This window comes from Amblyomma americanum, chromosome 4 (genome assembly GCF_052857255.1).
Source record: "Amblyomma americanum isolate KBUSLIRL-KWMA chromosome 4, ASM5285725v1, whole genome shotgun sequence".
Taxonomy (NCBI): domain Eukaryota; kingdom Metazoa; phylum Arthropoda; class Arachnida; order Ixodida; family Ixodidae; genus Amblyomma; species Amblyomma americanum.
The window spans coordinates 120,508,721-120,621,400 of record NC_135500.1 but is presented as its reverse complement, the minus strand read 5'-3'; the positions used below and the strand labels follow the sequence as shown (position 1 = coordinate 120,621,400).

The 112,680-nt window shown below is 46.1% G+C and overlaps 3 protein-coding genes across 7 annotated transcripts; 2 read left to right on the top strand and 1 right to left on the bottom strand.

Annotated features, from left to right (window-relative positions):
- The first annotated feature begins 21,730 nt into the window (after positions 1-21,730).
- On the top strand, positions 21,731-62,020 carry dia (diaphanous related formin 1). Of its 3 annotated transcripts, XM_077661611.1 has the most exons (25): positions 21,731-21,823; positions 22,550-22,605; positions 24,308-24,484; positions 26,771-26,872; positions 27,451-27,584; positions 29,526-29,591; positions 30,321-30,396; positions 31,015-31,148; positions 32,490-32,598; positions 33,218-33,328; positions 33,418-33,542; positions 34,153-34,269; positions 35,472-35,590; positions 36,344-36,492; positions 41,148-41,564; positions 42,214-42,403; positions 42,860-43,056; positions 44,099-44,185; positions 45,216-45,368; positions 48,472-48,601; positions 51,338-51,459; positions 55,010-55,174; positions 56,679-56,814; positions 57,310-57,411; positions 58,699-62,020. In XM_077661611.1, the coding sequence occupies exons 2-25, from the start codon at positions 22,576-22,578 to the stop codon at positions 58,800-58,802; spliced, it is 3,252 nt and encodes a 1,083-aa protein (XP_077517737.1). In that variant the 5' UTR covers positions 21,731-21,823; positions 22,550-22,575; the 3' UTR covers positions 58,803-62,020. The 3 variants fall into 3 exon arrangements, with proteins under 3 accessions (XP_077517737.1, XP_077517739.1, XP_077517738.1); XM_077661613.1 differs by lacking the exon at positions 22,550-22,605 and having other exon boundaries at positions 21,733-21,823; positions 58,702-62,020; XM_077661612.1 differs by lacking the exon at positions 22,550-22,605 and having other exon boundaries at positions 21,733-21,823.
- Positions 62,021-62,176: 156 nt separating this feature from the next.
- mus312 (mutagen-sensitive 312) lies at positions 62,177-92,468 on the top strand. Of its 3 annotated transcripts, none has more exons than XM_077661608.1 (19): positions 62,177-62,427; positions 63,732-64,491; positions 65,979-66,105; positions 68,017-68,150; positions 68,530-68,607; positions 69,666-69,809; positions 71,314-71,401; positions 71,469-71,561; positions 73,535-73,738; positions 76,075-76,221; positions 76,676-76,861; positions 79,606-79,763; positions 82,361-82,602; positions 85,508-86,254; positions 88,678-88,905; positions 90,303-90,453; positions 90,891-91,005; positions 91,095-91,184; positions 92,213-92,468. In XM_077661608.1, the coding sequence occupies exons 2-19, from the start codon at positions 64,286-64,288 to the stop codon at positions 92,330-92,332; spliced, it is 3,258 nt and encodes a 1,085-aa protein (XP_077517734.1). In that variant the 5' UTR covers positions 62,177-62,427; positions 63,732-64,285; the 3' UTR covers positions 92,333-92,468. The 3 variants fall into 3 exon arrangements, with proteins under 3 accessions (XP_077517734.1, XP_077517736.1, XP_077517735.1); XM_077661610.1 differs by having other exon boundaries at positions 62,188-62,427; positions 90,894-91,005; XM_077661609.1 differs by lacking the exon at positions 62,177-62,427 and adding an exon at positions 62,539-62,677.
- Positions 92,469-93,499: 1,031 nt separating this feature from the next.
- On the bottom strand, positions 93,500-101,837 carry LOC144128297 (nipped-B-like protein A). The gene is made up of 3 exons (XM_077661607.1): positions 101,677-101,837; positions 100,817-101,005; positions 93,500-100,486 (listed from the first exon to the last, which is right to left on the bottom strand). Exon 3 carries the CDS (start codon positions 100,440-100,442, stop codon positions 94,296-94,298), a length of 6,147 nt encoding a protein of 2,048 aa, XP_077517733.1. The 5' UTR covers positions 100,443-100,486; positions 100,817-101,005; positions 101,677-101,837; the 3' UTR covers positions 93,500-94,295.
- Between the last annotated feature and the right edge of the window lie 10,843 nt (positions 101,838-112,680).

Sequence of the window (112,680 nt, the reverse complement as noted above, 5' to 3'; positions counted from 1 at the left end):
GTGAAAACGGCCCTTAGACAGCTATCCAACCCTTCGGCCAGACGCCTAGCAGTAAGTCCTCCGACAGTGGCCCGCTGTCTAAACGCTTCGAGGAGAAGCAGCCAACGTTAGTCTTTAGCGCACGTACACTGGGCAGTACATGCCCCGTACAGTCTCTTGTATACGACAAGAGGAACAGTCCGGGGGACCGGTCCGCTTGTCCAATTGAATCTCAGCTCCTACGCGTGAATGCTACGTCCAAACGGTGCCCATACAGTGTGCAGCAATCATGCATGAGGGCGCGGAATTCGACGCAGAACAAAAAATCTCAATCCCGGATCTAGCCTTTTAAGGAGGATATGTCGAGTGTGTGGCCGGGCCCAGTATCTCGCCGTCGCACTCCTCATACAAAGAGTATGGTGGAGCTGCCATAAAAAAACGTAAACCAATAAGCTCCTGCCTGTACCACTAAAGTATCACAGGCTTAACCCAATCGTAATATAAATGAAAAGGCCCGAAGGCAATGTTGTGCTTTTGCCACCCGAAGGTGGGAAAATAAAAAAATGGGGTAATGCTACTAAGCGACCCACAGCCGGGGGAGCGGGCCCGGGGAGACTCCCCTGATCTCCCTTGGGACGTAGCGGAGGGGGTGGGACATAGGTTGTGGGAATGGGACTGAGGGAAGGGTTATGGGTAATGTGATGGGAATGGGGACAGCGAGATATTGACCCTCATTTTATCATCGCTCGACTCCTGTCTGGCCAGGACAGGGAGGGCGTCGATGTTCTCCAATGGTGCGGCTCCACTCACGGGATGCCCGACCACCCAACGACGCAATAGCTCCGACTCGGAGTCAGGGAATCCTAACCCGGGGCAGCTGCCTCGGGCTCCTCCACGACTTTCAGGGGTCCGGTTCGGACTTGCGTAACGCTGCCCAGCTACTAACCGTCAAGTGTTTTTCGCGGCTTTTCAGCCCGAAAGAAGTCAAGTCGGTGTCCAGTCTAGAGACAGGCACAACTGTACGGAGGCCTTGAAGCCATTATTGCGTACTGCTCGGAAGCAAACAGAGCAGGAGTGGATGTGTCGTTGGCTGCGCTGATTGCTCCCGCAATATATACTCCAGCCGGCGCAGTGATAAGGAAAGTAACTTCGCAGATAGTATACGGCATCGGAGGCCTGCTGCCTATCTAAAGTTGCTTATGCGGAGTGCAAGCTTTTCGATACTTTCTTCGTATCAGCCGGCGTAATACGGGAGTGTCGTATATCGGTGCAGCATGAGCGACCTCGGCTGGTATATCGCCCCGCCAATGCCGTGAACGGTCTTCATACTGGCGAGCACAAGCTAGCCTAGAGGGAAAGTACGACTCGTCCGCAGGATATCCTGAAGGAAGCTGGGCCGTATATTCAGGCGAAAGCCTGTAATGGCTCATACTCGCGGCCACGACACCTGTCCGTCCGATGTCACGCTCTTCAGCAACTCGATAAGAAAAAAATTACGCACGATGAGATTCGAACCACCTTCCTTCCGATCCGCAGCAGAGAGTGCTAAAGACTACGCTACTTCCTGCCAACGCATACGCAGTTCTCCTTGTCTAGGACGCTGGAGAGTGTTTGCGGAAAGGCGTCGAATCAGACGGATGCCTCCCAAACGCCCTCCGGTGTCTCCAGCACTTCAGATTCACAAACAATTGTTTACTTAATCATCATCTTAACCAAACATCAGTGACACAAGGAACAACACCGCGCTAAAGGCTTCCTTTCGCCTCACCTATAACTTTAGGTCAACAAAGTGCCCCCCTGAATTTTTTTAAATTAAATCACTCCGTCACCCGTTCCTTCCTTCCTTGACGTTGCTACCAGTTTTACTGGCAAAGTACACGCAGCGACGTACCCTAACACGTATTTCTGATGGTATTGGTTGGTTGGACGGAAGCCCGTCTGGTCGGGAATGTACACGAAGGACAAGGCAGAACACCGACCACAATAAAAATGAACACTTCAATGACGTTTCGGCTCCCACACGGGATCCTTGTTCACAAACAGGTACAGACGTGAAAGGCTGGCTATTTAAGCTTGAAAACGTGCCCTAGGCAGCGGGCGTACGCACTAGGAAGTGCCCCGTCACTGCGATTAAGAGTGTGTTCGGTTGTCTGAACGATTAAGGATTCTAGATATAAACGGCTTTGGAGATTCTTTTCTGTTTTTAAAATGCGCGCGTTGCTCCAATCTATGTCATGCTGCCTGCTTTCAGAATTGTTCGGCGAGTGCATTTGACGAAGCTTTCTTGCTTGCAACATCATACTTGTGTTGTTTCAACCTTTTAACAAAGTTTCCACTTTCACCCACATACACACGGTATACTGTATACTGCGCCCGGAAAATTTTTCGTTTGGCTGCAGTCTTTTACGTTGACGAGGGCTTGCCGTAACTCTTTAGCCGCCATGTGTGACACCTCAACGTAGTAAGATCGCAAGATGCCGCCAGCGTTTCGCTGATCCCGGGCACATATGGCACAGGTGCACGTTCTTTTTTTTTTTTTTTTTTGGTGGCTGGACCACTGTCAGATCGTGGGGGTCGCAACAGTTTGCGTTCGACAGCGTTGACGAAAGGCAACGCGTAGCCTCATTCGGAGAGGTCATTGCGAACTCTTTGACGGTCGGCCTTCATGTGCTCTGCGCAGATGCGGTCTGCTCGACGAAAAAGCGAGGCAACTACTGATCTCTTGTGAGAGGCTGGGTGAAGTGAGTTAAAGTGAAGATAGCGGCCAGTATGAGTGCTCTTCCTGTACACATTGAATGAGCGCGCGGATTGCCTTCGTTTCACTAAGACGTCCAAAAATGGAAGCTGTCCATTCTCTTCTTTATCAACTGTGAACTGGATGGCTCTTTTGATGCTGTTAAGATGCGCTCGAACATTCTGAAAGCAGGCGGCATGACATAGATCGGAGCAATGCGCGCATTTTAAAAACAGAAAAGAATCTCCAAAGCCGTTTATACCTAGAATCCTTAATCGTTCAGACAACCAAACACAGTCTTAATCGCACTGACGGGGAACTTCCTAGTGCGTATACGCCCGCTGCCTAGGGCACATTTTCAAGCTTAAATAACCAGCCTTTCACGTCTGCGCTTGTTTGTGAACAAGACTCCCGTGTGGGAGCCGAAACGTCATTCAAGTGTTCATTTTTATTTCGGTCGGTGTTCTGCCTTCTTCTTCAGTTACGCGTAACAGATGGGGGGTTGGTTGCACCCCATCTTTCAAACTGTTACGCGCTCTAATCACGTGATACGCTGGAGCGTTCGATCGCGACGTAAAAAGACCACATGGCGACTCCTTTCAGAAGCACAGAGAAAGTCGTCTGCAAAGCTGCTGCCGTAAAAATAGGAGGCCCGAAGTGCAGCTCATTGCCCCTGCAGCTTTTGCCCTGCCGTGGATGCTGAGCGCGTTGGCTCACATCCCGCACGTGCAACTGGCGCAGCTGCTTCGCCCCACGCAGCCGAACCCTGCAAGAGGTTCCGACCGACGACTGCGACGCCGGCTCACTCGATGATGACGTCATCTGTTGGGCCTTCCTCCCTTCTCTTTTTATCCTATTTTTTCTCTATTCGACAGCCCCGGAATCCAAATGCAGCTTTCACCTTTCCGCACGCACATACGTGTATTTCTCGGCAGTCCAACGGCACCGTAGCCTGCAGCTATAGACCCGGTTTAGCGACTAGCGCAGCTGCTTGTGAGGTATAGTGGTGATTTTCACAGAATCGACGCCACGCTGCGGCGGCGCGGCGAACTAGTCATAGAAAGATCGGCATGAGCGTATCCACGTCGTCTGCTCTTTTGCGAGTTCTTCGCCGGTACATTCACGCGTTGTTGTCATAGTTTTCCTGTAAGAATATGCCATGGGAACGCTGTTACGTGTATATTCACGCGCCAACGAAATAGAAGAGCCACTAAGTGTCATCGCGTAACTTTTCTGCAATACATTTAGCATGGGAACAGGAAGCTTTCCTGCTGCAGTGGAATGCTCGCAGGATCACGATAGCTCCGTTCTTAAAATTTCGCAAAAGAATTATTTGCCCGGACTAGAACGATCTATGCAAATACTAGAGGCGCTATTAACATCCTAAGCACACATACCTAACGGCCACATTTCAAGAGCTAAAAGTTTTGTGCTTGACTGTCTCTGCAGTGATAGGCCGGATTATGGCATGCACGTGTGCCAGTATGGCACTTTGCTATCCATGGAAAAAAAAAAGGGGGGGATTTCTGATACGCTGATTTCGATCTGATTATTCTTGCACTTCGTTATTGCTCTCATGATCTGGCTTTCACTGGAATCAATCAGTCAAAAGGGTGGATGATAAGAATCAAACATAATTGACGGAATCGAATTGCATCACAGCGGCCTTACATTCGTTACATGCCTTTCACCCGCCCTGTACAAACTGAGAGCACAAGGAGAGGTTAATTTCTCTATAGAAAACTGTACGCGGAAAAGGAGACCTCATTGTTCTGGCTTTCAACATGCACATACAATGAGAAATCAATATTGATATTGAAAGTAGCACGTTGTTAATGCAATTTTGGGAAAACAAAAGGGAAGGCCTGCAGTTAAAAATCAAGCTACAATGACTGTCAAACTTTTCTAGCTTTGTTTCTGCGCAAGAAGCATGCAACTCGGTGAGTCTCGCTTACCTGTGTACTGCTAAATGCAGAAAATTGCACTTATAATTCTTTCATTGAACTGTTGTACAAAAGTATTCACCGTCGATGTCACTGATGTGAAATTATTTACAAAGCGCGTGTCGACCGTTTATCACATCTTTTTCACGCATGCCGTTCTCAAAAGCCACACAGCGATTTCTTCCTTCTTTCTTGCTTATTAACTCGAAAGCATTATTTGGTTATGTCGCGTCATCAAAAAGTGTCGGCAAATTTTGCCCCCAAGGTTATGTCGTCCTGTGGAGATGCAAAAGTTTGATTGTGTTAGGTTGTGCGCGAGAATATCCTGCAGTGGGAAAAGTTTGGTTGATGAATTATAATTAGATAGTTAATTAAATTGAATTAATGAAAATAAATGCTGTGTTTGAAGACGGTTTTGTGTGACTGATTCGATGGAGAACTATGTATATGCGCGAGAAGGTTTACTTAGTATAAAAAAATGAAACAAAAAATAAAAATAAAAATGATGAAAATAAAAATAATAAAAACAAAACACAATCTCAAATAATAACAGAAATTAAATGAAGGGGAAAATGGAGGGAGAAAGAGAGGAAAGAGAAAGGCTTTCCCATTTCCGCTTTTAAGCAGACCTAATAATAATAATAATAATAATAATAATTGGTTTGGGGGGAAAGGAAATGGCGCAGTATCTGTCTCATATATCGTTGGACACCTGAACCGCGCCGTAAGGGAAGGGTAAAGGAGGGAGTGAAGGAAGGAAGAGAGAGGTGCCGTAGTGGAGGGCTCCGGAATAATTTCGACCACCTGGGGATCTTTAACGTGCACTGACATCGCACTAAGTGCAATCCTGTAATTTTTCCTAACTACACACTCGAGGAACGAAAGGTTCGCTCACACGAGGTTGCCGTCATCACCAAATAAGCGTGGTTGTGTGGAGAAATCTTAAAACAGACGCGATCGTATCTGGCCTTTCCTCAGCAGGAGTTTTCCGTATTGGCGATTTTCACAACCTACACTCTACAAGATAACACGAATTGGTCTATAGGGGAGTAACAAAGAGAGTAATCTGTCCTCTATAGCGCTTACTCCATTTTAGGGGCAAGGGTATTCTGCCCAGCCTTGGGGTAGACTTTCATCACTAAAAATTCGGAATACTTACTGTTGATAATAATAATAATTGGTTTTGGGGGAAAGGAAATGGCGCAGTATCTGTCTCATATATCCTTGGACACCTGAACCGCGCCGTAAGGGAAGGGATAAAGGAGGGAGTGAAAGAAGAAAGGGTTGCCGTAGTGGAGGGCTACGGAATAATTGAGATCACCTGGGGATCTTAACGTGCACTGACATCGCAAAGAACACGGGTGTCTTAGCGTTTTGCCTCCATAAAAACGCAGCCGCCGCGGTCGGGTTCGAACCCGGGAACTCCGGATCAGTAGCAAAAACAAATTCTCTCTTAAAGGGCCACAGAAAGGGTTGTTTGAGCTTGGCTTTAAAATGCTTGCACTATGTAAAGTATAGGCCACCGAGCGTCCATGCCGCGTGCGAGACCTCAAAAGCGAGCGGGAAATTTGCAATACATTTTTAAAAATATCCGCACCCGCTTTCGCACCTCGCGGCGACGCGCGGTGCCGGGCTTTCGCACGAAAACCTGGCAGACGACGTCACGTCTTGCTAATGACGTCAGCAGCCGGGCGTAATCATTGGTTCACAGCGCCAAATTCTTTCAGACGTCACGCGCTACCGCGGCCGCAGCCACTACGCGCGCGCGGCAGCCGGCGGGGGTAGGGGAGGGGACGAGTGAGTGGGGCCGGCGGAGGAGCGCCGCCGCTTTGGGGTGCGAGAGGAGAGGGAAAGGCGCGAAGATGCGGAAGTTCGAATTTGGTCTGCATATTACTCAGCTTCTACAAAACGCATTGAAGTAATTCTTGCTGGGGGATAATTATGAACCGTTGTCTTTTAACACCCCAGACATATCGCACCTTTATTGAGACCCCCTTTCTGGGTCCCTTTAAAAACGTAGGAAGTTCTATCAGTTGCGAATATTTTAACCGAGGTTCCAATCTCTACAATTTGCAGTCCTCAAGGTCTCCGGTTCCGCGTTTAAAAGACTCCTCTCATTTCTGACTGTGTTAAGTTACTCTGCTTTGCAGTGGGGAATATAACTGCGTTTCCAAGAGTATAAGCATTCCTTATATATATAGTGATAGAAATCTACTCCGGGACTTGGGCAACGCAACCTGCCACTAAAAGGGAACACGCTAGAGGATAGCTTATTCCATTCCTGCTTCTACATTGTCTAATTTGTGTTTAGGGTGTAAAGGGGTGCCTCTATTGCTCTAATACGACGGCGCTACAGAGGACTGCTCCAGCGGGGTCAGCTTATGTGGAACTGTGCTTGTTTTCAAATCTCACAATAAACCCACACTTATCTGCCGATGGAAGAAACGTCGCGTGAATCAACGAGTCTTGTTTTTTTTCCTCAAGGGTGTAGCGGTATAAACGGGGAACAACAAAGCATCCGCTGTCTGGCGTTTAAAAACGGCTGGCGTGAGGGCGGAGCGGGAGACGGTTGCCGCTTGCTTTGGAGAGAATTTAAGATCAATTTAAGATCAAATTAAGATAAAAAAAGCAAAAGATCAGGTAAGCAAGGCCTAGCGATTGCCTCTGTTCCAAGCTGCTTTACACAAAACGAGTTAGAAAACTTTGGGAGTTACTGTCGCTTGGGTAAAGGTGCGCATTTTTGAAGTTTTTATTAACCAATAAGTGTTAACCATGTGCTACATCAAACGGCTGTATATTTCTAATCGTATGAACAGGTGGAATGCGAAACCAACAAGGTCGCCTTTTCCCGCGCGCTGTGTTCTCGAAACAATTAAACGTGCCTTGTGCCGTCAATTTTTCAGAGCCGAGAAAGTTAACCGAAATGGCGTTCCACTTGAAATATCCGGAACGCAGTTTCAGTAATAATATTTGGGGTACCGTTCCAGCTAAAACCCCGAAAATGCTGTTCCACTTATTTTAGGATTATGTAGATCACAGTTGCAGCTATATAGGTGGAACTTCTTGCAAAAAGTTCCAGCTACTAAGCGGATCCGTAAATGGAACTATTTAAGAGTGCTGCAGCGAATGGAAGATATCCATGTAATGAATGTAAGACTTATACATGATACCATTATTTTCGTTCAATTCTATTCGACCCTTGTCGTCCGCCCGTATTTCTGATCGCAGCAGCAGCGAGTGCACTGGGAACTGAAGAGCAGAAATAATAAGAATGATATGCAAGTCGAATGATATCCATATATCACTCTCCTCCTTGTATGGGAAAACACCGTATCACTTATACTGATGCCGTATAAGGCCTGCTGTACAGAGACAGTCTCGCAGAAAACTCTGAGCGCTTGAAATATGTTAGTCACGTGTGTTCGGTGATGTTTTTTTTTTTTTGACGTACAGTGGCTCGTATTTACACAGGTCCTTCTAGTACAGGCAAATCTACTTTTGCAGTCTGTTGCTGTCTGTTGTTGCCAGGAAGAAAGAAAAGGAAAGTGCACAGGCCTGCTCACTGGCTCAAGCCGAGCCACAATCGCTACCACGTGCAGATAGTAGGAGAGTTGAAAGATGGGATAGAAAGACAGGATAGTAAAGTCGCGCTAAAGACAAGGCCGATCCCGGAGGCAGTGCAATACCGGGCCAACCGGTGGCGGGAGTGAAGCATCCTTCAAACTCTCCACCACATTTCCAAAAATAAGTCCAATTGGACCCGTAACAGATACTCTACGGGGTCCGGACATTCGCTCAACTATACTTTTGCAGATATATAGACTGGCTCTTTATAAGAACTGTGTAGTCATGGTTCTTGGAGGGCTTCATTGCAGTAAGGAAACCTCCTGTTTGCATCCTCGCTCTCTCTCTCTCTCTCTCTCTGTATTGGTGGTACCGGAAAAACCACGCAATGCTGCGTTTTTATGGAGGCAAAAACGCAAAGACTCCCGTGTGCTGTGCAATGTCAGTGCACGTTAAAGATCCCCAGGTGGTCGATATTATTCCGGAGCCTTCCTTTCTTCTTTCACTCCCTCCTTTGTCCCTCCCCTTACGGCGCGGTTCAGGTGTCCAAAGATATATGAGACAGATACTGCGCCATTTCCTTTCCCCAAAAACCAATTATTATTAATTATTATGACCCTATAGGCAGTTTTTCTGCCTCGTTAGGCTTATAGGCATCCATGTAACGGCTCTCCCAAAAAAATATTTTCTACAACAAAACTCCTACATCTGAATGTCCCAGCGAAGCATCAGGTAACGGAGTAAACCACCACTCGGCTCCGCGGCGCCGATCCTTCTCAGACTAGTTCACGGCGCCGCCACAGCGTGGCGTTGATTTCGTGAAAAGTCGCCAATAGCGCCTCCATACTGTATTTCTTGAGGCGCGCCCTTTCAAGGCAAAAATGTCGCCACACTGCATGCTAAATTAATATCCGGGCTGGGCCGATCCCTTGGCGAAATCCAACGCCAATGGAATTAGTGGAATACGTGCCGTAAACCTTCTCACCTCCCGTACAGACAGCAAACAGTCGAACACAACGCGATCAACAAACCCGCGGCCGGTTCAGTCGGTTCAGTCTCTTTAAGACATCCTTACTTTACCTTCCCTTAAGACCTCCTGCATGTTTGTAAACAAACGAGGTGGCGCTGCAGTCGCTAGCGGGCTTGTGGTAGGCAAAAGGTCGGGGAGGGGCGTTGCGGATAGGTGTTGAGCGCGGGTTTTCAATGGTTGTAGGTGCGTTTCCAGTTTCTGCGAATCATAGCAATGGTTGATGCTTTCACATTAGTAATTTCTCGAAGTACACGAGCTCGCGTAGACCACGTGCGGCGTATAAAGAGAAATAGTTTGCCACTGTGTATTGTATATGTGGTTAGTAGTAAACATGTAGAAAGCGTTCCTGCGGTTTATTTGTGCGCTAGGCATTGAATAAAACAACTTTTTGACACACTGCACTTGCCGGAATGCTTTCACTTCGGCACAGTAGTGAGGGGAAGTGCTGGCGTTGCTTCGGCGGAGCAGACGTGCGCTCACCGTCTGCTGACATACGTGCGTGTCGCGCTGTGCGAAAAGTGGGGACAGCGTCGTGTCCCCGATATCCTCTGTCTCGCTTAGCGCTGTTTTTAGCCGCATGACCACGCACCAGCCAGGCCGACTTGTCCTCTTGTTAAGCTGGTCGATTTGGTGAAATTTTTTGATTTCTAGAATTATTTTCTTTCCTAGCCCTAGAGTCTTGTTTCGCGTGACAAAAAATTATAGCAAAATATTGAGTACAAATTTATAAATTACACTTTTTAGAAGTGTGGTCGTCAAAAATTGTGAGGTAATTTCTTTGATTTCAGTGCCGCATTTCTTTGACCAAAGCGAAAGCGAAGATGCCATAAACGAGGGAATAAACTTTAAGGTCTTTTTTCTGACCTCTCACATTTTCTGCGACTGGATCGCATGAATTCGCATGAAAATCAAATGATTCCATTTGTCGCTAACTATTCCTGAGACGTTGAGGAGCGTAATAAACCTCTCGATTTTTTACCCTACACGTGCAGTACTGTGTTAGTTATTTCTTGTAAGAAACGTTTTCATGTAACTATGCATGCATAAGTACTGATCATATAGAAAAAGAACTAATCGCGTCATCATACAGAACAGGGCTTTATGTACATGCTGGAATAAAAAAAAACCGCACTATCTACTCAATTATTGAAGACCTTGGGGTGACTTGACGACGGTGTTAATTATAATTACCCAGAACTGCACCAGGTATAGCTATAAATAAAAGGAATTACTGAAACTAGCGTAGAAATTTCATATTTGCACCAAGTTTAGTTACATATCGCATGCATGAATAACGAAAACACTTTTCATTGCCGCGTCCCCTCTCAATCTCGCCACGTGTCTGTTAGTAGCACGCCTGCAGCTGCTTCTTTCCAAACAAGCTTCGCGATCATGTACTACCTCATGAAACATGACACATGCATGATGCAATGAAAAAGCATATGGCGTTTAGCACACTTAAGGTACGCTATTCTAAGCACACCAACGCGACCGCGCAAGATTGACACAACTTACCAGACTTCTTTCTACTCGAATGAAATAATTACGTCGTCATATCAAGAAACAGTTTCAAGTAAATATTAAATGTCACAAAACGTGCCATTAAAACATGCTGTGCTATTAACAAAAAAACGCATTCCTTGGGGGCGAGTGAACCTGTCGGCGCCCCGTGCACTCCGGCTCAAGGTGATAAGTATGTGTGCAGCTACATATGTCTTTTTTTTTTCCTTGAGCAATTATGAGCCTACTATCCTGATGTTCAGGTGAATGAACGCAGTAACTTGCATGCTATTAAGTGCATCGAGTGGCAGTGCCTATCGACTCCCAGACTTCGCGCTTTACTACCGTGGCCCAATGCCAGTTAGCCAGTTTCCGAATGCGGCATTTATGCGCGAGAAACCTATCGAGGCTAATTTAATATTTTTTATGCTACTACGCGGATCCAGCAGTGACGCAGCTGGTCAATACATGCTGCTTCTGCAATGCACAGGCTTGCAGCAGCCGCCGGTAGCTGCGGGAGCTGCAGTAGGCACGGGCAAGCGGAACCTGTTTTGCCTTCCATGCGAAAGTCGCTGCTAACATCAGCGCCACCACATCTTAGTGACGTCGAGGGGTGAAGGAGGTCCATAAGGAACGATAAAAAGGAACCGGTAACATGACATCAAGCAAGTGTTCCCTGAGTTGTTTTCGGGTCAAAGAGCTTAGCTATTCCAGTCGAACTGTCGAACTGTCGCAGCCGAACTTGGAGAACCGTGGGAAGAATAGAATCACTTTGATCCCGTAAGAACAATGAACATGGACACCATTTGTCGCACATATAAATTGGCCCTCCACTTTTCCCTGAACAAAACAAATTAGCTCGACTGGTTCTTTCCCAAACGGAAAACACCGCGAGCCCTCTGTGCATTTTCTGCACGCCTACTCTTGACATGGATAGCGCTTGCAATAAATACCCCACTTTTGCAACAATGAACGAATTGCATGCGGTTGAACGCGCAAACACTGACAAATCAAGGCCGCCCCACTTCGCTGTTCTCAGCCGTATACAAGTTCACACACATCGCAGTCCGATCGAGAGCAAAAAGTTTCTTCTTCCAGCAGCGGTGCATTGCCTGTTAAACCATGGGAAAGAAAAAGGCTTGTTTGTCCCATGGTCGGTTTACTGCCCAATATGCCGTAAATCGGAACCCATCGACCACATTGTTCTCGACTGCTGGGACGCACTACTTCCCTGGGACATCTTGCAGCGTACTTTAAAAAAAGGACCTTCCAGTCACGCCATATGTTTAAGGTCGATAATGAAGGGGCTGTGCCAAACGATTTATTCATGTTGCTCTGCTTCAACAGAGTATGGAAAACGAGAATGGCTTTAAGGCGCTCGCTCAGCGAGGGGATATTTCATCGAAAGAGTGGTTTAATCAAAAAGAACTTTACAATGCTCATAGCGGGCAGCCTGAATGGATGCCAGTGTTGAGTGATCTGTAGGAAACTTGAAACGTTTTTGAATCACAGCGCCGCCTCAACTGCTGCTGACACTTTGAATATTATTGTATTGTTATTTTGCTCTGCGGTCGCTGTAACCTTTTTTGACCGTTAGCAGGGAAAAAAAAAGCGGCGTAGGTTCTGTTGGTTTCGCGTTCGACTACTGATCCCAAGGACGCGAGATCGACTCCCGACCGCAGCGGCCGCAGTGTAGTAGCCAGCACGCATTTTTTTTTTTTTTGCTTGAAAAGAAAAATGTCGCCTTGTGCCGCTTCTTTCAGTGCGTTAGGCTACAGAGCCACAGCTTCTTCACACGCGCCGCAGCACGTGAGAATGTTTCAAAGCACAAACGGCGAAGTTTTAGCGCGCTTAAAGAACAACGCAAGTATAATAATAATAATAATAATTGTTTTTTGGGGAAAGGAAATGGCGCAGTATCTGTCTCATATATCGTTGGACACCTGAACCGCGCCGTAAGGGAAGGGATAAAGGAGGGAGTGAAAGAAGAAAGAGAGAAATAGGTGCCGTAGTGGAGGTCTCCGGAATAATTTAGACCACCTGGGGATCTTTAACGTGCACTGACATCGCACAGCACACGGGCGCCTTAGCGTTTTTCCTCCATAAAAACGCAGCCGCCGCGGTCGGGTTCGAACCCGGGAACTCCGGATCAGTAGTCGAGCGCCCTAACCACTGAGCCACCGCGGCGGGTAAAACCTCGCGCACGGAATCAGGAAGCGCGCGCATTGGCGCCAGAGCCTTGCCGGAACAAAAAGAGTCCTTCAACAAACGCACAAACACCCAAACAAAGAAACAAACAAACAAAAACAGAAAAGCTCCGATTGCAGTCCGAATTATCCGAATTCATCACTACATTCATTGTAACGGTTCCATTACCAATTAAATCCTCCCCATTCCTGCTGGAGTACTTGGCTAGCTTCATAGGGATTCATAGGGCTACCAACGAGTTCAGATGACATCAGACGTGGATTAATGGGGAGGCTAGGGACATCTTATTTGCACAATACAAATCTTGAGCTCAATGGTCGATAAAACCTCCCTCTACCTTTCTCCAGGTCTGAACGGAACTGCTATAGCCCGGTGTGAGTGACCTCTGACCGTTATCACCTTATCTCTACTGCTGGGCGCGTTGCGGCATTGTCTGTGTACTCAAGCCGGTGTTTCGTGTTTCATCACAGCACGAAACTCTGTGCCGCACTGTTCCTCCTTCCGTGCTGCAAGCAAGCAGTGCTATAGGAGTGCGCTCAACGATCGAAACGAGCGCAATCGCCCGAGCCCCGTTTACGGCAGCGACGTATGGCGTGATCGCAGTATTTCCTCTCTCTCTCTCTCTCTCTCTCTCTCTCTCTCTCTTGCTCCCTCCGTCGTTTCGTCTCTATGTCCGCTTTGCTGATTCTTGTTTCCAGGAAAACGCTAGCTTTTCGAGCCTGCCGCTGGAGACACAAGAACAGCACGCAAGAAGGAAAGGAAATGTGGGTGTGTTTATCCCAGATCGAAGTCCGGCCGTAACATCACGTCCCCCCACCCTTCTCCATTTTCTTTCTTTCTTTCTTTCATTCTTTCTTTCTTTCTTTGTACTTATTTCAATGAGTAAATAAACCAGATCTTATACAAAAGTCGCTATAGAGAGGAGCTTTGCCCTTGGGTCCTGATTTTAAATCTGCCACGATAATTTCCACTGCACTCAGTGGATTTCTACGCCGATTGAAGTCAGCCTTCGCGTAACAACTCTTCCGCGTTTCCTCAGGGAGCTGTGCACGTGCACGCCTTTAGCCCCGATCCTCCGCCGTGAAACCGCCGCCCCCTCAGCCTCCCACGATGAACGATAAACAGCACGATGCCGCATGCCGCGCCATCTTCAGCCCCAATATACTACTCGCCACACAATCAGCGTAGACTTCGCAGGGCCGCTGAGTCCACATGCTGGAGCGCTGACATGGCTGAGAAGCCCCGAGCCGGTCGACCTTCGAGCGTGCATGGATTCTTTCGAGACTTCGACAACTTTTGGCAGGGAGCAAGTACTTTTCCTTCGGCACTTGTACTTCGCCGTTACTGTGTCCCGTGCTTCCTGCACCGCGGGCTCATCTGTGTCATTAGACCTTGACTACCAATAAACAGTGGGACAGTCGCTTTACTATACATAGCTATTTACCCTAAAAAGCAGTTCTGTAAATCAACGCGGTGGCTCAGTAGTTAGGGCGCCCGACTACTGATCCGGAGTTCCCGGGTTCGAACCCGACCGTGGCGGCTGCGTTTTTATGGAGGAAAAACGCTAAGGCGCCCGTGTGCTGTGCGATGTCAGTGCACGTTAAAGATCCCCAGGTGGTCGAAATTATTCCGGAGCCCTCCACTACGGCACTTATTCTTCCTTTCTTCTTTCACTCCCTCCTTTACCCTTCCCTTACAGGCGCGGTTCAGGGGTCCAACGATATATGAGACAGATACTGCGCCATTTCCTTTCCCCCCAAAACCAATTATTATTATTATTCATCTCAACTCTGCTGATGCTGTAAGGTGGCGCTGACGTCGGAAAAGGAGCTCTCCGTTCTTTCTTTGCATATGGAGACCTTCGCACGAACTCATGCAGCGTGCGTTCATTCTCAAACACGCTGACTTCCTTCCAGGAATTAGCGGGTGCTCCGTAATAGTATAGACCTTTCCGCGACACTCGGTGCAGCTGTCTCTCGACATGTGGGGAGAGCGTGCGGGTGCTCCGTAGCTAAACTCTCTCTCCCGGTCTACGCGCAGGAGTTGGCAAGTATCTCCCACAGTCCATTGCCGAATGTGGCAGCGCTCTTAGACCTCCCTGTGAAAAGGTCACGTTTGCTACACATAGCTTGTACCGAAGTCATAATGACCTCCACGTTTTGGGACCACAAGTTCAGTGCCCTTACAGAAGTTTGAATAGACATTCCATAAATGTTTATCACAGTGGTATGTTTATTATAGTGGTCTAAAAAAAAACTGTTGGTAACAATGGTTCATGGTCCGCGGTGCCCTGTATAACTCCGCTGACCATCACAACATTAATCGAAATAAGCTTGTCTAATATTTGACTATATCAAACAAGCCGAGGCACAACATTTTCTTAGCTTTAATTTCGTCTTGTGGTCAGCTTCTTTTTAGGTAACAAGAAAAGCTTTAACAAAGGACTACTTTCTTGTTTCGGAGCGATTCATATATGTGGCGGTCCCGAATATCGGCGGAGCTTCGCCGCAGAGTTAAGTTGTATCCTACTATAGGATCTTCGGAAGCGCAAACGCCTGCGCGTACGTCTTTACGACCCGCTTATCGTCATCTGCTCCGTCCTGCATAGTGGGAGCTATGATCTGGTCTCCACCGTGTCGCTTGTGACGTCACGTGCAGCCATTACCTGCTGCAAAGCAGTTGACATCGCGAGGTGCATGTGCCATCTTTCAAAGTTCCTGAGAATGTCGCGGCGCCGTGACACTGGTCGTGGGAGCCAAGAGGTAACGGGAAGGGTTTGAATAGCCAGTGCGGGAATTCCCACACGCCCCCGTTTGGCAGGTGAGTCAGCCCAGTGGTGATTTAAAAAGGAGGGAGGGGAGGCCGTCCCTCTCAGCAAGATATTTTTCACGGAAATGCAACGGAAAATCCCATTTCTTCGATAAGCGCTAAGGCGCCCGTGTGCTGTGCGATGTCAGTGCACGTTAAAGATCCCCAGGTGGTCGAAATTATTCCGGAGCCCTCCACTACGGCACCTCCTTCCTCCTTTCTTCTTTCACTCCCTTCCTTATCCCTTCCCTTACGGCGCGGTTCAGGTGTCCAACGATATATGAGACAGGTACTGCGCCATTTCCTTTCCCCAAAAACCAATTATTATTATTATTATTATTATTATTATTATTATTATTATTATTATTATTATTATTATTATTATTATTATTCGATAAGCAAAGTCCAAGAAATGCATTGCTGAAATAAGACGGCGCGTTACGAGAGTCGCTTATAAATTTCTGTCCCTGTGTCAGGTTCAAGCACCTGTCTGAAAGCAGCTGTGGTCAGTTTGGCAACAGATGGGCCTGGGCGTCCTGGCCTTAGAGTGTTTTTAACGCAACAGCGTTATGGAGCTCGTCTCGAAGAAAATGCGGCGTCGGCATAGGCGTCGTCGTTCCTCGAAAATTCCCCAGAGAAGCAACCTTGGAGGCAGGTGCCACCTAGGTCAGGTAACCCTGTGGCGTCATCACAACTGCTCACCGTGGCAGTCAAATTAATGATCGGTAGCGATAGGTTGCTCAGGAAGAGCAACCTGGGTCTCACAAGCCCCACCGGTGGCAGCACCTGCCATCGCGGGACAGTGCATGGCGCATCTCTTATAACCGCTGCACCACTCGCCAGGAGTGGTATGAGGACTCCCAGGCATCTATGAACGTTAAGTAGAGAGTGACCAATTCTGCACATATGGGCGCTATCCCATAAAAGTTATCGCGTCATATCCTTAAGGCGGTGCCTAAGTGTCCCTAACAATTTTTTGCAGCCTGAGATTTAATATTTTGAATGCGCCGTACCACTTCAACCTCCTGCACAGAAGCCGTTTGTTCCGAACACCGGTCAACACTAAAACGGCATGCAGCGTTGTCGCTCGAAACTGCTCGATATTGCGCTTTTGACAAATATGGCATTGCATGCACTTTTCGCTATATATACCGAAGCTCGGAAGGTGGCCGGCTCTCGTACATCCGTTTACAGGGCAGATTGGAAACTTGTCTCATCGAGCTTGAACTTCTTAATGCGTGACAGCATCGCTAATGGTGTCATACTGAGAAATTTTCGGTGTTCCTTTTACAATGTGTGCTGGAAATCGTGGAATCCTTATACCTGCACCGTCATTTACAATGGCAACATTTACAACCAGGGCACTAGAGAAGCTGCGACAATGCGGAGGGCATTGACCTCAAACTACCTCTGCTTCGGTGCCAATTAACAACTTCGTTCATACTTAATGCCTTCACAGAGCAGCTGGGGAGCTTCATGCACAACTCATTTAACGCCTGGCACATTACTTGGCGTGCCTCTTACTCTGAGCCAAGGCCTACAAAGAGAATGGTGTGCATGAAGTTGAAGGAGCACTGTTAGAGGTCGCGTTGGCAGCAACGCAGCGATAGTGCTTACTTCGTACAAATCACAAACTTTCTAGCAGTCACGTTACAGAAAATAAGTAACCGACTACAATTACAATTACAATGTCTGAAATGTAGCCGATCCCAGTAGTCAGTTACAGCCCCGGACATGTAAGTGATCAATTTCAGAAAAGTAATCGATTACTATTGCGTTATTTTCCTTCCAACTTTTACTGCCAAAACGCAAATTTAATAAGACTAGAACTGTTGTGGCTTGCTCTGTGTTTTGTTACACGTTGTCAGTTTTCAAGTGCAGTTGTTTTTAGAAGTTGTCGTCACTAATTTTCCCGCATTTCCCCGTGAAGACACCGGCAGCTGCACTGAACACTCTTTCAGTGTATGCGCAGTAGTGGAGGGCGGTGTTACAACGTATGAACACCTTATGCACCAGCTCGTAGTTGGGCAGCTAGTACTTCTTAGTTTAGATCCAAGTCTTCTATGAAGCGACGCGTTTCGTTGTTGCTCCGTATTATGTGTGTAAGCCTCCGAGTTGGGTGTAGTGGAAGGTAATTTGCAGCGCCATCTCAGAGGACAGGGGAGTTCTTGCAGGGCGGTCATGTGATATATCTCGAGACGAGAACTCTAGTGACCCGGTTGTGGTGCGGACATGATCATGCGTGCTACTTTTCGGTAGCCGGTCAGCTCTGTCACGAAGAAAACATCCCCGTGTTTGCCATCAGGTTGAGGTTCTCAAAGTTGCGCCGTTGGTAAAACTTGTTTTTGGATGAAAAAAGTAACTGGTTACCAGTAGTGAATTACAGGAGAAAGTAATTGAATTACCCGAAACGTTAGCGTTTGAAAAAGCAATCAATGAATTACAAAACTACAAAAAAATTTCATTCATTACAAGTAATTTACTACTTGTAATGCGTTATGTACCATTCTGCCTGCCATATATCTACCCAAGTGTAGTTAACAGACTTTTAAACTAATGGACACATGCCCAGTAAGTTCAGTTAGAAAACTGAACAGCTGTTAAAAAAATACAAGTGGAGACGTTTGCGCAATGGCACCTGGGTTCTCAGTGTTTCGCGAGCTGCGGACAGATGGCGCAATATTCGAATAGCCCGCGCTTCGCAGCGCTCTCCTATTGGCCGGTTCCATGACATGACGTCATGTAGTCAGCGCAGCCGCAGCCGCTAGCAAAGCGCGTGAGCGGCCGCAATGCTCCTCTCCCGTTTCGGCGCTGCTAGAAAGAAAGTGAATATCGGAACCCACGAATCCGCTAGTGATGTAAACTATTACGTCAACAGCTGTTAGTCCACGGCGTCGCTAGACGAAGACGCTTATACCTTTATACCGGATACGCACAGAACATCCCGCTGTGACTTGCACGATAGGAATGAAGAAGGACGTGTTGTGCATACAAAAAGGCTTTATTCTGCGCTCTGGCGTTTGCATCACAGGCGACTTCATTTTCGCGTTTGGAATCTTTTATGATGTTAAAAAAAACAAAAAAACGAAGTGACTTACAATTCCGTTTTTCGTGGGTACTTGCAGATGCGATTCTTGGAGACTTGCGATTCGCAAACGAACGCGAAACGTAGACCGCTGAGATATATAACTACGCTCGTTTTGCAGCATACTTATAGAAACCCTTCCCGTCTGCGCTGTTTCGAGCTGCTTGCAGCGGGCTCTTGGGATGCCGCCGAAGACAGCGCCAAGGACGGAGGGGCTTGGCCCCGAGCAAAAACCCCTCCATTGCCTCACAGGGAGCGGAGGAGGAGGCGTGGGCGGCGGAGGACCGTCTCGCCCGGCTCTGGCGAGGGTGTGTCCTTGGCGAGGGTCAACAGCTCCGCGTACGCGCGCTGATGGGCCGCGAATGTTCCCGCGCATCAATTGTTGACTCTCTCTCTGTCGTCCGCGCACTAACTGCAACTGGAGAGTTCGTGACACTGTCGTCACTGCGCCACAGGCAGGACACAGCGTAGATTGCAAAGCCCGGAAGATTAACCGGGCACAATATGCCCGGTTGGCTGCCCTAGACTTGCGGAAGAGGGTGACAAAGGAAATGAAAGGGGAGAGAGTGACAAGGCTGTATAAAGTCATCAATGGAGCCCACTGAAAATAAATAAAACAACCAAATGTGTCTGCAGGCATCCACGCAAGCCGGTGTACGTGAAATATTGAGGTAGTGCTTTGATGGCCTTCTGGGCCGGTGAAAGATAGTGGCTGTGCAGTGGAACTATCGACGATTAGACCTTCCAGCTATTTTTAGGCAACCGCAGGTGATTTAAAAAATGGGGACAGGAGAATTTGTTGGGGAAGATCGCCAGGTTGCGTAAAAATTACGAGTTTGTGTGGTGAAAAAGAATCCACCGTGCCACGATTAGCTTGAGCGGCTGGAAGACCTGGAGCTCAGTCGGCGAAGTCCGCTCTTTGTCGACAAAACGATGAAAACAGCAGCAGCAGAAATATGAGCTGGATATTAATAAGACACTTACGAACGTGAGCACCGTGGTCAGCGCCATCTAGCTTAATGTCCCGACAAGCTCGGTCCCTTTCGAAACGTACTTTAAGCGTGCTCATGTATGCTGAGTCTCGCACAGGACACACTGCGACGACTGCGCAGGCGATCCCGCGTGGTCGGCTATTTGTGTAAAAAAAAAAAAGACTGTTGGCTGACAAGGAAGTCTCACGAACAGGCGTACTTTTTGCGATTTTCTGCCAAAACTGATGTGAAAAAAAAAAAAAGAGTTGGAAGCACTCTTCCAACTTCCAACTGTGTTTCTGAGTTCCTTAACCTGTAGCTGCCCTTTCTTGTAATTTCATTTTTGTTTTTGCTTTCTGAAACGGAATCAACTGCTTTTTATTTGGCCTCCAAAAAAGACTACTTCCTCCCATATGGCTCCCAAATGGGACCCAGCTGTATATATCTGGTGGTGGAAAACTGGGGCTAGTTGTCTCCCTTTGGGCGTCGAATTGGAACCAGTTAAGCTCAGTTAAAACCACTTAATTCCACTTCTATTCCCAGGTGAAAATTTTCATGATGGATGGCCAGGTTCCGTTATGCAAGAATCAGATAACTGAAAAGAAACTCTTGCTACTGCGCACGAATGCACACACATTCCCCCACCCCACACGCATACGGTCTAAGCCTTTTCTTCGTCTTCCACTACGAAGCGATTGCATTATTACTTTGGCTACAGCAAGAAAAGCACCTACTGCAAGCCTAGGCCTATCAAATAACCACAAATGGCACATTATCGATAGCGTCTGATTCCCGGCTCACATATGACCCATATAAGTATTATCAGCAAGAAATAAAAAGCGAACAAGATAATTGAAACGGGAAGAGAAAAATGAGAAGACCTGAGCTGGAGGGATATTACTACAAGCAGGGTAATTTCAGTTCGAATGCGAGAAGACTGTCCTTTAGAAGTGTTAATCCACATCGCTTCTACTTCCTCTCCAGGAGAAAATATATTGGTGTTTCGGTGTTGGAATTTCAGTTCTCTTGTTCGCGTTTCATTTGTTGCTGATAGTACATATATGGACCATACACGGCCAACATCTTGTCATATATGTACCAAGTCTACATGTATGGTAATCTCATTGACCAGCAGGTGAACGCTGGTGTATTTCGTTATGACAAACAACAGCGATGTCGCTTGACGCATACTTGTCCCCTCTCTTTCAGCACGATGTCTTCTGTAGAGCATTTCACTGAATGATACTTCACACCTCTGTCCGCTGCGTTTCGCTCAACTCAGCCGTGACCACCTGCTTTCCTCTTCATTACGAATTCTTCATAAACCTGATCCCCACGAGCGCGCGAGTAATAAATTGAGCATAACCTCCTTGCCGCAGCTGTTTTCTTACCGGTTCTCTGTACGCACCTCTCTTTCGCTTTTTGCTGTGTTTTTCGCATTCGCGTAATTAAAGCTCAGGCGAGCGTGTTTGTAGCGCGACCGCAAATGAAGAGAACGAAGCGTCAGCTGCTCCCACGGAACAGCCGGAGTTCTAGCAAACTCTAGGTGGCCTTTGTCACGTCGGTCGCCGCCCCACACAGACAACAAGTCTGGCGACGCAAGCTGGCAACTGTTTTAATATAAACCATCTGAGTCACCGTTTGAGTGCGCAGAAAAAAGGCGGGAGCTAACGGGAGTTGCAGATCTCGTGCGCGCTCATGAGCTGACGTCATCAACGCAATGCGCGCATTGCGCTTGCCCGCTGGGCGATGCCAGAGCAGCGTCTTGTTTCCAGCAGCCGGCAGCCTAATAAAGTCTCCAGCGCCTGTATTGTGCTCGAGTTGACCTCCTTTTTGGTTGTCTTGCCGCGCTCGTCTTCCTGGAAACATATACCGATGTTGAAAGTTCGTTAGGCGTCCGCTAGGGGGCCGCTTGGTCGACAGGAGGTCATGGTGGTCGCTTTGGGCGGTGTGGCACCTGTGGTAAACTCTGAACTTGGATAAAAACCGAACGCCGTGAAAGTAAGTGTCAACTGATGCATTTTCAGCCGTGCGAAGGTGTCGTGCGCGTGTCCGTAGCGTTGACAGGGCTGTGATTGAGTTGCTAGCCGCTCGGCAGGCCCGATCGGTCTGCACCCGTTTCCCACCGTCAACGCACCTCCACGACTGCAAGATTAAATCTTGGCTCATTGCCGGCGTGTCAAATAGCTTCGCGCATCGGTAGATGACACAGGGACAGCGTGATATAGGTGTGAAATGTTCATAAGCCGGCTGACGGCCGAAAAACTCGCCGTTCCAGTAACCGTTAATTGGGTTGCAACAGCGAACAGGAAGTAACGGTGCTGGTACCTCTTCTAATGTGGCACTTTAAGATCGGAATCGAAAAAAAAAACTGCGGTGAATAGGCATTTGAGAAGGTTAGAAATGCCCCATTTGCGTGCACTGTCACTGCGTGTTTCATAGTAACCTGCTACCTCGGATCGTCGTTTGTAGGTGACGCGCGCAGGTGGGATTTTGCTCTCGTGCTTCAAGTGACGTTTGAAAAAGGCCCGTTTCTTTCTGTAGCCGCACAGCATCTCTCGGCTGGACGAGAATTGGACCATTGTTTGCGACTTAGCTAGGCTTTTTCGCGGAACAACACCTGCAGCTGGAGCTGCTCAGAGTCCCGTGCACGTAACAACAGAAACGTGTTTCCGTGACGTCTGCTTACGCACTGTTTGCCTCGTTGTTGTCTCTCTTTTTATCCAGCTAAGATGCCATGAGCTTTGGCTAACATGTCTAATAAAAGGTCATCAGTCATGCTGGTAAGTTTGCCATTTGTACACGGCGCTGCACGTTTAACACTGGAAGCTTACGGCATCCTGGTTGCGGTGATACGGATAACGGTCTATCCGCCGTCGCTTCACGGAATCGGGCGTTTTCGCTAACCTGTCACGTTCATTGCAAAAGGATCTTCTAAATCCAGAAGCGCTCGGCATTTTTCTCGCCTCCTCTTTCGTTCAGCTAATAATGGCATACTTCAGCTAAAACTGTGCCCCTGACACTTCCTATTAATAGATGCCCCACTGCGCGTTGCGTTGTCACTTGCTGGCGCCAGAAGCAATGGGCTTATGCTGTTTGCACGTGCTTTGCGGTATTTTTGTCTGCCGTCGTTGTTTTGTAGTTTTAGCGCTGGCTTTGGTCTAACGGGCGACACGCGCAGCTTTCACTTTCGCACTGCATACTAGCCTCACGTAGCGCTGCAGCAGAAAGCGTACAGTACTTTCTTTTTTCCCAAATAATGTAGTGATTCTTTGAATGAACATGTCTATAAAGCTATGTGCTGGCTGTTTGAAGCTTTCTAGTTTTGTAATGCATTCACTGGCAAAACGTCTCTCTTTTGAGCATCAAAGGGCCTGGATTTATTTTAACGTTGCATCATTCCACTTGATGTAATGGGCTTGCATTTTCCATGTTAGCGTGACAGTACCTGTCCCTGAATTCCATAGTGAGGACACGAAGTTTGCATACATTTTTTTTTTTGTCTAGAGACAGAAGGCATTAGCATAATAATAATAATGTAGAATTGTAAACAAAAGCCTTGTATCATCTTATGTCTGTGGTCTTTTTCTAACAGAAAACAAATAAGTGTTTGTTTTCTGGGCTCTCAATAAATTCCTATTCAGGCAAGAGAAGGAAAGACAGTCCAAAAAGATTCATCATGTTTTATTGCTACATGCAGCAGTGCGATTATTTTCTTGAACATTAGGAATCTTGCCGCAACGCTTCTGTATTCAGAATATATCTTTATTACCCTGCTGGAAGTTGCATTGCCAGGGACGTGACATGTGCTAGGCGCTGCAGCTCTTAGTGCATTTTAATAGAGCACATTAAAACCACATAGGTGGGAGCAAACTTCTTGCTCTTGTTTAGTTTTCATGAGACTGAATATTGTGTTGCTCTTGCTAGCATTATGGGAAGGGCCTGTTTGTATGATGTTGATTCAAGGACAAAAGTGGTAGCTAGAAGCATAGCAAATAAAAATTGATTGTTAAAAAATTTAAAAACACATTAACAAAGTCTGCAGAGTATTTACTTGTTAGTATTGTTGCTTAAATACAGTCATTCTCCACAGTCCTAGGAGGTTAATAAGCATAACTATGTAAGCTAACTTTGCATGTAAGTTATAACTTCAGAAGTATCCTTGAAGCCAGCTTCGGGAAATTAATGAGCAATGAGCACACCAATTACTTTTCTATTTTACGAGCTTACTCATTAGTCTGAAGTGGCCGTAATTCACCGTAGATGAGCACGTCTGGGAGTGTTGGATGAGTGCGTTATTTGTCAGGTGTTGTATCGAGTCTCCATCGCTTGGCCCCATGGTATAGGTACACCCAGTGTTTTGCTTGAGCCCACGGTCTTGCCAACAAACGAACTTAAATCTGTTGAGGCAAATTAGTGGTGATCTCCCCTTTTGATTACAACATTTCTTCTCCAAGGCTAACTCATTGCTCTTTCACGTTCTAGCTGGATATGTTTGGAAGTCGAGGTCGAAAGAAGCCGTCCAAGGCGGGCGGCGGCCAGCCTTACCCGACACAGCCGAGACCTACGTCGGAGAACTACTCAGCGGCTGAGCCTGCCGTGGAGGTGTACGTCAACAGCCTCATGGAAGATGACGTGAACCGAGAGTTTGAAAGGATGCTGGTAGGTCCTGTTTCTTTGCCTCTTATCATTATGCCATACACAAACATAGTACAGTATTTTGTGGCATTTGTTCTGGTAATGGTTGGGGCTTCCATTTTGTTTGCAAGTGTGCTCACGCCTTGCCTAGAATCCAGCTTAAATTGACATTGTGCACAACTGCTGGCTTGTTTTTCTACAGGTTTGTGACTTCCTTCTTGAGTGAAAGTTTTTTTTTAATCAAAAACATCTGTCGCTAGCGGTATTCTTCATCTTGTTTGTGCGTGTGCAGGCTTTGAAGGATTAGTGGGTAGGAGACCATGAACAGTACAGCGCAGAAGCAGACCGAAGTGCTACCCTCACAACATGGAGGTCCACATGTGAACAGTAATTATACATGTATGCGAACGCGTATGTTGCCACCTTGTTGCGTTGCAACCATAGTTCTTAGTACTATTTCTTGGTTTAATGTGATGGGAATAATTTTTTTGGAACTAATCATTGCCACTCCTATTCTCTGAATGCTTTCGTGACGTGTGCTAATTAAACCTCAAAAGCTATTGGATTACATATTTGTGAATACTTGGGAGCCCATGACCACTTCATAATTGGCACGGACAGAATGCAGTGTTTTTGTCTCCTGACACAGTGCAGTTTTCTTGATACTGATTAACGCCAACAAAAAAGAAAAGTATGCATCATGTGTGCGCAGCAGTGGAGACGGAGAGTGATTTTTACACAGCAGCATAGCCATTACCACTGGGGCTTACTTGTAGTTTCTACTGCTGAGATAACCTGGTTAGAAGCTAAGTTTATAGTTTATCTGGCATATTCACTTGAAGAAATTGTGACGCCTTCAAAGTTTTATAAGATGCGTACAAAGGATTGGCTTGTTAACTTCGAGCTGCATGCTGGTCATGTGCATTCAAGTACGAAGTGCAAATGTTGAAACTTATCTTAGCATCGGAAAATATGCACGCATTTGTTGCTGCAAAGAGGAATTATGACTGATATTGTATATATAATTGCTGCACTATGTCCTAGTGCTGGGTATTCTCCGTTTATGTGTGCATTCAACTTAGGTCTGTTTGTGAGCCCGGAAGCCATTGCCACTGAAAACCTAAGAGGCTCCAAATTTCTGTGCAGTATATATAAAAGCTTCGAACTAAACTGAATAAATTGTAGAAATGAAGTCCAGGAAATATTATCCAGTTTTGCATCAAATTAAGCTTTGAAAAGTCAGAACTTTAATCTTTACACATTCTCCAAGTAGTCACATTCTTATTATGTTAGGAACAATGGTGGGAACAAGGCAGAGAGGCTTTGATGCTTTCATGAAGATTTTGGCCTATAAGTGTTGTTGCTGTGCTTGCTTGTGCTCTGTTTGAGCACAAGAGTCTCACTTCCACATTCACCAGTTATTTATGAATATGATTTTTGCTGTGGATGGCTTCTAAATGCTACTACCATATCTGTCCTCTTTCATAGCATAACATCTTTTATTTTAGTGTTGAAAGCACTTCTAGCCGCACTTTCAGGGTTTCAGCAGTGTGTCTGTGTGTGTGAAGCCTGTGAGTAGCAAGTGCAACTGGCTTACTGGGTCAGTGGGCACCTCAATCTTCCTGTGAGCAGGAGATGGCATCCAGCTATAAATTGAGGCAGTTATGCACCTTTCCGGTTCTCAAAACCAGTGGAAGGATTAGACTCCCTCTATTTGAGGAAAGGAAAGGCACATAACTGGCTCCCTCGGTCAGCGGACACCTCAGTCATGCTTGAAGTGTGTGTGTGCTTCCCTGCGTGTGCTTCGGGCAATATTTCCTGCTTAGCTATGCTAAACAACCAGCCATTTTTTTCTTTGATGATATTACCACACAGAACAAATATGTGAAGTGCTTGCTTCATTGTAATGTGGTCTTAAGTTACCTTTGATGGCACCTGTATGTTTCAACCTACCGTATTGCTCTTCTGTCATCTTGTTCTCAGTGTGCACACACACAAACACGTACAGAGAGAGAGAGAGAGCCTCTGATTATGTACTTTTGATATTGCGGTAGTGAAGAACTGCTGTTTGATACTGTGGGTTCTTATTTGGGCCTTGGACTCACCTGTAGGCCACTCGAGGCAGTGTCCATATCTGCTTGTATAGTATATATAGGCAGCAACAAAAAGTTAACCTGTTGCAGCTGCTCAGCAGCATTGCTCTTTTTTTTATGGTATGTGTGGGGATTTGCTGCCTCCTTTCAGCCAATATCCCAGCGAAGTGTTTGCACTCAGTATGTGTGATACCTATCCTTCCCATCTGGCTTGCAGGATGACATGAATCTGACCGATGAAAAACGGGAACCACTGCTAAATAGAACGCTGATGGAGAAGCGAGAGATGCTGTCGATGCATCTGAAGGGTACAGCCGCTGTGAGTATATGTTCCTTTTCAGTATTTATTCTGCACGGTAGGCTTACAGGCAGGTCTGTGCCAGTTTTAAAGATGCCAATTCGATGAACCTTGTGTGAACTTCATAGTGGAGCTTGCATCTGATGTGCCCTGAGGCTAACGCTGCTATGTTGAAGGTTCTGAGGGGTGTACCTGAACCAGCAGCCCTCGAAACAGGAGCTTGAATGCATCAGATGGTTGAGAGCAAGCAAAATGCAGTTGTGCGAACTCTACCAAATGTAGCAGCGATGTCTGACACGTGGCCAAATTACTTAGCCCACCAAGTTAAAGCGTCTTGATGATGGGATCGTGCAGAATTGTAGACGTGCATACTAAACTAAACTTAACTAAATGTGCATAACTGTACTGCTCTCCTCCTTACTTTGTTAAAAAAAAGGGCCATGTATTTGTCTTTAAAAAACAAAACGAGAAGACATGATGAAAGAGCTTAGCTAGTAATTCATGTTTGTAACTTGGGGCTGACGAAATATTTGTAGAAGTGTTCTAGCTTGGAATCGTGGCCTTATTTTTTTTCTCTTTACCTTCTTTCCTATCTTCAGGGGGGCAAAAGGAGCAGCAAATACGAGTCTGCTGCGGACTACGTCAACTTTCTCAGCAGTGAAACCACGTCTCCTGACAAGCTCTTTCGTGGTATTGAATCTCTGCGGATAGCCCTCACGAACAACCCAGTCAGGTGATTAATGCTGCATTTTTTTTTTAATTCAAAGGGCTGCTGATGGGGCACAAAAACTTGTTGGCATTGTTGTATCAGCCCGTCACCATCACTCTTTTCTTAGACATCACAGGCAGTCTTTGTTCCAGCACAATTTTAGTGTCTGATGCTATGCAGTAACTTAAAGGGACAGTCTACTGACTTTTATCGACCGCATCATTTTTACGGCAATTGAAAGCTCCTTGCCCAAATAAACGAATGCCCTTTCGTGGCTCTGTGAAGCACAGCAGAACAGTTTAAAACCTAATTTTTTTTTCATATAATAGTCTCGCTCGCACAGCGAGGCGCGACCATCAGGTCTGGCCTGATTCTGCCAATCTAAAATATTAAAATATAAATTGCTGCCAAAACCACTACTTCTATCCTCAATATGGGGAAAGATCTACAAGAATATGCCAGCATATTTATACTATTCTCTGGCAGTAAACTGTCCCTTTATCATTGAGCGTTATGTGTAATTAAAGTTTAGCACACACGGACGGTTCTCTAGGGGTCTATGGTTAAGTAAAGCGGGGCCTATGCTACATGAAGCCACATATTTTGTATCTGCTTCGATTGAAGTAAATATATAGCCAGAAGTGTCAGAGAGACACGAACTCCTCAGTTACTGTTTAACACAATTAGGTTTCGCGAGGCAGATACCGGATGACTGATCATTGGTCGCATTTCCTTGGACCTTATCATCGTTGCACTGGTGAGTTGCTTTTTGTGACTACACTGAGCTTGGTTGCACTCAGTTTGCGTGAAACCTCCTCAAGTGGTAGCTGTTGTAAATTTTGCAGAGGTTAAGTTTACCTGTATGAGTATCACATCTGTGAGGTTTCTAAACTCTGCTCAGTACTGCGTTTTTTAAAGGGACACTAAGGACAACTGCATACAACTTAGTTCCCTATAAAAATGTGTTATGTGGCTCTTTCTGGCAATGTTTATGTTTGACTGGCAGCAAAAGAGACATTTACTGCCGAAAAATTAAGATTTAAGAATTTTCCTGCCACTCCTTTCAAGCTTGTGATGTCCATATCAAAAAGGACTCCTTGTTCCCTGTCTGGAAGTGAAGGCAGTGTTGATAGTCTCTGGGTTCTGTGGACCAAGACCTGTGGAGTGGCGACACCTGTGGTTCATTTGTTGGCCCTTTCTCGCTCTTAGAAGCTTTATTTTCCGTGAAAGTAGTGTCTTTGTCATTAGTATGCGATAGTATATCAGTACAGGCTGACTTCAATACATCCTCGGTGCCCCTTTAACTAAGGTCATTGTGCTGCTAAACCATGGTGGTGTGGCTACATTCACCAGGTGCTAGCTATGAGGAGTCGAGCATGACTTGAGAGGTTTTATGCAACTGATTTATGAAGGCGAAACAATTGCATTATTGGGAGCTGCGGTTTCATGGAACCCACGCCACTACTGCAGCAGTGGCATAAACAAGTTGTGATGTTTGGTACTTCTGTTGAATTATAGTATACGTTTTTTTCCCCGAAAAGCTGACTCCCAGCCTACCTCATGACATCACTCGGACCCTTGCCACTCATGCCAGGGCTATTTGTCTTGCGTTTTCACTTTGTCTTAAAGTTTTGCTTTGTGACGTGCACAGTGCTATACTGATTTTTCATGGTTACTGTCTTAATTTACGGTGAGTGCAGCCTGCTTGTGTTGTGGAGCACTGTTACCTACTGGGAAAATTTTGTAAAATTGAGTGTAGGTTTTCTGCAGCCAACCGGTCTGGTGCCAAAGAAAAAAAAAAACTTGTTTGCTGGCTGGGGGTACATGGTTGGGACACCACATCCCAACCACTACCACATGGCACACTTAAAAACATATAATGCTTGGAAATTGGCTACATAATCCTGTTAACTGTCTGGCACTCCCGCAAACGGCGTACATATTTTTGTACATGCGTCCGTGCAGTTGGCTGAAGGACTTCTTGAAAGAAGGGATGGACAAGCTGCTGAAAATCCTCCAAAGGTGTAAACAGTAAGTTGTATCTAAAATTTTCGTGTTATTGATAGAGCTGGAACTGTTTTGGTCATTTGCGATCTTGGGCATTATGCCTTTTTGTAGCCATTCTGGCTTTTTTCTTAGAGTGTCGTGTGAAATGTACCTCTGTGTTTTTTTTCTTTGCTTAGCTAAACAGTCGTCAGTAAAAGGCAAGTTAAACCATGATGTGCACTTTTTAGTTTAAAAGGAGCTTAGCTATAGAGGTATAAATGTGTTAGCTGAATGCTTCCAACTTTCATGTAGCACTGGGCAGACAGTTAATGCATGTTGCCCAGTGCTGTTTATGGCACACTCATTATGTAAAAATTCACCTCCGCCGCTGATCTGGTGCCAACTCAGATGCGGTGGCATGTCACTGTTAGTTCTCTGTGTGATATTCTTCCGGCAAGGTAGCTCCATAGGGGTTTCACATTCCTGTTTTATTTTGTTAGATTCCTTTCTTCCTGTACAGGTGGACACATTCATTTAAAGGGTAAGTTCTCGGCTGTAAAATTTCATTGAGGTAAACTCCTTGTAGCTTGTTGTCTTTGTTTGGATAAATTGCCTTTTATCTCGTACAGGTGGACTTGGTTATATGAAAGGCAAATCGAGCTCTCTGATAGCGCGAGCAGAAATGTTTAGCAATGTTCGGTCTGTTTTGGCTACACACAAAAAGTTGCTAATACTCACTTTTAAAGTCACATCTGTACTTCGTTTTCTGCCCAGCCACCCCAGGGACAACCGGTATGAACGAATTGAGCACGAAGTTATTCGTTGTGTTCGAGCACTTATGAACAACACGGTAAGCAGTTCGTGTTGACTGTTTGTTTCACAGTTTACATCGTTATAGCTTGTTTACGACTGTTACAGATGTTGCAGGCACTCCTACATAGTGATCCAGTCAGTGTACCTTCCCAAAATGCCTTACTGAAGCCTACGTGTGTGTAAACTACTGCAGGTTTTTTTTGTAAACCTGCTGAGCTAATAGTCAAGTGTCATCAGTAAAAGTGGCACTTTTTTTTACATGATTTCATGCATGAAGCATTCCAGTTGTCTGTGTTTGGCAGCTCGCAGCCTAGAAAGCTGTTAGAACGCTTTCTACGAGTGTTGAAATCCCATGGTTTATTTGCATTCACAACTAATGATCGCCTACTAGTTTTTGTGTGTCTAAAAGGACCAAGTGTGAAATTGTCGGCACGATTGCGGGTTTGTTAATGCGAGTTGGCTCAAATAGTTTTTTTTTTCTGTGTTCCCTTTCTGCTGCATGACATTGAGTAGTTTCAAAGGTAATTTATATTTTTAATTCAATTTCCCTCTGACCTGGCTCGCTGGCTGACCTTGGTTTTTGGTTGTGTCATTTTCACTTGCAAAGAAGCAGTGGGTGCTCTTTATTGATGTGCCCAACTTTTTTTATCTGCAGCCTGGCCTGAAATACGTTTACGAGCACGAATCGGCACTCACAATCGTCTCTGCCAGCATGGATGTCACCAAGCCTAACGTCATGGTGGATGTAGTGAAACTACTTGCCGCCGTTTCCATAGTTCCGCCTAATGGGTACGCCTTTCCATCCCTTTCCCCACTCTTTTGAAGTTTTTGGCGGCAAAATTACATTTAGATGAACTTCGTTGAGCTGAATTTTTTGTTATGCCAAACAGTTTGGGGACCATTGTTTAGTTTCTCATGGACACACTGCAAAAAATAACGTGGTTCTAGACGAACCATTAAACCTGTCCTCATTGGTTAATGTGAACTCCTGCTGCATCATGAAAGCATAAATGGGCTGGTTTGTATGAGCAGGCATTCCTCTGCCTCGTCAAGAGGTGTGCTGAATTTTGGGTGGTGTTGAATGTGACACCTAATTTATCACATTTCACACTTTAAGCTCTTTAATGGCTTTCTTTGGGAGCAGCAAGGTTGTGAGCTGCCTTTAGGACATTCCAGGCTCAAAACCCTTCTGTGTGACTTAGAAAACAGAGTTGAGAAAAAGACTTACGCTCATTTACGTTGGCTTCGTTAGCAGATAACTGAGAGCGCCTCTCTCCACCTACACAAACCAATGTTTCAGGCACTTCTGTTCAGCTGATATTCTGATGAGCTGACTAGATTTATAGTCTTATAAAGTTTATTTTAAAGGAAGCTTACTACAGTTGAACCTCGTCATAATGAAACGGTTTATAACGAAATAATGGATATAACGAAAGAATGACTATTCCCCTTGGAAGCTCAGCCAATACGGGCTATAACAAAGTAATCGCCGGACCCCTATAGCTTTGTTGTAGTGAGGTTAACCGTACGTTGTTATGAGTCACAAGATGGTGAAGAACATTGCAAACATTGAGAAGCATGCTCACTGGAAAGTATGGGTGCATCTGCTAAGAATGATTGTAACACAGGGATGTATTTGTCTTCGTTCGTGGACCTGGGTGCCTATCATGTTCATGGTTTTCTGTTCAAGCACAAGAATTTTCTAGGACTAGGTGGCTTTGCAAGAAGGTGGAGAAGAAGTATAGTAGTAGACAAGGAAGGAAGCATTGACAGAATAGATTAGCTTCTAAGGCAGCTCTCATCCTATGCACGTGTACATCTTTATTGATACAGGAATGCATGTCACGTCTAAATTCACAGAGGTTATGTGGAGAACAAAGGCACAGTAGTAGCACTGGGTCGCTCAAGTTTGGTTTGCTTAGTGTCCGGATAGAGCAGGTTGTAAGAAGAGAAGCGGATGCATTCGTGCAGCAGGGTCTTCCAGCACTCATGGACATGACTGCACTTTTTTTTAATGTTTTTTTTGTACATAAATTTTGCTCTCCCAGCAAGCACCTGTTTCTGTTAGTTTATGCTGGGGTAGAATATATTGATGGTTGCTCATGGGAGATTTTTTTTTTTTGTTTGCAGACACGAAAAAGTTCTCAAAGCTATCACCGAATGTGCGGAGTTGGAGGAACGGGAGAGGTTCGCACCCATTGTGGCCGGTCTGGCGTGCAGGGACAACGATTCTCTCAGAGTGCGTCCAGAAAAGCACCCTTTTTCTCAAAATTGTTCAGTAGAACCGTGATGATATGGTCATGGTTGGTACGAATTTCGGGGTGATACGAGTTTGTAAAATTCCCTTTCTGGATTGCATTGTGTACAATGTACAGAATTTCAGGTGTTCCAAGTGCTTCCCTACGCCTATATGGATGATACAAACGCAGGAGCCACGACAGCACCCTTGAGCACTTTACTCTGCTCACACATTGCCGTGAGCAGTGACAAGCGACCCATGCATCGCTAATGTTGCGATCGCCAGTTGTGTGAGCAGTTAACGGTGGGGCTCAGCCTGTAAGCCGTAAACTGATGTACGTGAATGCAGTTCTCATGTGGATTTTGTCCATTTTTGGTGGTACGAATCGCAGATGATAGGAATATTTTTTGAGTCTCCGTGAGATTCGTGTCATCAAGATTCTACTGTATTTTTTTATCCAACCTTTCACCAAGGTTTGTGCAGTGCGCAGATTTTGGGTCTGTTTTGGATATTGGTGCATAGAATACATTCATATGGTACATAGAATTAGAGTGTAAGGTACGCAGTGTAAAAACTGCATTTCCTTTCCTTTCCTTCATCTGTTGTATTTTTCTTACAGGTAGCGTGCATCCAGCTCATCAATGCTTTGGTTTCTGGCACAGAAGACTTTGACTTTAGATTGCACCTTCGGAATGAATTTATGCGTGCTGGTATGATGGACATCTATGAGGTCAGTGTAGCGACACAGTGTACTGAGAATTTGGTGTGCACCAAACTTCGTAACCTGAATCACAGTGCCGTTTTTTTTTTTGTTTGTAGAATCTTCTAAATGAAATTATCGAAAGCCCTGAGCTGGCTCTCCAGCTCAACATCTTCAAGGAAACGAAGGACTTTGACTTCGAGGAGCTTTCACAGAGATGCGAAAGCATCACTCAAGAGTGGAAATATCCTTTATTTAACCTTGTTGTGGGGATAGTTCTTGCACCTAGTTGTAGTTAAAGTTGAGTTTTGTGTGAATTGTAAAGTTTCTTCCAATTTTTTTTTCTGCAATTATGAACAAAAAGGCAAAAATATCCCCATGGTGATATTAATATGTGAGAATACAATGGTATATTGGTATTGTTAATTGTAACTGTTCCTCTTTGTGCAGTGCTTTCTTTAATTCTTTTTTTTTTGCTTCTAGGTGCAGTGTCATAACTCTTTCTTTTCAGCAAAGGTGCCATATGAGAATGTGCATGTTGTAATGCTCTTAGCATTTTCTTTAAAAATAATTTGGTGACTGCCACTTCAAGTGACCTGAAAATCTGTTCAGATGCTTGTTAATAGGGGCTAACTGAAAATTACCGCTATTTGATGCAGTATTGCCCATTCAAAGCTCTCATCTACACTGATACCCAGCATCTTCTTTACTTTTTTTGGCATGCTTCTGGCCAGTAAAGAGTTTGTTTTCAGCGTCCGGTTGTTTGTGCTAGCTGCACGTTGTCATTGCCTCATGAAAAACGTGCACTTTCACTTTCACATGGTGCAACTGCACAGACCTTGACTCCTTCCCACTGATGTTACCGAGTGCTTCCAACTGCTGAAGAGTGCAGTGGCTGGCACGCCATGCGAAATGTCCTTCCTGTCAATACTGCAGCACTTGTTATGCATACGGGATGATGTCATTGTCAAGTGAGTTCCACAGGATTTACTTAAGGACCATTCTGGCTTCAATCGGTGGTTTTAGCAACCTTAACCCTTTATAAGGCGCAAGCTCTGTGCATGTCTCGCATGCATAAAAATGATAAAATTGCACTCAGAATGTCTGTAGAAATTGCACAACTTCATTTTTGAGCCATTTCGACCACTGGTTTTGTAGAAAAAAGGGGCACACAGTTGTACCAATGACTTCATAGAAAGGCCTCAAATGCAGTACATATCTGTACGTATGTCTTTTCTACATATAAGACCTCATTCATTAGAATTTAAAATTTCTTCTAGAAGTATTATGAAGCTGTTAACTGATGGAAACGGCTCAAAAGCTGAACAATTCTTCAAAAATTTCTTTTTCCTGCCAAGATGAGTCTTGTCAGACTGTACACCCACGTTTGTAAAAACGCACTGGACAACAAGGAGTCCAGTTAGCGAAAGATAAAACACGCTGAATGGTTTTTTTGATAAAACGATGAAGTGAACGGCTGCGCAAATAAGGACACGGACAAGAAAGAGGCACCATATGCGCACTGCAAATCAGGACACAGACAAGAAAGAGACACCACATGCACACGCAAATCAGGACACAGACAAGAAAGAGACACCACATTTTTCTTGTCTCTGTCCTAATTTGCGCAGCCGTTCATTTCATCATGCACCAACTTGCCCCTTAGGCCGTTATTCTGAAGTTTTTCTGATAGTTTGGCAGTATTCAGCACACAAATATATGGTACTTAGGTGCACTGGTTTCTGTTTGCCAGCACTTGAAGCAAGCGGAACACGTGTCCTGCTGCCCTACAAAGGGTTAAAAACACTGAGCTGGTAGTAAAGAAATTCTTCCTAATTGCTGCAGTTGATTGCTGTTGCATTGTGCAGTCATGCTGATAAAGTAAGGCTGCAAGACATTGTTAGTGTTTGTGGACTGGCTGTAAATCTGCACTGTTCTAATCACGGTTATCAGAAACAGGTATGCATGCAGCCTCCAACTGTGTTTTTAGATAGACCGTTGACAACACAGCAGCAGAGCTTTTATCTCCAGTCCTTACTGGTCAGACCCAACAGCTCAAACCTAATTGATTTTTATTTTTTCATGGGTTTTGCTGCATTCTTGAGAAATGCTTGTGTGGCTGTTTCATTCCTTTCGTCGTCTCTCATATTTTTTTCTTTTTTTTTCTTACCAGACCTGCGTATTTCAAGCTCATTGAGGGTTGTATATCTCAGATAGTACTGCACAAGAACGGCTATGACCCGGACTTCAGGCGGTTTGCTCGGTTCCCGGTGGATATTGACACGCTGATGGGTATGTTGCCTGCCGCACTGTCTGCACAATTGAGAGAGAGAAAAAAAAAAACTGGCTAGGGTCTCAATCTCACTGAGGTTATCCTGTCTTGAATAATGTGCTTTCTTCCACTGCGAGGTTCGGTATAATGTAATGCGGATTCAGCTCCCAGGGCCTTTTTCAGCAGGTTGAAAACATTTAGTGGTTGCATGCTCAGAAAGACTGTTGTTCAGTGACAAGCTTTAACCTTTTTTTATTTTTGCTGGCCAGTGAGATTCTGCGGGTGGTTTTTGTAGCTCAACGATTCTCTTTTGTCATCTGTCTAGCTGAGGAGGTTGGCTATGTTGAGAGGGAGCACAAGCAAGCTTCGGTTTGAATTTTTACTGTAGAAAAAAGCACGTGCGGCTCTGGCATATGTAAAGGCGACTGCAACTACCCCAATCCATGCAGTGCGCTTGTTTGTTTAGTATGCCCATATCTTGCAATGGGCCCTTTAAGACCTATTGCTGATAACTCTTAAAAGGATCACTTTACTGTGGCTAAGTTTGGGTAGTTTATTTCTGGCTAAAAAAGTGCAAATAGTTGTGGAAACTTTTTTCTCGCATTTGTTGAGTGTAAAGCCATATTTGTACTTGCTCTTGAAAACACTGTGTACTAGCCTGCATCTAGCCTATTTTCAGCAAAAGGCAGTGTGATTGCAGTTGAGATTGTGCATTATCATCATTATTTGGAAACAGCATGCTCTGCTTCATGCCTTGCTTTTTCTTTTTCTAGAGCACATCATCCAAGGTTCGCGGAGTGAGGAACAGGAGAATGTGGAGCAGCTGCAGAAAAAGCTGGAGGAAGCACTCACTCAGAAGCAGGAGTACGAGGCTAGGCTGGTCAACTACGAAGCTCGTCTACGGGATGGGCAGGGCCTTCAGGTGCTGCGCACGTTTTTGTCATCTCTGTTTTTATTTTGTTGCTCGCTAAGGCTGCATGTGCCTTGTGCTTAAGGGCAGTTATGCTCCCAACGGGCTCTGAGCTGCTAGGCACAGATCCATGTTGTCATGTTTGTATCTCTCACCTCACGCTCGCCTGATAGAACCAAAATTTTGGAAAAGTAAATTTAGGAATTTTAATTCTTCCAGATGTGTCCAGTTGACTAATAACCTTTGCCAGTAGCAAAAGGGAAACGGCGAAGGTGTAGGAAATAATGGTAGTTTTATAAGACTGGCAAGCAGCATAACTGGGCTGATTTGGTGTGCGGCCCGCCATATCTGCAATGCACTGCCTTTTCTGTTGTTTTTCATTTTAAGGGGGGAAGCGGGTCTTAGAAAAAATTTTTATTAATGAAGTCACAATTATGAAATCTTCAGGGAACTTGTATTTTTGCTGGCTGATTCCAAATCGTGGATTTAATTTCATGTGCAACAATTTCTTAAGCACTTATGCAATATGTTATGTAACTTTTTGTGGAGAGCTTTCAAGAAATCCTGCTGCAGGGAACTTGCTAGAATACATTCCATTGGTTTTTCTTGACATTAAGCTATGCAATAAAGCTAAAATTATCATCCTGCCTGTCATAGAAGTTGAGTTACAGAATTTTGAAGTTGGCACTTCAGAAACAGGAAGACAAATTTTTCTTCCTGTTTGTGAAGTACGAAGTTCATAACCCTGTAACTCATTGTGTGATAGGCAGGATAATAATTTTACCCTTATTGCATAGCTTGTTGTTAGGACAAGCGGACGGCATACATTCTAGCAAGCTCCCTGCAGCAAAATTTCGTTAAAGCTGTTCACAAAAAGTTACATAACATGTTACATCAAGTCCACAAGGACATGTTGTACATTAAATTAAATTCCATATTTGGAATCAGCACGCAAAAATACATGTTCCCTGAAGATTTCATAATTGTGACTTCATTAATAAAATTTTTTTTCTAAGACCAGCTTCCCCCCTTAAGCTTCCTGCATTTGCACCCTGACTGCCGGCTATGTTACCAGCTGTGGCAACATGCATGCAGACCTGATCCACCCATTGTGCCTGTTATTATTCTTCACATTTTCTTCTAAGGCCTTCTTCGTGCTCAGCGTCTTTCTCAAAATTTTATTGCTATAGAGTATTGAGGGAATGGTTATAGATTATGTGCTTCTTGTGAATATCACCTATGTGATGAAATTTCTGTGGCCGTCATTGGACATACTGCGTGGTATGCATCACATTGAGCAGATACTCAGCAGTGTTGCACGTCATTTCAAGGTGACAAGCAATGAAGGACCTTACCCCTATTTTTACCATTGGGAAGGAATGCTTCATTATACCTATTGGTAGCATATTACCATGTAATAGGAGTTTTTTTTTTATTCCACAAAATAAAAGCGAAAAGTCGCCCCATTCTTTAATATTGAATATTATGAAGCCACAAAGGCGTGCCATATTTTCGACCAAATATTTGGATCCCTGATTTTTCGGACATGCTTGATTATTTGGATTTTTTACGGCACCACGACATGGCTCATAGAGCCAATGTATAAGAGCACATGAAATTTCAGGCACACCGCAGTGGACTGCTCGATTTTTCGGACCTCTTTTGCACTTGTCACCTATACCCAAGCCACCATATTAAGTGTACAGTGGAACCTTGTTAATTCAAACTGCAAGGGAGGTCGAAAACATTATCAAACAAAAAGAAATTAAAATTTTAAGGGGCCCTCCTAAATGAAGGGGCTGATATTCTTTTCGAGTCAGCACGTTGCACCCGCGAGGACTCAGAATTCGCCCTGTCCTCGGATGTCGTTCGTCACGCAAACTTAACAGTAGTCACAGTTCGCTTAACTCATCTATGCCGATTCTTTTGTCCCAAATACGGAAAGAGGTAGCAGCGGAGCACGTGGGAGGAATATGGCTGTGGTTGGAAACGGCAAATGCTGAAGAAAATGGTGGTGCATTTCAAAACAATCTGAGCATACCCATGGCAAAATGCATCACAACTCTGTAGTATTTTCTATTGTAAAACCATCAACAACTTTTGTTTTGATGATAGGCAAGACGTCTCTCATTATACGATGCAGATTTTGGCTTTAACCGCTAGGCCTAAATACAAAGGCAAATGCCGCCTGAGTGCTTGCGGTCATTTCTTATCGTTTCACCCTCTTTGCGTTCTTGCTCCGGGCCCTTTGTACTGTGGGCGCAGCGCAGTTTCTGCAGCGGCAGGTTAGCTTTCGTGTCTAAACTTGGTCCGAACACACGCTTTTGTCAGTGACATGCCAAAGGCCATCGTACGTTGAGCTCGTGAAAGCAGCCGCCGCGTGTTGTCTGTGTACACGACGCGCAGTGATATTTAGTCATGAAGAGCTTCAGAATATGCACATAACTACTGACCCCATCCTCTGGCATACTGGCAATAAGTAGGAGTGATTTTTTCGGTGGAATTTTGATCTTTCGGACATTTTCACAATACCTAGAGAGTCTGAAAAATCTGTTTCCGACTATACTCGCACATCGGTTCACATGTTGTTTAGATTGGCACTGAACTTTGGGAAATAGGATAAAAAGGAATAGAAATGAAGTTGGAATGTCATATAGTATGAGCAATAAAAGCTCTGAACTGCAAAATGTTCAATTAAGGTAACTAGCATGGTTCATCACAAATTGGAGTCAGTTAGTCCCAGTTAGGCCCAGTTAGTCACTTGTAACCGAAGATGGCACGCTTGTGCACCAAGTGCGAATTCAATGCTTCGTCCCAAGGAAAGTGCAGGTGAACATGAGAGACATAAAGGCTCTTATTTCATGCTATCAAACTTTGGCGGCCACCATCAATGTCTGCTATGGGGTTGTAATAGGGGAGATAAATACGTTTTCCCCAATTAATTGCGGCTGACACTGTTCAACACCGCCAGACCCCACCCTGTGGTCGCGTATGCTACCGAGCGCACGCCGACCACGGCGGGCCTTGCTGTGAGGGAAACAAAGGAACGACACTCTCTCTCACACAAAGAGGCATTTATTGCTATAACAACAATAATATCAGCTAGCAACAAAATACGCTAAGGAGTCGAGGTCGTCCGGCTCACCAGCAAGGTTACAAGGGAACGGTCGTCTATGCTCAGGCAAGGGGAAGCTTCGAAGCTGGACGGGACGAGATGCGGAAGAATGTTCTCCCCCACTAGGCCTCGCCCCGCCGGCGGAGAGCGGAGCGTCGCGTCTGAACGTCGGTGCACGACAAGCTTCCCCAGCCAAAGAGAGGGTCGTCTCCCTGCACGCACACGCAGTAGTCATGCCATCGGTAACTCTCGTGTCGCGGCAGCACCGGCACCCTCCCTTGTTAACAAGTTAAAGTAACTAACCAGGGAGGGTGCATCACGGGAAAGCGAACCAAAGGGGATGTCATGAGGTAAAGTCTCCACACCGCAGCGATGCAGATGTGACGTGTTGACGGCAATAATCTACTTTGGGTGCATGGAAAGCTTGGTGTTACTCTTGTATGCAAAAAGGCACTCCCGCTGCTTTCCTTAGTATCAGTACACTTTTCGGTGACATCGAACTCGCTTTCTGCTGCACAATTTTTCAACAGCTTAGCACATAAGACTGTAACTTAGTTATGTGTGGCCAAGAACAGTCACCAATGTTTGGGAAGCATGACTTGCCATGCGGTTGAGCGACTGGGAGAAGGGCAGTGACAACACCTAAAAGTGGAGAGCAGCCCCAGGCCCGGAGTTGGACCGCTGCTTACTGCGATTTTTGCATTAGGCATCTAAAGCGAAAGGGTGACGTGCTAACTGCAGTAATGACGTGGCGAGACTCATGATTATCGTCGCATTGTTCTTACCTAAAAATCTTTTGCACCGGTGTTTTGAAAAGAAGGCATGCGTGAAACCTTCACGCAGTAACGGTGGTATTAACTGATGTGCTAAGTTAAGGCTCGAAGATGGCGTCGGCTTCCTGTGAAGATGAAGCATACGAAAGCCATTTTTTTTAGTTACTTATGTTCTTAAACCTCTGCCCAACTTTCTGTTTACTGTGTCCTTGTTCCTCATGAAAAATTAGTGTACTTGTTCTCCGGTTTTGCACCCACAAAAGCGACCCTCGCATTTTATTTGTACGCTTTTTCCCCCTGCCTGCTTTGAACCCACAAAGTCAGCACTCACATTACAGTCATGGTCGTGTTACATTCGGGTACATACGGTAAGCGTGTGTGTTAGTTTATATGGGGCAAAATTTTTCGTTCATGGTGTCAACCGTTTTTTTATTATACCATTGCGCAATGACTATTACAAAGACATTTAACTGTAGTGTAGGTTTCATGACAATGGGGGAATGGTACAATGAGGGAATGGAAAGTTTGGTAAGTTATTTATGTGTCGTAAAAAACATTGCAAAGGCTTAAGGCAAAAGAAGTGACAAAGATTATCCAAGCACTGCATGACAGCCAATTCTTTCTGGTACTCATGGCAGTCATCACTTGTACCATCAGTCACCTCCTTTTCTCCGGTCTTTCTGCTGTTTTTGGTGTTAATGGTAGTGATGTGAACCCTGCTCAGCACTTCTGTACTAGTGGCCAGCCAATCTTTTTCTTTTCTGCATTCTGTCCTTCAGGGTCCCAATGGTGCCAAACTGAACGTGCCCCCTGGACTACTTCCACCCGGGAGTGGAGCACCTCCCCCACCGCCACCACCACCACCACCACCTCCAGGTGGTGGCATCCCGCCCCCGCCCCCACCTCCTCCTGGCTCTGGCATCCCACCCCCACCCCCTTTGCCTGGCTCAGGACCCCCACCGCCCCCTCCCCTACCTGGTGGTGGTCCACCACCGCCACCCCCCTTGCCAGGGATGGGTCCCCCACCACCCCCACCTCCCCCTGGGCTGGGCGGCATGCTGGGCCAGCTGCCCAATGGGGGGCTCATGTCGCCACCCCAGCCGGAGACATTGCCCCATGGCATGAAGCCCAAGAAGAAGTACAATGTGGGGACCACCCTCAAGAGGGCAAACTGGAAGAAGGTCATGCCGCAGAAGGTCAGTCTGTTCTCTGTGCTGTATTTCATCAGGCTTCCAGGATGTTAGGCATGAGCTGTTAGTAACCATATTTACCTGATTATAACATGTACCTTTTCTCGGAAGAAATTTAGCCTCCAAATGGCATGTGCGCTACAATTGGATTAAAAAATGAAACCACGCTAGGAACAGGCCCAGTATCCTTGTAGTCACAGTATGGCAGTTAATCTGTGGGTATTCTATTGACATTAAGCCCAACTACTCCGCTGTGCTTTTCCTTGTTTGTTCTTGCCATCTTTCATCAGTAGCATAGTGGATATTCTTGCTGCTGGCAAGGAGCGACAATGTCTGCAGTGTCTGTGAAGGCTGGTTGCTTCCATAATGACTGATACTGACTTCAAGACCTCATAGGCTTTCAGTATGCTGGAGTTGTGTTTGCGAGAATGGAAAAAGTAGAAGGATAAATTGTGTGAAAATAATTGAAAAAAGAAAAGGAAGTTGCTGCAGCCTATAGAATAAATTTTGTTCTTTCTATTTCGCGAATGCTTTCAATGTTTTCAGTGTGGAGAGGGCACCTCATAAGTGCCACATTTTCTGTGGACTGTATGATGGCATTTGTTTGTCGACACCTCTGCAATACTAAATTTTTGCTGTGCTGTCTGTCCTCCAGATTTCAGAAAAGGCCTTCTGGGTCAAGGTGCGCGAGGACGAGCTTGAAAGTGAGGACATCTTCGAAGGACTGGTCTCCAAGTTCTCATCGGAGCCACCTGCAAAGAAAGACAAGACTTCGGAAGAGAAAGTGACCATCAAGAAAACGAAAGAACTGAAGGTTCTCGATGGAAAGGCTGCGCAGAACCTGAGTAAGCTCCGCATTTTGTATTCTTTGTCCTCAGACATTATGATGCTCTGGTCGTAGAATGCTTCAGACGTGTACGCATAACTCCAGTATGAAAGGGAACGCATTATCCTCGTGCATCCAGTGATTGCAACGCAAGTATGAGTTCCTTTGTATGAGCTCTTTTGTTGTAAACAGCTTTCCTCTAGTTGGGTAATGCCCATGAGGCATTTTCAACTTCACTGCAGAGGTAACGAAATTCTTACATGCCACTTGATTCTTCCCTTACAATTTGGAGTTATCTGTATAGTTCTAGTTTTCGTCTACAGCACATGCTGTTTTCTCTCGAGTCTGGTAGGAGTGGAATTTCAACAGATGATCGAAACTGTGTGCAAGGGCAAAAAACAAAAAAAATTTTAAAAAAAATAACTCTTTTCTTCCTTCTCTCACTCATCTTTGCTTTCCTGCATTTCGCTTCCAGTGATCCTGCAGGGTTCACTGAAGATGTCAGCTGCCACAATACGCGACTACATCTTGGAAGTGAATGAGGAGCACCTGACTGAAGCAATGCTACAACAGCTCATCAAGTACATGCCAGAGGCTGACCAGCTTAAGAAGCTTTGTGAGCTCAAGGACAACCTCAGCGATTTAGCTGAGGCAGAGCAGTTTGCCATCACGGTGAGACGATGGTTTTTGTTGCATTCTGTCACTGGCAACAAAACAATACTGTTTCTTGCTGAAAGTGTGACTTTAGGAGCGTTGTCTGTTTTCATCCTTTTTCTTTCCATGTCAGATAATTGCTATTTGCTGATGATGTTACCTGTGGGAAAGCCAGTTATTAGTAACTCGGCTTTCATTTATCGGCATTAGCGTTCAGAACTGCTCTGCTGTCATAAGTTTTCCTACAGAAAAAGGCACATTTGTGGTCCACTGCTTAAGAGTGAAACATTTTTCTCAAAAATACGGTATAGATTCACCGCATTTTTTTTTCATTAATATCACATCCCTAATGTTAGGATTTCCACATTCTTTCAAATTGAAACTATGCATCCAGTCGAGGGGCATCGTGCAGGGGCGCAGGCCATTGTCAAGTCCACTGTCTTTAAGCTTTTTGCCCGTGCCTCAGGCGTCTGTAGGTGTTGTCAAATAAACTTATTAATTGAAGTAAGGCACCCAGAAAGCCTTTGCGTTGTGTGTCAGCTGAGCACTTGCTGAACTATTGAAGTGTGCAGTGCCTTTTTGTCTGCCTTGTACATTATCAGTGAATTGAAACCTGTGTACACACTTCTCTTATTGCAGAGTTTCAGGTTATAGTTATAGTCGGTCAAATCGAGCCAACGTGTGTGTATTCAATTTTGCTGTCAATTGCTGCATGGAATTAGTGTCGGCCACACATTCTCAGCCGCAGGTTGAAGTTTGTCTGGCGGTGTTTGACATTGTTAACACTTGCATGGTTTTTTGTTGGGCTTAGTTTTGCTCTATTTATATGTGCCAGGCCTCGCTACCTATGCTACATGTCTTACATTGTGTTTTGTGGCTTGTACTACTGTTCCAAGCGTCAGTGCAGGTTGTGTTTATGTTGTGCAAGCTGCAACTGTTTTCAAGACCTTTGTAGTGCGTCAGATGAGCTTCATTGCTAGTGCTCACACCAGACTTTATTTTTTCCTGTTTTGGCATGTTGTCTTGACAGCTGTTCGAAGTTGCTTTGCTCTGGTTTCAGATTGGAAGCATCAAGAGGATTCATTCGAGACTTCAGTCCATCAGCTTCAAGCTCCGGTTTGCGGAAATGGTGCAAGACATCAAACCTGTAAGCTGACTCGTTCACCACACTAGGCATGAGTACTACAGTAAAAGCTCGTTAATTCGAATTCCACGGGGCCGCCAGGCCAATTCGAATTAACCAAAATTCGAACTAATGAAAGTGAGCAAAAATGGATGCATTTGATGCCCGGAGGGCACGAAAAACATTTACCATTTAGCAAAACAATCTGTTATCATCTTCTGCTTCTTCTCTCTGTCTGTCTCGAAAGCGGTGAAACCATCCTTCGGAGGCGACAAAATCTTCCACATTCATGCGCAGGGCGAAATCGGCCGCCTTCGCCATGATAATTGGGCCGCTCAGTGGAATGTCTGCGCTTCTCATTTCCTTCACCCACGTGATCACAGCGGTCTCAATTTCCGGATACTTGGCTAATCGGAGCCTTTTTCTGTTGCTGGCGAAATCTTCGGCTTCGTAGGCATCCTCGATGGCCTTCGTATTTCGGACGTAGGTCGACAACGTGCTTGGTGAAATCCTGTGCTTTTTCACGATTTCCACTTTGCTGGCCTTCCGTTCGTCCACCTCGCGTAAAATTGCCACTTTCTCCTTCACCGTCTTGGCGCAGTATTTCCCAACACATCTCGCAGACACAAGCTCACAGCAAGCGGTGTGCAAAACGAGGGCTAAAACACTAAAACGTCGTTCCTCGAAGCAGTCGCGGCAGGAAAGACTGGTTAGTACTTGTTCCAGCACCCTAGCGGCGCCCCGATAGTTGTGCCACCTATCGTTCTGCCGTGAAAGCTTCCAACAATGGTTTTCAACAGCGGCGCTTGGCGGCGTGCAGTTCAAATTATGGGTGGCGGCGCCAATTTTTGAGTGAATTAACTAGCTGTTACGCACATAGACTTCTATGCACTGCGGACCGGACCACGATGACTATTTCGAATTATCCAAAGTTTCGAATTAACGAGTTGTGAATTAACGAGCTTTCACTGTACAACATTTTGCCTTTGCAGTGCTATCTGGTGTGATTATAGTGTTAACACACACGTGTGGTGTGTTTCACATTTTCTTCTAGGGTATTGTGGCAGCCACAGAAGCGTGCGAAGAAATCAAGTCAAGCCAGAAGTTTGCGAAGGTCTTGCAGCTTGTCTTGCTGCTCGGCAATTACATGAACACCGGTTCCAGAAATGCGCAAGCTATCGGATTTGACATCAGCTTTTTGCCTAAGGTACTGCCAGCATTAACAGCTGCATTTGCTGGCATTTGCTGTGTTATGTTTTGATGGGATTTCAAGCACCTGAATGTTAACCTGTAAGTGGGAGTAATTGCTGCAGTCCTTACATCTTTAATGGCAGTGGAGTAGCCATTGTGTGGGTTTTTTTTTTATCTGTCTGTTGGGTTACCATGCTACTGTGCTGAATGCCTCAAATTTTCAACTCAGCATGTCAAGCTTGGGCTGCAAAGTTTGCATGACCACTGTAAATGTGTTCCATTGCTGTTGCACAGTACTGGTACCTGACCAGCAATATAATGGATTTAGGATGCACGAAGCTTCATTGTCTCCAAAACAGAGGTTTGCGAAAATGACTGCATTGTGAGATTGGAAAATAATCTGTAAAACAATTCCTTAAACAGTGATGCATATAGATTAGGCCTGTGCGAATATTCGATAATTTCGAATATTCGATCGAATAGCAAAATATTTGATATTCGATTAAAACCAAATATTTGATATTCGCAATCTTGAAGCATTCATCCCAAGCGAATAACATTTCTGGAAACCTTGCTTTGTACTCAGAGATAGCAACACGGCACATATGCAACCAAAGCCCCAACTCCATACCGCGTGCCTGCACTCCCTTGTGTATGCCCGAGCCAGTCTGCGCACGCTCGCGGAAACAGATTCGAGAAGGTGGAAGCATGGCGCTAAGATCAATACCTGCCAGGTGTCTGCGGCCGTGTCACCCGCGGTGCGCGCGCACCGTAACCGGCACGGCGGTGTGCATCAGTAGAGAGATTTAGCTTAGTACGATCCTTTTCTGTGTGCCGCTAATGTGCACGTGCTGACTGGTCCCGACGGGGAAAGCATGCAAACAGCTGGCTGGTGCATGGCACCTTCTGGCGTCCTCAGGGCAATCTGCTCCCTGCGAAAGCGAATCGCTGTAGTAGCCATGGATCACACTATGCTAAATCTCTCTAATCGGAGGATGCGCGGTTCATTGATTTCCACAGAACAAGTTTGAGCTGACTGCTGGTATCGCAGCTGCTCTTCTCTGCGTGAAATTCGCGAATCGAGTGTGATGGCGCGAGCACGAGAGGAAGCTAGCATGAGGCATGTTGTGGCAGGTGCCCCTTTCCAACGCCTGACGTGGGGTTGCGCTGGGCGCACAGGGCATACGCCTAGCAGGTGTTTATAGAGTCATCACTTAAAAGCACTAGCTGTGCAACGACTCAATTGCAATTAAGACCAGCATTCAGGGCTTCTCATAGATAGGTCTCACACCCCACAAATGGCTCCGCATGTAGACCATCTCCCCAATTTCCGATGGCCACCTCCCACACGTGTGTTTCAAGGCAGTTTTAATATTACTTCTAGTAAATTACATTTGTACAACTCATTTTTTTATTGTATGCTGCTGCACAGTGAAATTTTATGTCATTTTTTGCCGATGACAACAGTGCTACTTAAAAAAAATGCATTGGTACGTGCACTACTAATGGAATATTACCATGTGGATATTACTGTACAAAAGAAGAAGAATTCAAGGTAGGAATGAAACGATAACATTGCGGCGCATTATCTGTTGAACGCAGAAAGAGCATTACTGATTGATGATGGCGGACATTGGAAACAAAGGTTTTATATAGCAATAGTTCCAAAATTCAAAATAAAAATGGCCCCCTCTTTTCTTTCAAAGCACGACTACTACCTACTACCGCTGAAAATGAAAGAACTGTGTCAGCTTTTGTCAGACAGTGGCAGCAGGGCTCTACATGGTGTCTGGCCCATTTGAGACATGTTTTAACTTTTAAGCTCTGGTCATGCTGCAGGTGTTTCTTTCATGTTTAGTCAGTCTCTATTGATTCAATAAACTTTACATTATTCTTGGGCTAGGAAATTGGCACATGTTTGGTTTTTAAACTTCCTGAGCCTTAGTCATTGTGAATCTTACTTGTGCCAAATATCATTGGATTTATTGACATAGCAACTGACAAATGACATTTGTAGTGAATGGCGTTCGTTGGAAGTGATGATAAGCTTGGTAGTGTGGAAAGGGCATAATATACAGTAGAACCTCGTTGATACGTTCCCGGTTCGTACGATTTCCCGGTTCATACGATCAAAATCGAGGGCAAGAAAAAATGCCCCATAGATTTACGTGTATTTGTTTCCCGGTTTATACGTTCCCGGATCACACGATTTCCCGGTAAATACGTTTAAAATTTTGACAAATTGTGGTCGTATAATACGTTTATTGACCAACCGCACATGTGCAAACATACAAGTGGGCCGAACGTGAGGGCACGCGACGTGTTTTTTGCGGCACTAGCCCGCCGTGATGGCTTCTCTGCAGTGCCTTGGTGCAAGGAGGCGAAGCACCACAACCATGTCTAGGAACAAAATTAAAAACTGCGCGCTAGAATTCACGAAAGCCGTTTATGCGGGGACGCGATATGAAGAGGAAAAACGCTGAGGTTTCTATGCGGTGCATAAGGGAAAGAAGGCGAAGCTTTTACGAACTACAGCGATGCGCTTATATACCAAAGGGCCGGGTGTGAGAAACGCAACTTAAAGAGCAGAAACGCTGCGACAATCAGCCGCCGCGGTGGCTTTCCCACAGTACTTGGGAGCAAAGGGGGCGAAGCATCCAGAAATGACAAGGAAGAGATTTTAGTTACTATCGTCACTACCGTCGACGGACCGGATGCGGTACGAATTTTCTTCCGCGCTAAAGAAAGCGCGAACGCGGACTGAATTCAGCGAGCACTGTAATAGGATCTGTTCAGCTCTTGTGCCAAGGAATGCCAATCGCGTTTTTATAAAGTGAAATTGTCAATAAATTTTTCTTTTTTGCCTCATTCAACAGCTCCATTTCTCAAAACCACGCGGTTTGGATCATACGTTTTCCCGGTAAATACGTTTTTCCCGCAATTAAAAAAAAACGTATCAACGAGGTTTTACTGTAAATACGTACCGTGTGGCTGCAAACATCGACGAGTGATTGGACATTTGTCCATTGCTGAGAATGTGTGTGTGTGTGTGTCACATGATGCTTGAAACTCGGAGCAAGCAAACTGCAGGTCTTGTACATACATGGTACTCACTCCAGCTTTCAGGAACAAAGTCTCATGACCAGAAGACAACCCTGCTCCACTTTCTCGCTGAAACGATAGAAAAGAAGTTTCCCGACATCCTGTCATTCGGAGATGAACTTGGCTATACAGAGAAAGCAGCGCGGGGTGAGTTCAGGCTTCAAGTGGTGGAGGTCCACCACGTTAGGCAGATCCTTTTCAGGCAGGGAACCTTGTGTTGCATGCTTTTCCGGCATGAGTTTGAGTTTTGTTTTTTAAGCATTTTAGCAGGTGCTAGTACAGAGTCGATCACACTTGTCTAGAGCGCTCGAGCGGTGCAGTCCGGTGGAAATAAAGCGAAATTATAAAGTAGGTATTGACAATCATTGATGACACTTGCGCTGAAGAGCAGCGTAATATTCATGTGAGACGCACACGCACCAGTGCCTTACCCTCAGCAATGCAGCTGCGATAAGATTTAACTTCATTTGCTCCGCAGCACACCGCTCGAGAGCTCTAGACAAGTGTGATCGACTCTGTACAACACTTTGGCAGGTTGCTTTTGAAGCACAACTGTTTTATACTTTGGATTTCTTGCCAATGTTTTCATTGTATGGTAGCTGGAGTCCAGCTACATTTGTAAAAGCTTGCTGTTACGTGCTTGTAGGAATATGAAAGTTCTGTAGTTGCCTCTATTCCTGGCATACTGCAGATAAAATCACAAGGTGTTTGTGCACTTATCCAAATACACTACCGTATTCACTCATGTAATGAACTCGCCTCACACTTTTGTTGAGGACTTACTTTTTTTAAACCTTGCATATAAATTGTGCAACTGAACTTAAGGGCCGGCGTTGAGCATGCATGCTCAACGCATGTTTGCTAAATGCAGAACTTGATGTGATTTGCCGGCACTGTCGACTTTCACAAAATTGTTGGATTGCACCGTGATAGAGCAAACGCCTTTTGAAACCAATGAGCTAAACACCGGCAACACAAACGCCGGTGACAGAGGGGCGCAGCATGATGGTGACTGCGCGCTTTGGTTGATGACAGGCGGGCAGATGGGCAGGCATACGATATGAAAGTTCAACTCTCAAAAAAGAATTTCCCAACTTATTTTTCCCCGCATAATGAACCCTCCCAACAAATTGTTGTAAACTCTTCTGAAAAAAAAAGTCGTAGGGCTTTTTAATGTAGTTAAACCGAGTAGACATGCGAAAGCATGTGTTTAGCCTGGTTGACTCATTGTGCTGGGTTGTCGGCACATCTAGCGGCAATATTAAACTCAGGCTAAACTCTGACTGGGGTTAAACTGATCTGATCTGCTTCGCGTCGCAGATGGAAGTTGATGAAGACGATGATGTGCAGTGCACGGCATGAGAGTTTGTTGGAGTTTAACACGAGGCGTGATCGGCTGCGGCAATACTAGTATAGGGCTCTCGTGCAATGGCCAGAGAATCTGATCTGTTCATGCTGCCACGGGTCCAGTACCCATTTGCGGCAATATTTACTTTAGTTCTGCATGGGCTGTTGCTATGCTATGTTTGGCCAACCCTCAAGGCCACGCTCCCATTGGCTACAGCTGGCTAGATGCTGCTCCTAATTTATACGAGCTTCCTCCCATTGGCCGCAGCTTGCGCGCCGCTGCTCCAAAGTAACCCGAGCTTGCTCGAGTTACTCGGAGGCTTCACTCAAGATTCTTGCTTGGAACAGTGTTAAGTAGTGTTTTTGCACTAAAAGGTGGGTTCATTTAGCGTGTAAATATGGTATTTTTAAAGTCTCGCATTGCGTCCATTTACTTATCTGTGTGCTGCAGCTTTCCTTCTTCAGACTGCAGAATTATTCAATTTTTCATCATAACGTAGCAAACTGTAGGGTTGTTTAGTGAAGGCTGAAAAGTTCCAGAGGGGCATGTGCCCCGACAATGTGCGAGGAAACCCAGCCTGCCGCCGGTCGCAAGGTAATGGAGGTTTAGTTTCTTTTCTTGTGCTGCAAAGAAAACCTTTGGCACAGGCATCGGTTTCGAACAGCGATTGTTGACAGCCTCCTGATCTACAGAAATTTGAAGTCTGTAGTCAACCTGCTAGCCTCGTTAAACCTTCATTGCCTTGCAACAGGAGGCAGGCTGGGTTTCCTCGCACATTGTCGGGGCACATGCCACTCTGGAACATTCCTGCCTGTCCTGAACAATACTGCGATTTCTATAGCATGCTAAAAAGGAAAGTTGTGTATTCCATGAATTGAAAATAATTATAGAACTTTGAAATTCCTACAATGTGAGGAACAAGGTTTTCCTAGCTTTGAGGCGCACTGAGAACAGATTGAAATTGGCCTTAAACCGATGTGTGTTGGCATAGTTTTGTAGGCACGGATTCCAGGGACCAAGGCTACACTGCCATTTACTTCCAAACGGTGATGATGGCTCCCAAACATGACTAACTCACTGCGGCTCATTAATGCGACACATATTGGAGTCCTTTTTGGCATATTCCCTCAAGGGGGGAATATATATGCAAGCAGTACTGGAAGATGACAACGCAGACAGTTTTCAAAAGCTGTAACACCTGGAACAAAGTCACCAGCATTCTTTTGGAAGGTTTGAAAATTTATCTTCAATTGCTGCAGTGATTAGCCCCATCACTCAAGTCAGTCATTTCCATTCAAAAAGCTCAGCAGACAATTTCAGACAATATCCAGGTTTTGTGAAGATTTTTTGGCTGCGAGCAAAAACTCTGCATTGCACTGGTCAAAAATAGCATTTGGCACACTGAAACCGACATACATATGATCCGGAAATGTTAGAATTCTTACACTTGCTCTGACTTTGGAGGCAAGATGTTTGCAGAATGCCAGCAGCCTCTTCATGTACTGTGTGCTTGTGTGCAATTTGTGCTTTTGCAGTTTCTCCTGACCAGCTAGAAAAGAACCTTGGACAGATGAAGAAGTGTCTCTCCCAGCTAGGCACTGACTTGAAGACATTCAAGTCCCAGGGTCCCAATGACCGGTTTGCTGAAGTCATGAGTGTATCCTTCCATTTGTGTGCCGAACCTCCAATGTATTCAAGAAATTTTGGGTCCCTGTTGAGATTGAATTATATACATACTAAGAGTCAATTGTACCAGTACTTCTTCCATGTCCGAGTGTACACGTGCCACGGTGGCTACGATATTCTGCTGCCAAATTGAAGCTCACAGGTTGACTACCTGGTATTGGAAGCTGCGTTTTGTTGAAGACAAAATGCAGAAAACACTGATGTACTGCATCTAGTGACAATACAGGATCCTTAGTAGTTCTGATTTTTTGCTCATACAGCTAGCCACCTTGGCTGTTATTTGGTGTGTACAATGTAGTATATACAAAGTTTACTAAACGAGACTGTTGTTTCTTGTGCAGTTAACAGAATCTAAAGTGCAGGGTATGAATACATCAGCGTTGATTGTTTTTATTAGCTTGAACCAGCCTTTTAAAATAATGTGATTTGCTGTGCATGAATAATGAGACTGCCTGTTGCTGGCAACTTCGCAGTGCTAGTTGGGAGTGCTTTTTACTTGGTGTGGTGTCGATTAGTTGACATTAATTATGCAATTTTTACTTGTTTATTTCAGAACAGTGTAATGATTGCAAAAGTAGTAGAAAACAATCAGAATGTGGTTGTTTGCCACCAGTCGCCTCTTACATGGCTGTTTCTTTGAGTACTAAAGAAAGCCTGCAAATTATTTCGGGGAGGCAGAAGGAAAATTTAACAGTTATGCATCTGGATTGTGGGGCTGTCATGCATGTCTTCAATGTGTGAAGCCCTTCTGTTGATTGTGAGAAAGTGACAAGTCAGCTTTTGCTGTGGACACAGAAGGACAAAGCGACAGTGTTTTGAACAGGGAAAGGTGCACATTTGATACGATTCATAGCATCGTGGGAAAAACTGGCCAAATGCTAAAAAGCAGTCTACCTCTTTGGGTCGCCTTGGCTGTGTGCCCTGCCTATTTGTAGTGTATGCACATTGCACAACTTGCACAGAAGTTTGACTTGAAGGGAAAAAAAAGTTACCATGAAGTATGTATTTAAAAGGACAAATTTGAAAATATTCTCTTTTTTACTTGTGTGTCATGTAGTGTGGTCACATGACAGAAAGGTTTGGCTTTCGTTTATGGGGTTTAATGTCCCAAAGCAACTCAGGCTATGAGTGACACTGTGGTGGAGCTCCGGATAATTTCAACTGCCTGGAGTTCTTCAGCATGCTCTGAAATCGCCTAGTGCATGGGCCTTTAGCATTTTGCCTCCATTGAAATGTCACCGCTGAGGCCAAGATCAAACCCGCGTCTTTCAAGTCAGCAGCCGAGCTCCATAATCACCGAGCTGCTGCAGCGGCTTACATGCCAGGAGGGAAGATCTCACTGGAAAGAGCCATACAAGTGTAACTGACTGGAATTGTTTTCACAACAGTTGAATTACTCAACTGTTGTTCAGCTGTTGTTGAGGTCAGTAATGGCTGAAACCCTGTGTGTAACATGGTTATATTAGTAAGCTGGCCAGTATCCGTTATCGACATTACAAGACTCATTTTCTCACTCCTACTCCCACTTCCCCAGCTGACAAGCATATGTTTAGAATACAGCTGAGAGGAAAGTGAATCGCGGTTTTTTTTATGACACCATGAGTACTTTTTCTGTGGACATTATAAATTCGGCATTGCTTTTTTTAACGTTATTATGATTTATGCTACATGCTATGCTTTAAAGAACTTTTTTTTTTTGAGCCAGTTTTTGGGTGCTTAGGAAAGGGCTGCGGTGCAAAAATCACTGCAAATTCGGCCCAGAGAAGACAGGAAAAGCACCACTACCAGCCATTTTACTTGTTGAAAATCACATAGTCGAGCCCGGATGTATTGAACCCAGATATTTCAAACTATAGGCTATATCGAACATACAAATTATACCCTTAAAAAGCTTATATAAAAGTATAGGAAAGTTGCATTGTATATCGAACTCTAATTTCACCAGTCATTCAATATAATGAACGACATGATGTGCCCTCAGAAGTGGCTCGTCTCCTAACAACATTCTTTGATTGCTTTCCGCATGGGTTGGCTATGTGGCTTTGGGCACAATCTGGCAGCACTAGCGCTGTGAAACCGTGTGACAAGTTGAACATGGGGTGCGCTTAAGGGTGGCCTTCAATTTCTTGTGCTTATTTTTCACGCCACATTGGTGTCATGTGGTGAAGCCAACCTAACAAATCCTATCAGCGGCCCTCGTCTGGGGTGCTTAACCAGGCTTAGCTGTCTTCACTGCCGAAGGCGTTGCCAAGCAGGTTAGGCCTAGCAACACTGGAGCGAGCGAGCAGTGTGCACATCGCTGCAAGAAGCACGTCACTACCATAGGTGTAAGTCATTGCTTGTAGGTGGCAGATAAGCTTATTTGCTGCCATTTTTTATATATCAAACCTTTTTGCAGTTCCTTTAGAGTTTGATAAATCCGGGTTCAACGGTACTATTGGGCCGAAATAGAACAAAACGCAGTATTTTTCCTTTGTACTTTTGGCTATAGTGTACAATTAGCAGGATTCTTGTTTCTGTTTAAAGGGTCCAGCGAAGTGTGTACTCATTATTCGGTTGCAAAGGAATATCACCGCACAGTAGTAAAATATGACATGCGCATGTTTGCATTTTAGTTTGGCCTGATAGTGCATGTGCAGTTCATCAATAAGTAATGTGCAAGGATCACTGGCTTTTCATGAAATCGTGTGTGACATTTAGGCAACATGCTGATTATTAGTTCCTGATTAGCAAAAAAAAAGTGCAGTAATGACATGGACGGGACAGAGAATGGAGCAGGCATTCATCGTTAAAAAAAAAAACTGCAATAAAGGTATGGATGAGACAGAGAATGGGACAGGTGCGATCCCGTTCTTTTTCTTGTCCATATCTTTGCTGCACAGTTTTTTTTCTTAGCTGACGAGCACAGATGATTTTTTACGTCGCGAGTCCTAGATAGGACAAACGGGGCACTACATGGATGACTGGACACAGGAGCGTGTGTTGATAGTTGCAGATGAAGTGAGAACACTCCTTTAGTCACATTGAAGGGTCAAAAAAAGGCAGCTTGTTCTAACGGAACTGATTAGTGGAGGTGTTCTACTGTAGCTGTTGTGGTTGTGAGCCATGCTATTGTGAGATAAAAATTTTAATCATTAATAAAATTACACTGGCTTGAGAAATTTTTAAGCATATTGTATTGTATCAATGAGAAAGGGTAGGGATACGTAACTGACACTTTATTGTTCCTTTACGATCTAGAAAATCACTATTTCTTGCTTCCATGTCGCGGCAGACAATTTTATGAAATGCTCATACTTCTTGCACATGCGTGTCATTTGTTGATGAATTGTATGTTGCATAGTTTCTTCTCTTTTTTGACAAATATAAAACAGTAGCAGCCCTTATCCTGTGTTCTCTGTCGTCAATGTGTGTTCTTTTTCGCACTAGAACCCTGCCTTGATTTTCTTATGTCTCTTCAACATTTGTCTGGAGGCACTTGCACAATGCATTATTCCTTGACGGTTAAAAAAAAAAAACAGGGTTTCTATGATCAAGCTTCTCAAGAGCATGAGCTGCTTTCAGGCATGTTTGCGAAAATGAAAAAACTTTATGAAGGTTTGGCAGAATTCTATGTCTTCGAACCCAAGAAGTACACTCTGGATGAATTCTTCACTGATGTCAAGTCTTTCAAGGAGCAGTTCTCGGTGAGTGTTGCGCAGGTTTTTTTCTCACTTATGTGTCTTCCTCTTCCGTGTGCTTTTGTCTTGCAATTATTAAAGCGAAAGCTTTACTAGGCTATGTTGGCGGGGATCGTGTTCGCAAAATGTGTCGGCAGCAGTTGTGGGCAACTCCGAAGAGGTAGCGTCAAACAAGTAGTTGTAATCGAAAGAGGATGATGTGTGGATGTTGCCCGAAAGAAAATTTTCAAAATCGGATGAGTAGTTAATTAGTGCCAAAAATGTCCAAAAAGTAGGCGGGGCCAGAGCAAAAGTGCCGCGAAATTTGAAAACGCTGGAAGTAGGCGGAGCTACAGCGTAGCGCCAAATTTGAAAAACCGGAAGTGTGGACGGAGCCAAAGCGTGGCGCCAAGTTTGAAAACTCGAAATAGGCAATCACTTGACCAGTGATAAGTGATCGATGCGTAACCAGGAGATAGAAAAAAAAAGAGTGATAAATTAGAGGCAGTTAGGTAAATAATGAGAAGCAAAAGGTAATAGACGGGTAAATAGACTGGACGGGTATATAGTGAGTGGGCGGGAACGAAGCGTGGCGGAAAATTTGAAGACTCGAAACAGTTGCCGGGATGATACGAAGGTATAATCAGAGTTAATTGATAACCAATCAATCAAGGGAACAAGAAAACAACCATGGCGGAAAATTCGAAAGGCGACCAGTGTCGAGGAGGTGTCAACGCTTCGCTTTCTTTCAATGCGGGTAGCCGCAGTGATCTCTAATTATTACTTTTAACTTACAGCTGTAATAAAGGTTTAAAGTTTCAATCTGGCATACAGCTCCAGAGCTTTATGCGTTTACCACTGACTTGCAACTCATTGACTCATAAACTGTGTTGTTCTCTTAACTTTCACTGACTTTTTGGTTCTGCATAGCCATCCTGTCAATCTCAAGCACTATATCATTCTCTGAGGCAGGTGTTCATGTGCTTTTGTGAACAAAATTGTTGCCTTTTTTTGTTCTCCAGGTGGTGTTAGGTGACATGTTTTTTTTTTAGTGCTGTTTTTGGCAGTGGCACTTGCTGTTTCTGTCCAGAATAATTTGAAACGTGCAATCACCTTTTGCGATGCCATCCTGAGAGCACTATTTTGCCTTGCAAAGATTGCAAAGAGCGGCAATGACACCTTTTGCTAGGAAGGAAGCCATAGCTTCCATAAGGTCATGCCAGAGCCTTGGAAGCCATGGCAGCAGATGCTTCGTTCATCGGTAAACAGCGGGAACAACTGCTCTCTATACTACAAAATACGGGCTTTTTTTACGTGGCATTGCTACAGGTGGTAGGTTTGCTTCAATTTTTATTTCGCACAGAACTCTTATTTGAATGCACATTAGCTGACGGTTTATCTGCGACGAGCTGTTATGGCTGTCTCCGAAAGCATGGAATGTACAGTTGGCAGGCACGATAATCGCATGTAGGCAGTAGCGCACTGGCATCGCCATTTGACACCGAGCCTAATGGAACGGTGTGCGTTTCAGGCTGCGCATGCAGAGAATGTTCGGGCGCGAGAGCTGGAAGAGAAGCGGCAACGTGACAAAGAGGCACGTGAGAAGGCGGACAAGGAAAAGCAAGAGCGGATGGCCAAGAAGAAACAGTTGGTGGACATCAGCTCTGGTAATTCAGAGCTTGCCGCGGCTCTGTCACCCTGTACTTGTCCATTGTCCTTCTTTGTTTGCTTCTTACGGTCCTGCATTTTTGTACTGTTTGTGTTAATTTCGTCAGCTTCTTTACTGGTGGTTTACTATGGCATCTGCTATAAGGGGTGGCCCCCTATTAATATTACCTCTGTTTCCTGTTGCGTCCACAGTACGTTGTCTTGGCAATGGGCTGAGGCTACACTTTGGCGTGGGTGACAGTTTGAAGTGCGTGTAGTTCGTTTATTTGAAGCCAGCCGTGAAATACTAAGCAAATCAAAGTTATGATTTTAGTACGATGGTGCTTAAATGTTGGAAGAGAACAGCACCGCCTGTGTAATGACACAGTGCCTAACGTGGTACATAGAACTGGAGTGTGAACTTTTCATAAATGAGGAAAGAAGGAAGTACACAAATCAAATTAAGGTAATGAGTTTGAGTCACCATGTGTTGTCTTTGATTTTGCTGCCTCCAGGTCAAGACCAGGAAGGTGTCATGGACAGCCTGCTGGAAGCCCTCAAAACGGGCTCTGCATTTTCACACAAGCAGCGGCGACGGCCACCGAGGGCTGGAAATGGTAAGCACCACTCAGCTGTGTGCTAACATATGGGCATGCATAATTTTTTTTCCTTGTGTTTTTTTTTATTCTATCAGGCTTAGTAGGTGACAGTGCTCACAAGCAGGCATTTCGAGTTGTGTTGAGTGCTCATAAGCAGTTGGCCTGAAGTGTTTTGGGGCGGTTTGAATTTACTTCACTCTTTATTAGATGGTGAAAGGAGGAAGTCATCTAGCTTAGTATTACAGTCGTACGAAATGGCCATGCTGTTTTCACATCTTGTGGCTCACTGTTTGAGGCGCTCGGCTACTGAGCTGGATTACCCGGGTTCGAACCCGACCATCGAACCCGACCGCAGTGGCCGCGTTTCGATGGAGGCGAAACGCAAAAGGCACCCGTGTGGTGTGCCATGTCAGTTCATGTTAAAGATCCCCAGGTGGTTGAAATCACCTTTCTTCCTGTCTTCTTTCAATCCCTCCTTTATCCCTTTCCTATCTGCTGTTCCAGTGTCCATGGGTGTATGTTAGACAATTACTGCGCCATTTCCTTTCCTCAAAAACCATTTTTTTTTTCCTTTTCGCTGTCAACCACCTAAACTTTTTTCTAGCTTTAATGCATTGCTAGTTTTCATCCTAATTTAGGCAATCGATTTCCATGTTTTCTGCCAGGCCATTGAAACTCTGACTTTTTGTTTATATTTTGCTGTTCATACAGTGAAATTGCATTGTGATGTGAGATATTGCAGGAGTAAACTGTTGAAGTTTCCCCTCTTTCCCGCAATTCTGCTGCTGTGTTCTCAAAGAACAAATCATAGTCTGGCATTGCGATGGCGACTGAAATTCCTGAGCAGCTTCAAAAACTGTAGTCACTGCTCTAGAATTCGACTATCAAGAAAACATAAGAAGTTGAAACATTTTAATACATGAGTGAGGAAGCTTATGGTAAGAAGCTCATTGAAATCATTTCAGATATGCTTAGCACCATTGTATGCCAATAAATGTAGTCGTTTCTAGTTTAAACAGCCCCAAAGTTTAAACAGAAATGAAATGTATCAAACTATGTTCATTTATTTATTCAGTACCTGCATCACCATTTAGGCATTACGGCAGGGGGGATTTCATTATAAAAACAAAAGAGTGTACTACAAGATATTTATACGCTCAAAGCTTGGTAAAAAAGCGTCGTCAGATGTAGCGGATGTCGCTTGGCTTGGCGGAGCATTGAAAGTGCCAGTAAAACAGACGGCAGGATTATTCCTCTACACTTATGCATCACGTGCCTTTGACTTCTCTTTATTTGTTTTGGCAGCAGCAAACAAGGGCCAGCTTACGAGAAATCGCTCCAGGGGTGGAGCTGCAATGTTTGGAGATTCCAACTACATCGAGTGCCGAACAATAGCCCAGCAGAGCTGACAGCCGCTGCTCTGCTCCTGCTGACGCACCTGGTCTCCTTCATCTCCAGACAGAGATGTTTTTATTCGTGCCTCTGTGCCTGCACATGACTTTTCCACAGCATTGTGATTTTGTGCTGATGACAGAGGCTCCCAAGGACGCTGCCGCTGTTGGGCTCTCTACAAACGCACAGTGCCGAAGTCGCATTTGTATCGCTTTTCTCGTTTTGCCTTTAGAGCTTCCGCATTGCCGGACATGTGTATTTTTTTTCTTTTTTGCCTCACTTCTGCAGAAAATGTTTTTCATTGTTTCGCGCTGCAACGGCATTATATTTGAGAACAAAAAGAAAAAAAATCTGCAGAAACCCTGAGAGTACTCGTTCATTTGCTAAGTTACAAACGTATGTACTGTCTTGAAGCATGGTTTATGGTGTAGAGAAGAGTCACTGAGTTTTGATAATGTACATTGTTTTTCATGCAGTATAATTCCTCAGAACAATATGTGATTAAGTTTTGTCACTAGAGTTTATGAGTTCATCTTCAAAGCTGGCATTAGGGGTTTTATAGAGTTTAGAAACAAGGCTTGCTTACTAATTATTCATGGTAAGCTAGCTTCCTTTATGTCAGGATCCATTTCTGTGGAGTCGTTTCAGCCTGCTGAGATGATTGGAAAAGCTTGACAGTGCATTGTGTAAAGAATTGAATTAGTCTGTACTATCGCGATCAAAAGTTTAGAGGATGCGTTTCTTGAAAAATGACCCAAGTTTATGGTGACGGATAGAGCATGCTACTCCGAAATAATTTTTTTTTTAACTACACTTGCATTCCATAAAGTTTTTATTCCGCAAGTACATACGAGAGAGACCAGACGTATGAAGCATTTAACAAAACAGAGAAAGTAGCCTGTTTTAGTTCTCTTCAAGTAACTTCAAAATTGGTTGAATTATAAAAAATTTTTAGAGACTCCAGTAAAGCACATTGGCGCTCATTTTGCCTAGCTATTTTTGCGGAATCATTTTCACTGCAGTTAAATCTATTAACACAACTGTGTTGCTGCAAGTAACAGTTGGTGGAGACATGTAATGCACTTTCATTTCTCTGTCATCACAAGTGCATGTGATGTTTGTAGATATGACTGCATACCTTGGGGGTGTTTATATTAGCAAGAACTTATGCTGGCTAGCTCTGCACTCCTTAGCATGTGAATGGTGCCAAAAAGAGGGACAAGGCAAAAATACATAGGCATACAGGGGTGGCCTTTGGTGGTCACTAATTATGGAAATAGCATTTTCATTTGGTTAGATATCATAAAGGTAGTTAAAATTTTTACTGCCTTGCTTAAGTATTCACAGCTTGCAAATAAAGTGAAGTTAGTAGCATGTACTCATACTGTGCGTGTCCTTGACTTGCATTCTGTTTACCTTTAATATATAACCAGAATTATTATTACATTTGAGGCTGAATGCGTACATTATAATGCCTGCTGTGCAGTCTACCATTATTCTACTTTCTTGTTCATGCTCACATCATTTATATCTGGCTTCTAGGCCATTAACTGGGGCTTGAAAATTCCTTTAAGGAAGTGTGTTAAGGAAAGGCTATAGGAAGAAAATGTGTCTATGTGGGCTGAGCTCTGTGAACTGTTGGTGCCATCTATGTTTGTAAATGTACTTCTTTTCACAGTTGCGGGCAGAGGCATGCCTGTTGTCACTGTGTGTTACCACCAGTGCAAATTGTTTAGGATGTATGACTTGCTTAGTCACCTAGCTGCAGCATTGCCATCTGGTGTTTGTGTCGGTCGCTTGAGTATTGAGTTGTGGCATGAACGTGTCCATTCCACCATGAAAGTTTGTGATGAACACCTGCCCTGTATTTTATATTGTGTTCTCTTTCACGTGAATGGTTAGAATCAAGCTTTGCTTGACCTTTAGTGGTGCTTCTGTTGGGGCATTGGTTGAGTCTATAGACTAAAATGCAAAAACGGTTCTCGGTGAAGATTTCTATGCTGCATTTTGTTGCACGCAGTTTTGGCAACATTTGTGTGTCGTTGCTGCATGGCGCAATTTATGAAGTGGTTGTTTCACTTACTTCTCATAAGCATCATGCTTTTTCGGCAGGTGTCAGCAGTTGACATAGAGTGTAAGATTGCCTATGCAAGTTAGCAGGCTTGTACATAGATTATTGTGTAAATTTATACATGTGCACGGTTGTGGTGCGAGTGCTTTACCCTGTTACAGAAGCGTCTGCTCGCAACGAAGCTTTTCTTGTAACATAGTGAAAAACGGTGTGCATAACAATGTGTATAAGGTGTAGTGCAGTTTTTACACTGCCATGGGACCATGCTTACAGGCAGGTCATTTACAAGACCTTGCTGGATGCTGTGATCCTGAACACATTCAGTGCTGTACAGAGGAAATAAGAGCTCTTCACAAAAGCTTGTAAAGACGTATAAAGACTGTGTGGTTTGCCCAGTTCAATCTAAGTGATGCAGTTTTTACTAGGGCTTTGCATACTTGCAAATCTGAACATGCACGGCGCTCAAACAAAGTTTAGTTGTGATATACAAGATCCATAAATATTTTTTTATAGATGAGCACTTATGTTATAGCCTGCAGAAAGATGCATCCTGTGTCCTGTTCATGTTTGTGCAAGTTACCAGCACGTAATCCATGCTGCGCCGAATTGTTGACAAGACTAATGTACGGCAGTGCTTGATGTGGCAACCCGTTTTTCATAGCTTTTCCAACATTCCCGCCGTGGCGCGGGCCGCGTTGTGCGCATCATGGATTTCGAAACCAGAATGGTAACTTGAGTGTGGCCTTATGGAACGGCGGGTGTGTCGAATGAGCTTTCGTGCTTTTGTCATTCTCGTCAATCGCGTCACATTGTCTTCGCACTTTTGCTTTTGCCTTAGTGTGCCGAACGTCTGCTTAGCGGGTGTCTGAACTGCGTGCGCCCCCTGTACCATGCAGAAGTGTGTTGTAGAAGTGCCAGGACCATAGTGGTCATGGTGAGCTGTGCACTTCTCTTCCATTTCTATGAGAGCTTTACAGACCCAAATGACAGCCGTTTTTTAATGAGAAGCACCTTAAGGTGCATCATTTCTTACGACACGATTGCACTTTCTGAAGAGACATTGCTCAATGCTGGCATGCGCTGTGTCCGTTATGGTCAAGAGTTTGGATTCGTTTGGGTGCCAGGACCGTACCGGTACAAATAAAAATGAATCTGTTGTTTTTATCGAGTGGCTTGTTGGGAATGTCTCATAGTATGTCGAGCGACGCCAACCCTACAACTGTTGGCTGGCGCGTAGTCGTAAAGCAGCTGTGGTGCTTTGGTGGCGCCCCCTCATTGGTAAGTATGCGGAGTTCGGCAGACTCTTAGCATCTCTGGGACGTTGCATTTCCGTTTCCTCCTATGTCTGATGGATACCTCGGTGCGGAGCGGCGCGGGCGTAGTTTTCGTGCGCGGAAATTTTTTTGTTTACAATAAGTAACGTAATCTAACTTACATACCTTCAGTATGAACGTTTCGTACAAATCAGCGGGCAAGTACAAGCACCTTCGCGGTACCCGTGCGGGCGCGAACTTTGTGAAAATCGGGATCGCAGGAGTCGTCTACACGGCCGTGGTCGGCGGCTTAATGTTGTGAGTAAATCGGCTCGTTTTCTGGGCAGAAATCGGAATTTTAAGGAACGAGCAGGGTCACTTTTATTTACTGGCGATGATGTCCGCTTCGTTTCTCGACTCGCTGCTCAGCAGGAGGCCGCCATCTGTGTCGACACTGGACGGGAACGATGTGCTGTATCGAAAATGGAGCGAAGACTCATTTTAGCTATGGGGGAAAAAGAAGAAAGAAGGATATCTCCGAAACTCGTTGTCCCAGTGCGCACTTCGGGTATCTGTCTTTTTCTTCCAAAGTGCGGATACTGTTTTCCTACTTGTCGGAATATTGCGTTGTGGCAGCGTGCAGAAATTGGTATACCACCTCCAGCTGCTTCGAAATGAGAACCGCGTGTAGTTTGTAATCGCTGAAGAAAAGCTCTGAACAAGCTGATCCGAGAGTTGACTGCACTTACAGCGGGGACGCCAGAACTGCCTAGTTATAAACATCGAACCAATGTATCTCTCCGACGGATTATACGTAGGCGCAGATAAACACCTTTTTTTTTTTCTCGTGTGTGGTTGTATCTTAATAAAAAATATATAAAAGATTTACATTCCATCGCTTCATGTGAATCGAAATCTGCTGGTTTCGTTAGTTCATTCGCCATAGGTCAAGTGAGTGGCAGTAGTTACTATTTTGCCGCATGGTGTCTATGGGAGAACACCGATTAGTTTGAAGAGTACATGTAGATTCCTATTTTCGGTTCTGCCTGACATGGGTATGACTTCGGCTTGGGGTTTGTTGTCTAGTGGTAGTTTTTTGCACCTGCACTTATCAACAAGCAGCATGCAGATGCATAGATCTTTACAGTAATGTCAGTGTAAAATAATTGCGTTCACAAGAGGTGTGCGCCAAACAGCTGTTTGGTGCCCTTGATATCAGCCCTGCGAATTGCCTCGCTAGCGCTTGTACACCATGGTTGGCGTTTGTGCAGTTATGACATTCACAAGGCTTCGTTTTGTCTGTTGTTTGTTCAAGAGAGTGGCAACCCAAAGGAAAGGGAAGCGTAGTTATAACTACGCTAGCCACTTTACTTGAGGAAATTCAACTTACCCTGTATGTTTACCTGGGGTTAGCACTGATGCCCCCTGAACTGTAGTCAACCACCTTGTATTACCAAGTGGTAAAAGAGGAGACATGGTCATATTTGTGTTTGAGCCTCTATGCCAGTTTTTGAGCAGAAAGCGATGCATGCATGCACATCACATGTGTTTCATTGATTTTCTGATTTGTTGTGTTGGTATGTTGCTGAAGTCTGTATTTTGTCTTTTTTTTTTTCATGCAGCTTGGCGGTACCACATGACATCATAAAGCCTTTCCAGAAGCCTTTCGAGCGAAAGCAGACACGTCTTACCAAAATGCTGGATGAAGTCGCACCTTTCCAAGTCAAAAAAATCAACGAAGACATAAGGAATTTTTAGTTTCTGAGAAATGCACCTTATTGTCAGCAGTTCTGTAGCCTCTGCATGGCAGATATACTTTTTTATTGCTTTTTGAATTATTGCTTGTAAGCACTGCTCTTCTTTCGCTTCAGGTGGATTGTTTCGATGAATTTTTCCTTTATAGATCTCTCTTTATGCAAGTATTTTTGTGAGGTTATTAGAGACTTTGTAGCTGATTACGAATAGCAAGGTAGCGAGCATTTTGAGTTGCTCTAACTTAGCACTTTTGACTTGTTTGGCTGGCTTCTGCATTTTTAAGGGAAGGCCTGATGCGTGCTGCTGCAATGCTATGTGCACCAGTAGCACCAACATGTAGCCAGGTCCCCCGTGACTTAAATATTTCGCAGAACTTTGCACCGCTATTGGTATACCTTGACAGTAGTAGTAATTTCGCACAATGGACAGATGTGCTGTGCGGCCACGGGCCGAAGCCACTTGCCCCGCATGTGGGGACTCTGTGGCGGGTGCCATGGAGGCCCACGTTGAAAAGTGCCTCCAACGCTTCAGCAGACCCTCCAGAGCCACAGACGCATGCGTCTGCGTTGTGTGCCGCAAGGACATCACATCTCTCGACGAGCCCCAGAGGTTGGCTCACGTTAACAGGTGAGAGCCATGAAAAACAGTCTCAGTGAATTATGCAGCATTTAGTGAGAAATAGTTGCATAATTGCTGCTATTTGTTGCTACAAGCTGCATAAAAATTGTTGCATAATAACAGTGGAATGGGGCTCAAAATGTGCACTGGTCTATAAATAGCATTCAGTCTCAGCAATTAAAGGGACACAGAGGGCAAATATAAAAAAATAGAAATAGAAGAAGAATAGAGGAGGGCAAATAGGATAGAAAGACCAAACAGCTAAGCACAGGTGTTGCTGTCACCATCCGATTTCGTGAATAAAATGCATGTGTCAACGATTTTTGTGTGTGGATCCCAGAAGCGCTACGCTGCACTGCAATTTACTTCAAAATGGTGGCGACCCGTCCTTTTCGGCAAAGCCGTCACAAGCTTGAAGCAATTGGAGCGAAGATTTTTAAATCCAGTTTTCTCTGCGATAAATTCATCTTTTTGTGTCGGATGAATGTCAACATAGCCAGAAAGCGCCAGAGAATCAGTTGTTGGGCGGAGTTGTTGTCGGTGTACCCTTAAGGTGAGCACTAATCTGGGGTGGCTCCGAGACAACGCTTGTGTGCCTTGTCGTGATTTTCGTGTGGCACTTGCTATGGGCTTTTAGAAAAAGAATGCCTCGATGTACGGTGTGTGTCGTTATTGGCATGATTGCCATGCGATCTGATGTTAAAGGAATATAGACACCTTAATTTTGGATGCATGTTCTCTTGTTTGTACTGATGAGTAAGGCATTATTACACATTGATTACCACCTGGTATTCTCCTAGCACCACTAAATAATTTTTAATCGCATTTGTTTCTCGTGCTGTTTTGGTTTGTTTCAACAGCCGAATGAGGACTCTGACGTCAACGTGTGCTTACAGGTCTCGTGAAGCATGAAAAAACGGCAGTATAATCGCTGCTCCCACACTCGTTGTCATTTCAGCACTTCAGGAAGGCTGGCTTTAGCACTGCAGTAAATTAACACGATGAAGCAGCGATTATAGAGTTTTTTTTATGCCTCACGTGACACAAAAGCACACTCTGATGTCACAGTCATCGTTCAGCCATTGAAACCGAAACAGCATGACAGAAAAAATTCGATTATAAATTATTTAGCAGTCATAGGCGAATATCACATGGTGATTCATGAGTAGTAGTGTCTTCCGCGTCATTGTAGAGAAGAAAACATGCCACCAAAATTAGGTGTCTATACTCCTTGAAGCGAAGTGTGTGCTGTTCAAAAAAGAAGGTCAGAAGTGTGTGAGAAAAAATACCTGGGACTGGCATTTTCCTGCAGCACTGCGCATGTGCAGGAGATGTTTTGTAGTTTGGTTGCGGAAAGTGTGGTGGCAGAACAGCACTTGTGTATGTAATTGAGTTGTTTGTGTACTGTTTACACTCAGTTTATGGTGGGAACATGCAGAAACTGTGTAAAGTAAAATAGATTCCCTGAGAAAAACATCTTTTTTTCCCTGGTGCAGATGCCTTGATGGAGAGGCGGAGGAGCCTGTGCAGGAGCCAGTTGTCTCAACCCCTTCTCGAAACGGAGCCCCTAGTTTTGTCCTTTTAGACTGCCCACTCTGCGAGCGCTCATTCAAGACCTCTGAGGTCTCTTTCCTTTCCTTTTTGCCCTGCTTGTTCAGTGTATGTGTAGAAGGAAAGCTATACTACAATTTTAAGGGGTTGTATTTCAGACACTCATTTATTTTTGTTATTGCTTACCTGTGTTAAGGTATGTTAGATGTAGCCGGTTGACTTCCTTTGATACATAATTTTTTCATCTGCTTGCCGTGAGTCTTGTATTAGGTCACGATAAGCTAAGCTATGTCATGTATTAGGTCACGATAAGCTAAGCTATGTCAGATAAAGCAGGGAACTGAACACCTCAATTTATTTCGCGTAGATATGGCAGCATTCGGCCTTGTCACCTTGTTCACTATGCAAGACGCAACAGGACCACTCTGGAAAAGTCATGGCCACATGTATCTGTTTCCACGGTGTTTAAGATTGTTGTCGATGTTTTAGATGCCCTGTGTTAAAAGTTTGATGTCACCTTTAATTGAGCTCTGCCGTAAGCCATGGGAATTCTTAACATTGACAGTTGAATGCACTTGCTGTTATTGCTACAAGTACGCTTGCACATCCAGTATATTTTTAGACACATTTTTTATACTTTTAGGTATGTTAGACTTGGTTGTTCAGATTTGAAATTTTTGCTCATTTGTCCAGTATACCTTCAGTGGCAGCCTTCTCGTGCCTATTCATCAGCTTACTAGAATCTTTTTGTAGCTAGCTGCTTGCTCAGATTGACACCATTTACGTATGCTGCGGAGAGTGCTGAAAATTTTTCCTTAAATGCAGTTCTAGCATCAGTGACCTGCACAGGACTGTATGTTTTTTTTTTCGTGAGGTTTGTGAATCTTATTTTTTGTGCATGACAACCATCACTAGCTTTCCTATGTACTCTAAGAACGTTTTCTCGTTAACTTCAAGTTTACATTGCGTTCAACCTCCCGGCAGTTGCATGCACATAATTGGCTTTTCTACCAGATCCTGTGCTTATTGATACAACTGTAAATACAAAAATGAAAGACTTTAACTTTTTTTCTGCAAGGCCTGTCATCTTGAGGCAAGCAGTTAATTTCCATACAATTCTGGTGTGATCACATTGCATGCTCAGATTTCTGTTGTGTTAAAAGACCGTCACAGAACCTTGTTTTGATTACTGCCAGTTTGCAAGAGTTTATGGCTTGATGACTTATCTTGCGATGTAATCAAAGAAATTCGGAAAGTTATGTTTGGATTCACCGCCCACTACATTCCCCTCCCATTTCCTCTGGCAACCATTGACCTGCTCTTCGTAAGCCCATTTGTTCCCCTTAATTTCATCTGTGATGTCATTTCTATTTGATGTAATAATAAAATTACAGCTACAATTAGCCTAAGTCGGGTAAACTTACTTGGTGGATTTGAAGCCGCTTAACTGAAGCAGCCTTTGAACTCCTTGTATAGTAGCGAGAGGGCGGAAAAGGCGGAATTCACAACAGCACAAAGTAAACAAGGAGTCCACGAGCCATCGTTTCAACAAGAGGACCTTATCCCCGACAGATCCTCTTGTCCAAACAATGGATGAAGGCTGGAAGACTGGCGCTTAATTCCTGCCCCTTGTTCATTCTGTGTTGAATCGCTTGTAGTGGATCTAAGTACTCCACCGAAATGAAGCCTGCCTTGTGCTTACTGATCACTTCAGTCACTCGTGCTGAGGAATGAGCTCGGGGCCATTGCCTATGGAACATTTGTTCGGTTCTTTAGACAGTGGGTTTGGAGTAGCACTGGCAGAAGTTCCTGTGAATGTTCAAGAACAGGAGGTCATGATGGCTTAGCAGTGCTGAGGCACTGAGAGCCAACCTCGAGGTTGATTGTGCTGTGCTGGGCACTATATTATTGTCCTTGTCACTAACGCAATTCATGTTTGCTTGTTCTTCACAGAGTCTGTGTCTGCTTCTGTGTTTTGTCTAGGCATGCAAGAACCACATAAAACAATGCAGCACAAAGTTGGGCATGTCCCCAAAGCAAGTGATAGAAGCGATTCGGTTGCAGCAGCGTTACGTGCAAGAACGGATGGCTGCAGGCTTGCCCGTCGTCAGGAGGAGGTGACTTTCCCTCTCTGTTTAACCTTGCAGACACCTACAGTATTTTCCGTAGTAGCATGATATTCTGGGTCACGGCCACTTGTCTTTTCAGCTAAAGAAAACGTAGATTTTCTGTTGAAGGAGCATTCACGCATATTTGTCGCACTTTTAGTGTCAAAAGCATATCTGTTTGGTATGCGTGTTTTCTGACTGAGTAGCCTGTCCCGACTTTGAACATTGTTTTTCTTTCCATAAACACATTACTGTAGTGAGGCTGTGTTTTCCAGTAGCATCGAGGCCAGCGATTTTCTGTTTGGAAAATATGGACGTCTATCAGCCATTATGCTCGAGTATTAAAAGGTTGTGTCTGCCCTTTTATTCTGTAACAAACCTCTTGTAGAAGGAATGCACCATCTGATGCATCAGCCGCACCCCGAGCAGCAAAAAAGCCACGGCCTGTAGCATCGGTTCCCAAAAGGTACTTGACAGATAAGAACAGACTTAACTTTTTTTTTCTTTCCACGTTGCCACATTTTACAGCAGTGACAAGTGCATTGGTCTGCAGTCTAATCTTCCTTGCATGCGTTCCCTGTTTAACAGCCTGCAGTAGTGGTAAGTATTGTTGTTTTTATTAGCAGTAAAGTTCTGCTTTCCAGTGAGGTTAGATATGCCCCGAAAGTAATCGACAATGTTCATAGCAGGGCCTCACAGGTCAGATGCTATTATGAAGTTAAACGCTGCAGTAATTTAACCTTTTCAGTGTAAGGCAAAAATTGTGAAAGAAATGTTCTGTGAATAGTAGCAGAGCCCTTGTAGGAGTAAATATTTTATTGTAATAAAAGGTGAACCGAGCATGAACAGGAACGCATGCTACTTTTTATGTGTGCTTTCATTCATAATGGCTCGAGTAAACTGGCAGAGCCCATATTTTGACATGAAAAGGCCTCTGCTCTGTGTGCGTTCAGTTAGCACTTGTTGCAGACATCAGGGTTGCATTGTGGACTTGAGCAGTGGTGTGTTTACTTCTTTATGTTATTATGTTCATTTCTTACTCCATTCAAGAAAGTGGGAAACTGGGTTAAACATGGAATCTAAAAGAACAACATGAACAACCAACACCAGTGGCACGACATTGTTCGCCTCATTATTTTGTCCCATGTCTAGCGCTGTTTCACACTTTCTAGATATGCACCAACTCGCCTGACTTCATATTCTAGTACGTTCCATTTATTTTTGTTAATTCTGATGCAGTGGCGTGCAGTTCCCTTTGTATTGTTCACATTCTCGCAAGCATCCTTAACGGTACTGATTAATGGTGAATCAATTTTTGCACACTAAAACTAGTGTGGCCTGTAATGAGGAACAGTGTAGTGGAGTGCAGCAGATTATTTTAAACCACCTCAGGTTCTTCAGGGTGCGCCGAAATCGTAGGCATTTAATGATGATGCAGGATGACTCCAGGGCAGAGAAAATTTGCCCATTTTCTTTGCGTGTTCATAAAAGAAAGGTGACTTTTTGTCTCATTTTTGTTTTCAGCAAATACCAGGAAGAAGTGCAGATGGCTCGTGCATTGTCGGCATCATTGACCACAGCTAACAGAGACCAGGAAGAGGCCCAGCGACGATTGTGCGAGCTCCTTGGAGGCAGCCACTCTTCGGGGAGGAAAAGAAAACATGCAGTGTGTGTAGCATACTGGTCATTGAGTCCCTTTGCGAGGCTAGCGCAAGCTCTTGATTGCTGCTTTTTTGCAGCTTAGGGAGAAGACTATCTGCCGACTTTATTGCAGCAAAAAGGGAGGGGTTTGTTCCTAGGTGAATTTCTAAAAGGCAGGATTATGCAAGTCTCGAGGTGGAAACTGAAACAAACGTCATAGCGAAGGTAAAATTCTGTTTGTTCCGAGCGGTTGTCAAATTTTGTGTATTATAATAAAGAGAAAGCTTTACTAGGCTATGTTGGTGGTTTCGTGTCATCAAAACGTGTCCGCAGCCATTGTGGGGAACTAGAAAGAGAGAACGTCTAAAAAGTGGTTATAATCGAAGGAGGACGATATGAATATGTGGCGCAAAAAAATTGGTGACAATCAGATGAATAGTTATTTAATTAGAGCCAAAAATATGCAAAAAAAGTGGCCGTGGCAAGGGCAAAAGTGGCGCCAAATTTGAAATGCTGGAAGTGTAATACTACGTGACCGGAAGCGCGGGCGGAGCCAACGTGCGGTGCCAAATTTGTAAGTTTTTAACGAAGCGTGGTGGGAATTGGACGAATTGCAAAAATTCTCAGGCAAATAGGGGCAATAGAGGCAAAGAGCAAATAGAGGCGACAAGTTCCGAGGAGGCGTAAATGCTTTCACATTGCTCCAATGCGGGTTACCGCAGTGATCTCCAATTTTTTTTATTGTATTTATGATTTACAGCAAGTGTATCCAAGCAGGAGCGGGAATACAGTAAAAGTGCGTTAAATTCAAACCCCATTAATTCAAAAATCCGGATAATTCCAACTGCCAATGTGGCTCCACAGGCCGGTAGTGTGCCTTTCACGTTTTCAGTTTCTTTGTTGCATATTTGACATTATAGGCCCGCTCTTGCGCAGCAGTTGCTCTATTGGCTGCGTACTACTGCATTGGTCACAAGAAGGATTATGATACGACAATGTTTTATCCCTCGGACAGAGTAGTGTGAAAATTTATGGCTCATCCCCAATAAATGTCTGTTCTATGCAAGCTTGAACTCCTGTTGATGCCAAAAAAGATGGCTCTCTACACATGAGGCATGGTTCGTAAACAACCGGACATTCCTATAAACAATGATGGAGGAATCCTAGATTGGTTGTGTTTAGTGTCGAAAAGAGTAAGCAGAATAAAAATGGTTTAGTGATGTGCATATTACGTGCCACATTAATTTATTTACTGGATTTTCTTCATAACGTAATTTTGGCAGGACCTTGACTAAATTGGGTTTTAATAAAATGCTTCTAGTTTAGTTTTTATGAACAAGTTGTCTGCATTTTCCGGCTGCTGTTGTACAAGCAGGTTCATCGGCAACTTTCTAAAAGTTATGGTCAAGAAGTATGTAGTATAGATGTATGCCCTTGCTCTGGCCAGCGTTAATCTCGGAAACCGAGTATGGCAAAATTTCAACCGTTAATTGTTGTGAGCCTCACAGTTCTTTTTTTCCTCCATGTATAGTAAAGAAACTCCGTTGCTGCTCTTGACATCAGCTGAAGAGCGTGCACAGAAGATCGAAGAGAAGATAGAGCGCCTTCTCACACAAAGGGTGAGAAAGCTCTGTGGTTCCCACATCAGCACCTTTTTGCTTACCAGTGTTGCTTGCCCACTTTCAGATGATTGGATTGGAACTTGGCGATCTTTCATGGTGCACAAAGTTGAAAACTGTCGGCAAGCTATCTAACCGAATAAAGGAGCTTTCAACAAAGGTAAGGTAGTGTCTGTTCATTACTTGTATAACTATGCTGATTATCTTAGGCGTGGCACTTCTCGAACCTTTGAGTGTACTTGCGGAGAGTTAGCCTTGTGCTTTGAATATGGGTACCTAGCATTCTAAATCCGATCCAAGTTATGTTGAATTGCTTATATAGAACAGTTAGAACAATCCCTCCTAAAATCCCATGCGGAAGTATAGCACTGTTGCTCACATTTATAGAATTTCTGTTTACCGAACATTCAATATATCGAACAGCGCCACTCACCTGCAAGTGGCGCTTCTCCTAATGGCGTCCCTGTTGTCAGTTCCGGCGCGTGGAGTTGGGTCGGCTGTGCAGCCTTGGGCACCTGTTGGCTGCACTAGCGTAAAACCACATGACGAGGTAAACATGGGTGTGTGAAGGTAGCCTTCGGTCTCCCATACTCATTTTCCATGCAAGCTTTCGGTGCACAGCTTGTCGTGTGGTAAAGCCAACCTAACTGACGGAGCTCTAGCCACAGCCATCGCGTGTTGTACTTCACTCCCTTCACTACTGAAGGTGTTGTGAAAACCATTTGCATCTTATTTTTAATAAGAGATTATTCTATTTATGTTGTACTGGTAACAGGGCTAGGCCTCTTGTCACAGGTAGTGGCTAGTTCCAAGCATGTAGCACGTTGCTACAGGAAGTGTGTAGCTAGCATGGGTGCAGTGTATTTTTACTCCTAGATTGTAGGTGAGCTGACTTGCTACTAGGTCAGTTCCTGCTAATGATTCATGAAATGAGAAAGCCAGTAACTGTGGTGTTGTGAAACAAAAAAGTCATAACGTGTACATGGCAACCATTCTCAAGCCACTCTGCTACAAGGCTTTGCACACAAAAAATGGTTGCACACAATAAACGAGGGACTGATGGTTCAGGTAGCTTCAGTTAAATGTATTAATTTACTGCATGCTAGGTTGAACAGGATGTAGGCAGCATGTTGCACTGGCTCCCTACGTACGTTGTATAAAACCTGTGTAGAAGAAGAAAAAATAAAAGTACCTTAAATACAACACACTGGTGCTGTTTGCTCAGGAGGAACCATAGTACATGTGTCTAACTAAACCAAGCAGAGCAACAAGTAATTTTAGGATACGTGTGATGTATGCATGCACTATGGTAAAAAGATATGTACAGAAGTTTAGAGGTGGGCCAGTTGGGAGGAGTCTACCTGCTGAAAATTAAACCTGAAAGGCATCTTAGCTTCCATGAAAAGGCCTTAGGTTAGGCTTTGCATACTGAAGTGTTTCAGTTGAGGGGGGAGAGGAAGGACATCACCTTTAATCACTGATATCTGCAGTGTTATTGAAATTTTCTCAAATTCTTGTGGTGGGGTGAGAAGTGATGAAATATATATCGCTCGTCTGCGTTACTTTACCTCAGTAGATGTCTTTTCTTAGGCCTTTTAAGATGGCCACGAAGATTTCAGCGCTGCTGCGGTGGCTCAGCGGTCATGGCGCTCGGCTGCTGACCCAAACGACGCGGGTTCGAACCCAGCCATGTCGGTCGAATTTCGATGGAGGTGAAATTCTAGAGGCCCGTGTACTGTGCGATGTCAGTGCACGTTAAAGAACCCCAGGTGGTCGAAATTTCCGGAGCACTCCACTACGGCGTCCCTCATAGCCTGAGTCACTTTGGGACGTTAAACCCCCATAAACCATAAACGAACATTACACCCTGCAACCAAGTAAAATCACATAAGGATTTTGTCCACAAGACCTGGCAAATAGGAACCCATGTTTGCAGTTTAAATTCTGTTTATGCTGTCACATTGGGCACAGAGATTTTAAAATGCTCACCATGGCAGATTTCATTATTTAAATCTGATCTTATTCATTAATGCAATTCTAGAAGAAAATGGGTAAAAACTAACAAAAATGTGGTTTTTAATGTGAGCAGTTATGGAACATGTTCCTCTAATGCTACACTTTGGTTTGGTGAAGGATGCACCCCTCTGGAGCCTCGCTGGCCAGTGTAGAGAGCGGCGGGAGGACTACTACGTGTGCTCCCTGTGCCATGTTGTGACACCATCTACAGCCGAGGTGGGGAGCCGACTCAAGTCTCTCAGCCAAGTTCCAGGTCGGCGCCTCTCCGGAGAGTTGTGCATTGTGAACAACTTCACCTCTCTGAAGTCAAAGCCCTCACTAGTGAGTCCTTTGAACAGCACATGGTCTCATTCTCTCAAACCCAGTTCTTGAATATTTTTTAACCAAGAATCACCTGTTCGCATCTTCCTGCGAGCTATTTCTTACTCGTGTAAATGTACGCAGCAAACAGGCAGATTCTTTGTAGCTTTGTGTGAACAGGCTGCTCGACAAAACTTTCCCTTTGAACACTGCTGTCTTAACTGCTATGTGTAATGAATGTGACATCAAAGTGCTTCTTTTTCTTTTGTTATAAAGAATCTTGTGTGCATGCTTAGAAGGAAACAAAATATGTGTGAAAAGTACATGAACTTTCACCTCCCTTGAGCAGTTGCATCACTCAGTAAGTCATGTTTTGTGCCACTGCGCCACCAGGCTCTGTCATTTGACAGCCTTCTGATATTATTTGTCCCTGTGCTCCTGTCTATGCATACCACAGGGGAGTTTGTCCTAATGAATGTTATTGCTACATTGGAAGAGTCAGGTTTTGCATGTACCCACATAGTGCTATGCTTTCAAGTGCATGCTGCTGGAAGGATTGTAATGATATATAGTGCTGTGATAAAAAGGATAGTCAGTAGAAATTATGGCTATACTATACTAGTGCAAGTTTCGCATCTTTGTGCTCTATAGTAGAACCTCAGTATCTCGAACACTGGTGCTGTGAATTACTAGCTGTATTGAACTCTTTCTAATTACTCTTAACAAGCACATGCAATTTTTACTTTATACCCTCAACACAATTATCAATAATACGGCCATATCGAACTCCCCAGCTCTAAGCGATGCCTATCCAGACAGGAGGCGGCAGGCTTCACTGCACTACGCAACTGACTGGTGGTGGTGTGGCGAATCTTCACGCCGTGTTTGCATCTTTACCTGGCACTACCTTGTGTATGCCAACAGAGCCACGGTTAGTCAGGCGGTTAGCATATTTTCGCGCCTCTCTCATCCATCTGCCACGCTGTGGGCGGTTGTAGCCTTGCAATAACCACCTTGCGCTCACGTCGGTATTGACAGAGGCAGTGAAAATGGTAACTTTCGTTATGGTGTACTGTTTTTAACCTGGCACTGCTGTAATGCAGGAAACCGCCCTAGCTGTTATTTGGCCTGCCACTGCAGCACTCTGTCAACACTATTCAGGCAAGCTGACCTAAATGGCGTTTTGCGCTCTGTTTTTCACAGCCTCTGGAATCGTCACGAGTGTGTTAGAGAAGTGCCTCCGAAATTCAAAGGCCGTGGTCTGCGTTGATGCAGCCGACGGAGGCAGCGGCAGGATGGCTCTTGCTACAGTGAACACAGAAGCTAAATTAATTGCCAGTGCCACTGTCCGCACGGACGACTCAGAGAAGGCAGAAGAAACTGCCGTCGCGTTAGCCATAGCAAGCACAACTGCCAAGACCATGGTTAACGACTCAATGTCGGCAGTGATGAGCTTCGCCAAAGGGAGAATCTCTCCTGAAGCAACACGAATCCTGCAGACAATGACAGAAAGCAGGCATATTCAGGTTCTGTGGACTCCCGCACAAGCCTGCCTAGCCGGAAACGAAGCGACCCACGAGCTAGCTCGAGGACTCCCATTCCAAGCGGGTGGGCCGGTTGAAGGCTACACGGAGCGCGACTGCCTGCGGTCATACAGAGATATCCTCCAACGCAACAGGCTGGGGCGAGCAAGGTACCCACCAGTCGCCAACGTACAAACACATTCCCCAGTCTGGCTATGTGGAGTGTCATATACCCGGGACAATTCTCAGAAAAATGTAAAATGTGCAAAGCTAGGGCCACGCTCGACCATATAATATGGGAATGCCCTCGGACTCCCCCTGGAGCACTATCAATAAAATCAAAGGACCAGTGGGAGACCTGTGTACTCGGCACCAACCCGGAGACTCAAGCAAAGATAATCCAACTGGCCGAAGACACTGCCAGCACCTACGAGATCCTGGCTGCTGTCTAAAGCAGGGGTGTTAGCCCCAGAGTGTGGAAATAGTTAGTGATGATGATGATGGCATTAAAAATGGCGGGAATATGCCAGAGGAAGTCTCTTTCCACTCTACAGTTATACTTAGCGGCACAGGCCGGGCAGCTTTTTCTTTTATTTGTTTTGTAGTATTATTAAGAATCACCCTAGTTGCACATTTCCTGACTAAATTGTACTGCTCTTGCGTGTGTTTTTGACAAAATTTTATGTTACGAATTTCGGCTATAACTATTTAACAATTTCTTGCCTGTTCACTATTACGAGGCTTCATTGTATGGCTCTATCACTGAGTGAATGAGTTCGTTTAGGCACTGAAAATTGTAAAATGTGATGGGAAATTGGGCGTTTGTTTGTGCAGGTGGAAGCCGCAGTGGACGAGAAGACGCTCAATACTCAATTGCATCGCGATGGACTGCTCTGTGCACTTGGTGCTGCGATGTCACCTACAGCTGGACACTCCGACACCACTCAGCTTAATGACATTGGCCAAGGGTTTCTCACTCAAGTGAGCTTGTGTTTTTGGTTCTTACATCAGAGGGTCTGAAATTCTGTCTGTCTCACAGTCTTCCAAAGCTATTCCCAGTCAGTCTTGTTAAATACATTTATGTGTGTTGCCATTCTGTACTGTTGCTTTTATAGCCTCAGATTATGCAATCTGGCAATCCAGAACAACCTAGGCTGTGGCTACATGCTAGCTTTGGTCATAAATAGATGACATGAAAGCACACATTATCATCAGCTTCTTATTAGACAGGCACCGAAACTGGACTGTTCCAACATATGATTACAGATAATTTTTTTAAACAGTGTTAATGCGTAGCACACCTTTCACTGTGACTTGCATGATTAAACGATTGCTACCCTCTAGACCAGGCCGTCTGCTTTTCATTTTTAAGCAAAGTGCAAATTGAAGCGTAATGTGTGTCTACGTTGCACTAACTCTTTCTTAATTTGAGCAGGATAATGATGAGGCAGCAACAAAGGAAGGATCATCTCTGGCACCTGCTGCAAGAAAAGTTCTGCAGAATATGGACAGTCTAGTTGGCTGCAGGAGGTTTTCTGACATTAGAATAATTGCAGAAGATGGTTGTGTGATCCCTGCACATCGAGTGGTCTTACTCACACGGTGCCCTGCTGTTGAAAAGGTTAGAGCCTTTAGGAGTGTTCAGGTTTGCATCTAGCCTTAGACAGGAATGCTGTTCTTTGCTTCATTTAAAGAGCACTTGACTCTGTTATGATGTGGGGTTAATTAGTTGAAGCACCATCAGTTTAGGAAGTTATTTTTACTGTCCTGAACTCAACCAAATTGGCTTCTGACATGATTCAGTTCCTTTGAGGAATATAATGATGATTTTTACTTGATCTGGTTCTGTTCCAGGGCCCATCAGAAACCTGAGTAACCTTTAAAGGGACACTGAGGAGAAATTGAAGTTGACTTGTATCGATAGAATACCAGCTCCTGATCACAAAAACTCCGCTCTTACTGAAAACAAAGTTCTTGTAAGGTAGAAAATAGCAAGAACCAATATACAGGTATCGCTGCCACAGGCTAATCTTGCAAGTACAAGCGTGGTAACCTCATAGGACAAGAGTCGCTACCTTGGAGGAATTTTCTTTTCTACATAAAGCCGCGAATCTCTAAGGCTGCCAAAGGAAGGTTGCGCGGTTCAATATTGAAGTAAGTTTTGTTTTAAAACCAATAGTGCACTTTTATCTCTCAAGGAAGGCAGACAAAAGGCAACCTGAATGTTGGAAGCAAAGAAAACCGATGCTTGGCGGCGCCAAAGGCGGCCAGGAGAGTTTTGATTTGTTATGGCGCTTCGCGTCTATGAGCTTTGAGAGCCCCGTGCTTTTGTTTTTGACGCGCCTCGATATACAAGCGCCGAACAGCAGAGGAACTCGCCAAGTGCCACTTCAAGTGCTAGTTAGCCTTTGAAGGAGCCTGTTAAGGCTGGTCAGATGATCGCCATGGTCGATGAAAAACTATGATGGCACGATGGTCGGTGATCGTACAAGGCAATTCGCAGTATAAAGAGCACTTGTGTCTTCGCACGCTCGCCCGGCAAAACATTCCCGGCTGTGCCAGTCAACTTCAAACTACTTAACAGACATCGCTTATTAAAGACGGGAGACAAGGTACAAGGCAGCTAGGAAAAATTGCTGATGGCCTCGCTTTATTAGGCCAGGATATACGTAGTGAAAGCGCGGAGATTTCTGCATCGGAAGAGTGCATTCACAAGATATGCGCCTTTATTGATAGTTATATCATGAGCCGTTGTGGCGGAGTGGTAGCATCTCCGCCTCAAACGCCAAAAGCCGTGGTTCGATTCTAAGCCTCGGCACAGGATTTTTTTTAATTCAGTTAGTGGGCGGGGGTTTCAGTGGCTCTCGTAGATGCCGCCACCGAATACGTTGGTTAGCGATTAAGCGCGTTTATGCTCCGGCGTAGCGCGCGCGCGCTGCACAGCGATGTCACGTCGGCCAAAGCGAGACCCTGTATACTCCAACTGCGCTTGACCGCCAACGCGTTCGGCAACTTCGGCTCACTGACCGCACTGCACTGGCGGAGTCTTGGAGGATGTCTATTTCGCGCCGAGTGTGCCATCCGCCGCCGGCCCGGCCAGACTGATTCGGCTCCGCGGCGCGATGCGCGTTGTGACATAATTCAATAGCTTCGGCAGTTGGGCGGAGCTGTTCTTATCGAGCTCTTGGCTAATTTAATCCATTCACAGTACACATCTGAAGGTACATGCACGTGGGCGAGAGAGCTCAATCCAGTGGACCTGTTGGATCTAGCGGAAGCCGTTGAAGCGTCGTGCGTCAGCTTTGGTTTCAAGCCGCCAAGTTTAAGCGCGACTGCCCTTGAGCACCCATCCGTTTTTCTGTGGCAAAAAAAATAAATAACTTGGCCCTTGCAACCGTGGGAGACCTCGACGCCGCCTGCTGCACCGTGCAACCGTGCCGTTCAAGGAATCACAATCCGTTGGCCCAAAAGCCCCGGCCAGCCTCCGATGGGCGCAACGCGCCGACCTTGTCCCGACCCCTCGCGACTCCCCGCACTGGGGTTATGATATTTAGTTTGCAACGGCTGCTCATGGAGGAAGGGGGAAACGACCCGCCAGTGCCTAACCTAACCGTGCTCCCTCAAAAGCATCATCGCACGCTCTGTGGGGCTGAGGTCTCTAAAATGCAGGCCGGAGTTTTTGTGAGAACTACGTCGTCAGGTTTGGGAACGGGATCTATTGTAACGCTGGCAAGACGGCGGTGCAAACGTAAATGAAGCGACTCCCGATAGATGCCTTCAACGTGCGGCGGCGGTAGACTTCATTTCGGCAGCTGCTATACCGCACCGCTAGCCACCTGAAATCATGGAGTCTGCGTTTATGTCACGTTTCACGTCACTCCGTCCTATGACATCAGAGGAGTTCTCCGTGATGTCATAAGAGTTTTCGAGTTTGAATCGGAGCAGCGGGAAAAGCTTTTTCAACTTTCAATCCAAATTTCTTTGAAATAAATGCATTTTTCACTCCCGGACAAGCGGCAACAAAGCCATGAAATGCCGAACTATCAGGCTTTGCTGACAAAAAAAAATTGATAGAGTTCTGCTCAGTGACCCTTTAATGCTTAATTTATGTTGTCTTGTGTCTCTATTCATTCGCATTGTAATTCTAGCGGTCCACGCCCCCATTTATTTTTCTAGCTTTTCATTTATAGAGCTCTGTGCTCTTGAGCAGTGTTGTATTTTTTTTTGTCTTGTTATTTCAACTTATTTGTGATAAGCATTAGGACTTGTTCTGATCAACGCTAACAAAAGTTGCAAGGTGTTTGCAAGTCCTGTAAAGTTACGCACCTGTGTTTGCTACTCCTTAATGGCGTTTGAATGCTGCAGGACGTGTCTCGTCAGGGGGAGCGAGTGCCATTGCTGGACTGGACATCAAGGTCCAAGGCTTGCGTCCTGGCATTCCTTCACTATGTGTATTCGGGTGCGCTCAACTTGGACTGTGATGACAGGCGTCTTCATCTCGAGCTTAGGGGCATGGCTTTCAGGTGGTGATGTCTCTCATTTTTATTTGCTTTTAAGCACACCTGATACAAGGAACCCTATCTTTTATTATGCTTTCAGTTGCTAGTGCGCTCTCAGTTGCTATGCTTTCCTTATTGTTTCAAGGACCTGATCCTACAGTGGCAGCCACTGACATCCCTTTGTTCCATTAATCACTTCACTTGCGATCCCATTTTGGGTGTTATGTAAGGGGTATTCCCTCATAAAGGTACATTCCCACATCAGCCTACCATTCGGCACTGTTTGTGTATTAGCTCATGTATGGTATGGTATGGTGGGCAGGCTGGCTTCGGCTGCTGTCTTTACAGGTACATTAAGGGACCTTTCAAATGACACTAGAGGAGATAATGAAGTCCATCTGCATTGAGGGTTAGTGTCCCAAGATCCCGAAATTGCCAACAGTTTCTTTTTACCGAGAACAGTGCTTGGATGAGTTTGAAAACAGTGAGAGAGCAGACGACTGCAGTGACACCCTTCAGGTATTCCATTAACTGTTCCTGGTCAAGTAAATTCCTCACCAACCACAATTGGCCCATTGCCTTCACCTGTGGTGATATTTTAATGGGGAGTATCGCTGGGTAGGAAAGCAGCGTGATGAATTCTGTTGAGATACAAGAAAACAAAATGTCTTTTGCTTTGCATGCTGCCCATTCAGCCTAGTATGTGGGGCCGTTGTGTGCAGCAGCATCAGAAGTGCAGATTGCGCACTGCTGCTAACTACTTGTGAGATGAAGTATCGGAGTAGGATGGACAAGATGTAGTTATCCTAATTGTCCTTTTTTCTGTATTCACTCTGTTTGCACTAGCCATCTTTTAAATGATAAATGAATCAACCAAACACAAACTCTTCTATGGGTGTTTGTGCACGTCTGGTATGCGTTGTAGCCTCTCACACAGAATTTGGCACAGCAGTACAATAGATTATATTTTAAAATGTCAATATTAGTGAACATGACAGGACCATGTGAAAGCGTTTAGCTCAGCTTAGCATACGTGCCCAAAATATCAGCTTGTATAAGAGCAGATAAGCGTTGATAGAAAGCCAGGAACGAGACAAGCGTATGAAAAGGGTCGGGGGGGGGGGGGGGGGGGGGGGGATATTTGGTAAAAACTCTGAAAGCAAGCCTTTCACAGCATTCATTTTTCTGAAAAACAAGAGCAGAATGTGCCTAATCATGCCATTTGCAATTCCACTTGCAGTTATGTTGCTCTCGCAGTGTACTCAACTCACTCACTTGTGTTTCTTAATTTTGTCTTTGAGAAATGAACATCTCTTCCCAAATGACATGCCATACCTCAAAATCCAGCTCCAGAAGCTTCCTCTTAAGAAGTAGCTCACTGGGTAGATGTAATCATTGTTTTTGTCACCGTTGCATTCTTGTGTGGCTCGTGTACCATAAAAACCCGCATATAATACGAAGTTTTTTTTCCCAGATTTTAGCATGTCAAATTTCCACCTCGTATTATATGCGGATCTGAGCTATCTTCAGGCAAAATCCACAAGTCCGGTTCCGTTATTATAAAATGCCATCACCATCATCCTAGTGGTGGCGTAGGTTGGTAGCTTCGATTTCGACGCCATTTCACTATGCAGACCTGATCTCGTGATGCTCAGAATGATTGCACCTCGCATGGTGTCGGGACTGCAAAAGCAGCACTTGGCTGGTTTCAAACAGAAAGTAGTCACAACTGCTGAAAGCATTGGCACTGCGTCAAATGCTGCTACATGATCTGGATTAGGTAGGGAGAGCCTGCAGTTAGTGCCACCAGACACGAGCCTCTCCAGCCACGCTGTGCATTTGGATAGTGGACGCTTGGGCCGGCATTCTCGAGGAGCTTGCCAGTTCTTATTTCAAGAATCCTAGCTGGCATTTGTCTTGTTGCCGTTGCGTGCTGTGCAGGGAAGCCAACCCAACTGGCACTTGGCGCTGCGTTTTTCGCAGGCTCAGGGATCGTCGTGAATGCCTTCTAAAAGGGCCCAAAACTTCTGCAGAGGTCCTCTATGCTCTTTAATAAGGTTTGCCTGAGATGGCATTTTTTCAATGACTACATTTCACCACTCTTGCATAATTTTTGATGAATTTTTATATTTCCACTTTTGGCTATATCGAATTTTTTAACGATTTTGTTACCTTTTGGCTGTAACGAGGTTCCAGCTGTACTTTCCTTTGCTTTGTATTCTGCTCAGCTTTGTATCATGAGGAAGCCCAGAAGTGTATTTTAAAAAGTGAATTGAAGTGCATAGCCTGACCATAGTCACTACAGTGTATTCCGCCTACAAAGAAATGGATTAAGAGTAACATGGCGTTAATTTCACAGGCATAATAACAAATTATTAATGTAGAATTAGTATAGATCCTGTATGGAACATTCTTACATAGAAGGTTGTTGTGTTTTGCTGTATTCTCATTGTGTGAGCAGTGAACTGAAACATTGTGATATTGACAGTGATATTCTGCAATGAATCTTCAGCAGACTGCATCTTTTCTGCACCGGTGTCAGTAGCTCTGATGCATTCAGTGGCTTGTCTCAATGCCCAATCAGTGATGCTCTCAATAACTACATTTCTCTTTTGATCCAGATATGGTATGGAAGAGCTGTGTGAAGAGCTGAAAGACCGTTACTTTAGGAATGAAAGCAGAGAAGATGGTGCTAATGACGGTGAAGCTGATACTAGTCTGGATGATCTCCTGTCATCGTTTTGGGAAGATGACAAGGATGTTGCTCGTCGAGAGGAACCTGTTGACGATCATGCTGATGATGTTGAGTCATTAGAAGAAGTTCGTGATTTCTTGTCAAGCCAACCTTCATCGAAGACTGCTGGTGAGCTTCTTCCTACTGTTGCTCACTTGAATAGAGTGTGCTGTAGTTCTTCTGTTTAGACACAATTCCTTTCCTGAAACAGTATTTTGTTCTTGCTTTGTGCTGCGCTCTCGAAAAAAAAAAATTCAGTACAGAGGTGAAATATAAGTTTGCAGTTTATGGTCAAAATGCAGTTTCGGAGAAGCCTGCAGGATTTGAGTAGTACTTTCACTGAAGGTGTATTTGCACAGTAGACGAAATTTGATGCATGTTTTGATCCGCATGTTGTGTACCACGAGACTCTGCACCTTTCTGTGGGAATGGGTGGTCAGGTACAAGTCAAACCTCGATATAACGAACACGGATACTACGAATTATTGGCTATATTGAACTTTTCGTAAATATTTTTCACAAATGCATGCAATTTCTACTCTATATAACGAACGCGGTTGGCCATGAAACGGATATGTCGAACTCCCCAGCGCCAAACTGTGCCCGTTCGGATGCAGGCAGCAGGCTTCGCCGCACTGCACAAATGACTGATGGTGATGCGGCAAGCGTGTGCGCCAAGGTTTGCACTTTTATCTCGCACTCGCCAACAGTGGCGTGTGGGTTGCAGTTCGGCAGTCAGCACGCGTTCACGCCTCCGGAAGCAGCGCCCTGGAAGCAGCAGCGCAGGTGGTTATAAGCTTGCAGTAACGATCCTTCCTTCATGTCTGATGTCGTGGAGGTGGTGAAAACGGCGATAGCTTTCTCTCTGACGTACCGCTTTCCACGCGACACGGCTGTGATGCGGGGAAGCCACCGTAACCGCTTACGGTGTCGTGCGGGGAAGCCAACCTAACTGGCGCTCGGTTTTTTTTTGCGGTTTTTGGAATATCCGCGAGCGCCTTCGAAACACTCCAAAACATGGAAGAACGTCTCTCTGGTTCTCTTGTAAGGTTCGCCAGATTTGCTGTCTCTTCAATGACTAAATTGCGCCGCTGTTGCGCGCGTTACTGACAAAATTTTATGTTACGAATTTCGGCTATAGCGAACTATTCTAAGATTTTTTACTTGTTCGCTATAACGAGGTTTCACTGTAATGGCAATGTGAGAGCCGCATTATGAGTGGGGCTAAGCAGACGCGTGGAAATGCAGCGCTGTAGGGATGGGAGCTTCCTTTACTCACGTGAATTTGAGTCCACAGAAACCTCCAGAAACTTATTTTCAATGCCTTGCTTCATCCTGTTGACCCATCTTTTTGCACTGTGGTACACTCCACGTAAGGTCACTGCCATTTCACCAGAGAAACGCTCCCTGTTGACTTCATTATTGACATCCGACTTTGTCATCAGCAGTCATGCTAGCAGAGGAACTGCAGATATAAACTCTCTGCTCTGACATTAATAGCAACTGTTATTGTCTGCAAGAATAACACAGTCGAACCTCGATATAACATACAGGGATATTACAAATTATTAATGCGAAAGCATTATATGGTTATGTCACGTTAGCAAAAAGTGTCCGCAAATTTTGTCTGCACTATTCTGTCGTTGTATTGAGATAAATGTGCAAAAGTTTGATTGTGTTAAAGTAGTGCCTGAGTAGATCTTGAAATAGGAAAAGTTTGAATAAAGAGTTTTAATTAATTAATCAAATTAAATTAATGAATATGAATGCTGTGTTTGAAGCAGGTTTTGTGTGACTGATTTGATGAAAAACGATGTAAATGTGTGAGAAGGCTTACTTAGTATTAAAAACAAAAAGGAAATAACGATAAAAATAAGAACAAAAATCCAAATATCAAGATATAAAAAAATGAAAAATGGAGAGAGAAGGAGAGGAAATGGGAAGGCTTTTGCATTTCCACTCTTAAGCAGACTTAAAAGTGCAGTCCTGTAATTTTTGCCTATATCGAACTCTTCGTAAATATTTTTGACTAACGCATGCAGTTTTTAATTTATGTATCGAACGGTGTTGGCCGTGAAACGGGTATAATATCGAACTCCCCAGCGCCAAACTGTGCCTGCTCGGATGGCAGGCGGCAGGCTTCACCGCACTGCATTAGTGACTGGTGGTGATGCGGCAGGCGTTCGCCCCATGGTTTGCACTTTTATCTCGCACTCGCCAACAGCGGCGTGTATGGTTGCACTCCGGCAGTCAGCACGCGTTCACGCCTCTGACATGCATCGACAGCGCCATGGAAGCAGCAGCGCAGGTGGTTGTAAGCTTGCAGTAACAATTATGCTATCGGCTGGCGCGGAGGTGGTGAAAACGGCGATAGCTTTCTCTTTGACGGACCGCTTTCCACGCGACACGGCTGTGATGCGGGGAAGCCAACCTAACTGGCACTCGGCTTTTTGCGCTTTCGGAATATCCGCGAGCGCCTTCGAAACGCCGCCATAACCTGGAACAACGTCTCTCCGTTTCTCCAGTAAGGGTCGCCAGAACTGCTGTCCCTTCAGTGACTAAATTGTGTCGCTGTTGCGTGTTTTTTCGAAATTTTTCGTTTTTTCGAAAGTCGAAAGTTTATGTTATGAATTTTGGCTACAGCGAACTATTTTACAATTTTCACTTGTTCACTCTAACGAGGTTTCACTATATATAGAAAAGTATGCATTGAATTGGCAGGAGAAAATGTGTTTTGCAACCAAAAATGAGACCATGTGTAGCTTGTGGAACTTCAAAGCAGAATTAGTAGTAGTGTGAAAAGTTGCGAGCTGGCTGTGTGGTTTCTTCTCTGTATATATTTTTGTTTTCTTCAGTAAAATTCTTAGTTGCGAATAGCGCCTGTCCTGTGTCGATTTTCATCTCATGATCCCGTTTGTTTCGCGCTCCACTCAGTTCGACTACATAGCAGATTTTGTAAGGCTATGATTGTGGCTCAAGCTTTCTTCCTTTCTTTTTCTATTGGGTCTCGTCAATGCATTTTTCTTTCCCCTAGGTGCTGAGTACTGCAGGAATACGAGTGAACACACTAGTAAGAGCCTCGTCCAAGATGCACCACCATTATCCCAGGCTAATTTGGAGCACACTACCACTCAGCCAGTGTCGAGGGTGGCACAGATGGAACAGAGCAGCACTGGAGGAAGCGTGGGAACCTTGCAGCAGGGTCGTCAGCGGCCTGGGACGCCCCATCCTGTGGGCATTCAGCCTGAAGAAGAGTGTGCTTGGATCAACAACCCAGGTGACAGGAGCCGTCATCCTGCCTACCGCAAAAGCGAAAGCGGGGAGACGGACGACCACCTGGAAAGTGGCACAGGCTCAACACACGACGAGGACAACAGCAGTTCTGAGGAGCTGTTTGGTGGGTCCAATGGTTCTGCTGCTAGCAACAGAGGCAGCTCTGACGACGAAGAGGAGGATGTCAAAACCTGCAAAAGAGTGCCCTCTCCACAGCACGATGTGAAATGTGATGATAGAGAGGATGAGCCCATGTTGCACGATGATTCGCGGGACAGCGAGGAGAGGTCCAAGGACGCGGACGACGTGTGGGACTGCGTCTGGGATGGCTTTGACGACGCAGGGGGACAATGCCTGGCAGCCCCCGAGCCTGCTTCCTCGGTTTCCGAGAGGCAGGACCAGCGTTTTTCACCTGCTGCTGGCCAAGCCTTCACTGGTGTCAGAGGCCGAAATGCCGAAGAAGTCCCACGGGAGATGCTTGACTCCTTCTTCTTCGAGGAACAGGGGGGTGAGCTGTGTGCTTTTGCCATTTGTTTTCGAACATGGGGTTGTTATCATGTTTGGTCAGGTAGAAGTAGTGACAACACTGTGAAATGTTTGGTTACATGCTCTTGGAGTTACCATTCCTGACAAAGCTGTTAACGTCACAGTTTGCCTCTTGCTTTACCAAGGAATTTGAGATTTTCTCTGAAAATTTTAGGTGCTTTGGCTTGAACTTGCAGATAATTACAATATTTTTTAAAGAGTCAGCTTTTTTTGTTGACTAACTGCACTGTTAACCCTGTAGTGCTTGGGCAGTGAGAACGTTGGAAAAAAGTTAAGTTGCAGCAATTTGTCATTACTGGTCCTCACGTTGCAGAAATGTAAAAAACTGACAATTTATTGAGAAAGGCATAATTACTGCATCATTTAAATGAGCTAAATATAATAATTTCTCAATGTCTAAGAATAAGACTTCGCATAAATACTCATGTGCACACAATAAAAAAATAGTAGCTAAATTCAGAACTTTTCCACCACCTGCCATTAAAGTTTAAAGGGCAACTGCACCATCTATCCCTCCTATTTATCTAGACTGTAAGCAAAGCATGCCAAGTTTTCTTTTTTCTTTTTTTGTTCCGTTATTAAAATGATGTAATTGATGATTGAGGCTTCTCCCCACAGCACCAGAGGAGTGCGAAAAAGCTGAATGCGACATCACGGATGTTAATATTTGAAATGTCCGCTGTTAGCTGTACTCTGCTGTTCGTTGTTGGATGCTGTCAACACTCAGCGGGCTTTGCATTCAGTGGTGTTGGTTGTTGTTCTTCAAAGCAACCGTAGATGACGTCATCATGCCCCCCCCCCCACACTTGGCACTATGCGCTGCGGAGAAGCTTGGAGGCCTTTGTGATTTTAATCTATCATTACGCCACTATTTCAAATTCTAGCGCAAAAAGACATGCTTCACCTGCACGTTTCGCACATTCAAATCTTTAAGCTTGTCAAATTATAAAATCTCGGCAGCGACCTTTTAAAGGAATTTAGGTTGCCAGGGGTTTGTTTGCTTGGGGCAGCAGAAAGTCGGGAACATGAGATTAGGAAGTTTGCAGGGATGAGGTGGCTGCAGCTGGCACAGGACAGGATTAATTAATTGGAGAGGTATGAGAGAGGTCTTTGTCATGCAGTGGATGTAGTCAGGCTGATGATGGTGATAACTTTTGCTGCAAGTTATTTTCCATTGGGCCTCTCGCATCTCCGGCTACTGGCACTTCGATCTTTCTTTGATAAATATTTTGGAAAAGATTGTTTCTGCAATAATTTGAGGAATCGGCTGTATTTCTGCTATATGTACTATCAGCGTCAAATGAAATGCGAACCGCGGAAAGCCTGGCCAAAGGTCCCACTTACGCATCAGCCTGTCGACAGGAAACCCAGGCGTGCCCATCCAGTTTGCGATACTTTTGCTTCTGTTTTCTTTGGCGTTCTTTTTCGCGTTTCACCACTGGAGCGCCACAATTATTCTTTCTACGTATGGAAACTTGCGGAGCCCGATCAGTCTTTTATTGTTCACTTTGCAGCCAGACGTTGATAATACGATGATGACTGAAGTAAAATTATAGTGCTGCAGGCAAGTGAGCCCAGAATGCCCGGTTCACTGAACTACACGGGCCAGAGCCGCTGCTGCCAGCGAAACTGCGCTTCACAAGTTTCCATACGTACAAAGAATGGATGTGGCGCTTCAGTGGCAAAACGCGACAACGAACGTCAAAGAAAACGAAAGCGAAAGTATTCTAAACCGGATGGGCCCGCCTATGTTTCCTGTTGACAGGCTGATGCATAAGCTGGGCCAGTGGCCGCGCTTTCCGCGGTTCGAATTTCATTTGACGCTGACAGTACAGTGAACTTGCTGCTGAATATGCTGGAGAACTCGGTCCATCTGGAATATGAATTCATAATTAGCTTCCATTCTTCACAGAGATGTGCATTAGCGTGTGCAGGCGTTGTTTAGTGTGTCATACACATTAACGCAACGTCAGACAGTTGTAGACTCAGGGCAAGTCTTAGCCGCTGCAGTGGCTCAGTGGTTCGATCATGGCCATAGCAGTCATATTTTGATGGTGGTGAAATGCTAAGAGATCCATGTACAGTATGTTGTCAGTGCACGTTAAAGAACCCCAGGCGGTCGAAATTATCCAAAGCCCTCCACTACGACGTCCCTCATTAGTTGATTTGGGACATTAAACCTCATAGACTTTACCAAATCAGGGCAAGTCTTGGCGAGCTTGGTGGGGTGGTGGAAAGTAAGATTAGGTGTCGTTGAACTTTCTCCATATGCGTGATTCAAACTCAGCATTTGAAATCCAAAAAAAAGGGTGCCGTGCTTGTTGAATGTCCTGACACTTTCCTTTTGTTCTGCGTCCTCTGGTGCTTTCTGGAATGGGAACTTAGGACATGACGGAGTAGCTCCTGTCGGTATGGACCGTACACCTGGGTCTTTGGCTCGATATCCCGGAACGCCCGCCCGCACATCGGCAGCATCGGTGACCCCTTTGCCCGACTATGCTGCCATGCAAACTCCAGAGCTCCAGGACCAACTTCAGCGATTTGGTGTGCGCAGGTTACCCCGGAAAAAGGCTGTCAATGTCCTCCACCACATCTACGATGAGACTCATCCCCGTATGTATTAACTTGCTTGCATTTTAAAGTCGAGGGGTTTTTGAGCATTTTAGATGCTTACTCTGCTAGATATTTTCAGTGTAACCGTGGCTGTAGTTGGGGCAGTAAATCAATCTTGGAATGACTGCTTGCGAAGCGCGAGAATGCAGTTGCTGTTTAATGTGCCTGAGCTTACCGACATTCAGCACAGCACTGTGTAGACTAATTATTACTGTACTAATTACTGAAGAGGCCCGAGACCAGCTTTTACCAAAGCTACTGCTGCTGCCTTGCCTCTGACTCCTACCCAGTCCACTTGGCATTGCCGGCATGATTGCAAATCACAGTGGCATGCTACAATGCTCCAAGTGTGGCGTTGCCATTGCAAGGCCTGTGGGGTGCCATAGAGCTGCACGTTTTTCATCCTTTTAGACACAGTGTGCCTGCAAATGCCCCTTTTCCTGTTTTGCAACAAGGCTAGCCAGTGGTGGCCTGCAACAAAGCCCATTAGTGATGGTGAGGGAGTTAGGCACACACGGGAAGGTTAGGTGGTCAACGTTGCCCTGCGACACTGTAGAAACTTGGACTGCAGTGCCATTTGGCACTTATCTGAACTTTGTATGTATTGCCGGAAAGTTGCTTTGGGGCAACACACCTTTGTTTAAAAAAAGGGAAATGTGGATTAAAAAAAGTGCAGAAATGCGGATTGAATGATTTCAAAACAGCTGTACTGCCACAGCAGTGCAAAAGAAGGCCACTCTAGTACAGCTGTCCATTTTTTTTTATATAACACAGAAGCATCGACGAGACAGTCATTTTGTGTCCCAGCACTTGCTGGTTTCAGAGTTGTCTGCTTGGCTGTCCTGCTGACCTGGCACGGACTCCCACTGCTCGTCTGCTCAGAGCGTAGACACACCGAAGACATTGCTTGCAAGCAAGGTTTTTCAAAATGAACTTGGTGAGGAAAATTTAAATAGTGTCACAGTTGCCACTGGGTGTGCAGATGCATTTTCTGAGTGTTTGCTTTGAGCAACTTTTGCCAGACAAAATCTACCTTTGGTGTGCCTGCGCTGTGAGCAGATGAGCAATGGGAGTTTCGCCGCATCAACAAAAGAGCCCAGTAGATGACGCTGCTACTTCTTCTTGTCGGCGCTCCCGTGATATTACAAAAATATTGGAGAGCTGTTCATCAATGCCGCAGTAAGGGATGCCCTTTTCTCATCCGTTGTTTGCCAAATGAATAGAAAATGTAATTCTTTGTGGCAGTTCACTAATGTTTGTGAAAGCTGAGAAATAGCTCAACATGGCATCATATGCATCAACCACAACCAAACCAACCTGAGTCTTTTCCAGCACCATTAGTGTCTGTTGAGTGCACTTTGTTGAAGTTGATTGAGCTGTTCTGATATCTATTTCAGTGGTTCCTGAAACACCCCTGAGACCTATGCTTCAAGGGACTGGAGCAAATGCCACCGACAGTAGAGACTATAGAAATGAACAGTTGGCTCGGAGCAGTCAATCAGAGCAGTTTCCCACTAGTGAAGAACCTTACTACAGTGTGTCATCAAGGTAACTGCTACACAGAGGTCTGAAATTGCGCACAACGAGCATGCTTATGCTAAGTGTAGATATTATAAACATGTAATTTGTTACAAGAACTTGTCTGTAGGAATATTAATAATAAAGTGTTTGTTTACATCACTTGTGACGCATTACGCCCCAAACACTTATTTTGGTATGTGCAAGAGTGATTGTATGCAAAAAAACAAGTTATTTTCTGCATGAGAGAGGCACAGTTTTAGCCGGGGTCCAACAACATTACAATATTAGATGGTTAAACTGCATGGCGAGTGGCGTTGTTTTTGGACGATTCTAGCCACAGGTTGAACTTGCTTCTAGATGAACATTTTGAATATTTCTTGTGGCAGTGCCCAATTTGTACGTTAAGAAACAGAGAGCAAATGTTTCAAGTGCTTTCGTATGGTTTCATTTTTCAAATTGTTTAGCAGCACTGATGAAGATGGGATATCTGGCGATGATAGCGACTCTAATATCAATGAAAAACTCAGACACTTCTTTGACAGAAATACTGAGCTATCAGAGAGCATCTTAATGTACGAGGTGAGCCCATTCTGCACAACCACAGCTTCAGCACCTTTTGCCTTGAAAATTCTGACATGCATTTGTGGTTGCATTCTTGCCTATTTCAGCCCATTGACTTCCAAAAGCTCCGTCTAAATCTGAAGGAAGCCAATATCAGGATCCCATCTAAAAGCCTCATAAACTATCTGGATGAGCAAGTGAGCATTACTGATACACCAGTCTTACCTTCGCACGCTACAGTCGAGATAATCCTGTACATGGTGTTAACATTGTCTTGACCAGCACAGAAGGCAATGCTTTTTAAAGGGATAGTCTGCTGTCGGAGACCAGCAAAAAAATATGGGCACGCTATCGTAAATCTTTCCCTGTGATGCTAACAATGAGGGCGGAGCTTGCAGTTTTGGAAGGAACTTTTATTTTAAATTGACTAGGAAAGTCTGGCCAGAGCTCATGATGGTGCCATGCAGTCTTCACAGCTGCCCATATAGTCGAGCTATGTCACTAAGAGCGGATGTACACCTCATGAATAGGACCAAGTGCAGTACCCAGATTATTTTCATTAGAAGGAACTCCAGATGACACAACTTTTCCCTCTTGCTCAGTTTGATCCATTGGCAGCGCTTCTAGAAGCTAAAACTGGCTCCTGGTATCTGGTTTAGATATTACTAGTGTTACTTTAATATTAAAGTTTCCCAAAACCATCTTACTGCTTTTAACTACCATTTTAATGAAACTTACAACTCTCATTTAACCTCACATGCACCAATCCCTCTGCCTGCTGCATAAGCGGTGGCAAGTCTGTAATGTCAGGGTTTGCAGTCTGGAAAGCGACAATCTTATGCCGAATATTTGAGTTTGAAATTGTTCTGCCAGGGCCAGGCATTTGTTTGTTTGATCTACGATCTCAATTTCTGCAAAAAGTATGGTCGATAAGTCAGTAGACTGTCCCTTTAACAAGTTCTCTTGGTTTCCATTGCTGCATGAATATCAAGCATTGCATCATTAATTAATAGGGCTATGGTACTGCCTCTTCAGTTTTGCTTCCAGACGGCCAGAGATAAGCTACCAGTCGTGCACTGATTACTACTTGCTTTGAAGAGTTTTTTTTTTTTTTACTCCTTTCATTTCCCCCACTGCAGCGTGCATTTATCACACTGCCATTGTGCGGTGCAGTGGTTATAAAGGGGCCAAATCCAGTGAACTCCCATTGCTCAAACCATTGCAGTGCATCACATTCACCATGCCTCGCTCCGAGAAGCAACAGGCAAAGCAGAAGAGGCGACAGGAAAACTTCAGGCGTAGGTTGCTTGGCAAGTATGGCCCTGCACAGGACAGCTTGCCATAGAAAGCAGGGCACGTGCTGGATGTGTTCTTACCTTCATTCCGGGTCTCATAAAGAAATTAAAAATGGAGAAGGCACCAAGCTTAGTGGTTTCATACTTCAAGATTCGTCTGCTGACAAATACATTGTTCTATTTCTACCTGTGCTTGTTTGGGTCCTGCACTGGTGTTCCCATTTTGTTGCATGTAGCTGCTGCAGGTGCAGTACATAGCTGCCACTGCCTGTGGAGACTCGTTAATGCTCTGTTGCATCAACTCTTTGACATGAACATGAAGCTAAGTTTATAGGACCTGCACCTACTTCTCTGTCGCATGTGAAATGCATACTAAACACCCTTTCCACTCTTCTCTTTGTGGGCTTGTATTCACAAACACAAATGAGTCTCAAGTCAGCACTGGTTTAGGCAAGGTGATGCACAATCATATGAACTCTATTCTAGCAGCTAGCCATGGCGTGCCCTCAAAGGCGCAGTGGTGCTAGCAGTGACGAGCTTTTACTGCACCTGCTGCTAATCCAGTCCCTATGCATGAAGGTAATGTTAAGTGCAGCTTGCAGAGATGGCCCAAGTCAGCCTAACCTTAGCACATTAATTAATCCAACGTACCCCGCTGCCTGTCTTACCCAATGCACTAGTGTTAACATAAGCCAGTTCTCTACTCAAGAGAGAAGCTCTGCTTGACCATGTCATTAATGTGAACTCCATTTGCAATAAGTTTACCACAGTAGGTCTTAAATAACAAAGGCAACTAATTGAAGTAAACCAAAGAGCACTTCTGCCAAAGCCATAGAGGTGGTTGTAAATGTTCAAAGAAAAGGCGTGTTGTTGCAAGCCTAGTCTTGGACGAGCAGAACTACTCGTAGGGTTGCAGTATGCATCCATGGATTTCTTTCTCTGGGTCTCTGCCTATCTCTGCACCGAGGCCATGAGCATGCAAAATTGACATTGCCAAAACAAAACAAATTGCAGTTATTTGCAGAGGTACCCACTGAAACACAATTTCAGCTTTCAGATCAAAATTTCCATCCGAGCATCCGTATTCTCAGTTCATTTCATTTTTAAATGCCCATGTATCATTCGAATTTCCCAACAGCAGCTAGATGTGAAATGTGCAAGCTTTTGGTTCAGTTCCCACACATTTCTCTGTCCAGAAAACACTCTGCACAAGTGTGTATGTCAAATAGTGCCTTTTTAATGGTAGACGTTAAGTCATATACATAGAAAAGAAATCATAAATAAGTCTCAACATTTTTTAACTGCAGAAAGCAAAGGAAGGCTGTAGTTTCAGTTGCCCTAAAACTCCAGATGACTGTGGCCAATGCCACAGTGGAGACATTAATGTACACATCTGTATGGAACAAGCCTGTTTTGAGGGCGCGGCAGCAAAGGTTAAAACAGCTTTTCAATACTGAAGTGAATGTAAAACAAGGAATGAGCTCAATGAAAACTGCTGAAAAAGATGGATGTTTTCATCACCTGCGTAACCTGTACATGATATTCTGTTTGCAAACATTAATATTACCAGCTCTTCGTGCTCTACAAAAGAGGTATGCAAATCAGGGAAGCGAGGGAGCCACACAAGTTTTTATGTACAGGGATGCCTTGTAGATGACAGTGAAGGATGAGCGGCCAATGTACAGATCAGGAGGTGACAACCAACTTGGCCCGTGAGGGCTCAACAGCCACATGAAAGTAAATTTGAAATGACTGTCTACAATAAATAAGTTAGGAGAGCAAGAACCAACTGCTGCAGACACCACCCGAGGCAAGGACGCAGATGAGAGGAGATCGCGGCATGTGGTGATGGTCCCGCGGAGAAAAAACAATGCACCGGAGAGGATGACGAGAGCAACAGTCTTTTTGTTTAGTCTCCCGCCTCTGCCATTGTTTGCACCCTACAAAATAGACTCCACGACCCTTCCCGTAAAGCTGTACAAGGCCCCATTTTACAAAAAGACATACACGCAGTCAATCACCACAGAACGACGGGTCACTGTCCTCATTGTCACTAGACCCGTCAGAGCAGATGACCCGCTTTCGCTTTTTGCGGGGCTTTTTCTTTGCTTTGTCACTCACTGCAGCAGCACCTTTGGAAGTCCGACCTGGGGGCCGTCCACGATGGCCAGGCGTTGACAACCGCTGCCGTGGCACCGGGGTTGCCACGGCAACCGTTGGCTGTGCTGTCGTGGGGGGCGCCGCAGGAGCAGTTGTCGTGCTAGGAGCAGCAGTGTTTGGAGCAGCACCGTCGTCTGTGGCTGGGGCCGCGGTCGTGGGAGCTGCTGGGGGCCGGGGCTGTCCCGCGTCCTGGTCATCATCGTCTTCATCTGGGTCGATGGTTAGCATCAGCTGCTTAAAGTCGAGGTAGCGGCGGCAGAGCTCCTCTCCAGTCGGCTGCACCTCATCTTCAGCTGCCAAGAACTGCAGCGTGGGCTCTGGATTAAACCGAACCCCCGAGCGCCGGTTTAGGGCCTTCTCGTACGTTTTGGCGGCCTCGTTGGGCGAATACTGCTGAATGCGGCTGTCGGTGAAACCGTACGTATCCTTGAGAGTCTGTTTGACGAACAGAAGCAAGATGCAGCCCTGCGCAGCCTGCATGCTCTCCTGGAGAGGAGTCAAGTCAGATGGCAGCCTCGATATCAGGGCTTCCAGGTCATCATCATCTTCCTCGTCCTCATCCTCTGTCCGAGTCGCTCCGTCACGAGTCAACAGTGCCTCGCGAAAACTCTGCAACAGGTTGGAACCTGCCACTGACAGCAAGACGTCGATGTGATGCATGACAAACAGCGGCTCATCTTGCACTTGATACGGAAAGTACACTATGTTGTCGGCCACATAGAGCAGCTCCGCGAGAGGTACCCGTGCCTGTTCATCAAAGAGCTTGAGCAGAGACAACAGGAAGGCACGCCGGCTCTGCCTGGTTGCTCTGAGCACGGAGTAGAGGAAGCCATTGCGGCTGACGGGTGCCTCTTCAGAGCGGTAGCCACGTACGAGAGAGCCCGGCTCCTGGGCGGATCGGTGCATCTCAAACGAGAGGCGCATGCCAGCATGGGCCTTCATCTGGACAAAGCCCGGGTACTTCTTCTCCAAGTCCTGCAGCAACTGGTCTGCCTTGGTGCGCAACAGCTTGTCATCGTCAGTGCCCAGACAGGCCAGGTGTGGGACCATCTGGACAGGATGCACAAGGCCTTGACCCAGCACCAACTGCAATACCTGCAGTGCGGCACGACGCACAGCTAGTGTTGGATGGGCAGCTGCTGCTAGGATGTCCTTGAGGTAGACCTGCACCACTGTACTGGCCATTCCCGAGGACACGTCACCCATCTCCTTAAGGTTTTCCCCTTTCGATAGCTTGCTCCATTCTGCGTCACGGCGGATCATCTTGGCTTCCTCTTCCATGAGATAGGCAGTCAGATTCTTGAGCACTTGCACCCTAGCTGCAGGAGGTGCTAGGGGGCTGCTTAGTAGGTGCTTGTACAGCTCCTTCACCTCAGGACCTAGCATCAAGTCATACTGGCGGACAAGCATGAAGCCTAGGCCCGTGAGCGCTCTCTGTCTGATGTCCTCGTCTTCGTGCTCGGTGAAGTACAGCATGGTTGCAAAGACTCGTTGTTTCAGGGGCTGGTCAGCATCTTCAGCAGGCTCTGCAGAGCCGTCTGGGGTAGGCTCCAGGTGTTCGAAGTCAAAGTGCCGACACAGCAGCCCCAGTGTGTAAAGGCAGCGCTGCAGACTCTGGCGACTGTATGAGCGACCTGCCTGATGTTCACGTCGCACCAAGCATAACAGCATGAAAAACTTGTGAAACATGTCACGCACCAGGGGATAGTTGTGTGTCACCCGATTCACCACAGCACTAAGGCAGCTCACGCTAGCCGAGAGGATAGCCATTGCGTTGCGTATGAGCTGCTTGGCCAGGTCTTCTTCGATCTGTGCCAGAAACGATTCGCTTGGGTGCTCCATGAGGGGCACAACTAGCTCGAGACAGCGAGTGACATGCTGGAGCACCTGATAGTCCTGTGGACCCGAGACACGCATGCTCAGGTACGGCTGGATAGTGTGTGCATGGCGCACCAGCAGCTGGGGTCGGATGCGGCTGAACAGGTACAGGGTGCCTAAGCAAGCTACCAGGTGTTGCGACGAGGCAGCGCCTTCTTCCAGCCGCAGCAGTCGCTCCACTAGACAGTCTACAATCTGGCGGCAGGACTCGAGCACGCCTCTGCGCTGGCCATCTTCCCGATCCTTCAAGAGGCCACCTAGCAACTGCTCAAACCAGTCGAGGCCCATCTCGCGACACGCGGCCACAACGTGGGTGATGTGACGCACTTTCTGCAAGAGGCGTTCTTCACTGTTCTGGGGTGTGAACCACATGCTCTGGAACACCTCACCAACCAGTTTCTTGATGCCTTCCTCATCATTGACACGCCCAATGATCTTGACACATATCTCTGGGATCTTCTCGAACTCTGGCTGCTCAAGGCACACATCCTTGAGGATTTTGATGACTCGCTTCCGAACACTGACACCCGTGTCTAATATGCGCTCCGTTAGCATGTCATAGTATTTGTGAGTCAGCTCTGGCCGCACTAGAATGAATTTCCCCACCAAGTCTACAGCTGCCTCACGGACGCTCGTGGAATGATCCAGAAGGCGCCCATGCACACCCTGACGCATATCTGGCCGGCCCAAGATGGACGGGTCTGCCTCGACAACGAGTGTCAGACACTTCATGGCCTTGGTGCGTACCGCCACTGCAGACTCACTCAGCACCCGGAGAATCTGAGTGAGGTAGACGTCAAAACTTTGCGAGAAAGGCCGCCGAGAAGCCAAGAAACGTGAAATCAGTTCTGCAGTGGCATAGTCTAATGTGCCTTGCTCAGATTTGAAGCCACTACCAGAGTCCTGAGGCTTGGCCAAGTGCAAGAGAAACTTCTTCCGCTCCTCTACCAAAGCTGCAAGCTTGGCTTGCTGCTCCTCGTTTGGTGCAGTGGATTTCTTCTCGTCTTCGTCCTCCACATCCTCCGGTTCACAGTTACGACGGCTTGCCTTGCCCTTGCTTGTGCGGCTGTTGGACTTGCTGGGGGTCTTGGTGCTTTCCTCGTCACCGTGGCTTTTGTCTGCTTTAGCCTCAGCCATGGCATCTCTGTACCACTGTGCCACGTAGAAGCGCCTTGAGAACTGCAGCGATGGATCACTGTCAAGGTTGGCATCCAGGTAGTGAAGCAGGGCCCTCTGCAGCAGCTGAGTCTCATCCATAGGACGGGCACCCTTGGAGAGACTGGTCAAGGGCAGGTCGTCTTCCTCGTCCTCCTCAATCTGGCGGAGAATATCCTTCACAGTCTCTTTCTTGATCTGGCTGTTTACAGCATCCTTGCGCAGTCGAGCAGCCACTACACCTAGGTAATCAAGAGACGCCACTCGCAGAGACATGTCGAGAGACTTGTTGCTAAAGTTCTGCACAAGCAGCCGCCCCAGAAGGCTCAAGATCAGCTCTGAAGCAGGCCACTCAGGCTTGTTCACTGTGCTTAGCAGGTCCTGGACAAAGTTCTCAAACACTGGCCTGTAGTCCATGTCCTCATTTTTGGTGCCACACTTACGCAGAAACACCGACAGGAAATTGGCAGCAGTGTGCACGGCCGCATCATAGGATGTAACGATCAGCACATCTGTGTCCACCGCTGGCGTTTTGTCCTTGCCCTCAGCTGAATCTCTTGGTGCGGGGGTACCTTCGGGAAGCTTGACAACACTGTGGATCAGCTGGAGAACCAAGGCTGTCAGCATCTGGATGTGCTCTTCTGAGTTGAGGCGGTAGTTGCGCAAGCTCCGTTTGCTGGTAGGCAGGCGTGCAATGGAGGCCAGGATGTCCTCCAAAATGAGCTGCCGGTGCTTGTCGTAATGAGCAAAAATTGTGGTCACCAGACGCAAGGCATGCAATTGCAGCTCGCTGACTCCTTCGACAAAGAACGGCCCTACGCCCAAGGTGGACACTTGCAGAATCAGGGTGTCTGTCAATGTCTGCAGACCCAAGAGTTCTGCTAGCAGCCCCACCAACTCGTGAAGCCGATTGTAAAGCTGGAGCACAGAACGCTCCTTCACTTTGTGGGCTGCATGGGCTCGCTTTTGTCTTGCATTGCAGCCTTCCTTCGCACGGGTGTCCACTTTGTAGACTGGGTCAAACACTGGGTAGATGGTGTTTTGAATCTGAAACTTGGCAAAGATCACAATACGCTCAATCAGATCCTCCAAGAAGACCCGCTTAGGCATGTTGGCTGAAGTCATTATGTACAGGGCGGTCAAAGAAGCATCTGCTGAGCGTGTGATGCGCTCCATGGTCAGCTCGGCATACAGGCGACCTTCCTCATCCTCCTGATCCTCTTGGTCCACAGGGCAGAGCTTGGCACCATCCACTACATTGCGCTCCAATATGGACAACAGTCGAACAAGTCGCTCTGGTGGCACTTGGTTTGTGGCTTGCAAGATTTTAAGCTTGGCTGCTTCGTTGCACAACTGGCGCAAGAGTGAGGCCGTCACTAGTGCTTCCGGAGGGCACCCAACTTCGTCATCCAACTCTTGCGTCAGGTCAAGGTCTTCCATCGAGTCAAAGATGGCCTCGACGGTACGCGAGAAGCGCTGGTAGGTATTGCTTTCCATTAACTCCTCTGCCGATAGTGGTGCGGGAACAGGCTCTTTTTTCATTTTCTTGGGCTTTGGCTTTGACCTTTCTTTAACCGGCTGGGGTGTAGGAGCCACTCTGCTTGGTTCTTCATCCGGCTCAAATGCTGAATGTTCACTCTCACTGTGATGTGAATGTACTGGCGACTCTGCATACTTGGCCTTCTGGTGGGTTCTGCGCCTGTTTTTCACTCGCTCGCTCAGAGAACTGGCGTACATGTCCATGCTCGACCTCTCTTTTGTTGGTGAAGGCCGGTGACAATTACGGCGATCATTTCCTTTTGATGTCTTCCCATCAACACTTTCCCGCTGTTTGCGCGCTGGTCGCTTGCGTGCCACTACGTGCGGACCATCATCGTCATCGGACGAAGACTGTATTCGGCTGTTTTCACGCACAGAGTTTCTCACAACCTTGTTTTTGTTTGACGCCTGCGCAGTCTTTGGAGTTGTGGCTTCCTGTACACTCTGCTTGGCTGGGGAAGGTTGTGCAGACTTCCGAGTGGCTTTTGGTCTGCTGTCCACATTGTTAACCACACATTCTTTCGGAGCCTCTTTAGACACCTCCCGTGCTGGTGGGCTCACAACAGGAACACTGTTTGCACGTTCCACAGTTGGGCACACGGGCGACGGCGGCACAGCGTTTTGCACTCCCACACCACCACCACTACCACTACCACCACCACCACCACAGGGTGCAGGTGCAACACACGGCGCAACTGGCGGCACTGGGCACTGCTGTTGTTGCTGCTGCTGTTGCTGCTGCTGCTGCTGTTGCGGCTGTTGCTGCTGTTGCGGCTGTTGCTGTTGCGGCTGTTGCTGCTGCAGCGGCAGTGGCGGCTGTTGTGTCGGTGGCTGCACACTGACATGCACAATGGGCGAATCTGTCCGCTTGTCGCACGGTGTCACACAGTTTCCGTTGGAGTAAAAGTTCTGGTTGGGCAGTTGCTTGGGCACTTGGGGCGAGAACGGTGTCCCGTCCAGGATGCCAGCCACTGAGTGGTCGTGCAGTGGCGGATGCGGTGTGAAAGGGGTTGGAGGGAAGAAGCCCGGGCTCCCATCCAGCCCCTCTGCGGGTGAGCACAGCTGTGCTGGGCTGTAGCCTTGCGGCTGCTGCTGCCAGGGAGGGGGCCCCTTGAACAGTCCTCGTGCCACAAGCAGCTGGAGCAGTGGCGAGCAGCCCTGAGGTGGCAAAGCACCGTCCCCACCATCCTTGAGCTCCACGTGGTCAGTGTTGACTTGGGCCAGGGCGTCCACCAGCGGAGGCAGGAGGCGGGCATCGCTGGCCAGCACCCGTCTGGCTTCCTCAGCCTGGGCAGCTGGCAGCAGAGAGCGGGCAGGACCCGCTCCAGGCAGCGCCGAGGGCAAAGGCAACTCCAGCAGCAGCTCAGTGATGCTCTGGATGCCTGCAAGGGTGGTGATGGGCACGCTGGGGCCCTCGCCATTCATCATGCCGCTGGGCCGGGGCTCAGGCTTGGCCCCGGGCCTTTGGCCTCCTGCACAAATAAGATGAGTGTTAAGGATAAAAGAACACCGTATCTGGCAGATTCATTCTTCCACTGCTGATTTCACTATGCATGGGCACATAATTCCAGACGCTACAACATGCAGCCGCACTGGGTGCTACTACCAGCAATGCACTTTTCACGATGGCATTAATAAAGCAGTGGCGTAACTAGTTGAGAGTCCAACGCAAATAAAAAGTGGCACTGCGAACTGAAGCATTAGTGCTGCTGAAGGAAATCCTTCCGACGTTAAAAACTGGCACTACCCACCATGTTGGCCGTAAAACAAGTACTCCCCACCGGTGCGCTCGGAAAACTCACCGAAAGAGATGACCCGTCGTTGCACAGCGCACCATTTACGTCAGGTATCCAACTGAGACGATGTTCAACAACATTCCCGCCTTGAATAAGTACGGAGCAAGCAAGAACTTGCTGCAGCGGTTCCAGGTGACTCGCACGAGTTCGAGGCCGTAAACATTGGCGTCCCAGTCAGGAATACGTGAGTACCGCCTGCATGAACCAGTTGCCAAAGGGGCAATCCGAGTACGGTGAAACACTCTTCGCACTCGGCTCATTTCCACGCCAGAAGAAACATGTCAATAGCGAAAAGAATGAAAGACGCGTGTCACTCGCAGGCACTGCGTGACCATTCTGACACGCAGTGACGACACGCTTTGCAAATCGGTAGCAGATAGCCAAACTGACGCTCGCTGCCGTGCATCCGTCCGTCACCGTCGATCCGGCTACTAGCAGTCAAGCGCAAGTGGAGCAGGCCCAAACCGATCGCTTCCAAGCCGCGGCGCGACAATGCAGCGTAATTAAATGGAAGATTATGACCCACGGAAACATTACCAACACAATTTAACGCAGCGCAACGGTCTATCCGTCCGACGTTTCCGTATACACAGCGCCGTATTAGGCTTAGACACGGACAGACATCGGCGCCCAAAGGTGACACAGCACACATGTAGCCGCTGATCCCGGTGTAACGCTACCACTGCGAAAGCGCTTGAAACGCGAAATGGCTTCTCTGCGAACACGGTACACGAGGAAAAACGCCGGATACTCGGCGGTATAAATGTTTACGTGCTCCTTAGGCCTAAAAAGGTTGCCAGCCAAAGCAGAAGTGGATAACCTCTAGTCCATGTCATACGATCGAGACAGCGGAGAGATCGGCTCACCTTCGCCACGGCGAGTGAATTAGCCATCGCGCAATTATTTTCCCTGTCTACGCGTTCTCCAAATGTAGCATCGTAACCCTTTACAAGACGTCTCTGATTTTCTTTTTCGAATACACTCTCAAAACGGATCATTGTCCGCCATTACGACAAAACAGGAAGACATTCTCAACCCAGGATTTCAACAGACCAAGAAAAAGAGGCAAACTGTAGAAATCGTACGTTCGCGAGGTATGATTTTTGTTCAAACGAATTTCACGCGCAGTGCCGCTGAGGTGAGCGAGTAATTTTGTTGTGTCCTAACAGGTTTGTGCGTGCCGTTTCGAGAGTAGGCAAGAAACCCGTTATATTTTTGTGTGTTTAGCAGTGCGTGTGCTGCTGCGCGTCTGCTGTTGCTGTACGGCCTGCTGTTGATGGAAAGAATGAAAAAAAAAAAAATCGCCGAACTAGTGTGTGTGCCACAACCGGCGGCGCGTTCGTTATCCTACGCAAAAGCACACCTTATGCAAAGTTCACGTCTCGTTGTTGATACGGCACAGCGCGCGGTATGTAGATACGGACGTTGCGTAGCTAGTTTGAATGATCGACAGATCGATGCGAACATTGGAATACAGCGTCGCAAACGTAGTCTGTTGCCTGTGCCGCGGTATTCTCAACTGCAGCTATCTCGAGCGTCAAACACCACCGCTGTTCCATTTCTGCATGCTTGATGTAACTTACCCACGTTCCAAAAACTTGGAGCGCACGCGTTTTATGCGGTGCATATAACTGTTTGGCATTTGGCGCCTCTGTGTAGGCCACTGGCCATTTTATTCGAATACGATTTCGCAAAGCTGTCGCAATATTTCTGCTTCATTTTAGCAGTACAGTGCTAGGTTTTGCAGTGGTTCGACGTATGAGGAAGACGGTACGAGTTCATATACGTAAAGGGACGTCGCGTGTCGGTCCGCGAGGTCCGCGAGACGGCTCCAGCTGACTCCTCGCGAACCCGGCTGCCCGCCTCGCCCGACACTTGCAGTGGGATGGGGAAGGGAGAGAATTCGGGCTTCGGCTCGCCAACTCGGGCCAACGCTGTAAGCGTGGACAAGTATCGCCGTCTGCCGGAAAGATGAGATGTTAACCTGGGCTTTTTTTTTTCTTCCCAGAAGATGGCGAGTCTATCCGGATTTTTGTGCTGCATCGAGGCACCCTAGATTTTTGTAAAGCCAATTGATAATATGAAATTATCAAGGAACTTTAGATTTTTTAAAATTTCTTTGCGCAAACCACTTTCCTGATCTAGAGCAATTAGCATCGCTTACAAGGTAGCATATGATTTATTGTCTACGTTCTTTAATTGGACACCGGTGCTTGCCTACATTTTCTGGAATTAACAACAAACTGCTGTCGGCAACGAGTAAAGTTTTGCAGAAGCGATCCAAGCAGCTGATCCGACAGGCCGTTCACCTGCCGGACGAAGGGCAACCGAAAGCCCGGCTTGGTGGTTGGGAAGTTGCTCGTTTGTTTTGAAGTTACTGTCGCATTTTTGCTGCGTTTCAGTCACAGGAGCGATGGCTTTTTTTTTTCTTTAGTTCAATTTTAATGAGCAGACAAAACGGCATCTTCGGAAAACTGTGCAAACTTGCTCACAAGCGATCGGTTGCTGCTTCAGCCGCCAGGAGGCGCAGCCCTTTTTTTCGGTTGCTCAGCCAGCCTTCCCCAAAACTGTGCGCGTGGGTGAAACCAGTATTTTAGTAATCACAAAAAAAGAAATGCAAACCAGTACCGATGTTTTATTAGATCTTAAAGAACGCAGACGAAAATTTTGAGGGCACTTAAAGTCTGAATGCGAAAGCATGTGTAGTGAGGGAACTACCACCCCTCAAGAGTTGGGCTTTGCAGCCTCTGACCGCGACGCGCCGGGCAGGCATTGGTAGCCACTAATTCAAAGAAAGACTGCGCCAGACGATAGACACCTTTAGCGTATGCCGCGTTACCGTTACCGGGAGCCCGCCCACCGCCAGTGCGCAAGGGTCGAGTGTAAATGACAGTGTTCAGTATATGCAGTGGTCGCTACCGCGGGTGTTCTCAGTGTTGTTCCTCTGCGCGTCGGATGTTTTTCGAGAGGGTAAAGTCGGGACAGGTACGTGCCCCGAGTGACGGAATTCCCTACACGTATTGGGTGGACCGGGTCGATTAGAAGAGTGATGCCCAGCATAGATATAAGTTCCGCCAACTTACGACAACGCGGCTCTTCCTTGCGATAGTCCCACATATGGGACAGGGCGCGTTAAAATCGCCCGCTATCATGGGGGCTAGCGACCCGCGATCCTTAGCGCTGCGCTAAAGATGTTAAGATATTAAGGATGTGTGCGGGGCTATCTGTTCGCCGTAGAGGGAGGACAGAAACCATCACGTACGGATATTCCAGATTTAGGTCGAGATTAACCTCCTGCGCTGTGTAAGCATTATGGACTAGGAGACAGGTGAACGGGTCTCGTTGAAAAGTACTATAGCCCGAGAGATTGACCGCATCCCCGGTTTATTGCAACGCAAGGACTGCGGCGGGGTGTTCGATGTTGTCAATGTACGCCCTTAAGTTGGCGCGTTTGGTCCCGTCTTTGAAACCCAGAATGTTCTATTGTACAAGGGAAAGAGCTTGCTTCCATTGTACAAGGGGAAGAGCTTGAGAAGGCGGCGTCCTCTAGGGGGTTAGGTGCGAGGGGACGCATCTATGCTTATTTGAAGGGAGATTGTCTTGGAGAGCCGGAACAGGTTACGCGTCACCTGCAGCGGGAGCGGTTCCGGCTCCTTCGAGAGTTCGGTTCGATCAATGGGTCGGTTGAATATTGATGAGCGGTTCGCGTCTTTGAGGGGTCCCATTCGGCGGAGAAGCCGAGGGTCTGACTCTAGCCAGATCTTATATTGGCCGGCGGCCGTAACTGTGGCCGTGACTGCTTTGAGCCGGTTGTCTTGTATTTGGCCAAAATTGGACATCTGAGTCGTTAATTGGGCGAGGGCATTTTCGAGGGCGGTGAAACACGTCAGACCTAGAGGGTTTCGGGTACGCCGGCACTTCTTGCATCGGTTCCGGAACTAACCATGGGCAGTGGGCGGGTAGGACCGAGCCGTTTCTAGCGCGTTAATTTTGGCATGGAGTTGAGCATCTTGTGCCTGGAGAGTCTCGAGCTCGCGGCGGTGGTCCGCGACGTCAGAGTTAAGGGGGGGGGGGGGAGGTTTGGTGGAGGAGAAGGTAGGGGAATATGGGGAGGCGGAGGAGGCCCATCTCAGCTGCCTACCTTGGGCTGTGTTGTCTTTGGCGCGCCAGGCGGAGGGCCCACGAGAGCCGGAAAATCCCCGTTTTGGAATACGGGGGAACCTGGATCACGTGACGCCTTCTGATTAGTTGATCGAGCAGGCTTGGGGGTACGCCCGGGCAAGGCGCCCGCTGGTGGCGCTTGTCCGATTATGCCTTGCACTATATCTTGTTGCTAGGTGGGGGGGGGGGGGGGGGACTTTCGGAGCGTTGCCAGGACCCGGGGCCACTGCACTCTGAGGTTGTTTTCTTTGACCGGTCGTGTTGCCTGGTTGTTGCAGCCGTTGGAATTTGGCTTTGTAGTTTTGCGAGTCCGTAAGATGGACGGCACGGCAGACAATGCAGGAAGGAGTACGCTCGTGGGAAGCCACGCGTGTTGCCGTCTTCGAGGACTGCGACCGTTTGGCCGCAGTGTCCGCAGCGATAACACGCGGCAATATATAGTCCGCTTATATTCGCGCTCCACAGTCACCACACTGTTATAGTGCGCGTAACGCGGTACTCTGTGCCCCACGAAGGTGAGCAGGGCAATCGTCGACTTCCCCAGCTTGCGGATGAAAGCTATCTCTCCTCCCATCTCTCCTCCGCGCCACTGGACTTGGGATTTCAGGGTGGTTGAAATTTCCCGCTCATGGACCGTAATAATCCCGCTGCAGACTTCACCGTTGACAAATTTGGCGTGACCGACCATCGGGATGGAGCCTTTCGAAGTATTAAGTGTAAATTCACAAGCGAGCACGTACACCTCATTGGCGTCTTGGGTGGTGGCTATGATGGTATTCTGGTCCCAAATGGACAAGATACTAAGTGTGTCCACCGAAGAGGCATTTACTTGGGCGGAGAGCAAAGCACCAAGCTCACCGTTCTGCAGGGCCATCTTCAGGGAGATCGTCACTCTGGGCTTGATGACGATCGTGAAATCTTCTTTGCGGAGCTAGTCAAGGCATAGCAGTGGGCCGCCATTTCTTCGATCTCACTGGTTGCGAGAGCTGAGGGTTGGAACAGCGGCACTCACGGGGGGTCCGTTGACCGCCGAGGTGTTCGGGCGTTGCTGCCGTTTAGGAAGTGCCACCAACGAGAAAAAACTTTCTATTTCCTGCATAGGAGTGGAAGTTACAGGCGAAGACAGGGCGCCTGCGACGACTTCAGACCATGCCATCGTCTCGGGATCGTACCCGCGGCGAGCGGAGGCCGCCATGGCGTCCGCGGAGAACGCTGGAGACCGGATACTTGGCTTTAGGCCTAGCTGGAGCTCCCACGGGATGAAGACATAAATGGGCTTAAAAAGCCCGAAAGTTGGCCCACCTGGTCGAGAGCGGTGTCTTCGGGTGCCGGGAGATGTTATCCGTCTAGCTGAAGCAAAATTTCCGCAATCGTAAGGAATTTTTCGGTAATCCGGGCGAAAATTGCCGGTGCCGAAATGAGGCGCGTCCACTCGAGACGCGCGGCGGCCGCATTCCTTATACATCGCCCCATAGCACAAGCCAAACTTCCCGACTGGAATTTTTTCCGCCAAGCACTCCCAGTAACTTCTCTCTTGGAACAAGACTATGCTCCACTTGGGCACACGGACTCATGCGAGCACTCCGTTCACACGAAAAGCAGATCCAGCTTACGACGTGGAAAACCACCTGATGCACCTCTAGGAAGCTCGCCACAGAAATTTTTTGATTTTTTGTTGGAGATAGGAAATGACGCAGTATTTGTCTCACATCTCGGCGGACATCTGAACCGCGCCGTAAGGTATGGGGTAACTCCTAGGGACTGAGAAAGGAATGGAAGAAAGGTGCCGTTGGCTGATGGTTGAGTGCGTAGGACTACGTATAGATTCCAAAAAATGCCGTCGGGTGTTAATAACTGGATTCGTAATATTTTGTGATGCGTTTTTATGGAGGCAAAACGCTAAGGCGCCCGTGTGCTGTGCGATGTCAGTGCACGTTAAAGATCCCCAGGTGGTCGAAATTATTCTGGAGCCCTCCACTACGGCGCCCCTCTCTCCCTTTCTTCTTTCACTCCCTCCTTTATCCCTTCCCTTACGGCGCGGTTCAGGTGCCGAACGATAAATGGCAGATACTGCACCATTTCCTTTCCCCCAAAACCATTATTATTATTGTCTGGTACGTGCTGTGTTATAAACAGAAACAATATAATATTTGTAATCATATACTGAGCGTTGCGTATCGGTCAGATAAAAAAATTAATGTGGATTAGCTCAGCTAATTCAGGATATACAAAGCGAAAGATATCGGCGTTCACTGTGTGCTTTGGCGTTGGCAATGTTCTAGACGGCGATGGCTTTGAGCAAAGGAAGGGCGCATAACTGGCACCCTGGATATGTGGACGCCTCATTCGTGCTTTGATTCGTGGTGAGAGAGAGATGTGGAATGAATGAATTAGCGCTGACAGCGTTGTGGCTGACATGTGGCACTGCAGCAATACCTAGGCCGCAACGTTCATTTGGTGATCAATCTCTCGCGACCAATCAGCAGGCTTTTGACGCCAACGCCATGTACATGAAAGCGAGATTGAGGTCTCCACTGACCCACGGAGCCGGTTGTGCGCCTTTCCTTGCGTGAAAATGAACAGCCTTTGCAAAGTTGTCTATGAACTCTATGAACGCCGTCGGCTAACTTGTTTTGTTCGGTTTTTGAGGAAAGGAAATGACACAGTAACCGTCTCACATATCTCGGTGGGCACCCGAACCGTGCCATGAAGGAGAGGATAAAGGAGGGAGGGAAAGAAGATAGAGAAAACTGAAAGTTGCATTTTGAGAAAAGGAGCGGCGCTGCGCAGTGCAGTGGCGGAACACCTGTGGCTCGGTGTGACAAGGGAGCGAGAGAGAGAGAAAAGGCGACGGAGTAGGCGGCGGCCACCTGCGCCGTGCGTGACGTCACTCGTGCTCCGACTCGTGCTCGCGCGAAGCGCGGTGTTGACTAGGGTAGTGAAGCTTTTCGCTTCAAAATTATCAATTCTCAACCGTCGACTTGTTCGCGCTATAATTTCATACAGCGCGGTGGATCGAGTTTAGAGTTTATTTTATTATTTTGCCGCGTTTGTGCCGGATACCTGTTTCAGTTGGCGAGAATCAATCGATATGCATCGTATATGCAGCGATGCATGCTGGACCAACAAATTGTGGCGGTTTCGCAACAGCTGTACCGGCAGCGGAATCTTTACCCGCCGCGGTGGCTGAGTGGTTATGGCGCTCGTCTACTGATCCGGAGTTCCCGGGTTCGAACCAGACCGCGGCGGCTGCGTTTCGATTGAGGCGAAACGCTATAGGCGCCCGTGTGCTGTGAGATGCCAACGCACGCTATAAATCCCCAGGTGCTCGAAATTATTCCGGAGCCCTCCACGACAGCACCTCTTTCTTCTTTCACTCCCTCCTTTATCCCTTCATTACAGCGCGGTTCAGGTGTCCGCCGATATGTGAGACAGATTCTGCGCCATTTCCTTTCCCAAAAAACCAATTTTTCATTTTCAGGAACTCCGGACTACTGATCCGGAGTTCCCGCGTTCGAACCCGACCGCGGCGGTTGCGTTTTTATGGAGGAAAAACGCTAAGGCGTCCGTGTGCTGTGCGATGTCAGTGCACGTTAAAGATCCCCAGGTGGTCAAAATTATTCCGGAGCCCTCCACTACGGCACCTCTCTCTTCCTTTCTTCTTTCACTCCCTCCTTTATCCCTTCCCTTACAACGCGGTTCAGGTGTCCGCTGATATGTGAGACAAATAATGCGCCATCTCCTTTCCCCCAAAAAACCAATTTAATTTAAAAACAGCACTCCCCCGACCTATGGGGGGGGGGGGGTGCGAAGGATTCCGCTGAAATTTATGGGAGGGGGGGGGGGCGAAGGATTTAATTTAAATTTCAGCGGAATCTTTCGCCCCCAAAAGGTCGGGGAGTGCAGGGAGTAATAACAATAATTGGTTTTTGGGGAAAAGGAGATGGCGAAGTATGTCTCATATATCGTTGGACACATGAACGGATAAAGAAGGGAGTGAAAGAAGAAAAGAAGAAAGAGGTCTGTTTTTAAATTAAATTGGTTTTGTGGGGAAAGGAGATGGCGCAGTATCTGTCTCATATATCAGCAGGCACCTGAACCGCGTTGTAAGGGAAGGGATATATAAGGAGGGAGTGAAAGAAGAAAGGGAGAGGTGCCGTAGTGGAGGGCTCCGGAATAATTTCGACCACCTGAGGACCTTTAACGTGCACTGACATCGCACAGCACACGGACGCCTTAGCGTTTCGCCTCCATCGACACGCGGTTGCCGCGGTCGGGTTCGAATCCGGGTCCACCGGATCAGTAGCCGAGCGCTCTAACCACTGAGCCATAATAATAATGATTGATATTGGGGGAAAGGAAATGGCGCAGTATCTGTCTCATATATCGGCGGTCACCTGAACCGCGCCGTAAGGGAAGGGATAAAGGAGGTAGAGAAATAAGACAGGAAGATAGAGGTGCCGTAGTGGAGGGCTGCGGAATAATTTCGAGCACCTGGGGATCTTTAATGAGCACTGGCATCGCACAGCACACTGGCGCCTTAGCGTTTAATAACAGTAATAATTGGTTTTTGGGGAACGGAAATGACGCAGTATCTGCCTCCATAAAAACGCATCAGCCGCGGTCGTGTTCGAACCCAGGAACTCCGGATCAGTAGCCGAGCGCCCTAACCACTGAACCACCGCGGCGGGTGTTCCACTGAGCCACCGCGGCGCGTTTCATCTGGAAAAGCACGTAGAAGACAAGAATCCAAGATCAATGCCTCCTGAAGAACATGCCTGAAGCGTCTCCTCGATTTCAATGCCCCCCCCCCCCCCCCCCCTAGATCGCCTCGACATTGCGCAGACTGGCCGCTAGGCGGCGCTAAAAGATGACCCTCAATTTCGGTTTCAATGGCTGGGAGACTGCGATGTGCGACACCAGATCATGCTGTTTCATCCGTTTTTGGAGTTTTGAGCAACAAATTTTAGTTCGCTAACGACAAAAAACATGTTTTGGGATGTCTTAGCGTGCAGCAAATACTTAAAAAGTCTAAGCTGACTTCCATATATTACTGAAAGAGGATCATCAGTTTCGATTTCGAAATCTAAAAGCGTGCTGTGCGCCCCGTTCTATCATGCCGTTAGGACCTTCTGTCTGCTGCATAGCCAGTAACTTTCGGACGGCTTACAACAGAAGGAACGTTTTCGAAACATCCATATTGCAGCAAGTGCTTGAAGTGGCTAGAAATGCCGCAAAATAAGTATTTACACTGCATGATGCACGGTCGTATACATCGTACTGCTGTCAATGGCAAGAAATAAACTACTTCGGACAAGCAAAAGGGGAAAATAATCCTTGAGATAGAATAAGGACTGGACGAAGTCCGGAATTACCTGAGCTCTCAACTGTAGCCAGGTGACCCGTGGCAAAGGATGACTGCATATGGCGCTCAATTAATGGATGGAAGCTGAGACGTCGCGGTAACTTGCCTGGGGGGTCGCTGGCCCGCAGGGGGCACAACCCTCATATCTAATATTCTTAGAACTTTGCGAAGCGCGCCTTTGTTGCAATTTTGCTGTGGAGTATTGCGAGAGATGTTTCGATCGGGTGAAGCAGATCTTGGAGGGCAGCCTAGCTGCGCTGTTTCTGGTCATTTTTCCGACGAGCTTTCGCCGAAAGGTACCTCCATTGGTAACACTGACAAATTTCAAATAAACCCATGCCCCTCTTCTCTATTCTTTTCGCTAGAAACACAGCTTACTAGGTTCCTGTGTGATTCACACGCGCACAGTGACGTCGGGAGTAACACAGCAGGCCTGACTGACCGCGGATTTCTCCAAATGACAAGCACGTGCGTTGATGAAATGACAACTAGAACAAGGGGAGTATCAGACATGCCGAGAAACGTGTGAATATTAAAAAAAAACCGCTTGAAGGCACAGTTACGTGCGCACTTACAAGGAAAAATGGCATGCGTCGGTGTGATGAAGGCGGCGGAAATCGTTTCTTACTGCAGTTTCAATAATTTTCGGGAAAAAGGTTTCTTGTTGTACATCTTCGCAACTGCGTTCTTGTCTGTTATGTCAAGTGCATGGTTTGTTAGCAACGGTTTGACGAACTTCTTGCATATGCCGCTGTCCTCGTTCTCACCGGTCAGGACAGGCAAACCCGCGATTTTATTCACACTATAGAGCAAGCATGTGTCCAGTGGCCTCTGAAGATGTGTTCGGTCTTTGAGTATGATATCTACGATGTTCTTGAGGCCCTGTAACACTCTTAGGAGCACTGACGTCAGTTAAAAGAGTCCACCCCTGTCTTGGTGGGTAGTCAAACTGTCTACAGTAGCATTTCCTTGGCTGGAAATGCAAGCTATGAACTGCAGAATAATTTGATGTTGTGTTTGTTTGCCGGTTTTTTTCTTCGAATTACCTTGAGACATCTTTCCTGGAGATCTAAGTCGGCACGAATTTCATGGAACGAAACACCAGGCTTCTTGTTTCGCTGACTGGACATGCAAAACGGAACGCAACAGCAATGCAGTTTCACTCCCTACTCCCTCCGGCAACTGCAGTCATCGACGCGTCACTTGTCAAACGGTAACACTAAACACACCAAACAAATAATATAAGAGACAGCGCACCAGAAGGCATACTTTTTGCTGTAACGGCAGTCACAAGAAAATTCTGTGCCGCCTGCGTGTCGTCTGCTAGAGGATCATCTGACAGCGCCGCCATACGGCTGACGCGCGCTCTGCATCGAGGCATTCGAGGCACCTCGATGCATAGCGGTAAAACCCTGGGAGCGCATTAAATGTGTCAGTGTTGATTTCCGTGGCGCGCTGTAATGTCATCGATGCGTGCTTGCAGACGAACTGGTAAAAAATCAGACAAACGCAAGATGCGAAACAAACCACTGAGCCACCGCGGCGCGTTTCGCGTCTGTCTGATTTTTTTTTTTTATTCTGCCGCCAACAAGAGCTGGCGCGAGCTGTCGTTTTGACTCCGCAGGCCCTGCGCAAACAAGTCAGCGGTTAAGTCTGGAGAATTTTGTTCCGATTTTTCTCTGAGCGACGGGCATTCGACGAGCGACGTATGCACACTCTAAGGGACCAATTCGTCTGCAAGCACGCATCGATGGCATATTACAGTGTGCCACGGAAATCAACACTGACGCATTTAGTGCGCTACCAGGGTTTTACCGCTGTGCATCGAGGATTCTTGTCTTTTACGTGCTTTTCCAGATGAAACGCGCCAAAGGCGGATATTTATACGATATTTTTCTTACATAGCTAAGCGCCGGTGGCAGCGATTAGTGCGCACACATTAGCAGTGACCGTTAAACGACGTCGTGTGGCCTAAGCTTTTCTAATAATATAAGCCCGGGTATTCTGAAGCGCCAGCTAGGACATAGAGGGTGGCGCTAGAGAAAATATGATATTGTTATAACTTCGCGCGATCTGTCAAGGCAAGTGCATTTAGTTGTGTCAAATTATTGATTTAAAAAGTGTAAAGGAAGTACGTACAACTTCTCGGCAAACTTACCGTGCTCTTAGGCAGTTCTCCGGTGTGATCTGTAAGCGGTAATGATCGTTCACTTCACACGTATGTAGACACCGAAAGGTGCGTTCATTTCAAGTTCGAACTCGAATAAGAGCCAGGAGTCGTTTTGACACTTGCCGCCATGTGCTAATTAGGCCGTTGTTGATTCCGGCGCGCGCAGTGCTGCTT

Excerpts from the sequence above, each read along its gene's own strand:
- LOC144128297 (XM_077661607.1), bottom strand. The coding sequence starts at position 100,442 with ATGATGAATGGCGAGGGCCCCAGCGTGCCCATCACCACCCTTGCAGGC.
- dia (XM_077661611.1), top strand. The coding sequence starts at position 22,576 with ATGTCTAATAAAAGGTCATCAGTCATGCTG. Across the intron at positions 22,606-24,307 it reads AAAGGTCATCAGTCATGCTG|CTGGATATGTTTGGAAGTCG; the intron begins GTAAGTTTGCCA and ends TTCACGTTCTAG. Across the intron at positions 31,149-32,489 it reads TCCATAGTTCCGCCTAATGG|ACACGAAAAAGTTCTCAAAG; the intron begins GTACGCCTTTCC and ends TTTTGTTTGCAG.
- mus312 (XM_077661608.1), top strand. The coding sequence starts at position 64,286 with ATGGACAGATGTGCTGTGCGGCCACGGGCCGAAGCCACTTGCCCCGCA. Across the intron at positions 73,739-76,074 it reads TGAAGTCAAAGCCCTCACTA|GTGGAAGCCGCAGTGGACGA; the intron begins GTGAGTCCTTTG and ends TTGTTTGTGCAG. Across the intron at positions 76,862-79,605 it reads GGTGCCCTGCTGTTGAAAAG|GACGTGTCTCGTCAGGGGGA; the intron begins GTTAGAGCCTTT and ends TGAATGCTGCAG.